This window comes from Archocentrus centrarchus, chromosome 14 (assembly GCF_007364275.1).
Source record: "Archocentrus centrarchus isolate MPI-CPG fArcCen1 chromosome 14, fArcCen1, whole genome shotgun sequence".
In the NCBI taxonomy this organism is placed as follows: Eukaryota; Metazoa; Chordata; class Actinopteri; order Cichliformes; family Cichlidae; genus Archocentrus; species Archocentrus centrarchus.
Genome location: NC_044359.1, coordinates 15,028,998 through 15,144,688, shown reverse-complemented (window position 1 = coordinate 15,144,688; position 115,691 = coordinate 15,028,998). Strand labels below are relative to the sequence as shown.

Here is a 115,691-nt window from a genome sequence, read left to right as displayed (position 1 = left end):
ATTAAACATATCCATATATATTTTATTCTCAATACAGCAAAATACAAAGAATATTCAGGACAGACTCTCATTAGTCACAATTAATACTCACTTCACAAGAATGCTTTTTAAATTACATTACCTAAGTTTGAAGATCAAACTCAATGAGTACCTTTAATCATATTGCATCCATCATATATAGTATCTCTATCATCAGTTCTCTTAAAACTAATCCAATTTAGATTATTGTACATAGTGTATGCTGCTGGTCTCAGCTCTGAGACAACTTCTAGAAAAAAGGTGTTATACAACTTACTGTATAAACTGCTACAACTGGTTTTGATGTGTAGAGAAATACCTCTGTTTCAAAAGACATGTTGGACCAATTGTTCAAAAGGGACACATAGTAAATATACCTCTCTGAGGAAGAAACAGACGTGGTTTTACAGAACAGACTGTACATGCCATCCATCCATCCAGCCATTCATCCATCCATCCCATGAGATCAACAATATACACTTCATGAAAAAGTACACAGCTCCATATTAAATACAGAGAAGACAAAATATTCGCACTTGGACCTAAAGACGTTAATGATTATGTGGTGACCGTGATACTGAGACAGTGAAGCTGAAGACAAAGTATACCAGCACAGTTAGAAAAAGGACTGAGAAAACATTTGATATACAGATTTACCAACTTAAGGTATAATCTGTAACCACTTGGAAGAAGAAAACACAAAATCCCAAAAGGGAAAAAATGTGCATAAAGTATCTCACAAGTATATTTACAACATTTTTAAATTTAATAAAAATGTCAACCTGTAGTAGAAATTCACCCTTAAAGAAATGTTATATTTACAATTTATACATTTGTATTTAAATAGAAACATGCAAGTGTTAACATCTTCCTACTGAATGCCAAAATAAAAAAAAAAAAAAAAACCTCATCTTACCCTGGATTCTTTCAAGTTAGAATTAATATTAATTACTAATTACAATGAAATCTCATCATGAACAACTCCATTACATTTACATCTTCCTATTTCATAAAATGGTGCTCATTAAAAAGGCAAAATAGGAAAGAAATATTAAGGAAAAGGGGCAGAAAAATAAATAAGCATGAGTAGCAAATTGTTAAAAATTTTTCTAATGCTTGATTTTTTTTTTTTTTTTTTTTTAAACATGTGACTACAAGATAGTGTAGGGAACACAAGGCGCTGACCTCTACTTACAAAGTGTACCAGTGTATGAAGACATTGATTGGGCTGGCAAAACCCAAAGAGGAATTCCTATGAGAAAAGTGGCCTCCAGCTTTAAGTAGAAAATGGCTAAAGCCATCTGTGTTTGGTTATAAAAACAGATCTATACACACACATACACGCTAAACCGGTACACAAAATTGCAATAGCTAAAGGCATTGGATTTGAGTTCAACAGGTTTATCACTGAGGTGGAAAAAAGAAAGTGGGGGGGAGGGGAATCCCAAGCCTAAAAATATATATATATGTATATATTTTTTTTTTTCCACAGAAACAGCTTCTTTTGTGTGTGTAAAAATCCTGCATAGATCAAAATAATACCTCCTCTGACTTGCTTTTTTTTTTTTTTTTTTCAAGTGTAAGAGAAAATAACAGTATCCCCTCCTACAATAAAGGCCAGGGAGCCAGTGAAGGAAAGAAAATGACAAGACAACAAAAAATAAGGGTCAAACCTGGGCCAAACAGCAACTTGTTTTGTCTTGAGATACGGGGGGGGGCAAGAGTGATTATAGAGCTTTCTGGCATGTTCCTGTTGAAACTATGCAGCATCTAAAACAAAATGAATGCTATCTGGTCCAGGCTTTAGTATTTCCAGCATATTTTGATATAAAACAGGCTTGAAATAACAAAAGAAATAAAAAATAAAAAATGGACAGTTCATGTCAGTGAATTACCAAAAATCCAAATGCCAACTTAAATCAATGCTATGTTAACATCTTGAACCATAACATTGAGCTACTATCTTGTAATACAAGTATGATTACAGTTTGACAACGTTAAACAAGAACATATATAAACACTTGTTCTTATAACCTCTGTTGCAACCCTGCTTTATGCATCTGACAAGTTACACTTCTGCTTGGCTAGCATGACAAAGAAAAAAAAAAACTGCTTGGTATATAAATAAAATCTATATTGGTTGTTATACTTTTTCTTGAAATATATAATCATAGATTTAAAACTCTGCTGTATAAATACAACACTGATCACTCATCTGCATCGCTAATGAGTTCCATTCCCTAAACAACATATTTACTTTCAAATACATTAGCTTCTGTTCAGCCAAATTAGTACTAACTCAGGCCCAGTTCTTGCAAAAACTGCACTGTAACTGCATTGGATGTGGACATGATCTTCAATACTCAAATCACTCCCTGCTGTTCCTTAGAAAAATACACTCAAACATGGGGGGAAAACAAGAATAACACTGTTTGGAAAAGGCTCATACTCTAGGAAATCCAGCTACAAATGGGAAAAACATCTCAAACGAAAAAGCCGAATTGTGGAGCTTCAAAGAGGCGGAAAACCTCAATGTTATTGTCATCAATTTTGTCAAAGACCTCGCTAGCGACCCCTGGAGGCCATGTGAAGCATTTCATTTGTTAGAAGGCCAATCAGATTTCATGATTCTGAAAGATGAAATGACACTCTTTAAGCTGAGCACACTGAGCAAGAGAAGTACTAAGGGATTATTAATAAATACGTGTGCCATATGAAATCTGCTGTGCACAGTAGCCCTTCCTTCAGTTATATTTTCAGGCAATTCTCCAAGGTTTTGCTTCTCATACTCTTAAATGGTGGTGGCCAACGCCATCTTTACAATCCAAAAAAACCCAAACAAAAACAATTGCTGCAAGAATAATTGTTCCATCAACTGCTAAACGTTTAAAAAAATACATAAGAAAAAATGTGGCTATAGCAAAAAAAAAGAATGAAAAATAATTTAATCAGATATGACAGGTGACTATTTTCCTGTAGCTGACATACAAGGCACAAAAATGATAAAGAGAAACCTTCATTTTAAAGCACCTTTGGTGTTTATGGGAGGTACTTTGGTGAAACGAAGAAAAATAAAAAGTTCAAAGCCAAAGTAGCCTATAAACCAAAGCCGAGTTTTAGTGTGTTCGTAATAAATAATCCACCCAGTGCTTCCATGCTGGAGAGATTAAAAACATGGCCTTCAAAGATTCTCTAAGAATGCCAATATATGTGTGAAGCCAGGTGATAAGTTCTTCTGACTGCTGCCGCAGTGTGGATGCTTCTCCCAGTGTGGTGCCGTTGAAGGTGAGAGATGCTCTAAATTGCTCAGTGTTTTTTTGTTTTGTTTTATTTTTTTTGGCAAGCTGGTGTAGGAAATGAACACAGTGTTGGAGATATGTCTGAGAAGTTCATCACACGTGTGTGTAAATGGAGGACCAGAGGAGGGTTGTGTTTGTGTGTGTCTGCTTTGAGGGCATGCGCATGTGTGTCTCTGTCTCTGAGCACATGTTGCTGAATACAAGAGGCTGAGGTGTGTGTGTGTGTGTGTGTAAAAGCAGCTTGCAGGGAGTCGGTCCTTGCTAGGGAATAACTTTAGCGTCCAGGCGCAGCCAGTGGAGGCCCTGCCGAGTGTAACGCACCAGTTCTGTCATGCTGCTGGTGTTGAAGATCAGAGGTCCCATAACTTTGTCCAACTCCATGAAGAAGTCTGGAAATGGGGAAAAAAAAAAAAAAAAAGCAGCAAAGCCGGTGAATGACCGGTCTAAAAAATGACAAAAACAGTCAAGGAAATTGTTAAAAAATAGCACGCTATGACCAACCAGATCACACAGAGTTAAGTGCATTCAAAAATATTCAATGTGAAAAAAATTAAACAGTACAATTTCACAATTTCTCATATTAGTCAACATGTATGATGCAGCACAGAAAAGCCAGCCAAATACACAGTCTGCGAATCCCACTCACACTGTTTGCAAATATCTCTTTGTAAGTCCAGAAAAATCTAGTTTACTGAACAGATTCTGAGACATAAACTGAAAAAAATTTATTTGGCCACAAATCCTATCCAGCAAAACTATAGGCTGTGAAAGGGATGTTTGCTTTACTCATTTTTTTTTTTTAAATAATGAAATAAGAAAATAGATACAGATTCACTGCCTTTATAGTGAGCAGGCCTCAAGGCCTATTCTATGACAAGAAAAACCCTTCATTAGCAAAAAATGTCTGCAACCAAGGCAAATAAAACCTTCAAATGAGTCATAACATGCAGCTGGAAGAAAGAAAAAAAAAAAAAAAAAAAAGAGCCTAAGCAAGATGGTCTGCATAATCGATCAGTCAACCTGCTGCCAATTTTCAAATCATTGACCCATCCCGAAATCTCTCTACAGTGGGAGCCAATACTGCTGGCAAACATCCGTGGAAAACCTTAAGCTGCTGCTGAGCTGTTAAAAATGTGGATATTTATAGCTCAAGATATATAGTTTTGAATCCTATCTGGATTTGCTTTTAAACACAAATCTTCAGTAACAGATGACAAGTAAGTCCAGAAAAACAAAACTTGTGTCTTACTTTTTAACTAATGCATATATTTAAAAAAAAAAAAAAAAGTATATCTATATAAGTAAATCCAAGTGCCATTTACCTTTTTGCTCCTTAGATAGTTGCTCAGCCTGGTCCCAAACCTCGGTGGCGTACAGAAAGTTGGAGGTGACCTGGACATAACTGGCAGCCATCTGGTGGATCCGCTGAGGTATGGTCACAGACGAGCTAGTGCTGCTGGTACTGCTGACTGCTGGGTACCCACCTGCTGTGCCCGGTGAGAGTTTGGGAGATACTGGAGAGGGCATACCTGCTGTCTTACTGCATTAGGAAACAGAAACAAGCAGATATGGTACTAAGTTTACTGGCACTGTGACGCAGAATCTACAAGTATTCACTGATGTAACTGTTGTCCAGTAGCACAGTTAATAGTGCAAATAAGCACTCAGATAGGACAGACAGAGGTCTCTTTTACTTTATGCATCAAAAATTAACTCAGGATGTGACTTACTTTCCCATTCCAGGAGAGGGAGCTTGGGTGTTACTCAAAGAGTTCTGTCAAATGAAATAAGAGGAAGAACATTATGTACACAGATCGGAAGCACATTCACAGAGGAAAACTTTATTTATGGAATTTTACTGCATGTCTTCGATTTTGAACGTCTCCCAAGAAAAAGTTAATACAAGTACCTTTAGGTGTTCAGTGAGTGTTTTAGAATATTTTAGAGCGCTGTCCTTCCTCAACTTGAATAACCGCAGGTAAAGAAGAGACTGGCATCGCAGGCTGGAAGCAAAAATGGATAAATATTGATCAAAACTAATGATCACAGATTTGTGGGCAGCTTAAATACACAGTTCCTCTTGAACAGCCATCCAGCATTAGCAACAGCCAGGTAATGAGTACTTTGAGAGAAAGATGAAGATAAAGAGTTCACCACCCGATGTCATTCAATATACTCACCACAGCACAGCTAGCCTCTTGTCTGCTGGAGTAGCATCTGGGGCCATGTAGCTTTTTAACTTCATAGTGTATCTGAATGCACAGACAAAACAAGATCTTAGTTTTTTGTTGTTGTTTTGTTTTGTTTTTTTAAGGAGAAACAACTGTTCAAACAAATTAAGCACTTTAATAATTGAACATAATTAAAGCAGCATTTCACCAAATATCAAAATCCATACAGCAGAGCCAGAGATGATCTCTTTTTAGTCCAAAGTTTCTACTGCTTTGTCAACACCTAGTGCTCACATTACCCACAATGCAAATCAGGCACTGGTGCGGTGCGTTATGCAACTAGTTTCTCATGCAAGCTTGAGCTGTTTGCCCCCAGGCACAGATGAGAAGTGCGCTCAAAGTTTTTGGAGCCACAGAAAGTTTTTACACAACTACATCCATATACAGTGGGGAAAATATGTATTTGATACACTGCCGAATTTGCAAGTTTTCCCACCTACAAAGAATGGAGAGGCCTGTAATTTTTAATTGTAGGTATACTTCAACTGTGAGAGACAGAATCTTAAAAAAATAAATCCAGAAAAATCCCAATGTATGGTTTTTGAATACTTAATTTGCATTTTATTGCATGAAATAAGTATTTGATCACCTACCAACCAGCAAGAATTCTGGCAGACCTGTTAGTTTTTCTTTAAGAAGCCCTCCTATTCTGCACTAATGGCACCTGTTTGAACTCGTTACCTGTACAAAAGACACCTGTCCACACAATCGCACGTGAGATTTTGGCCAACAACCCTTCCCTGAGTAAGAGCACTCAAGATAGGTCCGTGGCTGGATCTTACAGCAATGACCCGAAACACACAGCCAGGACAACTGAGTGGCTCTGTAAGAAGCATTTCAAGGTCCTGGAGTGGCTTAGCCAGTCTCCAAACCTGAACCCAATAGAAAATATTTGGAGGGAGCTGAAACAGAATGTTGCCCTGCGACAGCCCCGAAACCTGAAAGATCTGGAAAAGATCTGTATGGAGGAGTGGGCCAAAATCCCTGCTGCAGTGTGTGCAAACTTGGTCAAGAGTTCAAGGAAACCTTTGACCTCTGCAATTGCAAACAAAGGTTTTCGTACCAAATATTAAGCTCTGTTTTTCTATTGTATCAAATACTTATTTTATGCAATAAAATGCTAATTATTTCAGAATCATACCATGTGATCTTCAGGATTTTCCTTTTTTTTTTTTTTTTTTTTAACGATTCTGTCTCTTGCAGTTGAAGTGTACCTACGATAAAAATTACAGACCTCTCTATTCTTTGTAGGTGGGAAAGCTTGCATAGGCGGGAAAGCTTGCAAAGTCGGCAGTGTATCAAATACTTATTTTCCCCACTGTATGCAGTGGCGTTCTCCTTTAAACTGTAATTCTGCTGAGTGTGAACAGTTATGTTTCCCTTACTTGATAAGCTCCACCGTTTCAGCATACATGGGGAAAGGAGACTTGGCCTCTTGGGCACTCTTCTCCAGTGCGTTGCCACATTCAATAAAAGACACCACAGCATCCAGATAGTAAACCGCCTTTTCAAAACGGTCAAACTGTGAAGAAGGAAAAAAAGAAAAAGGAAACACACTTAGTGATCAAACAGTACACTCTTTTCAGACTGAGTCTGACATCACATGATGATAATTTGACAAGGTTTTGCCCTGGAACGTTGGTTTGAATCAGAATATGTCTAAAAAAAATCTCAATATATACAAATAAAACAACATAATACACTTCATACACCACATAGCAAGATTAAAAACATTCTTTAAACAGAAAATAACTCATAAAATTAATTGAATGTGACCTTGTTTGGACTGCATAAACTGATGTTTCACTTAATTTTATGCTGCTATAGATTGTGATAATGATTTTGTGTTTAAAAAAACAACAAAAAAACAGAAAAAAAACAAAAAAAAAAAAAAAAAAAAAAACACAACAGCAGTAGCGACAAAATAACTTGATTTTGAGTAAGAATAAGACGATGAAACAGAGATGGATATTTCATAATGCAAGTGTACATAATTAATACCAAACGTGGAGGTAAACAGAGTCACCTGCTCATCTTACAATGACCAGGTAATGAAAGCATTTTTTTCCCAGGACATTACGCTGGAAAAAAAGCAGCTTTGGAAACTGAGCAAAATTTCACAGTCACTACTAAAAGCCACTCTGAAATCATTTCAGCATTACAGGAAACATGTTAAAAGTGTTAACTGCGTTATTACGTGTAACATAAAGCTCCATGGAAAAATGTAATTTGTTGTTTCACAGTCCTCTCAATTCACATCTCAATTACACCACACATTTGGGCCTTGCTCTTACCAGTGCATCTGCATTGTGTTTAAGTTTCTTGGCCTCCTGTAAGTAGTGATCTGCTGAATGGACCCTGAAAGGGAATAATGAGCAAGTTTAACAAAACAAAAGCATAATCATTTAACAATTCCTGACACGGTGTCATGGCTCACTTTTTTACATTAAGATCAAAACACAGAAACTTTGAAAGAATGTCATAAAAATATTATCTTAACTCCCTAAACAGCTCTCCTCATTAAATCAAAATGGGAACCAAGAGGTACAAAAATAAGAAGCAAGACTGTTGTTGCATTACCGCGGCATTAAAAAAGGCAGCGACTCCCTGCAGAGCGCCTTTTAAAATGGAAATTTACATAACTTTTCTGGCATGCAGGCACATCTATTCATGACCTCCCCAAACCTCCTGCAGCTTTATGCATCAAAGGCAACTCTAGATCCCCACAGTTCTTTCTATGTGCCCCGCTGAGGGGTTAGCCACAGTGGAAAGAGCTCCTCTTACCTGTCCTCAAACACCAGCTTGGATCTCTGAGACTTGGAGCCGTCCGTGGAGAGCGGAGGCACAGCCAGCTGGTTATCACAACCCTTTGAGGATTTCTCCTGCAGAGAAGTGAGGGGAAAATAAAGTTTTAGGGAAAACAGCATGGTTTTTAAACAGACTTGCAGAAAAGGTGAGCGTGACAACAAGCTAGAAGTTGGGCTTATACAATTATAGAGACCGAAATATAACACCCCCCAACGTCTGATTACCTGTCGATTGTACATACACACTCTAAATATCTCATTTTGGTACCCTAAGCCGTGTCCTTGACCACTCCCCTTTCTGCCCTCAACAACAGTGTTTTTCCCCACCCCATGCATGCTCTGGCATTTAAATTGCTTGAGAAAAACATAACTGCACAACTGGCAAGATGAAAGTTTGCCCTCAAACTTTACAGTATCTGCAATGTTTAATAGGTATCAACAGAGATGACAAAGGCTACTCATGCCTACCTTGCCGTCACGTGTGCTGCGTCCCTTCTCCTCTCCTTTTCTGTGTTTGGAGGTGGAGCTGCCCTTGGTGCTGTGGCTCCCCTCTTTTCCACTTCCTGTCCCACTGGACAGTGACGTGGAGGACTGGCTAACTGTCCTCTTTCGACTGGGATGCTCTGCCTTAATTGTCCGCTGAAGACCAGACATGGAAGGAGAGGGGACTGGCTCCTCTTTCTTCTCCGAGGACCTTTTAGACCTAATGGGATTCGAATCATTATTGTATTACAAATAAATGTTTGTATCAAATTGGCCTGTTTTCTAGCACCACGGTACTCCACACAGAACATTATCATTAAAAGATTAAATATTAACATTTCTTGTAATTAAAAAACAAGAACATAGCAGATACGGAGCATAATGCTTAACAGGTACAGCTTGAAAGAGCTGAGATGTAATGAACTTACTGCATAAAGCTTTTATGATGCTCATTAGTGTTTACTGGGTTTATTTTGCCTCATGTATGATTAGCGGAAAAGACAAAATGAAGTATTACTGTCACATTAGGCTCCTGATATGCAGAAGGTTTACGGGCAATAATATTTAGGGGAAAAAAACAAAGATTACTCACTCTTTACTGCTGTTTTTATGGTGAGATGTAGACTTATCCTCCAGCTTGAGCCGCTTAGTCTCTGGCTTGGTGCCTTCCTCATCATTCTAATCAGAGATGAGAAAAAAAATATAAAAAGTCAGATTTAATAGTCAGTTACACACCTCTGATTGTCACCTCCTTCGAGGTATAGTGCAACTGAGCCAGCTCATCGTTTTCCTGAATGACTGTTACAACCTAAAATATCCTGGCCGCAAAGATTTTAATTCTCCATCCTTGGTAGGTTCACAGCTATGATTAAAGAAAAATGCACAGTCATCTAACAGCACTAAATCGAGGCCTGGAACTCCACCAAATTGTAGTCAATTGTTCTTTGGCTCAAAAGCACTTTTTTGCTTTAATGGAAATCTGGCCGAGTGTTATTCTGAGAGATGCTATACTGGGGAAAAAAAAGCTTAATAAGTGAAAGAGATGCTAAATAAGAAGCTCTTATTTTGCTTGGCTTTCAAGCAGAAATGGAATGTATTTCTTATTTAAAAAAAAAAAGCACTGAAATTTGCTCTACCTTGTGCTTCCTCTTGGCCTTGCTAGAGCTCTTCTCAGAGCTCTGTTTGCTGAAGTCTTTGCTATCCCTGTCTAGAGAGTCCTCCCTCTCCACTTTTATCTCTGCAGGCTCCTTGTAGGGCCGCCCTGGGATCCTGGACAGCAAGCTGAGATCTATAGGAAATGGGAAGGAAAAGGAAGGGTAGGGTACAGCTTAATTTGGTTCAAAGAAAAGAAAACCCTTCTGTTTAGCGTTCACTACAGGTTGACATGTTCACTGAACATTTTACAGGACTTGTGAGCAGTTTCGACTGACCTATCTTGACTAATAAAACTTGCTGCTGAGGCTGTCTTGCAGGGTAGCGGTCCTCGGGGTCACTGAGAGGAGACAACAGCTCTTTCTCTTCCATAGGCGAAAACACACACACAGGTGTCCTGATACTCTCCGTGTACTTGGGTGTCTGGGATGATGATGGGATGCTGTCATTTCCTTCAGAGTCTGACGATGAAGAGTCTGTCTCAACAAACTCACGAGACTTCTGAGAAGTCTTGGTTGCTGCCTTGGGTTTGCGCTGGGCTGCAGTGCTGGAGGGAGTGGGCAGAGTGGGCCTAGGAGAGGATTTGGGTTCTTTTTTGATGCTTGGTTTGCGGGAACCCTTTGTAGCAGCTTTGGGCTGATGAGGAGGTATCTCTGGAGCCGGCTCACTCTCCACTCTCAGACCTCCCTTTGGTTCCTCTACCACAGGAGGCTTCTCTGATTTTTTAGGCTGCTTTTTACCCACTCGGATACGTGGATTTGTACCACCCTCACTCTGTGCAGGTGACTTTTGGCGGCCACGGCCCCCCTCGGCACCCTTCTGGGCTGCCCGTAGGTCCCTGCTTGGGGTGGGTGCTGCTGTATCTTTTGACCCCCCTCCTTGGCTACTATAGCTACGTCCTGAGCTGTTTTCTCGTCCGTCTTTCTTGAATTTGGGTGGAACGTTATTGTTGTCCACTGGAGATGAGGGGTGCTTGGTTTTCTTGAACCAGTTGTCCAACTGCCACTTGTTTGCCATGGGTTTTTCAGGCTGGAGGGGGACAGAGGAAACAGTCTTACTGAATGAACTCCTAATGAAGCACAAGAGACTAGAAACAAGAACAGTTATTGAAAGTTTATTGTAAGTTATTAAAAAATTACTTCAGGGGAGGCAGGCCGTGGATGCTCATTGGCTTCACTGTCTGTCGTGCTGCTTTCGCTCTCGCTGTCGGAGCCCGAGCTGCTCTCTGAGCCACTGTGGCTGCTGGAGTCGTCCCTCGATTGCTCAGCTGCTTCACTGTTATTGCTGTTCAACAGGAGAGGATCAAACATTGTCATATGATGTATAAGCAAATATCTAAACCTCCATGTGAAGACTTTAAGGGATCAATAATGACATTTTCTGGACGAGTGACTGGAGATTATTTGTTATTGCAGCAAAAATCATTTTTAGGGTTTAGAAACAGTCAGTATAATGAGATTAATGCTAAACCGGAACGCCTGTGTAGTAGCTGCACAAGATTCCTTGGGTAGTTCATGGGTTTCATTACCCTTCATCGAAACACAAAGTGTGCAAAAAAACCAAAGACTTGCAATGTCTGCATCTTTCTCTGATTTACATTGCAACACACATGCCAGGATGCAGCTTTGTTTTATATTCAGTGTCCAAAAAAATGTCCTTTGCATCCAGCAGCGCAGCTAAAATATTGTTTTGAATTAAAAGTCTCAACAAGCATAGCATTCAGATTTTTAAAAAATAGTTTTCTGCAGTTTACCTTGCTGATGTGTTCCTTGAGGCATTCTTGGCAGAGCCCTGTTCACCATCACTGTCCTCACTGCTGCTCAGCCTTAGGTCTTCCTCCAACCTACTGATAAAGGAATCATTTGTTAATCGTGTTTTACAACCGCAGTTTGGGGTTACTGTGATTAATTTTGGCTTCTCAACGCAAATATTTATTGTTCAATTATTCCACTCACTGCTGTTGATAAAAAAGAGAAAAGATGCAAAAATGAAGCACTTACGTGGGCTGGTCATCGCAAGCTTTGGCTTGGTGGCTACTGGAGCTCTTTGATGAACTGCCTCGCTCTAAAACACACACACACACACACACAATGATTTGCATGTTTAGTTTGGAAATAAAAAAAAAAACGTATTTTGTTTTCTGTGTGTGTCAGAGTGTTACTCACTGGGTCCACTTGGAAAAAGGTGAGTATCCTGAAATAAAAAAATAGATAAAGTTACTTTATTTAACCTTTGTGTTATGATATGACTTTCCTCCTTGAGAACTAAGCTACGATACATAATAATACAATATAAGCATTAAGTAAAAGATGGATAGTACTTAAAATTGGCTGAGCTATCTAAAACTAGTTCCACTTCTCATTATATTCAGCTACCAGAAAAAAAAAAAAAAAAAAAAAAAAAAAAAACTCTTTGCTTGTCTTATGCTGGGTCTGTTTGATTCATACAAGTGAAAATAAAACAGTGCTGCAACGATTCATCGAGTAACTTCAATAACTTGATTCTAAAAAATCCTCGACTATTTTTTGTTTTTTTGCTTCAATTAATCCAGGACTCTGTAGCGCTCAGGTGTGAGTGTTACACCCACATTTGTGACTAAAAATAGACCTGCAATACAAACGGATTTAGGAGCATGTATGTGAATACATTCAGCCTTTGCAGGCCCCAGTTTTTCAAACTGATAACACAACAGCAGCAGCGAAGATGATGCTGTCACATTTTAATGTGAAGCCAGAGTCTGTCTATACATACACAGCAAAGCGCAAAGAGGTGGAGCCATTACAGAAATGGTGAGTTCAGGTGGAGTGAAAGAAAAGGTTTTTCTAGCGTCCAAAAACAGCACCATTAAAACCTTTACTGGGAAACAGCTGGAGGAGCTCCTCATCAAACCAGCTGCTCAACAAGCTCTAACGAGAAGAAAAGAGAACTTTGCAGTTGCTCCCATCCACCGCAGTTTGTTTTACCCAGAGAAAAATATACAATAAAGCTACAGAGTTAAAATAAAATATACAGACATCTGATACGATGTCGCTGAAGGCTCTCGGCAGGCTTCCTGCTTAATATTGCAGTGGGGTGTACTAGACCATATTTATTTCAAAGGCTTCAGAAACATTATTTTGCAGATTTCAATGAATATAAAATATGAATAAAATATATTAATTGTATTAATATTTTAAAACATAAAAAGCCCCCCACCCCCCTCATAAAACACTGAGCCACTGACCCAGTGCTGTTAGGCTGGACACTGAATTCTTATTAACATTAATTATTAACATCTAGACCACCAGAATTTCTGCAGCAGGAAACATTGCATGAAAGCACAGAGCAAACCCCAGTTCTGAGACTGGTGATATGCTCGCCTTCCTTCACTGCAACCACCACATGCTCATTTCAAGGCTTACAACCACACATACTCACTCATTCACTAGCACACCTAAACACGCAGACGCACATGTGAGCACAAAAAACGCATACATTCAGCTCTACTGATGTAAGAGCCTTCCAAGAGGACGAAGTAAAGGCTATTTTTTTTTTTTTTTTTAATGCCTTAGGTTAGGTTATATATACACACCTCATTTAATTTGGCATTAATGTTGTGATTATTTACATTTTTTTACATTTAGGAAAATGTTTTCTTTAAAAATATGATTTTAATATGGCTTGTAAATACAATGAAAAAGTTACTTTTTTTGACAGATGATGTATGCAGGTTAACTATAAAAACTGCAGCCCTAAAAACAATGAATCATTTTTAATTCATCACAACACAAATCATATTAAACAGCCACAGGTGCTAAGCTGACCTTAGTGGGGAATGGAAACTTGGAGGGCTCTGTTTTGCAGGGAGTGTGGATGGCTGTCAGAGGAGGGGGCCACGACTGAGTCATTTCCTGAATTCAAAAAAGAAAGAAAGGAAACGTGGAAAAAAAAAAAGTGAAAATTAGCTTCAAGTTGTGAGTAATCTGTCATTTTTCAGAGAAAAGCCAAATAATTGAAAGAACCGTTCAGTTATGTACATACCTTCAGAATTTCATCAACACAGTTGGCATCACCGGCTCCCTAAAGACAGAAACAACATGCTTATGACACATATAAACAAAAATGATCTCAGTACAGCAAGTGCGAGGTGGCTTCCATTTTGAGCACCATTAGTCATCCTGTAGGTATTTTGTGAGAACTAGGAGTTCATTGAGACCATGTGTAACATGCTGAGGAGGTCATTTAATGTAGTCATTGCATCATTAAATCAAACACGCTCCAGTGCTCTAACAAAGTAAGCTATAACGTCTACACAAGCCAATGGAGGTCCATTTCTAATGTACAGCACAGGGACACCTTTTGATTCAAGTCTAGGCAGAAATATTTTGCTCCCAATTGCTTACATTACACCAAATTTCTATGGCTTTAATAGAAAAAGGAAGAATGATAACAGCATGCAGTGTTCAAATAGGCATCTGCCTTAAGACAGACTTCAAACAGTGTTGAGCTGCTCTTTAGGTGCCATGCAAACAAAGACCACATTCTTTGAATAGTGAACATAGTAGATTCAACACAGATTAGTAACAGCAAAAGACTGAAGGAGAGTAGATGCAGCCTTACCTCTACAGGCTGGGAGGGGATCTTAAGTTTGGTAAGTGAGGCTTTGCCATTGGACTTCATCTCTCCCATGGTGCTGCTGTGTGACTGTCCGGTGTAGCTTTCCGCTTGCGAGCTTTTGGGTTCTGCTGTTTCCTGGCCATCCATAGGCCGCACATAGGCTGTGGGTTTTTGCAGCATTGAGCCGGGCTTGGACATGAGAGATGGGGGAAAGGTCTGACTTGAGTGCTGTCCACTGGGGAAGGACGTGTGAACCCGTGAAGGTGAGTCCCAGTTGGCCTCTCTGTCTCGTGGGGACTTGGAGCGGTAGCGCTCCTTGCTGTGATGCTGCTCAGCAGACAAAGAGCTCCGCGAGTGACTGCTGGAGGAACTGAGAGAGCCCTTGGCTGGACTTGATGTGTGTGACTTTGAGTGATCTGACCCTCCGCTGTGTTTACTCGACTTCTTTTCCCGTACCTCCCCTCTCTGGCTACTGTTGCTGCTGCCGCTACCGCCTCCGTTGCTCCTCTGACTGCTGTGCCCGCCCTGGAGTCCTGAGCGTTTCTGGGACTGGGATGAAGATCCTCCTGCTGCTGGGCCAACGGGGGTCCACTTACTGCTTTGGCTGCTGCCACCACTGCCAACACACCGCTGGTCCCCACCAAACAAAGGTGGACCCGACTTCTCCTCAGAGGAAGATGAGCTGTTAGATGGTTTATTACTAAGCTTTGGAAGGGTGTCACCAATTGGCTCTTTCATCTCGTCGTAGTTGCCCAGCATGCTCTGAATACGGCTGGACAGTTTATCTTCCTTGCTCACCTGAAGAGCGAAGCAGAGAAACAGAAAAAAGTGAGTAAAATCACTGTTACTAAAACAAATGAATAGAGGTAAAACAGAAAAAGAGGAAAAAAGGGGAGAGAAAGAAAGCCAGAATTATGAGCTCGAGACACAGACACAGTAAGAGGCCTGATTTTAAACTTAGCTTGCTCAGACCAAACTGAGATCAGTCCAAAACCTGTGAACACAGTTATAGTCTACCCACAGAAGATAAAATCAATCACTTTGAGGCCACAAATTCCAGTCGACCTGTTTAAAATCAGCCGGTGACAGAAGTCTGTGTAGAGTATCCAGTTTCACACACTGCCTCACACCTCTGTTTTGTTTGGCAGATTCACACTGAGGGTGAAGAAACACTAGCAGTTATATGCAGCAGGAAATGTAACCAAGCTTGGTCATAACGTGCACTACCTCCCGTCTACACTGCCTGGCACACATGCACAGCTACTATTTTTCTTAATGGCTGTTGTTTCAGTTTTGTTATACACAGCAATACTGCTCTGTTGTAGCACATCAACAACAACAGTATTTTACCTTAAAAACTGCTTTCACATAAACACAGTTTTGCTATGCTTAGTGTACTGCACTTCTGTGAGGAAAACCTTGAGACTATAACTTTGTCAAAGCTTTTTGATATACAATAGTATGTGTGTTTTTCAAACTGCTGAAACATTCTAAGGAAACCTCCAAGATGACCACAGGAACACTGTTCACCTTTTTGGTTCCTGTGTTCCACCAAGTCCTGCAGCAGTACAGTCTGCATTGCCAAAATCACTTCAATCATTCACACTTCAACAGTAAAATAGAAAGAACAAACGACTGACTGCCAACTCTTCAACATTTCTTCTGCCATTTTGTGATATCCAATAACAAAGAAAGCCACCAGTATTTTATCTGATGCACATTCAATTTGCCTATTTTTTTGCAGGTCGATGCAAACATGAAAGCGCTTAACAGATTTTTAATTTGCTGAGTCCCCTTTGCTTTTGTTTCTGGGTGGCACAATTTGGTTGAAGTCACCTACACCAGAATATAATTTGAAGGATCCTTGATTAAAAAAAAAAAAAAGAAGCCTCTATATGTAGTGTGTATGGAGTTTATTCAATGTACTGCAATATATATTTTTATTCTAGAACATATAAGAATCATAAAAACAATGTGTGGCTTCAGAGACCGTTTTTTTTAATTCTGTGCAGCTGAGAAAGTACGTGAACCCTACACCATAAAAATGTTACTGCTGTGCTGGTCTACATCTGGGAGGGCACAGCTGCAGCTGCGTGCACACATGGCCTTTAATGCAGAACACTAAACTTCCACTTAGTGGAGCATGACAGAAGAGAAAAAAGTCAAACTAAAGCTTACATAAGATTCTCTGTACTAGACTGACTTAAGCAGTTTGCTTTTTGCAAAATTCTGCTCTGATACTGCAAAGAATTGCAGTATCACTGGTATCAGACCAAATTTTTCTTAAATGTAGTTTGAAGTGTGTAAAGACATCACAACATGCACCGTGAAAAGCTTTTCTCCTTTGGAAAGGTCAAGGACTTTCCCATCTTTAATGTCAGCTTTTTATCTTTGTTGTGGCCCAAAACACTCATCACTCACCTCTGATGGCTTTTCTATTCCCAACCTGTCAGGACACATTCCTCACTGCTTCTTTGATGGCCAGCACAAGCTAAGGAGAGGAGCCACTTACATCTGCTCAAATCTGGTTAGTGGCAAAGATTAGACCAGTACAGAGAACTCAAATCCTCTTCACAATTATATTGGCCAGGCAGGAGCCTGGAGCTGGCTGCCCTACATCTATGTGTGTCTGTGAGCACAAGAGGAAGAGATGGGAGGAAGCGTTGCAAAGAAGTGGCATGCTTTCTGGTCTTTTGTTTGCCTTCAACGGCTGTAATACGAAAAAAAAAAAAAATGCTACCAAAGGACAGGTGTTTTCAGACCATTCTGTATTTAGTGCAGAGTTGGTGAACTGCTAACAGCTATCTGACAACTATTATGCAACTCAAACTTCAAATCGTTGTAGAAGCATTTATGGTTTTAATACATAATTATGACTACCACAACCACTGCACACAAAGCTGCCAATTTGCTCTCGGAATTGATGTTCCAGCTATTTTCAGTGAAGTTGGATTTTCACCGTCTGTACATTTTGTTCTTAAAGCATATCTCGCCCATTTATCACACATCACAGTGTAAACAAGACTAAGACGGCATGTTCCTGAAGGTCACTGTGAAACAGACAAATCTAAATGCACATTTGTTCTTTTTCCACTGACGAGGCTTCTTTTCAATATACTATACGATGCTGGAACAACCAGAAGAAAGGTGCCTGAAGCTAACGTCATGACTAATTTGCACTGCCACAAAAGCTTCTGATATTACGTACTACTCTCACTACAGTTGTGAGGGGAAACCCCCTTAAATGCTTTCCACAGGGGGGATTTATATACTTCAAATGGGGGGACACCATGTCTGAGAAGAACTACAAACTTCTCCAACTACACCCATTACTGCAATTTCAGCTTTGTAAATGTCTTTGCAAATGGTGGCTCTCTTTTCTCATCTCCAAGACATGCTGTGTTCTCCATCATGTCTGTATCGTCACCTCAGCACCATTTATTTTACAAATCAAGCAGCTCAAATCACAATTGCAAAAAAGCCTGCTTGCTTTGGGGCTGTTCTTCCACCTTAACAGCGCTGCCCGTCTGACAATCCTGAGGATTGTGCTTTAATGGATCTGGTTTCATTTTCTGAGCAGGTTCTTTGTCAGTTGACGTAAATTAATATTTTTAAATCGCAGGTTCATATCAGAGTGCCTTCATGTTTAGCTCTTGGAACCTTTCTGCGTAAGCTAGTAAGACTTTCCGAAACAGCAGAGGAAATTTACCACAGCAAATGTTGAGCTCAACATTAGATTGCTGTAATTGTGTGCAGGAACTTCCCACATTGTAATAGCTAGATTTGAAGTAATTGATCATGCATAATCCCAGATAAAAACCTTACATTTCCAGTCACTGTTACAAACTCCCTTAAACTGACTAACCAGTTAGATGCCAGGTACAGTGAATTTAAGTTGAATAAACTTACCACTTTATAAGGTTCAGGAAAGAGAGGGGAATTTGCTGGGAAGGCCTCTCCTCCTCCCTGCTGGATTTCTTGATTTCGCCTTTCTCGTTCTTTCATTCGGAGCACATTCCGGTCCTCACGGTTCATGTTGCTATCAACACAAAAGAACAATAAGTCAACACGCTTAGGAGAAACACTAAACAGACAGCTTGTGTCTTTGCTGAACAAGGCTGGCTGCAGAAGAATATTATGAAAGTGAGATCCTGGAGACAAGTCTGCAAGAATTAAGCAAAAACATACCCGTGTTAAAAAGTGAAGTAAGAAAAATACACATAAGGTCTTAACCCCCCCCCCCCCTCACTTTAACTTCGTAGTTCATAAGACCACAGCAAGTATTCTGAAGTATTTGACTCACTATTATCACAAACACAATCACCATCAGTGAAACCCCAGACATATCATAAACAGGGGAAGTTATGACCTGTGGAGAAAGTAGGCTCTAATAAGCTTAGCCTAGTCTAGACACTGTGCAGTAGCCTGCTTCATGTGCAAATAATCTCCTTGTACAGATGGTCAGTGCAATTGTTTACCCCAGATGAAACTACCAATGATCATATTCTATGTTCTCACACAGTGAAAAGTCTACAGTTTATACACCTTTTATCTCACCACATATACAGTTGCAGGAAAAGTCTGTGAGCACTTTGGACTAACCCAAATCTCAGTTATTTAAAAAAAAAAACAAACGAACAAAAAAAAAATCAAATCAATCTGACTGAACCCACTAACATGTCTTTAAAGAAGACTGAGTACTCACTGTCAAAGAAGGCTATCAAAAACAAATTCTGTGCTAATAACACAAAAAGCAAAGGTTGTGCTGATGATGAGATCGAACATGGCCAGTGTGATCCCCAATCAAGGCAACAGTTTAGCTCATTTTTCTATTAATGCATTCAATAAAAAAAATATATAGTTGTATTAGATTCATACACAATTTAACCTTCATTATAGTTTTAGTTGGACGGCTCTGTAACGCGGACACAAAGGAATAGTGGTTCAGTGCCTGCTTACAGTCACTAATTACAGTGAGTTAAATCATTCATTGTATGTGATCGAGGCTTTCAGTTAGCGCAGCCTATTTTCTTTCTCTTCATGCTGAAAGCTGAAAATAAACTTCAAAGTGATTCTCTCTGAGCGAAGCTGTTTCTCTTCGGTTTGGGGTGCACAGTATGGCAGATGATGCTGCCTCAAGTAGTGCAGGTTAACCCCTTCCTCCACCCGGCATTAGTTCATGCCAATTTCACAGGGAACAGGGAGGGAAATCAACTAAGCTTAATTGGAGGTTTCTCTCTTTAAAAGCCTGGGTGGTGTAAGCAATGCCTTGATCACAAGGAAGTAAGATTGAAACTGAATAAGAAAGGTAGGGCATCAAAAAGGAATCTCTCCAATCCTTCTGGGATGGTATTCCCTGGACACATGAGACAAAAATCTAACTTTCTGGCAAAAATGCACAAGAACGGTGGAGCATGGTGGAGAAAGCATCATGGTTTTGGCCATGTTTCCACCTCAGGGCCCACATACAACCACAGAGGGGTGCATACAAAAGTATATCCTGTCCATGACCTGAAGCTAAGGAAAGGCTGGCTGATGCAACAAGGCAATGACCCAAAAGCACATAAGAAAAACCTTAAAACAAAGATGACCAAAAATGTCATCCTGACCTTAACCCAAATGAGACAACATCCCAGAAATACTAAAAAACTGAAACAGTTTTGTTGGCAGAAGCAGTCCTAGATACTTCTCCATTGTTGTGCAAGTCTCGTAACACTTAGAGAAAATGTTTGATGGAAGTTTCAAATTCAAGAGTTCACTTAATTTTGAAAGAAAAAAAAAAAAACTGTCAGACTTTTCCAGCCTGACTAAATGTGTTATGACTAAATGTGTTAAAGTCATGGAAAGTATGTGTTTATTGCAGACTGCTTATCTATAAGTGTGACTAAATTAAAGATCAGGCTACGTTCTATGAATAATCAAATCACAAACTTTTTTCTTGCAACTGCAGGAACCTGATAGCTTTTAAAATATTGGTTGTTTGGAGGGGACTGTATGCTGCATGTTGGGCTTACAATGAATGACAAAGCTAAAGTAGACTGTAATTATCTGCTATGAAACTAGCTGGAAATCACTGACTCCTCAACAGGTAACTAAAAACACCCAAGCCTGTGTTTTCCTTTTGAACATAATGTGTGTGATTTAAACAGACACACGGAAAGCCATATAAAGGGCAATGGCCCTCTGACTGAATGTATGGATTGACACCAGCAAGACAAACACCATCATGACATTTAATAAGTCTGTCTACACATGACTGCATTAACAGCTCAGGGCTATTTAATTCAATTCAATTTTATTTATATAGCGCCAAATCACAACAACAACAACAACCTCAAGGCGCTTTATATTGTAAGGTAAAGACCCTACAATAATTACAGAACAAACCCAACAGTCAAAACAACCCCCTATGAACAAGCACTTGGCAACAGTGGGAATGAAAAACCCCCTTTTAATAGGAAGAAACCTCCGACAGAACCAGGCTCAGGGAGGGGGAGTCGTCTGCTGTGATCGGTTGGGGCTGAGGGGAGAGACAGGACAAAAGACATGCTGTGGAAGAGAGCCAGAGATTAATAATAACTAATGATTAAATAGAGAGTGGGGTATAAACAGAGTAAAAACTTAAATGAAAAAAGAAAAAAAAAAAAAGCTCTGCTAGAGGAGCAATTAGAGAGAACAAATGTGCACCTCTTAGGTACAGCATGCCTGCCAAAAAAACCAAATGTGACTTCCCTCTGCTGTGCACTTTGTTTAACAGAAAGCAACTACAGAGGTTTGAAAATAGAAACGAGCACACTGTCATCCAGGCGTGTCGCCTCTTGGTTTAAGTCGACAGCTTCAAGCTCTGCCAGTGACAACAATGATTGTAAGAGTGTTGACAGAGTGTGATTATGCGGCAACCATCCGGCCTCCTCCTAGATTATAAACACTACTCACAAGGGTCTTTCTAATCTTTCCCAAGTATGCCTAAAAAGATGAAAGAAGAGGATGAGAAACTTGACTCTACGATGAGGAAAGACTGTACACACAGGGAAGTCCAACCAGTTAAAAGGCTGACAGAGTAAAGGAGAACCTGACAGTTGTGAGAAACTGATCAATCAAAACATCATAGTGGGTTACAGTTTCTATGTTTCCAGCTTAAACCTTGGGAGCATTTGCAAGTTAAACTTTGAATGAACTATCTGTAAAGCTTATCAGTTAGTCTAAACAGTAATTTCCCAAAAACAACCCCTTTAACTGTTTTATATCATCAACCCTGACACCAATGAGCAATGATAGGTCTGTCATTAGTCATTGCAAGTAAAGGGATTAACCCACTACAGCTAGGCTACATTAAGCCAAAGCTTACAAAGAAGCGACTAAGTCCATCTTAATTTAATGAAACATACCATTATCATCATGATCATCTCTTGACCTAAAGCACAGCCAAGAACCAAGGCTGGACACACAATACCAAAAACCTAACAACATACTTTGCATAACAGCAACCCTTCCCTGATGTAACTACTTATTATCTTGTAAAGACAACAACTATCTACAACAACATGGTCTCCTGCTATAAATGCTGACCATGATTTTACAGCTATCTACATTTTGATTTCTTAGACAAAGAGTGATGTTAATCTGTGCTAACAGTATTAGTACTACATGCATATGCAAATGAGCCTATTGATGTAATGTGGGTGTGGGCCTGCATGTGTGATTAAGTCAGTGTTAATGATCAAAGGCTCCAGCCAGAATCCTTAGTAAACACAGCTCAATTCCATTCTGCCCAAATAACTTACCTGAGCTGTTAGGTTTTATTATTTGAGAAGGGTGTGACGCTGAAGTATAACTTGATTCAAACCCAACAGCCAACAGGTTCAACAGTCTGTTTGAGCCTCCTGGCTGTTGGGCTTCTAACATTTGTCCGCACATAACCTACTACCTACAACAGTGGACAATAAATGTTTAGTAACTTTCCAAAATTCGAATTCACTTTAAAAAAAATAGGGACACTTTCAGAGAAACTATATGGGACACCATGGCAGTGTGCATGAAAACAATCTTTTAAGTTTGGCTTCTGAAAACTGAGAAAGTACTCAATGTACCCAAACAGAAAAAAAAGAATGAAAAACAAGTGTTGGTGACATGATATGACCATGTGGCACGTATGTGGTAAGCCTCTACACTCAATCTGTTTTTAGTTTAGTCTTAGACCTGCCTCAAAACTCAAACTAGGCCTCAGGGAGTACCAAACCAAGACCCAGGTCATTAGTTAACAAAAATGATTACTAAAAAGGCATGAGGTCCTGCTGTAACACAAGCTCCAGCAGGACCTCAAGCCTTTCTGTACACATCAAGATCTTTAATGATGAATCAAGAGTAAATCCACAAAACAAAGTCATCAGTTGATAAAAAGCAAAATATGGTTTACGATATAAAATTCAAACTATTCTGCAGTTATGCGCAGTTTTGACAATGTCCAACATGTTTGAGAAACTAAACCAACTCTGGTGATGGTGTTAGTCAAAATTCCTTTAAAATCATCCCATCCCTCACGTCACACAGCTATTGTAATCTACTTTCAAATTCAATAATTTATTTTCTAACTTACAAAATCAAGGGTTATCCATGCCAATTTGAGCTAGGCCCAGCTGAGCATATTGTTTACTTTTTTGTAAGATCAGCAGATAAAAATGCAAGCTATACAAATAAAATGTGACTAATCAAGCAGAAATTCAGCCAGTGTGCAACTCAAAACAAGCAAATCTTGGTTTAAAGTTAAATTGATTTTTGTCCTACTAAGACTAAATCCACCCCCACACCCCCAAAAGAAAATCCAAAAGAGCAAAATAGATTCACAATAAGGAAAAATTTTTTACAAAAGTTTAAGTAATACTTATTAATATCAAGGTGTGAAGGCCAGCTAGGTTTACTGTAGCCATTCAACACTGTGCCAAACTGAAAAGGTCAAAGTCTGAAGGCAGATCACCCTGTACCTAAATTCATCAGCTCATCTGTTTCTTTCTGACATACCACGTAACAGCCAGATCATGTCTTCAAAATAAACAACAAAAAAAAAAAAGAAGAAAAAAAAAAAAAAAAAAAAAAAAAAGCAAAGGGGAAAAACCCAATGGCTTTCTGATTACCACTGACTACAGGACCTGGCTTCTAGGACACAGCCATTATGTAAGACAAACCAAATTGTTTGTCATATACAAGTATATAAAATACAATAAAGTTATGTGCTTTCGTCATACCAGACACCATGAGAAACGAGTAAAAGCAGCCAAATAGCTGTGCATTTCTTACCCTGGCTGAGAGGCCATGGCCCCAACCACTGAAACATTGGAAGAAGGAGGGGAGGAGGGTTCAGAGGATCTCCCAGGGATTCAGAAGTATTCTCGTCATGACTTGTCAGCCTGAATTTCCATAAAAACCTCCTCCAGTCAAGACAACCTTTTGGGTTTTTTTAAATCTAGATGTAGCTGTGGGCGTCCAGCTGGAAGAGTGTAACTAAAGTTTCTTTACTCGACTGGAAGGTACTGTGTATTTCCTTGGAGTGAAGACAATTCTGACTTAGGGAGGGGAGGTGACTGCTTGTTCTCGGGAGATACCACGTCGGTAAATGGTGGGGGAGATCATATGAAGCCTACAGGCAGCAGTAGCAGCTTTTGTTTCTGTTTTTGAGGTTAAAGCATGCATGAAAAATTAGAAAAGTGAGGTCAAAGAAAGAGGTTAATATTAGATAAATGTGAGGGTATGTGTGCTGTTTAAATGTTAGCAGTGAACGCAATAGATAAAAGAGGGATAAACGACCTAATTTGTAATGTCTTCTTTCCAGAAAAGTCCCTCACATTTGACTGAGTACTATGGGCTGATTTTAATCTTTAAACTTCTCAGCAAGGAAGAATAATTTCATCTCAGTTAACAAAGGATGTGACTTATCTGAATGGAAGACCAGGAGCACAACGCATGAATATACAAAACCTGCTGAAACACTGTAATGGATTTAAATGTGTAAACAAAAAAAAAAGAAAAAGGTGTGACTAATTAAACCTAAAAGATTAAATCTTTTGAGAAGCCAGCTTTACTAAAACCTTTTTTTTTTTTACATCTTAGTTTTAAACTCAAAATTAAGATGAGAAAAACAAAAAAAAGGAGGAATAATGCTAAGGAAACAGATGAACTTGGTTTTTAGGGAATAATAATTTACATGACATCCTTCCTGTCCAATTAAGGAGAACATCTACAGGGAGGACAACAGCACTGAAGAAGGAGCGAGAAGGGGAATAAATCTCACCTCTCTCCCAGAATGGCACAGTCCACCTCCTCCCATAAAAGGAGATGTTATTTTACACCACAAGGCCTCTCCTCTAGTGATGTCACTGCCCTCAGTACAACCCAGCCAATCAGAGCTCCTCTTTCCATCAACAACCTCCCCTCCCACACCCACCCCCCACTATGCCCTGGAGCACAGGGCAAAGCACCCATGCAGCCTGTTAAAGTCACAGCGCTTGGGCTTCCAGCTTGCTGTGTGTAACAAACATGAGGCCTTTTCATCAAATGATGATGAAACATGCCGACAAGTGTGTCATCACCGCAACTTGTGAGGATTTTTTTTATCTAGTACACAACCTGACAATGTGCTGCCACTTCTCTTCCTGACTTTCTGCAGATGTTTATTATTCATCAAGAACATTAAGGGCTGGCATTTAGAAGCACAAGCATTTAAATTTATGCTCCAAACAATCACCAGGTCTAAATCTATTTTTATTATGCATCTTCATATGGTTTTGCTCTCAATATCTGACCGTGCTTTGATTTGATCACAATTAAATTTTGCTTCAATAATGTAACAAATCATACAAATTATGACGTTTTATATGATGTCTATGTTGATAGTGCCAGAGCAAACAACAGTGCTTGTTTTGCTGTTTGCCTATGATGTTATTTACAGCCTTAAAATGAAGGGCAACTTCCAAACTTTGGGAAACTCCATTTGATTGAGTTTATAATAGGCACAGTTGATATAAATAGCCATCAACGGACACTAAGGCTGTACTGTACTGTACTGGCACTACTGCCAACAGCTGCACATCCGTATGATCAGGCTTACGTTCTTAGAAATACTGTACTGGTTGGAATAATTTCCCATTCATGCTGAAACTTTTAGTTTCACACAGCCTGTTAGTCTGTCATTTCTCAGCACTTCCGGCAATTACATATGCCATTTAGTTTTATAAATAGAAGCAAAGTACTACCCTGGGAGGATTTAATCAATGACCGGGCTCATGAAGTAGAAAATCTAAATGTTCACCAACCTATCAAATAGGTTGGTGCAGAGTTAACAAAAGGCTATGCAGAGCACAAATGGCCCCAATTTTACATTAAAAGCTATGAGCCTTGTGCACACCAATTCATTCAGGATAATTAAATAATAAATTCTGCATGTTCAGTGAGTTATGGTTAAACAATCCTCAAAGCATCATCCATCATAATTGGTTTGCAGGACTTTACAGTACCTTATATTTCTCAACAGAAAGCTCTCAGTGGTGGGTACAGATGGACAGCCAGTGCCACCACCCTCCAATGCTTTTGAAGCAAACCTGCTGACTGCAGGAATTCCAGAGGGAGTGTCCATTCAAATGCAGCAAACCTGCCCTCTATACCAGCTGTTTGTTGAGGGCTACTGGCAAGATCACATGCAGTTAGGGACAAGAAGTCTAGAACTGACAAGAAGAACTGTTGGGGGGGGGGGGATGATTTTTGGAAAATGGAGTGACTTTCAATACTAAAACATGCAATACCTTTTGTAAGGAAAAACCTGCAAGACATATCTCTTCTTAGTAATTATAGAGGAAATAAGCAGGTCTGATTTTCCTTGAGCCTTTTATATCGAAGTACAGATGAGGACTTTTGAAGAGGGCAGTGTCTTAAATTCTTGCTTCAATTAAAAGCTTTCAATATTTCTATATGGCTGCACATTAGCTCCAATTAGCATATCAAAACAAGTCTTGGGTCTTGATTGGCATGTTCTCTAAACAACTGCTTATGTCCTTTCATTAAAGCAGGTTTGAAGCATTTGAACTGACTCACCGCCTGGAAAGCCTCCACTCAGCAGGCGTGCACTATCTGAATAAGAGGGAACTGGCAGCATTCACCAATCACAGGCCCAGTGCTGAGACTGTTGTGCATTTACACAACTAATTAACTCATTAATTTAGGAGCTTTTGATGTTTTACATTCAATAAACCTGTTTACCAAGAGCACTGGATTTTGAAAACAGCAAACCACAGTGTCTTCATGGCATTGTGAAACAACTAAAAACACTTACACTAGTCACGTTCTCAAGTTCTAGCAAACTACTGAAGTATCTAAGCAAAATAAAGTGGTAGGTTAGATAAGGATTGCAAATACATTAATTTATTTTATATACTTAAAACATACTCAACTAAAACAAAATCTAAGGCAACTCTTAAAAACAAACCTAAAAAGTGCCAGCCTGGAAGATTCATTTGGATTATGACTTGGTAAACATTGTCACGTGAACTCAGAAAAGAAATGCTTTCACTTGCAGCTTTGACACAGATAACATGATGTTCAGTGTACTTTTTGATGCGACATTGTTAGTGGAACATGACACCAAACCCTCAGTTATCTTGGCAATGTTTCCAAAGGATCTACGTCATTCAAGCTCTTCAGAGGGCACATCAAGCTCGTTAAGAGGTTTTTCATTTTTCACCCACTTCTGATTTAGTTAATGATTTTTTTAAATCAGCACACTGAGAACCAGTATATGAGTGATGCCTAAGTAGCATGGCTTATACTAAAAAAGTGGTTAGCTGTTTCATAAATATACATTTCATAAGCTTTTTATCTACCCATTTTGGCTTGTCACATATTTACCTAATCTGTTCTATAAAACTTTCAGACCTGATGGCCACCCCCTTTATATTAATAAACCATTCCTTACTTAGTTTTTACCTGAAAGAAACTACAATTATCAAGCCAAAACTGTGACAACATGCAAAGATTTCCTGATGTATTAAGGAAATAGTTTTCCCTCGTGTAATAATTTCCATCTATCAGTCACAGCTGGATTGCTCAGAAGAGCCTGCACTACATCTAATGCTGAAATATCTGTCACCAACCGCCAAACAACCTAATAAACTTCTGCTGTCAGTCAGAATAAGCACTCAATTGTGGTTAAATGGGAGCAAAGACCTGCGATGATAAGCCAATTAATTGAAGTGCTGATGAAAATGAATCTGCAAATATTTTGATAACTGAATTGGTGCTGAGGGGGAACTGTTTCAGTCATTTCTAAGCAAAAATCTCGCTGGTTTCAGCTTTTTTGTTTTTACGGAGTTTCACATTTGTTGATGTGACGTTTGAAAATGTCGCCTTGGAAATGAAAAAAAAAATATATGGGACATTTTATAAATACAAAGATAAACCCAAGAGATTAATCAATATTAAAAAATAATTGGTAGTTGCAGTGCAAAATGTTCATATTCTCCTGCTAGCAAATACATAAAAAGCTTATGTTAACAAAATAAATGCTCAAAATCCACATTTTATCTGTGTATTGCATAAATTCGTATCTCTCACTCTAATTTTTCCTGTTTAAGTTCCAAATTCATTTATTATTAACTGCAAAACCATTACACTGCACAGAAGAAAAAAGATATTGTGGCAATGATTTTCACTATTCGAGACATATTACTGCTGTCACTGAAAAAGACTGAGGCTATTAACATTCTGCTTTAAAAACAGTAAAATAAAGCAGTATCTCAAAGCGCCAATCTATGCCAGATCTGTGGAATTAAATGGCCTTAATGAGCTTCACCTTCACAGGACTGTATAGCCACATGAGAGCTTAACTCGCATCCCTGGGAACAAAAGCTGAAGAACAGATGCATGAGGTCAGGACACAGTGAGCAGCATATTTTCTCTGCTGTGTGAGCAACAGTACTGAACGATAAAAAGAGAGCTGCTGATGTCTGATTAGATTTGGGCTAATTAAGCTGGCAGACTCTGAAAGAGCCTTCAAACAAGTTTGTTTCAACAAGCTTCTCTTTGTACAGGAAATAAGATTTGGTTATGAAACTTACAAACCTTAGCTCAAGACACAATTAACTTGTACTCTGGGTTGGGTTAAAGAGGGAAACATAAATGCTAAAAAGCAGTAACATCTGCACAATAAATAAACCAGATGAGTGCAATACCTTAAAACCACCTCTTTCATCAAAAGAAGAATAGTCACAGTTATAATGAGACAAGTTAAGAGGAAATTTTGAGCTTTGGGGTAGTTCACAAAAGATGTCTTCAAATGTAGGTACACAGACATGAAATCATGTACAATGTGCTGCTGTTGAACAGTGTGAAACTAGACATTGCTCACTTCCCAAATATCCAGCCAGCAAAACAACACTGCAGTACAACAGGAATGTACAATAGATGTGCCAAAGCCAAAGAAAACATGCATTGCTGCTCTGCCTGGAACGGACAAACAAGTCACCATAACATCTCGACTGAGCATGTGCCCTTTGCTTTGGCCACAGGGGAAACTGTTAAACTGAAGCCTCGCAGCAAAACTTAAACAGGAAGTGAAGAGGATTTCACAGTAAGCTGCGTCACAGGGAGCACAGTTACAACAGGCTGTTTACATCGCTGCTTGAGGAACCCTTTTTTGTTTAAGATTCTTTTAAATTAACAAAACTGGTACATAGAAGTCATCTAACCTCAGTGAAGCCTTTGGTGCTTCAGTGTGTGGAAACCCAAAACAAAGACTATCACATCCAGCCCTCATACAGTCGCATACTTCGACCTTCTCTTCCCTGCTCAACATTTTTATTCAAAAAACACAGAGTGTGACATATATGAGTTATTGTTTTAATAGTTTAAAATAGCATGGTGTATCCAAATTTATTTTCAGTCAGTAACCTTTGAAGTAGCTCCAACATTTCAGTTCAGGTTTCTAACTTACTGCCATCAACACAGCCTTTCAAGCAAGCGTGGTAAAGGCATTATGCTGTAAGCTGCTACCAACACTGTACATTGAATTGTATCAAAAAAGTGGGTTACCATCTGTGTATCAAACTCCAAGGGGCTCCAACCAAAGGCTATATTATAGTTCAGTTAAACTGCTTTACAGGGATTCCTGGTGCGCACCAAAGAGGTTTAGGCCTTGCATCAGATGAAAAATCACCATTACTCTGATACATGCAGTATAAATTTACTAACGCAATAAACTCATTATTTGTCTGTTAATTAAGAGTGCAACACCAGTTGTTTGCCTTAACTATATGTAGGCTAATCATACTTTTGTGAATACCCCCCACGGGCCCATTTTAGCTAGAAAAAAAAAAATCTGCTTTTAGTATTTGTATATGTTCTATAATGCAAGTTGGAGTTTTAGTTCAATACTGCACACTCAGACTAAGTCTATGTTGACTGGCATATTCAGAAACTATAATCAATATAAAAACAGCAGCCGTCTTAATCAGCCAGGCACTGCAACTCAGTCCACTGCATAAGAGGAGGAAAGTATTTTCTCTGACCTAATTGAACCTGACGGCAATAATCAGCACTTCTGTTATGTCTACATAACAATAAAGCACCTATGTACCAACACTTCCATGCACAACAACTGCAGCCAGAGCTCAAAAAACTCCATCCACCATCTGACTAAAGTTGCTGAGCCGGTTCCCAGCTACCTGCCTTGAACGAGTTCATGACCTTCGGGCTTAGGGACACACACACTCACTAAATGCAGTCAACCATGATAAGCCAGTCGGTTGCACTTTCCTTGTCTCCATGCGTCACGTCCATCCTCCTGCATGTGTGCATGGACTACCCGTGACAAATGTTAAGAGGAACTCTGGACTTAGCACGTATCCCCCCACCACTACAAACTATAGCACGCAAAATGGCTTCCTAGAACAGCACATCAGCTGACCAAAGCATACATTCAGATTCACTGTGCTGCCGTTCTGCGCAAATGTTATTTTCCATGCAAATAAAGACTGTGACAAAGAGTAGCACTAGGTTTTGTGACAGGACACAAAAGCAAAAGCTTCTGCTCGTCACTGTAAGAAAACTCATGGCTCTGACGGGCCTAGGACTACTTAAAATAACCATAAACTAGCACATAAACTGCACGCAAGTAGCACTTATCCCCCCCTCCTTTGGATTGCCCAGATGTGCACTAATCTGGAGTTTATTTTTAATTAAGTGTGAATAATCTGTATTACAAATAAAATTTAAACATAGCATATTTATCATTTGCACGTGTAGTATCATACAGTTACCTCGCTGTCTGTCTGTAGCAGACTCAGGTGTATAAGTTATGTCAAGCACGGATAAACACTAACAGCAGTCGTCATGACCTGTTAGCTACCATGACAGGAACAAAAACATTACTCCTATCACCGCGATATTTGCCTCAACTTCCCTGCTACAGAAACGTATAAAAGTAACATTTAGCATCATCCCTCAAATAATGAAAGCCTCCTTCCACCAGAACTCAAAAGTAGATCCAATGTCTAATCAAATCATTAGCAAGCGGCTAGCACACTACCTACAGGACTACCTGAATATTCGCTTTAGCATAACGTTAGCTAGCGGAACCCTGCTAGTAGCGTATTAAGGCTAAGCTAGCTAGCCCTGAAGCTACTGAATTTTTTTGCGAAATTTTTAATCAGCGTTCACTTCAAATATGAGATACCCACAATGCGCAGTCACACACCAACTAGCGTCTTCCATTAGAGTTGGCATCCTTACCTCTTGTCTTCTTTTTAGGCCCAAACCATTCTAGCTATTGGAAAGCTCTTTTTCTCTTTGTCTTTTCCACTTCCAGTTACACGCAAAACGGATTCAGACAAAAAAAAAAAAAAAAAAAAATGCTCGAGTGGCTAAAACACTAAAACCAAGTGGATGGTCTTCATCTTTTCTTTAAAATGCGACGGCACATCGAGACGGAAACAAAATAAAAATCATTTTCTCTCGCGTTCATTTTGTTACTCCTGAACTGATAGGTAAGACTGCTAGCTAAGTTAAAGCAGCCAGCAGGTACCACCACAGACAGGACTGAATGCATGGATGGCAGCAAGCGGTGCTGCCTTCGCGCTGTCGGGAATCTCCTAATCCTACCAATATGGCCCAGTAAACACTGTCAGAAAGCAAATGTTAATTAACATGGCAGCACCGCCGACGATATATTTGAAAACACCACTGAGCCTCGTTCTTAATTGCGAGTTTTATTCAATTATTTGAGCATACGCCTCCAACAGCTGATATGAATTCCCACTTGACGTGAACGCAACATTTCTGTGACGCGCAGGTTGACCAGACTTTGACGTTTAGGAAATCACGTTTCATTGTTCCCTAATTGTAGCCAGAGACAGCAGGCTATAACAGACTATACCCAGCTTTTAATTGATCTAATCATAAATACACACCCTGGATATCTTGATTTAGCTGCCACGCGCCTTTGGTTGATAAGTAAATACATTTCAAATTTTATCATGATTTTAATCTTTCAAACAATGACTTACTTTGTGATGGCTGATCCTGCCACCAAATTCAGACATTCATTGATTATGCAACAATATATATGATTTTACACGTGCCTGTAAGCAGTAGAAACTGTCATTAAATGGTTTAAAAATGTGGCATAATTATTGTTATTAAATCATCATCATCCCAAAATTATCACATATTCTGACTATATCTGAAATCCACCTTCCTAGTTTTGTATTTATACTGCAATAAAAACACTTTATATTATCTTATATTGTCTTAGAAGACAACAGCATGCCCACTGCTACTCCCACAGAGTTGAAAAGAAGAACATGCATCCTCTTTAGGCTCTAAGGTTTTATGTATCAGGATATAATAAAAAATCATCCAGTCCCTAGTAAGTCTTAAAGTGAGGTAAATAAAACCTCTAATAAACTATAAAACACAATATATTACACTATTATTATTTAACAAAAATTTAGACAAAATGCACAAGCAGTCTGTGGAAAACTAAAGTACAGTATGTTTGGAAGGCTTACCAGGAGCAAGCCTCTTCTCTTTAAAAAGAACACTCCAGCATGGCTTAGGTATGCAAAGTTGCATCTGAAGAAACCACAAGACTTCTGGAACAATGTCCTTTGGACAGACAAGACCAAAATGGAGATGTTTGGCCATAATGCACAGCGCTACACTTGTTGAAAACTAAACCCACCATATCAGCACAAACATACCAACTGTCAAGCACAGCGGTGGAGGGGGTGATGATTTGGACTTGTTTTGCAGCCACAGGACCTGGGCACCTTTCTGTCACTGTGGTCAACTATGAACTGCTTTCTGTACCAAAGTATTCTCGAGTTAAATGTGGGGCCGTCTGTCCAAACACAGCAGCAAATCTATAACTGAACGTCTGAAAAAGAAAACAATGATGTTTGTTGCAATAATCTAAAGTCCAGGCCTCAACTTGATTGAAACACTGTAACAGGAAAGCTGTGCACAAACCAATGCCTGCAAACCTCAACAAACTGAAATAAAGCTGTAAAGACGAGTGGGCCAAAATTCCTGCACAACATGAGAGACTGATAATCATATAGAAAATGCCGACTTCAAGTTATTGCTGCTCAAGGTGGTTCTATAAGTTACTGAACCACCGTAACTGCTGCTTCTGTAGTTTGGCTTAGTTTGTGTTAAATAAATAACAAAATGGTGAAATGTGTCGTGCATTGTTTATCTGAGGTTGTATTAAATAATTCTGAGACCTGCTAAAGGACCACGATTTCTTATGTCCTGATATCTAACACCTCACAATTTAAGAGGACGCCCTCTTTTTCATTTGACTATATGCTGGTTTTGAAAATATTCTATTTGTAAACAAGTGAACAAAAAAAAAATGGTTTATTGGACATTTTATTCCTAAATTCATATATGTAAAATCATATAATGTGTTTTATTTTTAGCAAAATAAAGCATTTTACAATAGCAAATTCCAAAAGGCTTAAAAACAAGTTTTACAGTGAAACAAGCAAATCCAATTTCCTAGCAACAAGACTTTAATTTGATTTGGACCAAAACAACTGTTATCTAACATATGGAGGTCATATAATGTCTAGATATGCTGTTGCTTTATAAAGGTGTTGAGCTGTACAGTTTCACTAAAAATATACTAAGTACAAAAATCACAAGATTTAACATGAATAGTCACATTCGTTGCCTCAGATATTTAAACTTTATATCCTTAGACCTAAAAACTGGAGAAAATATCCCACTAATAGAAGTGGACTTGTCTCATTTCTCTATTTTGTGTCATCTTGTCTCCTCTCCTTCGTCCACATCCACTCAGTTTCAACCAACTCTGAATGCTTTTAGGAAAAAAAATTAAAAAAAAAAAAAAAATTCAGGGAATCAAATAAGAAATCCAGCTGATTCCACCATGTTTATTTCTTCTTTTTCTTCTTCTTTGGAGGTCCTTGATCTGAATTGCTGCTACTTCCTGAGTCTGAGCTGTCTGAGGACGAAGAGGAGGAGGAGGAGGACGAGGAGGAGGAAGAGGAAGAGCTGTCATTGTCGCTGTCACTGCTGCTGTCACTGTCATCTGAAGAGGAGCTGGAGTCGTCGTTGCTGTCCGACGATGAGTCACTGGAGGAGCCGTCTGAACCGCTGCTGCTGTCGCTCGAGTCTATAGCCCTAAGAGGAAGTGGAGGACAGCATGAATACACAAAGCTGAACACTGTGTTTGGTTATTAAGGTCTCAGGCTGTACCTGTTACCATCACTGAGGTGTACTGGACTCTGTAATACAAACAGTAGAACAAAGTCTCCATTTACAAGTGCTGATTTGCATACCTGGAACATCACCTGCACATTGTATCCCTAAGTTGCTTTCACACACACACAATTTCCCAGGAAAACATGGGCTGGGGCATTGTCCAGAGTTTCCCCCTCGCATGTGTAGCACATAGCATGCGGTAAGTTTGTGTTAGCTGCGTTGTCACTATTTTGCCTAAACCAAACCTCAACACAACCCGTGCTACTGTCACTTCGCTGCAAATCGGTGCAGTTGGGCATCGTGCAGACTACATGAATGCACACGTGAAGACGATTTAATTGCTTTTTTGTTTTGGATGTCAAGCAGACCAGAATGGTCACGGCACAGGGAAAGCTGCAAGAACTCGTAGATAATCAGGCCCTTATCTGCGTCTTTTATGAGCAGGGAGTGACGCTGTTAAAATTCTTAACAGCCATCGATATGCTTTTATACACCACTTTTACACAGTCACCAGCGCCTGATGGCTGATATCTCTTAACTGATGGCATTTGATGTGATAGCCTCCTCCCAAAGAAACAAACAAACAAACCACTGCTATAATACTTTTGCACCTTAGAGCCACTACTCAATAATGAGCACATCAGTGGCTCCCACACTGAAGGGTGATGGCACCTGTGACCAACAGTAAAATTTCAGTAAAAATGGCCCAAATGGGTGCTTTTCATGCATTCAAAATTTTGTCTTGTTAAAGGAAAATGGTTATTTGGGAAAAATAAAGAGTGCTCAGTGGAGAGCAGTGCTATGGCTGTTTATGGCTGTCAGCAAAGCAAACATCTCAAGGGAAAAATGAACAACAAGTTAGCTGGAGCTGCTTCAGTTTCACAGCCCTGTTTTTGTACATGCTGGCAGAACAAAACAGAGACATTGCAATTGTTATTTAGTACCAACTGTGCTTTTCCTGTGATCACAAGCCAGTTTGGACACAAACAACAGTCTGTTTCTAACACATTAAATATATTGTGAAGTGAATCGACCCCTAAAAAATACAGTGCAAGTTTTCATGTATTTTTAATGGATTATAATTTTTTTTTTATATTTCCATATCTGACATTTTAAGACCAGTTAAGCCAGGTTGTTGGATTACAACACCATTACACTGAAATCTTCAGACATTTGAAAATGTTGGAACTGCAGTCGCCTGCAGTCCTCAAGAGTCTCCACTAGAGGACACTGTCTGGAGACATTTTTGTCCACTTTAGATAAACTGGTTTTAATTAGAGCTTCAAAACAGAGAAAGAGCTCTGACATACAGTACAACGTTAGAGATTCCAGCACCTTCCTGAAATCCCTTGCTGGGAAAATGTGAAACACCAACTTAAAGAACTATGGCTCCCACATGACTCCAAGAGCTCCCATGTGACCATATCAACCCTCAGGTGACCAAATGTGAACAATACAAAGAAACTGAATAAATTCCCTCCAAAGGAAATTCTAATGCTGGTTTTTGGGATTTTTCCAGAAATAACCCAGTCTAAAAAAAATGAGGAATTGCAATACCTTAATCTAACCATCTTTATTAACATGCATTTAAATGTAGAGGATTAATAGAGTGTTAAGAACACATTTTTCTTCATTTTAGCTTCAAATATTCAACACTAAAATGTTACACAGTAAAAGCATATTTTTGTCTAAGGGGTAAATTTTTGTTAGTTATATTACACATGAAGTGTGTAACTACAGAAGCCTGAATTACAAAGCAGGACTTGGGCTTATTTAGGTAACTTGGGTTTTCAATGTTAAAAATACATTTCACTTCTTACTGAGGTGCAGTGCCATGTGTAGCTTATGCTAAAGCAGACCTGACCTGCTCCTGAGTGGTTTTTGTTCAAGATTAGAGACCAAAAGGGTATAAAAACTCCATCTACTGACCAGTCAGTTCCACAGAAAAGAGCATCAACACTCCTTGAAGTTCCCTCGGACATCAGTGTGCTGATTTAAGAGCATCTAAAGTTTTTTTGTTTTTTTTTTGTCTTTGTCTTTCTCTGATGACCATCAATAATCAATATATATTCTTAGAAACATTATTCCATGACTATTGTTTTTGTTGAACAAGGAGGACCAATTTTATTTTGATGCCAAGATTTATACATCAGCAGATCTCAATATTGATCATATTACTTCACATCAACTGTGAAAGCAGGTACACCTTACTTACTTCTTTTTAACTTTCTTTTCATTGGAGCCTTCTGTTCCTGGTCTGCAGATATGGGGGGAAAAAAATTATTAGTGACCATCATTTGAGATTAAAAAGCAACAATTTCCTTATTAATACTGAGGCATCATTATATATATAATAGTCTAGCAATCTGTTAATTCAACACGTCAACATATGCATTCCCAGTATACCGTGTCTGCAAAATGCTTCTGTATGCATGGGTCAGACCTTCTGTACAGACGTGCACGTTCTCCTGTCAAGTCTGTCTATTTTGTTTTCTGAATCTCAACTCCTGAGAGGAACTGCATGCATGTATCCTTCAGGTCCTTCCTTGTATGTATATTTCTAAATAAAGTCCCCAGCCTTAAGAATAAAGTTTCAGGAATGTGTGACAGCACTATTCACAGTTTTAATAATTAAGTTATTACATAAAATACACCCTCTGCATTTCTAAAGATGCATCTTAATTACAGTATTTAACCATCATTTTGGTAAGACTCAGAACCTGCATCTTACCTTCTGTGAGAATTGTCTCTGCTTCAAATGTACTCAGTAACTTTGAGTTTCCTGCTTCCAGTATACAATACGGACTTTCTAAGGTTAGAATAACTTCGGAGTGGCACCAGAGGTGATCTGATTGAGACACCTTACCCGGCAATGCTGAGGGGTTTGTTTTCATTCTCCTTCAGTTTCTTTTTCATCTCAGTCGTTCTTGAAGGTCTGTGCACATATTTCCGTTTCCCTGTGCATTCGTAGGTCCAGTGTCCCATTTCCAAACACTTCTGGCAGCGCACATGTTGTTTGTTTGCCTCCCTGATGTAATAAAACAGGCTAATATGAATGTCAATAAACACTGCTGCAGTTACATCTCCTTGCTGTCACATGAATATCATGGGCATGAATATCATGGTAATTTGTGGATTTGAATGTTTTTGATGATCTGTTCTAATTTTTTTTCTCTAATCCACACAGGGTTAAAATTAAAAATGCAGGCTCAAATATACAAATACACACACGTCTTTTAATAAGTGGTGCTGAAGCTTCTACAACATCTTTTAACTTGACAATGCCGAGGCCTATTAACTTCTTATTAATGATCATGATTGACTACAACTGGTAATTTCTCTTTGCCAGCATAAAAAGGATTTATTTGACAGCGCTCACTGGATTGACCAATACACAGAACAATGTGAAAGTCCAAGAAGTGAAGTCCAATGAAAATCTAAGAACAAGAATTGCAGATTTACATCGTTTTGGAAGTTGGAAGGGTCTCTTAAGAGTCCAATCTCATCAGTTCAAACAACTGTACATAAAAACAAGTTATTCAGATGCGTCACCATTTTACCAAGCTCTGGAAGAAGACCCAAACTGTCCCCTTCAGATTAGAGGAACTTGGCTGGGGTGTTCAGGAACACCATGACAAGAGGTATGTTTGGAGAAATAAAGGTGAGACCTTCAAACCTAAGAATACCAACTGTCAAGCATGGTGATGGTAGAAAGTCTGAGATCAGCGATAAACGGCTGGGAAAAACAGACTAATTAAGAAAAAAGTTTTCCATCAGGAAGAGATTTCCGTGGCGCCCTTCACAGTGACGTGCAATTAAATGTAAAAAAAATATTTTCATTATTTTTCACAGATGCCAACATTTTTCCGACAACGGCAGATTCAAAGACCACACAGGGATCCACCTTAATTTCCTTATAAACAAAGCGAGCGTAGAAACGTGACAGACATCCAACGTTTTATTTGTCCTTCCTAAAACAGGCGGTGTGACCACAGTGACAGTCACGGCCCCAAACAGCCTTGACGGGGATAAATAAGCTAATAATGATGGACTGTACAGAGAGGCGCGTCAGAGCACCCATTAAACCCCCGGAAGCTGACACGGAGCGCCACGAGCCGAACCTCACTGGAGTTAACAGTCTGCAACGTTCACAAATACATGAACACAACGCTGTTACATTAATTTAACAACATCATACTCACGCTTGCCTCCTGGCTATTAATCTATGCATGGGAGTCGCCATGTTGCAGGTTACTTTTTCTTATTTGTTGGTGTCAGCGCGCATTTCCGGCACAATTAATACCGTTATCGCCCTCTATGGGTAAGCATAGTCTACTGCACCTATCTGTAACGTCAGTAATAAAAATAATCATCAACATCATCATCATCATCATCATTCACAGCAGCACTTTGACATTATAGTAGATTGTAAATAAGCCATGTAAATAGCTTAAACAAAATCAGCAATAAAAGAAAAATAATTCTTAGAACACACAATATTGTGCAAAAGTCTTGAGCAGGGTTATTATAGTTAACGAAAACGAACGAAATAACGAAAACTGAAATTGAAAAAACATTGTCGTTAACTGAAATAAATAAAAACTATAATTAAAAGGAAAAAACGATAACTAATTAAAACTGAATTGTGAGTTTACAAAACTAACTAAAACTAACTGAAATTATCGATAAACTGACTTTCATTTACTTGTTTTTTTTTTTTTTAAGCTTTGTGGATTTTTTCCGCTCTCCGAGTTTAAGCTGGGAGCGCCATAGGACAACTGTGTGAGTGCGCATGTGCATGCGATCACCGCGCTGTAATGGCTGCGGTCTGCCGAGAAAGCGGCAGAGTCCCGTATGGAGGTTCTTTGAGTACAAGAGCACAGATAGAATCGAAGGTCTTGTTGTGGATGATGAAAAATGTGCGGAACACTTCTCAGTCAGGAAAAACCAGCGACATCAAAGTCCACCTCAAACTGTTGCGTCCTTTTGCGTTTCCGGCTACTTTATCAGTGAGAGAATAACAATCAGGAATAATAATCAAAGCATCAATATAAGGACTCACAACTGTCAGCAAATTCCTGGTAGGAGACTGCTGAATCTATCAGGATGGACGTGAAGGAATGAAGAAAGTGAAAAAAAAACAGGGACAAATATGTTTGCAGCCAAAAAACTGAGCACAAAGAGCGAGGACCAAAAAAAAAAGTCCCGGCCTGCACCGCATATAAAACCCCTGCACACGACCACAAGGTAATTAACACACACACCAGCTACACAAGCATAAATGTGGACATGAGGTCGGACACTTCCGTAGGTTGTGTACAAAGACCCTGCAAGTTTAATTAGCAGCATCTAACCAAGCTAGCTCCAAAACAGAAGCAGCTTCAGGTGGAGAGAACATCAGGATGCAGCTGGATTTGAGCTTTGACTCCTTCAAAGAGTTTGTTTTTGTCAAACACCACATGTAGGTGTTGTTAATCTACTGCACTGATGCTGAAGTTTATTGTGGAGTTTATTGTAGAATTTATTGAGTTTGGGAGTTCATGTTTTTCTTTGTTTCTCCCTGTTGATGTTCATGTGTGTCCTTAATATTACACACATTTAGCATGTCTTGTGAACAGTTGGGTGTTGAATATATTTCTTTAAACGGTATCTTTTGTGAAGTTTTCATTACACAATAGTCACTTTTGCGCCTTGAATCTTGCACCTGATTAGGTATGAAAATACTAAAACTAATACTGAAACTAACTGAAACTAACTAAAACTAAGCATAAAACCAAAAATAAAAACTAATAAAAACGAGAAAAAACACTCTGAAAACTAATTAAAACTAACTGAATTAGAGAAAAAAAAGTAAAAACTAACTAAAACTAAACTATAATGTAAAATCCAAAACTATTATAACCCTGGTCTTGAGCAACCCCTCATTTCTTTATAAACTTAACACAAAGTAACACAAGAGTAAGGACATTTATGCTTGGTGGATGATTTCTTTGTTGTAACAGTGTTTCGTGGCAATAAATCTTACAATTAGAAAATCTGCTTATTTCCCCTTAAATGGTGCCACATTTGTAAGGAAAACGCATTTGTGGGTTGAGCAGCAGAGTTGAGTATGTGGGCTGTGCCCATGTAAAACTGCCCAAAGCTTCTCTGCCAATACCAAAGAGCTGATTCTCCTATGGACTCTTGTTTCGAGCTTCCGACAATCAGACTTGTTACTGCTGGCAATCTGAACTCTATCCTCCAAGATAAAACACTTGCCCCCCACAGAGCGGGTTTATCAGAGATTACGACAGAATTTGGGACTAGAGAGGAAAACGGGAAGAAAAGGCTGAGCTATGCCAAATTATACAAGAACTGGACTAAAAAAATCTGTGGTAAGAGGTCTTATGGAGTGATGAATCCAAATTAGAAATTTTTGGTTCAGATTGTTGTCAGTATGCATGGAGGAGGTCAGTACATTGCTGCACTCTTTTAAAAGCAAAATATAAAGAAATGAGGGGCTACTCAAGATTTTTTTGCAATACTATATGTGATTTTATTTACATTAAACTGCAGGAAAAAAACTGCCTTATAAGAAGAAGCATGGGTTTTTTTAAATAACAGTGTTATTTATAATGAGCATATAGATAACAATGTACTATAAACACGATGTTGGTCATTTCTCTTCCCAGCTTCTTATTTCCACTTACCGTGGAAACAGTTGCTGAGGTTAAGCACTCACTTATCTGTCAACCGCACAGTACACACTCCCATCTTTCAAGTGTCATCACACCCACCTACATTTACTCTTTGTCAGAGCTGCATTTACATGTCATCAGCTCTCCCTTCTGTTTCATAGACTCTTAATTCTGCTTTTGTAAACAAAACACAAAAAGGTAAATGTTTTATGCAAATTACAAATTATTTATAATTAGTAATTTTATGTCATGGAAATGACTAATTATTATGGAAGGATATATTTAGAACGAATCTTATTCAGTAACTGCTTATAAAAATTGCTGTTATAATTAAAACAATTATTTATATATTTTTTTTTGGGGGGGGGGGGGGCTTAATTTTATTATATTATATTTTCCCACATCTTGGTTCTGAGCTGGTTTGTGGCACAGTAATTTTTTAAAGGAATTTTTAGATGTTTTTATTAAAATAAATAAATAAGTAAGAGTTGTGTTTGTGGTGTGTTTGTGTACCTGTGTGTGTAAAACAGTATTTCACGTGGATATGGAAAAGTCCAGAGAACTCTGGAACGACGTAAATCTCGCGATGGCTGCGGGCGAGACGTTACTAAGGTAGACTTTGCTGCTGCAGCCTGCCAGCACATCTCAGAGACACCGGCAATAGCCAGTGGTGTGGATAATGAGTAGAAGTACTTAAGACAGCGCAGCATAACAACTTCACTTGACTTTAGCATCTTTTTCTCTTTTAGACTGTAGCTACACGTTTTATTTTCGTTACAGAAATCCTACTGTGTACAACGCTAAACCCAGGAGACACATATCGCTGAAGATGTCAGTGGTGGGATTTGACTTGGGCTTCCAAAGCTGCTATGTAGCTGTAGCCCGAGCTGGAGGAATCGAGACAGTCGCTAACGAGTACAGCGACAGATGTACACCGTAAGTACCAGATGAAATGATATTATAATTCTTGGAGAATGGCTACAGAACAGATTTTTTTTTTGTTTTTTTTTTTAAAGCTCTTGTCCTCTCACCGGTATCAGTGTAATGCACGTGAACGCAGCTTCACTGCTTAGTGACCGTTTGTGCTCCGCTGGCTAATTGAACTGCTTTTCACTGTGAGTTAGTGAAACGTTTCTCAGTGTCCATGGTGAACATGGAACCATCTAGAAATTAACTCGTAAGGCGCACACCACCCTCGAACACCAACCACGAAGCTCCGGCGAGCTAGCAAGTTAGCTGAGCTCATAGTTTTATTAACTGTAATGACCGTTTGGAGAATAGTTGCCGGTTAGAACACGACCGGGCGGTGTTTGCCACCTGTCGTTTTTAAGTAGTCGTACTTGTCTCGAAGGCGTAAGCTCCGACCAACCGGTGTGCCCCGTTTAGCAAAATGTACGTCTTTCGTTATGGTCTGTACGATGACGACAGCGACCAATCTCTTGTTGGAATATTCTAGCAAATTTTAGTGTCTTTTAGACTTAATGATACGAACGGTATATAACATATATAAACAAATATCTATTATGAGGGAAATTGTTTATATTATTTGAGTTCAGCTTATTTGGGTGTCATGGAACTTTGTTTAAATAAATTCCATTAGTTGTATTTCTGTCACCAAGAGTGATTTATTTCCCCCCCAGTCTCTCCTTATTTGTAAGGGTTCGACGTAATATACAGCAGACAAGATACATTTGAAATTGTACATAGCAAAAATAGATTCAGTGGTTGTAAATGGTTAACAGATATATGTATTAATGTCTTGTTAAATTTTGAATTTCACCCCAAACGGATAAGTAACATTGAATAAGAGCAGTTATTGCGTTGGTGTAATATTTATAACATCTATATCAAACCCAGGAAGGAAAAGATAAAATTAACATACCCAGTTTATGCTTAAATGTTCACCTAGTGCACATTTAAACCATAGTTGTATGAAATGCATATATATGCATATATGTACATCCTTAACTTGTCTTTATTATGACTCAAAAATTGACCTTTTTTTTTTAACTTTACAAGTCAAACTTGTGACATAAAATGAGATTTAGTAGCTGTCAGTAAACAGAATGCTTAAACAGACCATTAAAAAAATTATAGATTTTATAGATCATTATATGATTTCTAATACTGTTGAATATTAGAAATTTTATATAAGTATTGAGTTGTTTTAGTTAACTTTCTCTCTCTAGCATCATGCAACTTCCTGTCCTGTTCTTGGGTGAAGATCAGCATCCACTGAGTGACTCTCCTCAGAGACTTGTAGTGTTGGCGAATCTTAGATGTCACCACACTCTACTTGTGTGTTGACAGCAACACTGAGCACCTGTGTTTGATAGCCATGGTGATGAGAGGCAACCCCTCTGTTATTAAAGTGAACTTACCACAACACTTCAGACTGTGTTTATGTACTACTACGGACAACACAAACCTTAAAAAGCCTCAATCCTGGTTTCAGCAGGGATTACTCAGAAAAATGTTGGGATCAGTTTTAGGTTAAAAATGTGCACTTTGAAAGACTTTTTCATTTACAATTTATACTGCTTGTTACATAATGTGACCAGTGTATATTGGTCACTTAATTGTCATATCAGACTCTACCTGCTTGCTTGTAATGTTGGGTAATCAGTGTAGTTTAACATTTTACTTCTGTGTTTCCAGGTCATTTGTATCGTTTGGACCCCGAAATCGTTCAATAGGAGCTGCTGCAAAGAGCCAGGTAAAAATTCAGCCACCAGCCCTATTGTCTTTGCCAGAATTCTTTAAAATTAAATGGAAAAACTGCTTAATGGAAGGCTTTATTTCCTCCTGTTTTGCTTCCTTCATTCTATCCAGGTGGTGACCAACTACAAAAACACAGTGCAGAGTTTCAAGCGATTACATGGCAGGGCGTTCACAGACTCTTACGTCCAGTCGGCCAAGTCTAACTTGGTGTACGAGCTGGCTTCGATGCCCTCTGGGGCCACCGGCATAAAAGTAAGATTGTATTTTCTAACTGGGGTCCTGCCCTCAATTTAGCTGCATTAGTTTATACTGAAATGGGCCAATCAGAAATTTAAAAAAAAAATAAATAAATAAAAAGAAAGCTAAAAGAAATTTAACAGAAAAGAGAGAAAGCACAGAAGATACAACAGCTTATTCCCAACTATGCTGCATCCTCCACTCACTACACGCTGTGCTCCAACAAGTGCGTCATGTAATACTTTTTGCTCTGATTCATAGCTTTCCTACCTCATCTCCCTGTTTATTCCTAAAAAGATTCCCTTCCACGTCGCTTTAAAGATGTTGTATTTATTCCTGCGCGGATTTGTGTTATAGTGTATTATACATTTTGCTGACTGCCTAAATATGAAAAAAACTGCTAAGTGTTGGCACTAACAGATAATGAGTGTAAGACTCCAGAAATACCTGAAGTTATTGCAAGTACATTAATGACAATGCCTCGGTTGGCACGCTGCAAAGGCGCAGACCGGTGTGTTGTTGCGTCCCTGTGGAGATGATTAATGTCAGTCCTCTGGAGAAATAAGGGCAGAAGAAACATTAAATCACAGCAGACGGCATAAACCTGCTGTTTCCTGCAAAACCACAAGGCTTTGCAATCTGCATTTTTGCATATTTGATCATGTGGATATTTTTCACAGCTAAATGGCCCTAAATGAAACTCTGATTTAAATAATGAATTCATTTTTCTCATTGATGGAAATACTAACTTAACTTGCCTTGTGTGCACTGCAGCACATATCTTACTTAACTGGCTACCTATATGATTCTCTTGATAGTAATAATTTACCTAATTCTTACCAATTCTAGGTGATGTACATGGAAGAAGAGAGAGTATTCAGCACTGAGCAAGTAACAGGCATGCTGCTGACCAAACTGAAGGAGACTGCTGAAAGTGCGCTGAAGAAGCCGGTTGTAGATTGTGTCATCTCGGTAAGCAATAGCTGTAACCTGGGTCAGGATTTTAACCAGCTGCTTAAAAGCCCTTCTTTTTCACCAAGTAACTGCATCAGTGATTTCCACCCTCCAAATGGTTTTCTTGTTTCCATTCATATGAATGGATGTGTGTGTCCAAACTTTTGACTGGTATTGTATTTTGGAAAGTACTGTGTTTTGTTGGAGATTGTTGAAGCAGCTCCCTTTTGAGGTAGTAAATCGGCTTTTGCTCTCAGATGTGCCTGGGCTTGTCTCGTTGTTGTGTGCACTAGGGGATGTAAACACATGGTGTTTCTGTAGTGATGATATCCAATGTGGCACTTTTCTAATGATGTAAAAATTTATACTGTATCATCACAGATGATGGAATATGGCACAGCTTTACTGAGGATAAAAGATGTTAAATAGATTTGTTGGTGCTGCGCCTTGCTTTTCTTTTGAAAATCCACCTGCTTATCCTGGTTTTATATAGATGGTTTTTTAGACTTTTTTTGTCAGATCTTATCAAGGTGTCTTTAAATGTTTTACAGTGTTTATTTGGTGGATGTGACGTTGCATTGAATGAAGCTTAAAGTTACCCTAAAATGACTTTATGTACTGTACTGATCTCTGCACCTGAATACATTTAGATCCCGTTATCTGACTGACTATTAATGTCGTCCTCTTAATTTTCCTACCCGTTTAGGTAAAAATATGCTGGCTGACAGATGCATGCAAGGTGTATAAATGCTTTGCCACCTGTTCATATCACATTTTGAGCCTCAAACACTTCAGCACATGTCTTGTCTGAAAGCTTTATTTCCTCTCTTGCAACTTGATGCTGAAGAGTGGGAAGTGTGTGTTTCTTGAGCACAGTATACCGATCTGTTGCGTAACGTTACAGATCTCACACTGAGAGGCTCTTACTTTCACTGGGCCTAAACTTAAGGTTTACATCAGCCCGGGCGATAGATGACATGTTATTAGTACTGTTGCCAATAGCTAAATTTAGCCTGTGAGCTTTTCCACAAGGAGCTGTTTTGTTTTGGCGCCCTGAGTAACCAGCATGGTAATTTTATCCAGGGATCTTGTGAATCTTCTGAGACGGGTTATTCTTTCTCAAAATGATCCTAAACATGGAATAAACAGTTTTTTGTTTTAATTTTTTGGCCATTTTAGGATATTATTAATGCTTTGCGGTGATTCCATGTTTATACACTTTTGGTTATTGGTGGGTCCAGTTAAATCCCTTATTGTGAACCTGTTGACGTTACTCACTCAGATGTATACTTGCTGTATTTTCTTTTTCTCCTCTCAGGTGCCAAGCTATTTCACTGACGCAGAGAGGAGGTCTGTCATGGATGCAGCTCAGATCGCAGGCCTCAACTGTCTGCGGCTAATGAATGAGACCACTGCAGGTACATAGGAACACGGCAAGCAACATCTAAATGATTTTGATGAGTTGGTGTTTAGCCACACCTGACAGTCCTAACACTGTGTTGTGAAGTAACATCTAGATCATCTCTTAAGTCAACTATGTGTTGATGTGAGCCAAGCTGTAAACTCTTGAATGTCGCGTTTGTGTTACAGCGTATTTTCATAAACATGCTAAAAATGGTTGATATAGGTTTATAATTTAATCATAAGATAGAGTGAAACAGATGCACAGCATTAAGCCTGCCCTACATTTTATTTATATGCATTCGCAGTCTGGCAGTATCCGTTTTATTAGTGAGAACAGAATTAGTTTAGCGTAGTGTAGCTGAAATTTAGAGCACTAATTAGTAGTTGGATACAGCGGTGAGCAGAAAATAACCTGACGCTTATGTCTTATTGTTCCAGTGACTCTGGCTTATGGAATCTACAAGCAGGACCTGCCAGCGCCAGAAGAAAAACCCAGGATAGTGGTGTTTGTGGATCTGGGCCACTCCGGTTACCAGGTGTCAGTTTGTGCCTTCAACAAGGGAAAGCTCAAGGTGAGTTATGGATAAATGCTGAAAGTGCTCATGTAAGTTAGGAACTTAAATAAAGTCCAGTATGTTTACATCTTATATTTTTGCTATTCTGATGCCCAATAACATCCAAACACACGTAAAAACAGCAATTACACACAGTGGTAAACACTGCTGCCTGTCAGTGATCTGTAGTCTTGTATTCATGGTTATATCATGTTTGCTGAAACATAACAAAAGATTTTCTAATTTCTGATCACTTAAAATATTTACCTTCCTTACTGTTAGATCCTGGCTACTGCGTTCGATTCCGACCTCGGTGGTAAGGACTTTGATGATATCCTGGTCAACCACTTCTGTGAGGAATTTGGAACCAAATACAAGCTGGATGTGAGGTCCAAGCCCCGCGCGCTTGTACGGCTCTACCAGGAGTGTGAGAAGCTCAAGAAGCTGATGAGTGCCAACTCCTCTGACCTCCCTCTCAACATTGAGTGCTTTATGAATGACATTGACGTGTCCAGTAAACTTAACAGGTGAGACACAAAGTTACATGAATTAAAAGAACAAGATCTATGTCGTATGTAACCATAGCATTTTAAAGAGGAGAAAAATGAGCATGGGGCTAAAATAAAAGGCTTATGCTGTGTTTTGTTTTTGCTGTTGTCTGTTAAATTAACATGGAGAGTTTTCCAAAGTGTGTGTGTGGGTTAGTTAGGCTGCATCTATTAATAATTTATGACCATGTGTCCTCAGAGGGCAGTTTGAGGAGATGTGTGCGGGGCTGCTGGCCAAAGTTGAGGGTCCCCTCCACAGCGTCATGGAACAAGCCAGTGAGTACATACGACTGTAATAGCAGCTGGACTATCCCTCTAGGCACGTGCACTCTCACAGGTTCAGTCATGTGCTTTGCTGAGGCAGCCCTTCCCTCTGGACAATGGCAGCATGTCAGCCTCCCTGCCTTCCTTTAATCTTTACTTGCTTATTTTTAAGCTCTGCTTGCCAATAATCTGTCTGAAAGTAACCGAACATGTTAGATCAGGTTTTCAACTTTAAAAGGCTTTTAAATTGTACTGAATACATAACAGCATCATCTATTAAGTGTTCTGCACTCTTTGCACTTAACAAATGAAACACGTTGGCACTGTTGTTGTTGTGGGTTTTTTTTCTATCTTTTAAATTCACTTGTTACCTTGTCTCATATTTCCTGTATCCAGAGCTGAAAAAGGAAGATGTATATGCAGTGGAGATTGTGGGTGGCGCCACCAGAATCCCCGCCATTAAAGAGCGGATCAGCAAATTCTTCGGCAAAGAGCTGAGCACCACCCTAAATGCAGACGAGGCCGTGGCCAGGGGCTGCGCTCTGCAGGTACAGCCTGCCTGTCAAAGCAAACACTTTGATCCCTGTAGTGACTCAGGCAGCAGACTCACTCACTGGCAGCTGTGTTAGACTAGGAGGGAAATGACACCATTGCTCATTTTGTTAAAACATTTTGCATTAAATTAAAAAAAATATATTGTTTTTTTTTTTTTTGTTTGTTTTTTATTATTATAGTTGAATAATTTATATAGTCGTATAGTCATTTGCAGTGTTTCATACTAAAATCAAACAAAACCTTTGCTAAGAGCTTCACAAATAGTTTTGTTTAAAAGTTTTAATTGTAGTCCTGCACTTTGTGACGCTTTGCCTGTGAAACCTGCCTGTATAAATAAACTTTACTTGCTTACTTTACTTTTTTGTCTGAGAAAGAAAATGAAGAAGACAAAAGTTTGACCGTAACATGTTTTTTTTTTTTTTTTTTTTTTTTTTTTTTTTCTCCTCAGTGTGCCATCTTGTCACCAGCTTTCAAAGTCCGAGAGTTCTCAATTACAGATGTTGTCCCCTACTCCATCTCCCTAAAGTGGAATTCAGCTGCAGAGGAAGGACTGAGGTACTCTTTAAGCTTGAATCTTATAGAAAGTAGCACAAAGTACTAAGACACCTTGAATGTAACTGGCATAAAACTTGAATTTGTTGTCCTCTCTTTTACAGCTCCTATTACATTTAACTGAAGTTTAGCTAGAAATCTCAAAGTGAACTCCCTGTACCTGCAGGATTTTCTGCCACACCTTCCCCACACCCACTGTACCCCGCAGATCCACTATCAAAAATCTTTGCCAGATTCATTCACATTTTGCTAAATATTATTCAAATCCTGTTTCATGCTCTCTAAAACCCTCTCATAAATGCTCTTTGAGTTTGAAGAAGACTTCAGATGTGTTTTATAAACTGTTGCCAAATAACAGATTGGTGCGTGCATGTGGGTAGGGGGGGTGGGCGGTTGAGTAGGTGGCAACTTACAGAGGACAAACAGTAGGCTACGTGTCCATTCTTTCACTACTTGCATTGTTAGAATAAAAACTTTGCTGTCTGCTGCAGGATATTGCAGGAGCCTGTAAGTCAGCACAGCTTGTTCAAACCATCAATGACGCGACTGATTTACACTGTTAACACCTGTCCCTGTAATTTTTTCTTAATGACCTCCTCTTTCTGTGTTTTTTGCAGTGATTGTGAGGTTTTCCCAAAGAACCATGCAGCTCCGTTCTCTAAAGTACTGACCTTCTACCGGAAAGAGCCATTCAGCCTTGAAGCCTACTACAACAATCCCAAGGAGCTGCCTTACCCTACAGCCACTATAGGTACAACAGCTAGCTTCATTTAGACTTCATTTAGAGTTGTGGTGAAGCACAGGCATTAAGGATAGAACTAAACATTATTTTTGGAATAATTATATTTTCTTGGGGAAAACTCCAGTTAAAATTCTGTGAACTTCTACTCACTCATTCATATATTAGCAGGTATTCTCATCAGTGCTAACGTTTGACTCTGCAGGCCAGTTCCTGATCCAGAATGTGGTTCCTCAGGCATCAGGGGAGAGCGCTAAAGTCAAGGTGAAAGTTCGGGTAAACGTTCACGGCGTCTTCAGCGTATCAAGCGCGTCGATGGTTGAAGTGGTAAAAACAGCCGAAGGAGAGGAGCCAATGGAGACAGACCAGATAGTGAAGGAAGAGGAGGTGTGTGCTGTGTGTATTTGCGCTGGTTGTCAGACATTAATGACATGGTGTGGGTGTGTGTATGTGAGAAATGGAAGTGACAGGAGAGATGTTTGCTTTGTCTCAGAAAGCCTTTTCGATCAGTATTCCAGTCCGGCCCCACCCCGTCATGACTGTTAAATTTAGGCATCTTTCCTTGATGAGCTTAAGACAGCTTTAAGGGGTTCATCAGCAGCCTTTTTCCCTAATATTGCAGAAATATTTTCAGATTGAACTAAAGTCTTAAACCCACAGCCCATCTCCAAAATATTAATTTGAACATCTGAACAATTGCTACCATCAAACTAAAGATCTCAAATGACCTAGGGGAAAAAAGGATCATGTGATCAGCAATATTAAAAATAAACCTGACAAGCTAGGGGACTGCCACAAACTGACTGATTATTGGTACATCAGTATCAGGGCTAAAAGATTAGGTTTTGTTTCTCACTGTGTGGTTGTGACCAGGGACTGTCGTTGGGAAATGGCCTGAACCCACATTAATTGGATGACACAGCACCAGAGCAGCACGTGTTATTTTAATATAATTTTATGTATATTCTTTCTTTTGTTACCATGTGTCAGACCAAAATGCAAGTGGACCAGGAGGATCAGAAACTCCAGCCCGGAGACAATGGAGACAAGAAAACAGAGACCGAAGAAATGGAGGTAACCTCGTGCTGGGCGATAAGGCAACCCTAATGCCCATACATACATACATACGTGCGTACATATAGAACAAAATTAGATTGCTCTGTGTAAGCAGTCTTGTAAAGAGAAGTTCACTTTCTTCAGGTTCAACGAACCTGAAGAAACTTACTTGGACATAATTTTCAGTGTTTCACCCAAAATTTGCATTTCCAAATAAACCAGGCGCATAACTACAAGGCAGCCTATGGAAGCTTGTACATTACACGAAAGGGTTATGTCAACAAATTAAATTTAAACAATTAAATGATATTAAACAACAAAGAGAGAAATTGCTTTCTGTAATGTTCTGTAATCTCCTAGTTGCTGGCAAAGTATGGCAACTGTTATATTTTTAACTATATCGCCCAGCACCAGGTAACCAATACACCCAAAGCAAGTGCAACGTTCTTTTGTATTTTAAGTAACGTGATTTTCCGCTGATTTTTTTAATTTTTTTTATTTATTTAATTTTGTTTTGTTTGTTTTATTCAAAAAAAAAAAAAAAAAAAGCATATGTGACCTGATCTGGCAAAAGGAGTCGTAAGTCGCAGGGTAACCTGTGAATCAGTGCGCTGTACTGCGGGTCATTTCCAGCTTAACGGGATTTTCTTAGCAACAAGGGAGAGACCGCTTACATTGTTTAATATAATCACACACATATATACACAATTCATTTACTGTATTTGTAAGGACTCTTCTTCACTGTTGAATTATCAAATAAAATCAAAAAGCCTGAAAATAAGCCTTTAAAAAAAGTTATGTATATGAGAAATTTAAAATCTGGCCTGAATTTCATGTACTTCTCAAAAGAAGCATAATAAAATCACACAGAGACTGAAACTAGCGCAAAAGCACATTTGAAGACGGAGCTGTACAATTACTCCAACAGGCTGAGGTCACACAGACACACTCACATAAGATTTGGTGTGTCATAATTACTGCTGCTTCTGTCAGGAGAAAAAAAAAGAAAGCATTTCACCTCTGCTTTCACAGACATCGACAGAGGACCCCAAGCAGCAGGAGAAGAAGAATGACCAGCCTCCTCAAGCCAAGAAACCCAAAGTAAAAACGAAGACACTGGAGCTGCCGATAGAGAGCAATTTGGACTGGCAGCTTTCCAGGGAAGAGCTGAATGTGTGTGTGGAGAATGAGGTAATGCTCTTAAGAATTACTAGGAATGTATAGTGTGCACGCACAGTATTGTGTTAAGCAAGTGATCCTCACTGATCCTGGGTTAATTTGTGGTTGTTATCCTTAACTCCAAAAGAAGTGTCTTCATTGTGTAATTGTTTACACATTTACACATACTTGATCATTTATGGCTAGAACATATTACCTGTAGTTTATCTGATGTGATATTATTTTCTGACACCACTCAGAATTATAATCATAATGTCAGTTGTTCATGAAGTTCTCCCCTCTGACTATTTTAACTTTTACTGTTGACATGTGTGTGATATCAGGAATATACCTGAAATGGAATAGTTTGTCTAATCTAGAATTGACTGTGACTCCTCCAGGGTAAGATGATCATGCAGGATAAGCTGGAGAAGGAGAGGAACGATGCGAAGAACAATGTGGAAGAGTACGTGTACGACATGAGGGACAAACTACACGGCATCCTGGAGAAGTTTGTGAATGAAGCTGTGAGTAAACATTGGACATGTTATCAGACACTGATTGTCTCTGTGTAAAAATATTATTATTCTTTTTTTAAACTTGAAGTAGGTGTAAACCTTCAATTCAGATTTAATGCCTGTATTTGATGTTTAAAACGTGAAATTGAATCTCCCTCACTGTATGACTTGCAGGATCGGGATTTGCTCTCATTAAAACTGGAGGACACAGAGAACTGGCTGTATGAAGATGGAGAAGACCAACAGAAACAAGTTTACATTGACAAACTGGCTGAACTGAAGGTAACCAAGCACACAGTGGAAGACTAGATAGTTTTTATGGGGGGAGGGGGAGTATAGACATGAAATGGTTTACTATACAGAGATCTGAAATAACTTTCTGCCTTACTGATGTTTCTTTCTACAGAAAATTGGCCAGCCTATCCACGAGAGATACCTGGAAGCTGAAGAGAGGCCGAAAGCGTTTGAGGAGCTTGGCAGACAAATCCAGATGTACATGAAGATAATTGAAGCTTACAAGGCAAAGGTAGCTAAGTTTTATTGAACTCAAATGCTTTACACAGTTTTTAAGAACAGTGTTGTAGGTCATATTTATCTCAGACCAGGCTGATCAATCATCACACAGTTGTCAAATTTACCCTTGTGTGTCCCAATAGGATGAGCTCTATGATCATCTGGATGAGCTGGAGGTGACCAGGGTGGACAAGCAGGTAAATGATGCCATGGTCTGGATGAACAGCAAGATGAACCAGCAGAACAATCAGGACCTCACCGTGGACCCAGTGGTCAAAGTTAAAGAGATCGAGGCCAAGACTAAGGTAGACCTTCAAGACGCATACACGCTACATGCCAGTTCTTGAATCAAGCTTCATTATGAGCTTATTTCGGGCTTTAAGGGCTTCATTATGTCGACAAGCATCACTCATCTGGTTTCTTGCAGGCCAGTAATTTAAATAAAACCAGGGATAGAACTGCTAACCCCATACACTCTACAGTAATTTGTCATAGTTAATTCTGTTTAAAAAACTGATCGCATGCTCTGAACACGTGGTCTCTTTTCACTCTTCAGGAGCTTTATTCAGCATGCAATCCAGTGCTGTCCAAACCCAAGCCCAAGCCCAAAGTGGAGCCTCCCAATGAGGAGAAGACGGAGAATGGGCCGGTCAATGGGCAGGAGGGAACAGAGAGCCAGCCATGCAACCCAGATAAAACGACATCTGCCGGAACAGAACAGCAGACAAACACACCGGAGAAAAATCTCCCTGAAATGGACACTGACTAGCTGTTTCTGCTGTAGCCCCAAAGTTTTACCTTCATCCTGTGACTCGCCCCCATTCTGTCCTTCCTCTGAGATTATTATTGATGACGCAGTAGCCTCTCTTCTCTCAAAGACACAGATGGCATCATCCCTAATCAATACTACTCATCAACCAGCCTCCTTGGCATGTTGTTTCTCATTTTCTTTGAATGCAAAAAATATTGCGTAATAGTAATATTGAATGGACTACTTTATAACATGAAAGTTATGAGCGTGGGATGGAAGCTGCTTTCTCTCTGTGCTGCTTTGGTGAGTGTATTGTTAAAGATTTCCAGAGCAAATGTAAACTATGAATGTCAGATTTGAAGAATTGTAAGTAAAATAGCTCTTCAGGAGAAAACTAATGCTAAACAATATTAATGCAAATATAAAATATTGAGGTATGTCTAAGTAAAGTACATACAGAGGCGTTGGTAAGTTAACGTAGATTGTTCGTGGAAAAACTGCATTTTTTTTTTCCCACCACAAACAATTGTAACTTTGGATATATTTAGTTTTAAGAGGAAGCACAGCGTTTTTGTTGAGTTTACTTGTACTGTATGTTTAAACTATATACAACAAGTTACTGTCATGCAGTATTTCATTGTTGGGCTTTTCTCATTCAAAAGCACTGGTCTGTTTGTTGTTCTCTGGTAGCTTTTTATTGTTTTTTTTTTTTTGTTTTTTTTGTACTTAACAGTGTGAATGCTGGTTCAACATATCACCTTTTTGGGTGCTGCTGTTGTTGCCACATCACCAAAAAGAAGCAAAAATAAAAAAACAAACAAACTTATGACTAACAGAAATGATTTATTCTAGAATGCAAGTTCAAGTTTTCAGACAGAACAATTATTTTAACTGCTGGTTGTGAACACTACAACCACCCTGCAAGCTTGTAAAATAGTTTGTGGACATTTGTTCAGATGCTTTTTGTGTTAGCATGAAAGCATTGCCACTACAGTTGATGGTCAGCCCCTTCACACCTGTTAAGACTGTTAATCAGTCACTAGACGGGTTGGAAACTGAAGTTTATGATTAACTAAATTTAAACAAAAAAAAGGGGGGGGGGCATTTCTAAGCAACTAATTCTAGAGAACTTGCTGGTTTTGTTTGTAAAAATATAATTTTGGTCATAACAGAACAAGCAATTTAGATGGTGTTTATCCCAAATGTTTCATTGACCAAATATTTGTCCTGTTAAATGAGTGACCACAATAATCAATGGGTGCTTAGCTTTGCTGTGGAAACAAATGATTATGTAAATAACAGGAGAACATAGCTTGATTAAGGATTTTTTTCATGTGATGTTTTATTACTGTTAATACTGTGAGAAAAAAAAATTGGAACAGTTTTATGAATTTACAGTACAGTTATGTCAATGTTAAAATGGTTATTTAACAATAGAATAGATTTTAAATAACACACACTCATCAGTTAATTACACCTTACTAATACCAGGTTGGATCCCCTTTTGCCTTCAGAGCTGCTTTAATTCTTTGTTGCACAGATTCAACAAGTTGCTGGAAAGAATCCTCAGACATTTTGGTCCATATTGACATGATAGCATCACAGTTACTGCAGATTTGTCAGCTGAACATACATGATTTGTACCTCCTTGTCCATCCATCCATCCCATTCAGAGTTGCAGGGAAACTGAAGCCTATCCCAACTACCGTGGGGTGAGAGGCGGGGTACACCCTGGACAGGTCCCTCCTGTTCCATCACATCCCAAATGTGCTCTGTTGGATTGAGAGCTGGTGACTAGAGGCCATTTCAGTACAGTGATCTCATTGTTATGTTCAAGAAACCAATTTGAACTTACTGGGCTTTGTGTCATGTTATCCTGCTGGAAGCAACAGCGCACCTGCATTATTGTATGCAGGTGCGCTGTTGCTTCCAGCAGCGCACCTGCATTATTGTATGTTTGGCTACAGTGTAGTCATAAAGGGATGGGCATCAGCAACAATACTCATGTAGGCTGTGGTGTTTAAATGATGTTGGTACAAAAGTGCCCTAAAGTGCCAAGAAAATATCCCCCAAACCACTACACCACCATCTGAACCATTATTATAAGGTTGGATGGAGCCATGCTTGCATGATGTTCACGGCAAATTAGGACCCTACCATGAGCAGCAGAAATCAAGACTCATCACTCAGAAATTGAGTGGTATCCATGTGGTCTTCTGCTGCTGTAGCCCATCTACTTCAACATTCAATGTGCTGTGCATTTAGAGATGCTCTTCTGCATGCCTTTGTTGGAAAGAGTGGTTATTTGTAGAGATGACAGTGCGACACTGAAGCTTCGTTACGTGCTTTGGGGCGGGAAAAAAAATCACGTTCACCGTCCAGTCAGGTGATTCACTGACACCTCGCTGCGAGCAAAGAAACCGTCTCGATCCAAAACCAGCTGAAAACCTAATGAACCTCAATAAAAAATATTTGAGTGTTCCCCATCCTAAAAAAAATCAACCCCCGCCGTAGTTGCACAAGCACGCCCAATTTATGCCATGTTCTCCCAGCACTTTCTCCTTAATAACACAACACACATTAATCGATCTTTATTTGTAACTAGAACATGATTCATGATATTCATATTCATAATGGGTGTGCCTCAAAGAATGCAAAGATGCTACAGAACAAAAGGTCTTTTCTGCAAAAGTAAGGTAGATCACTGAGGTGTGTGCGATCGCGCATGCATGCGTGTGTAATTGAAAACATTGCACTTCTCCAGGAGAGGGCGCTGTAACTGAAGCTTAGAGTAATTTTCTCTTTTCAGATCATTCTCTGTAAACTCTAGAAATGGTTGTGTGAAAAAAAAAAATCTCAGTAGATCAGCAGTTTCTGAAACCTTCAGCCCACATCCCAGTAACCATGTCACGTTCAGACACGTCACTTAAATTAACTTTCTTCCTCATTTTGATACCTGCTTTGAACTTAAGCAGGTCTTCTGAAGGCCTGAGTTGCTACAATGTGATTCGCTGATTAAATATTTGCATTAACGAGCAGTTGATCTGGTGTACCTAATAAAGCCGGTGAGTGTATGCTCATTAGTTCTTGTACAATATCCGTTTATAAAGGTAAAATATTTTTCTAAGTAACATGAAGGAGAGTGTCGCTTCCTGTTAGAAAAAGTGCAAGTAAACCTGTCATACACGCACAGGTCTGGAGGTGGCGCGCTCTCCCCGTGAATGGTCATGACAGAAACAAGTCAGGGCAGGAGTCATTAGTGCTTTGGTCGCAAAAGGTAAGAAACGTGGTCTTTTCCATAGTTAATGTGTACGCGGAGGCTCAGCGACTTGCTGCAGCGTTGCTTTGCAGCGCAGACGAGCTGAAATCTTCTGCAGAAGAAAAGTTAGAGCACGGCTGAGCTCCCCACGAAGCTACTATTTACATATCGGCTAACACAGCAAGCTAGCCTGGATGGGTTTCCCCTAGTTACTTAGATAGTTAACGAGCTGTCTTATGGTTTGAAGCTGATTCATAACAACACGCGGTTCACTTCTGGCTGTTGTTAAAATAAGATGAAATCGCGAATACGTCTGACATTGATAAGTAAACTTTTTCTAGCTAGCTTGCTAAGTTTTGGGCCACAGTGTAGCACCACGTAAGCTAAGGTAATCTGACGTTATGTCACAGGACACTGTAACTTTGCCCTCAGTTGATTAATCATTTTTGTGTGTCCCTGGAAGACCGTGGTTAGCCAACGCTCAGTCAAACTGTCAATGCAGGAAAACGTCACGTTTGTAAAGACATGACGCCAAATGCTACTTTCGTTTTTAGCTTTCTGGCAGTATTAACGTGTGCTAGCTGTTTGTCAGGCTTTGTGCTGACATTTCTAATAATAAACGTGTGTGACACGCTGTTACTGCAGGAATGTAAATGTCTGAGGACAAGGAAGCCCAGGAGGATGAGCTGCTTGCTTTAGCAAGTATCTACGATGAAGAGGAGTTTCACCGGGCAGAGTCTGCACAGGGAGGGGAGATCCAGCTGTGTCTGGAGCTCCCTCCTGACTTCAAAGTGGTAGTCAAAGGTACAGCTGTCAGTGAGGCTTTGCAAAGAAAGAAAAGCAAGCTGTGGAAAAACTCACTTTTCATAATACTTTTAAGGCTACACTGGAGATTGCATAACCCTCTGTACCCCAATACAGTTCTATTAGGATGGTCCAGATCCCTGAAAGAAAGGTGGAATCTGATAAGCATTATAAAAACCTGCATTTAGCTCAAAAAACAATGTCAGTTATAAGTTAGTTTCAATTTAAAGATCCCAAACAGTTCTTTCAAACTGTATATATGACTATTTAAGATTTGTTCATTTATTTCTCCTCTTCATCTGCCTTCTCCACCACTGCTCTCTCCTACTTCATTTCCACCTCCTCAAGTCTCATCTCCTAAACTGAAGTCAGGGCTCTAACACAAGAAAACGTATGAGCATAAACATGCTCATGTATTTGCAGTATTGTCACAGTTAGTTAGCAGATTACACATATGGCCATCCCATCTCTGGTACAACAACAGTGTACGCTAAAGTTATGTCAGCTCATGTTAGGCTTGAGTGTCCTAAAAATCACATTTTCCTTCTGATAAAGTTTGATTACATTCACACATCTTTTGAGAGTTTATTCATTAATATTTGAGTCTGGTAATGTTGGATCCACTTAAAGCAAGTTTCAATAACACCGGCTAACAGCAGCACTTCCTGAAAGAACAGTTCAGGATATCCTCAACAACCCACCCCAGTATCGCTGGCATCAGACAGAAGTGGGCTTCACTGACTAATCAACCTGTATCAGACTCTTTTTGCAAAGTTTTAGAGCCTCCTTGACAGTAAATGGACATGGCTGCTTCTCATCCGGCATATTGACCGCTGAGGCAAACAAAGATCTGAGAGCCTACACTTACCGTATTTTCAATTCAATGGATTGATGGTTTGGTTAACTTGTTAGTATGTTCTTTATGCTATGGTTATCTGAATAACTTAATGTTACGTTAACATACCGAACACGTGTTCATTGTGCGTCATGTAGCTGAATGTGTTACGTTAGCATAACGTAGGCGTAACCGTGTTCGTCCTGTTCTTTAATCCATTATTATTTTAAATTGCCGTTCAAGATGAAATTTCTGCTCTGGGTCTCGGATTCTATCAACCCCCCCCCCCCCCCCCCCCCCCCCCAAAGAGTGCGACTTATAGTCCAGTGCGACCTATATATGTTTTTTTCTTCTTTATTATGCATTTTTTGGCTGGTGCGACCTATACTCCGGAGCGACATATAGTCCGAAAAATACGGTACTACAGATGAATTCTGGTCAGAATAGAGCATTTGAGATCGGGGTTATTATAGTTAACGAAAACAAACAAAAACTGAAATTGAAAAGACATTTTTTTTAACTGAAATAAATAAAAACTATAATTAAAAGAAAAAATAAAAGTGTATTGTGAGTTTACAAAACTAACTGAAATTATAGATAAAACGACCATCGTTTTCATGTTTGTCATTTTATTTTAAAACCTTGTGGACTGATATGAAATCGTTTTTTCTGCTCTAGCAGTTTAAGCTGGTAGCGCCATCGGTCAACTGCATGCGTGCATGTGCTCACCGCTCCTGTACGAAAAATAATGGCAGTGGTCTGCCAAGAAAGCTTCAGTGAGAGACCCATATGAGGTTTCTTTGAGTACGATAGCACAGATAGAAACGAGTGTCTTGTTGTGGATGATGGAAAAAATGTGCAGAGCAGTTCTCAAGCGGAAAACTACCAACATCAAAGGCTACCTGAGAAGCGGACACAAGGCAGCTACAGAAACCACTCCGATACTACAACGTAACCGGATCTGCACCTCTAGAGAAATGTGACTACTTGTCGGGTCCACGCGTCCCACAATATTGTGATTAACCTGTACAGCCCTTGTGCGTTTTCGGCTATTTTTCACGCAGTGTTTGAATTTATCAGTCAGGGAATAATAATCAAAGCATCAATATAAGGACTCACAAATATCAACAAATTCCTGGAGGGAGACTGCTGAAACTATCGGAATGGATGTGAGGGAATGAAGAAAGTAAAAAAACAGGGACAAATATGTTTGCAGCCAAAAAAAACTGAGCACAAAGAGTGAGGACCAAAAAACACCAGAAGGCGACCACAAGGTAATTAACACACGTAATCCAGCTACACAAGAATAAATGGGACATCAGGTCGACCACTTCCGTAGGTTGTTTACAGAGGCTGCAAAGACCCTGCAAATCTAATTAGTGAGCATCTAACCAAGCTAGCTCCAAAACAGAGCCAAGATTTGAGCTTTGATTCCTTCAAAGAGTTCAGTTTGTTTTTGTCAAACATTCGCTGTGTTTTGGTGGGGAACTCCAGACCTCGAGGGCCAGTGTCCTGCAGGTTTTAGATGTGTTCCTGATCCAACACACCTGAATTAAATGGCTGAATTACCTCCTCAGTATGCACTCAAGTTCTCCAGAGTCCTGCCAATGACTCCTATATGTGATTCAGGTGTGTTGGATCAGGGACACATCTAAAACCTGCAGGACACCGGCCCTCGAGGCCTGGAGTTGCCCACCCCATATGTAGGTGTTGTTAATCTACTTCACTGACGCTGACGTTTATTGTAGAGTTTATTGGATTTGGGAGTTCATGTTTTTCTTCATGTTTCTCCCTGTTGATGTTCATGTGCGTTCTTAATATTGTGCACAATTAGCACGTAATGGTGCTAGCTTGTGAACATTTCTTTAAATAGTATCTTTTGTCAAGTTTTTATTACACAATAGTCACTCTTGCACCTTGAATCTTGCACCTGACAAAGTATGAAAAACTAAAACTAACTGAATTTGGGATTAAAAAAAAAGAGCTAAAACTGAACTATAATGTAAAATCCAAAACTATAATAACCCTGTGTGAGACGACTGGGGTTAAAGCTAAATATTGTATAATGTTTAATTGACACATCCGTTTATTATTCCCAGTTTATTGGGATGATATTAAATATTAAACATAATAAAATATAGTGTGTACACAAACAGCAGTAGAAGTGTGCAGGCCGGCCGCAGCCATTATGGGGTGCAGAGGGTTAATTTAGTTATTCTGTCCTAATCGTGTACTCTAATAAGAAATGTAATGAAGTCTCTTCTGTCTGTTACAGGAGAGAAGAAAACTGAATATAATGTCTGCTTCCTGCCTCCTTTGGTGCTTAACTTTGAAATACCTGCAGACTATCCTTCTGCATCCCCACCACTCTTCACTCTCAGCTGTAAATGGATGACCAGAGCACAGGTACACCATGTTGCCAAAAAGTATTCACTTACCCATCCAAATCATTGAATTCGGGAATTCTAATCACATCCATGGCCACAGGTGTATAAAACCAAGCACCTAGCCATGAGGACTACTTCTACAAACATTTATGAAAGAATTGGTCGCTCTCAGGAGCTCAGTGAATTCCAGCATGGTACCGTGATAGGATGCCACCTGTGCAACAAATCAAGTTGTGAAATTTCCTTGTTACTAAATTTTCCACAGTCAACTGTTAGTGGTATTCTAACCAAGTGGAAGTGATTGGGAATGACAGCAACTCAGCCATGAACTGAAGAATGGTACTTGTCTTCAATATACCGAGACGTTTTGGATAATTTCATGCTCCCAACTTTGTGGGATCAGTTTGGGGTTCGCCCCTTCCTGTTCCAACATGACTGCACACCAGTGCACAAAGCAGGTCCATAAAGACACAGGGGTGAGTTTGGTGTGGAAGAACTTGACTGGCCTGCACGGAGTCCTGATCTCAACCTGATGGAACACCTTTGGGATGAATTAGAGTGGAGACTGTGAGCCAGGCCTTCTCGTCCAACATCAGTGTCTGACATCACAAATAAACTTCTGGAAGAATGATTTAAAAAAAAAAAAAAAATATTCCCATAAACACTACTAAACCTTTTGGAAAACCTTCCCAGATGAGTTGAAACTGTTATAGCTGCAAAGGGTGGGCCAACATCATATTAAACCCTATGGATTCAGAATGTGATGTCAATCAAGTTCATATTTTGAGCCCAAATAATCCTTCATTATATCACATTTTTTTTCTTCAAAACATTCAGCTTCAGAGTTGACAGTACATTGTAAAAACCAAAGTTTTTTGGGTTTTTTTTTTTTTTTTTTTTGTCATCTCTTGATTTCTCCTCAGATGAGCTCTCTGTGCCGACGACTGGACGAGCTGTGGGAGGAGAATCAGGGCTGTGTGATTCTTTTCACATGGATCCAGTTCCTCAAAGAGGAGGCTCTGGATTTTCTGGGTATCCAGTCACCTCTTGAAATCATCAGGGGTGGAAGTAAGGCAGGTAATGAACGAAGGAAACCTGACCATGCAGCAAAAGTTGCACCGTAGAGGCAGCCCACCCCACAATAAAAGCATTAGATTTGATAATGTTATTTAACCTTGCCATGTTGTCTTAGCTGTTAGCTGAATTATCCACATTATATTTGTATGGAGTGCATTTTAGGTTTACAAATAGTGTAAATGCATCTTTTGCTTTTTTTGTCCAGCTCTGGTGCAGTTTGGGGGGCATCCTGAAAAAGCAGAGGAAAAGAAAAAAGAAGTGATGAAGGACAAGTCTGAACAGAAGTTTTCATCATCATCTCAGCTAGATCCGAGGGGTGTCCTTTTGATGGACCCACGTGCCGATCTCCTACCTCAGCTCCTGGACTTTGACGAGGCGCAGCGGCAAAGGGTGTTCGACAGCAAGGTGTTCTGCTGTGGAATCTGCTTTGTGGAGAAGCTGGGCTCTAACTGTCTCTGCTTTAAGGAGTGCCAACATGTCTACTGCAAGGCCTGTATGACTGAATACTTCCAGATCCAAATACGAGATGGTAATGTTCAGTGCCTTAACTGCCCTGAGCCCAAATGTACTTCTTTAGCTACACCGTCACAGGTATTTGTGTTTCTGAAGTTAATCAAGTTCAACTTATTTTATCAGGTTTTCCCACACTGGTGATTACCCTGCTTTCTTTTCCCATCTACCTTCATGTTTCAGGTGAAACAGCTGGTGGACGAGAAGTTGTTTGCCAGATACGACCGTTTGCTGCTTCAGTCCAGTTTGGACCTTATGGCTGATGTGGTCTACTGTCCCCGTCAGTCCTGTGGCACCGCTGTAATGATGGAGCCAGACACAACCATGGGCATTTGCTCAGCATGCCAGTATGCTTTTTGCACACTGTGCAAGCTGGGGTATCATGGTGTCTCCCACTGTAAATTCCCTGCAGGTAATATCACTAATGACTATTTTGATAGTCGATTAGTCATCGACTATTGAAACGATTAGTCGACTAATCGGATTATGAATCACATAATTATGAAATGGCACTTTAGCTATCAGCTTTTACATTTAGCATAAGGTTATTTAAAATGTGGTAGTAAACACACAGAAGATGGATACTTGATTCAAAAATTTTAATCAGGTTTGCTGCTGATATAAATTTAACGGTCCATTTTTCCAACCATTAATATATATATATATATATATAGTACTTTTTCTTCCCTGTAAAACAAAGTTGGCACAGTTTCGCCAGTAACCACCATGACTAAACATGGCGCTGAATGCTTGCATGTCTGAAGCTCGCCAGAGATAGATGGACAGGAAGACGTCTCACTCCGTTAAAAAAAAAAAAACCTAATAAAAAAACGACTATTATTGACAAATTCGCCATTAACTATTTTACTAATTGTTGCAGCTCTAAATATCACTAAAACTTCAGTTAAGAAGCAAATCTGATTGTTTAATTAACTTGGTCCACAGATTTTGTAGTGGAAACCACAAAGCTTTCTATATCAGAAAATTTCTCCCTTTCTTCCAGATTCTGCATATTGATAGGAAGATATTTGTGTTTAGAGATGATTCCAATAATAAGTCTTCACGTTCAAACCAGTGTTGTTTCCGTGTGTGTGTTTCTTTTTGCCACAGAGGAACTGCGCAACCTGAGGGATGAATACCTGTCAGCTACAGCTGCGGGGCAAAAGTTCATGGAGCAACGCTATGGTAAAAGGGTGATCCAGAAAGCAGTAGAGGAGTCCTTTAGCAGAGACTGGCTCAGTGAGAACTGCAAATGCTGCCCCCGCTGTGGAACCAATATACAGGTTAGGCTTTCCCTGTTGGTAACAGTAAAGCAGAACAGGCTTTGACCTGAGCATCAAGGTTCAGTGTTAATTGATGCCAGTATTAAATTTAAACCTGTTTATTTACATTATTAATGTCATCAGATGGTCTGCAACCCGCATTCAGAAATAGCCTAATGGCTTAAATGTTTAGATACTAAAGTGCTCCTTAAAACATGTTGTGCTGGTCCTCAGTCACACAGGCCTAGAGAAAATATGCTTATTCCTGGATCAGTTGGGGGAGTACTCATTTAAAAAAAAAAAAATGCAACTTGTACTTTAAAGGCAAACAGTCTCCATTTCCAGTTTGTGTTGCGTGGTATTTTCGTTACTGCTCAGTGTAAGAGATTTGTAAGAGAACTCAGTGAAGTCTTCCATGGGAGAATCTTCTAGCAACTAAGGCAATCACGAGGAAGTTTTTGATGTAGCACCTTCTTTGCAACTGATTTCACCCGGCAACTTCAAGCAACCACTCGCTAACCGGGTTGCAAGGAGGTCGCCAACTGGTCTTTAGGCCTGTGTGACTGAGGCTTCGTATGTCATAATTTTTTTCTGTTCTGTCTCTAAAAAAATATTACATTCAGTTCCAGGTTATCCCAGTTGCTGTTGATGTGTCCTCTCCTAACACGTTGTTTCTGTGTCTATCTAGAAAGTGGATGGCTGTAACAAGATGACCTGCACGTCTTGTAAGCAGTACTTCTGTTGGCTGTGCCTGGGCATCCTCAGCAAAGTCAACCCATACAGTCACTTTAACAACCCACATTCACCCTGTTACAACCAGTAAGTGATTGTATTTCTTTTTTTTAACACCCCCATGTCAGACTCATTTATATGCATTATGTATTGTTTGAATGCATCTTTTCTTGCTTGTTGCAGGCTTTTCCTCGGTGTAGATCTCGATGAAGAAGATGCCTTTTGGAGTGACGAGGAGGACTGACACTGTGCAGTGCTTCACTGCCGTACACTCAGTTTGAACGCACTTTATCTCTCACGTAGCCACCGCTTCATCTGTGACTACACTATGCCTGCATTGGCACAATAGTGCCCCTACAGAGACCATAACCCTACAATGGCACTGTTATGTTCTGTTTTTCTGAATATGGTCATGTGTCTCGGATGTCTGGGACAAAATTGTTTCAGTAGATCTGACGTATCATGTATTGGAATATTCAAGAAGTGGAGCAAGAGGCAGCTGTCATAACTTTGGCTAAGGGTGACATTAAAATATTAGTTTGGTTCTGTCCTGCAAAAATAGTCAGGAGTTACTAGTGGCGCCACCAACTGAGCTCAGTTTGCTAAATTCCAGTTCCTTTTTCTGCCTTTCCAGTGTTACAAGGAAAACTAGGACTGCATTTGACCCACTTTGTCATTATGCATGGCATATTAACGATCTAATCTCTGATTGTCATAAATCAGAGGTATGGCATGAAAAAGTTTTTTTTTTTTTTTTTTTTTTTTTTTTTTCCCCCAAACTTCACGTGAACTTTGTGATCTAACAAATACAACAAAGATAAAGCTTGAAAGAAATGGAGGCAAACCCAGAGATGTGGCACACACATAATTTCAAAACTGGATGTTGCTCTTTGCTTTCGTTCTAGGCATTATGGGGAACTCCCCACGCCTTCCTGAGACACGGTGTGCTATTTACAGAGCCTACTCTGTAGTTATACTTTTTCTTGAATGTAAGTTTAGATTTATCATAATATAAAGTCAAGCAGGTTAAAAGTAATTCTTTCATTAGATTGGTTTTTGGGATTTTTTTTAAAAAAAATCCCATGGATGGATGGATGGATGGATAGAATGAAATAATGGAGGAAAGTGTTCTAGATATTTTTGAGAATCAGTTCTTTGATGGTTGATGATTAGGGTATGTGTTACTTTGGGTTCATTCAGCGGTTGTGGTGTGAGAAATAATATCCTAACTCTGTAACTACAGTATATTTGAATCAATTTACTCCATAATGTTGCCAATAATTGGTGTCAAATTGAGGCCATAGTTTATGTCCTCAGGTCCAAAAATTTATTAATTTTTCTTTTTCATGTTTGAGTGAAAGGGAAAATCTGATGCAAACAGTTCTGTTCTGAATTGAAACCTGCAGCAAATCTGTTCCTTTTCAGCACGGAATGATTTGCAAAAAAAAAAAAGAAAAAGACAACCTGCTGTTCCCTACAATTGCATGTGGATTTACCTTAATGTCAATGCAGGCCCACTGTCACTTTACATCTCATGTTTAAATAAATGAGTTGAGGATCCTGTTAAATGGATTCAACTTACTGTTCCTCAAAGTAAATATTCTTATTTAACATGTTGTGTCTTTCATGTATCATTCATCTTGGTGCCAGCATAATTCTTACCTCTCTGCACACTCCCAACCACTCACGGAAAACGGCTGCCCCTCCCCGAGCCTGGTTCTGCCGGAGGTTGCTTATAGGGGGTTGTTTTGATTGTTGGGTTTTCTCTGTAATTATTGTAGGGTCTTTACCTTACAGAAAATTGGCATATTGTTGTCAGTAGTTTAATGAAAACTGTCACTTTAGTTCGATTCCTTGTGATACACTGTTGATGATTGTTGCAGTGTATCATAGAACTACATATGATCCGTCACTATTGCAGGAAAAGTGCACTGACAGTAAAAGAGATGGACATCGACACTGCGGTGTGTTACACACTGGTTTGTGAAATCTCAAGTATTTTTGCAGCCACCATCTTCTAATGTGACAAGCAAAGGATGGATTTAACTATGAAACTATACAATTATTGAGTAATACTGTCAATCACAAGTTCTTTTCTGACTGCTTGAAAAACCCACTGGACTTATTTCGGTTTGTGAAGATGTTTAGATGAGAGGAGAAACGTCTTCACAACCCTAAAACAGTCCAGTTGTTTTCAAACACTCGAGACTACCGTGACCTGGATGACTGAGAACCTACACAGCTGGATGGCTCCTTTCTGACACTTCAGATGACCAAAATATACAAAATGGACTTAATGTTATGACCTGAAATTGGATATTGACCCCATAAGCTCATCCGCCCAGTGCTCACTAAAGTCATTTTCCCATAGATGGCACAGTACTGAAAGTCTGCTTGCAACCACAGGTGTCACCCCCTTTGTGGTTGTGTTGGCTTCACTTCAGATCCAAAAGCTAACTTAATCTTTTATACTTTTTTTTTTTTAATAACTGCTATTGTGTAAAAGGAATCATTTTCCTGCCAGTGTTGGTGGTAAATGAATTTTAAATGACATTTCACGTCAACAACAATGTCATATTTAAATGAAAGTTATATCTTTTTTTACTTGTTTCCACAAAAAGGTCTGAAAAAGCTGTTTTTTTTACACGTGTGTTGCATAAATCAGGTTTCTGGTACAGATGAGCAGCAACCGTCTACACTCTTACCATAAAGTGGTTAGGCTAAAGCAGCTCTTTGGAAAGAAAATATTACCCACACCTGCTCTAGACTGAAGCAGAGTCCCACAGATTGAACACCTGAATTAGAACCCCACAAACATAATTCTGAATTATGTAAGGGAAAAAAAGTAATTCAGTTACAAAAGGCTACTTTCTAGACTGAAAGACCTGAGTCAGAAAAAAATGGAACTTTTTTTGTTAGCAAACACACTGTTACACATGACTACATTACTAATCGAGATGTTTATCTTCCTGTCGGGATCTTTAAAGTTTGATAGAAAGTAATAGCAAATATATTCTTTGCATTTTATGCAGCTGCAATAATAAAGTGTAGCAGACACAAAACCCCAAGGCACACCAGGAAGTAAAAATAAAAATATACTTGATTAAAGTAAGTGAAGATTTCTGTGCATGGTGTTTCTTTCATGTTTGGAAAAAGAAAAATTTCAAAGAAGGTATAACTCAGTGATCAATCCTAGAATTTATCTTAAAGATAAACTATATTTTGTTAAACTAAATTTTCTCTTTAGTTCTCAATTTATTAACAACAGAAGCAATGAGGACATGCGGTACCTATGGTCTTATGAAGCTATTTGATGAGCAGATAAAAGACATGGGAAACACAAAATGGTGTCTCTCTAACCAGTGTCACTTGTGTTGCTAGGAGTCCTCTTGGTTGCTACCATAACCTTCATAAAAACATAAATGTTGATAGTATATCAACAGAGCACTTCGCTCTCAGACTGCTGGCTTACTTGTGGTTCCTCGGATACTTAAGAGTAGAATGGGAGGCAGAGCCTTCAGCTTTCAGGTCCCTCATCTGTGGAACCAGCTCCCAGCTTGGATTTGGGAGACAGACACCCTCTCTATTTTTAAGATTAGGCTTAAAACTTTCCTTTTCGATAAAGCTTATAGTTAGGGCTGGATCAAGTGACCCTGAACCACCCCTTAGTTATGCTGCTATAGGCCTAGGCTGCTCTTTTTACTCTGGTTATACATCACTCTGCATTTAATCATTAGTTATTATTAATCTCTGGCTCATTGTGTCTTTTGTCTTGTCTCCATCCCTTCACCCCACACTGGGCGTGGCAGATGACTGCCCCCCCCTGAGCCTGGTTCTGCTGGAGGTTTCTTCCTGTTAGAAGGGAGTTTTTCCTTCCCACTGTTGCCAAGTGCTGCTCATAGGGGGTTGTTTGATTGTTGGATTTTCTCTGTAATCATTGTAGGGTTTTTACCTTACAATATAAAGCACCTTGAGGCAACTGTTTATTGTGCAAATCACAATAAACAGTTGCCTCAAGGTGCTTTATATTGTAAGGTAAAAACCTGCTGTATATATAAAATTGAATTTAACTGAATAGTACAGTTACTCATAAGTGACTCAAATTTTTGAATTACTCAGTCAAAGGTTTTGAGATAATAACTCAATATTTCAACTTAATGACTACAAATTTTGACTTGGGTATCTCGAAATGTTGACCTACTTAGAAATTTGAGACACTAACCCTTGACTCAATAACTCAAATTTTTGACTTGGGTATCTCAAAATTTCAACCAGAATTTTGAGATTTAGTCCATGTTAATATTTTGGACTGTGCCTGGCATATATATATATATATATATATATATATATGCCAGGCACAGTCCAATATATATATATATGTATGTATATATGTATATATATATACATATATACACACACACACAAAATACGCTACTTGTTTTTACTCTCCTTTTTACAGTTGTACAGCTACTATGAATTGTATTGTGCACCAAAAAATATGTTTCTTTTACAAGATCTTGGTTCTTTGTAGAGGTTTAAGTCAGCTGTAATGATTAACAAAATCTTATTACCTGAAATATGACCCATATTTACCCTTTAATCCAGAGGTTATGCTGTGACAGACAGAGAAACAATGAAATTCTAAAGAAACAAAGAGCCCACGTTTTAGCGTGAGACTGAAAAGAGACGTCAACATAGTGTGATCCCTTTGGTCAGAGTTGCTGACAGGGGATAACCCTTTAAAATGGCCCCTCTCTCCTGTCCTGTCCCATCCCCTGCCTCGTGGTCTCTGTTCACTCCCCCAGCCCATGCCTCCCCTCTCTCCACACCCACTGATTGACTAACTGGCTGGACTATTACTATGCCTCTAAATACACCTGCGCCAGCAGCACCTGACCAACACTGAGACTCTTCACTAACCCTAAAATCACTGATCCTAAAGCAGGACGACAGGTAGAGGAGAAGGTCAGTGGATTTTGATGTGGTGGCTGATGGGATGCAGCCAAGGTTTGGATGGTAACACTGAAGTTCTCCGAGCTCATTGTCATAAATGTGTGGCTGTATGTCAGCCATGTTTGTTGAATGCAGTGTGTGTGCAGTAGCATTAGGCTAAATGGATAATCTCTGCTTGGCAACTGAAGCTGTTATGTTTTTACAATGCTGTGTCACTTTAGGGGAGCTGTGAATCACTGTCAGATGGATCTAAGAAGTGGAATTTTACAACTGCAATTTTTCATGTGTTTTTTTTTTTCTGTAAGAAAACAAACAAAAAACAACTAAACTAAAGTTAATATATTCATGCCAGTTACAAAAATGAATAAATCACTGACTAAAAAAATGGACCTCGTAACTATATGGAAATCATTACAAATTCTGATTTGCATAAAGAAAAAAATCATTAAATGCACCCAAAATTTAAGCAACCATTTCAATTTATAATCATCTATAGGCCACAATATTTCCGATTATTGATGAGCCATTTCATTAAAACTCTCACCCCTGTTGGCTTCCTCATAAACGAATGGAACTTTGTTTCCAGCTCTGAGCTGAATTAAGTTGTAATTTTGACATACTAACCTGAAACTATTTCTGAAGTACATTTGATATACAACTGATCATCACATATAATTGCTTCATCTGATGCTTCACATACACAAATTGACAAACTGGCATTTCGGCCTCTGAAAATACATACATATACTTTTCTGTTTCGTTGTGCTTTGAATTCTTACACAAGTCGGTCTGTTTTATGGCTTTGTCCGCCTCTGAACCTCTCCTGTCAGAAGCACGTACCGGAAAGAGAGTATCCACGGCACATCTGCGAGCAGTCATATCATGATTGAGAGCGACAGAGAGCTGTCAGCCATGGTGCAGGAGCTATGGGACAATGATATCAACAGACTTCAGCCTGGAAAAGACTACAGGATCTCTCTGCAGGTAGGAGATAGGGTCAGGGCCTCTGCCCTTGGTGCAGAGGGAGTTCTGGGAAATTTATAATGAAATCTGACAGTTTCCATTATAACTCAAAACAGGCAGTGTTCTTCTCCTGCAAATGGAGGTTAAACCTTCATCTCTGAGTGAGTTTATATACGCTTTGCCACTTCAGTATAAAAAGTCAAAACTTAGAAACCTAGAGACCTACTGAAAAGGTAAAGGTTAAATCTTTGTGATAGAAACCATGGAAATTCATGGAGGTGGGATTTTATTGTAGGCTGTTTTCCCAATTTTGTGAGTAAAAGCAAATATATCACTGGAAGCGTACACGAAGGGCATTTCCTGAACTGTATGCCAAGATTTGATGGATAAAACTGAAAGCACTTTTTTTTCCCTTTTTTTTTTTTGCACAAGTCAAAGTTAGACTCTTCCTGTTGCAGGGAAAAGCTGGAGACAGCATGAGCATCAATGACAACAACGATGGGGCAGGATATCCACTGTTTACATTTGTTGATGAGAACATTTTCAAAAAGGAGACTTTTTTAGGTAAGAGGCACAAGGGGAAGGGGTGGGGTTGTAGGTACAGACTTTTTGTGTTGCCTTAATTTAACTTTAGCTTTTTTGTTTTTGTTTTAACAATTCTCACTTGTTTTTATTATTTATTATTATTTTATTATGATTGTTTCACAGATTAAGAGAGAGCAGTGTCCTTGCACTGTACACTTGTAGAGGGAACTGAGTTATGTAACAGACTGTATCCACTCAGAGTTCACTCTAAGGCTGCTTTCTCATTAAAAAAAACAAACAAAGGCATGTTTCTTTCTATTTTGAGGCATTCTACTGTTTCAGCTTTACTTAATGTCTTTGTACTGTAATTGTCAACATCCCTGTGTTTCTGGGGCTTGGCGGCCCTAAACATTATGTAATAATGCGTTCCACACTACTCCACTGAAATGTGCCTCTGCTTGTTTTTGCAGCCTTTATCTCCCTGCTGGATAACTATGAGAGTGACACCGGTGAGCCAGAAATTGTAACCCCTGAGGAAGTGGCAGAGAACCACAAGTTCCTGGACTCCATCATTCAGACTCCCACCATGAAGGTACCTATAAAGGCGTGTGATCATGAACAAAATCATAGGTTAGCTCTATGATTTGCTCAAAGTACTGCTGAGGATGAAATTTTTTTTTTATTGGTTTTCTATGACATGAACCAAAAATATTGAACAAATAAAAATGGGACCTGAGGAAGGGGCTGGACTCAAATTTAACTGTAGTAGCATTCATTGTCTGTGGAATTTTGTTCCAATTTCACTAGTGGTGAAAGAGATAAAGTCAGAGGATCACTAAATTATTGGGATTTATCCTCTGGGGACTAATTAATTGTTGAGATATTTCGATCCTTATCTGGACCAACTGGGGCTCTCATCCCTTGAACCACCCTGCTGTGAGAGCTACAAGCATTTTTGCAATGAGTTTCTCATATTTTTAGATAGCCCATAAATACCTGGTCGAGAAGCACCTTTCACCTGAGGATGAGACGGCATTCAAGGAGCAGCTGTACAGGATCTGGTTTGAACTTTATGCGAGGAGAGGATCCAGCAGGTGGGTGGAATCTGGCTCAGCACCTAAGTGTAACTTCACCAGTGGAATTCAGCACTGTGACGGTAAATACTTTGACAAACTGGCTCCGTGTGGCGCATACGTTCAGCATCAGTGTGAGCACGAGTTTCCATATGGAAAAAAAAAAATTGTTTGCAACATGTTCAGCATTAAAACAGAAACTAAATGTCACATGGTGTCCCAGTAGCACAGATGAGATTAGTGTTCTACCCTAAACCAGCTGTGGAGCCAGATGATTTTCCTGGGTTGTGGTCAGGCTGGGACACTTACACTGGGGTGGTACAGATTAAATATGATTTTTTTTTTTAGTTACTCACCCTTATCAATTGCTTATGCAAATGTTTGGGGCCTTTCTGTGTGGAGTTTGCATGGCCTCCCCATGTCTACATGGGTTCTGTCTGCACACTCTGGCTTCCTCCCACAGTCCAAGGACATGCCCACAGGTGTGAATGTGAGCGTGAATGGTTGTCTGTCCTGTCCGGGGTGTACCCTGCCTCTCGCCCTGTGGCGGCTGGGATAGGCTCCACTTGAACTGATGATCTTGGAATCGGCAGTTGTCAAGTTAAAAGACACTGTAGGTCCTCCAGCACCACTTGTTAAAAATATTTAAGTGAGTGTATGCATATATTTGAGCCCGTATGAATCCAAAATAAATTCAAACTTTTGCTGTATAATCATTCCACCCTGGGAAAGGAACAATTCAAAGATATCATTAAAAACCCCAAATTACCATGACATTCATGTCCATGATGAAGTGTATGGAAACTTTTGACCACAACTGTAAGCAAAAGTATCTGTGGTTTGATGTTGTCCTTTTTGTCTCCCTTCAGGCCAGACTCTTCTGGGTTTGAACACGTGTTTGTTGGAGAGACGAGGGGAGGGAGGACTGTTATTGGTTTTCACAACTGGATCCAGCTGTACTTACAAGAGAAGCTGGGCCATATTGATTACAAAGGCTACAGTGTCAATGCAAATTCACCCCAGGTACGCTGTTCTTAAGAGTTTCTGGCTTTAATTAAAACTGTGGCAAAGAATATATTTTCACTGGTACTGTATTTGTATCACATTATACTGTAAGTAGGAGGGTACGTGTTAGAGCTGTTTTCACATATTTAAAAATCTAATTAGATTACTTGTTTCCCAGAGGAAAAAAAATATGAGGCTGATTAAGAAACTTTTAAATTTCCCACCTTTCCTTCTTTTCAACAGGAACTTTTCCCGTGACGTTTTTAAATTCTTTATAAAGCCATATTTGTCTGTTTCTCACATCGGTCGTTTCTTTCCTGCTTCTTCTCTCCTGCCAAAAATGTCTGTGCCAAACAATCCAGCTTGTTTCTCCCTGCCTAACCGACTTCTCCATTTTCTCCCTATCGCAGCCTGATGAGAACAAACACATCCTGGCACTGCAGTTTAGCTGGAAGAACGGTATAAAGCCCAAGGGCAGCATCTTCATCGGCGTCAGTCCCGAGTTCGAGTTTGCCCTCTACACCCTCTGTTTCCTCACCTCTCCAAATGAGCGTGTCAAAGTCCAGTTCAGTTTGTATGATGTGGAGATTGTTTGCCACCACTACAACCAGAAGCATATAGGTACCACCTATCCTGTGCTCCTTGGGTACCTGAAACCTCAGTAACTTTACTGGAAAATACACTTGACTTCCCCATCACTTAAGCTTGGATACACAGTGTCATAGGTATTGTTGCTGTCTTTTTATTTTACATAAAGATACAATAAAACCTTCCAAGACCTAATTGCATTGCCGTTGTTTCTATTTTGAGAGTGTGCTGCAGATTAAGTGATGGAAAACAAATGAACAAAAAGTCACTCTGAAGTCAAATCTGAAGCTGGATCCTAAACTATCTTTGGCAAATTTGTAAGACACATTCAAAGAAAGCACCTTACAGTGTTTTGCTGTTAGTTTGTCAGACAGATCCTATTTAAGTGATTTCTTGATTCAACATATCTGGGAGTAAATGGGCCTGGTGTGGCTAGTGACACTGAGCTCAGCTTTCCAAAAAAAAGAAAAGAAGAAAATGAGGTTAATCAGAGTTAATTCATGATTTAATAAATAAAACCATCATTTTAAAACTACATTTTGCATTTATTCGGGTTATATTTGTCTAATAATGAAATTTGTTTGATAATCTGAAACATGTGTGACAAATATGAAAAAAAAATCAGAAAAGGGCAAACATTTTTTCACAGCACTGTATTATGTGTCAGTTTAACACTTTAATTAGGCTGGAATTCTCAGTAATCGCATGAATAGTCTGCTCAATAATTAGTAACACGAAATCCTAACCGGCCCTGCAACAGGCTGGCGACCTGTTCAGGGTGTACCCTGCCTCTCGCCCTATGACAGCTGGGATAGGCTCCAGCCCCCCCCCCCCCCCCCCCCCCCCCCCCCCCCCCCCCCCCCCCCCCCCCCCCCCCCGCGGCCCTTAACAGGGTCCCAGGACTTGTCTGTACAGCTTGACAAGTGATTGATTATCTTAAATGATCTTGTTTCACTTTTTTCGGAAGGTGGCGGTAGAGGTTTTGTTGTGGCCAATGACGTCAATCACTTGTCGTGCGAAAACTTCGTCAAGTGGGCGAGAAAGGAGCGGAAACTGATTAGTTTTAATTACATAATAAAATCATTGAAACGATATAATTAAAGAATCGAGCATGTGTCTTAATGGAGAAAAACGCGACCGAATTTAAAGCTGGAAAACTGCAGTGAAAACATATTCCTCTACCGTAAATAACAAAAATATTGACAATTTGGCTTCAAAATGGACTTTATTTTGAAATGGTAACACGAAGCTTACTGTATTTTGTCGGCCATGAGTGTAACTTGACAGCATCCGGGCTGAGCCGAAAGAGGAACGTTTCCATTGTGGCGAGGACTGAGTTTACAGTTTGTGCTGTTATATAATTTCTTCCTCGTTGGGTGTCTTGGTGGCGTACCTTTCGGTCGTTGATTGATAGCCGTTCAAACGGGAATGGCCGAATCGAGCAGATATCAGCAGGTAAGAGAACACTTAAGTCACCCTATAAGACGTTAAAGATCCAGCAGTACTTACCGTCGCCTAAACGCCGTTAGCGTCGAAATGTTAACTTCGACAATAAAGTCGCCCAGATGTGACTTCGTGTTTGAAAAACGAAAAATGCCCATCGAATAAAGATCGATTAAGCCGATTACATTGTGGCGATTTTTATTTTAATCGTTATTTTAATCAGGTGTGCTAACGGGAAACTGACGCGCTAACGGGACGCTAACATTTTTAATTACGTGAACATTACGTGTGCTCGGGATTTTTTTTTTTTTTTTTTTTTTGTCTCTGGTAATATGTGGGTGTCTTTTTTTGATTGAGTTATAATCTACAACGAAGGCTTGCCAGCTAGTTAGTATTGTTAGGTAAATAAAGTCAAAACGGCGAGCAATAACTCGAGCACCATTTGATAAACCTGTGAGTATGTAAACTTTGGGCATCACCTGAGCTGCGCCAGTGGGTGTGTTACTGTTATTAGAGGACACAGGCCGCGTTACAGGCATGTTCATGTTGGTGTTTGCTCTAATAATTCATGTTCACATGCATAGATCCTAATTTGAGTCAATGAATATCTTCCTATGTCGAAAAAAAATCCCCCTTGAAAACTACAGGTCCTGTATTTATATTTATATAGATAGTTTAATTACCCCGCAAGGGAAGTTACTATGTTACAGTAGCAGCATAAAAAAAAAAAAAATCTCCAAAACAATGGCATTATTAAAAGTATCACAAGTCCATACTAAAGGCCTTATCATGTGAGCAAGTGCAAAATTGTATATACAGCAGTAATAAAACAATAAAAAACGTTAAAGTTAAATTTAAAAAAGACTGAAATTGTGCAAAAGCGAATTCTAACAAATAGTAGTGCGAACAGCATTAATAAATTAACAGGTACAATATAAAATTACAGTATATAATTTATGATTTGATACCTCTGAAAACCTGAAAACTGAATGATGCTAACTGAACAGTCTTAATTTTAAACTCTTATTTTGGCGAACCAGGAGAAAAAAAGGTCTCATTGTTTCTAAGTCAGAAAGTGTAGACACAACTTTGTTGAGTTATGTTCACCCACAGACCTGCCCACAGATTCTCTGCTAATTAATCCTTTTTTTTCCCTCCCCCTAGTTCTGTTTTTCCAACGATTATATCAATCCTGAGTTTATGTTCCTTTTAAGTAGGTCAGGATGTCCAGTTTTGTGACACAGCTTTAAAACAACAGGCTTTTTCTGGGCTCAGAATAGGCCTTTGAGGAGTGACTATACACTAAACTGTGATTGGTCTACATATTTATATCAAAACATCTGTGTTAACTGACTTAACAGAAGTCTGTGTTTTCATGTTATTTTTGGCAACTTGATAGACAAGTATGCATTTTAAGCTTGAGCAAATTAAATTCCTCTTACAAAAAAAAATTATTAAACATTACAGTACTGATGATTTTACTTTTGTGGAAAGCCAAAACATCTAGGGCACCCAATTATTATTATTTTTTTTGGTTAAATAAGCAGGAAAAGCCAAGTTTTACATATGTATGCATCACATCTTTAATCACAAATTTGTTTTATCTCCCTCTCACAGCTGTCCAATGAGGAGGACTCAGAAGAGAGTCCACAGGTAGCAGCCGATGCTCCTCCACCGTACAGCAGCGTCGGAGCGTACAATTCTGGTAAAAATTGTTTCCTTGGAACTGAGGTCATCTGTAGTGAGGGCATGTTGGGGAATCACATTCGTCTTTGTGCAGGACTGCCTGAGTAAATATGGCCCTGTATGATTACTTAAACTGCAGAGTACTCTTTTCTGAACGAGTAGCCAGGTAAATGCATCATATAGATGAGAAAGAAATAATGTGTTTTTGGGTATCTTGGATGTTATGGGAGAAAATATGGGGAATTTCCTCTTTCACTGTTTCCGTTTAGTCACCACTTGCAGACTAAGCTTCTCAAAGGTTTATGAGAATGTTTGGGAACATGTGTTTAAATGCTGGCTTTAGTTTTGTCTTTGGAAATGAAAGCATCGCATCTGTTTGACAGAATCAAAGGAGACATTCTTTAGTTCTGTGTGTTTGAATCCGTGTCTCATTTCTTCGTCAGCATGCTTTGACTGCAAGGAAGACGGGATTTTCCCCAAGCCACCATCATACAACGTAGCGACTACGCTACCTTCCTATGATGAAGCAGAAAGAACCAAAGCTGAGACTGATGTTCCTCTGGTACCCGGAAGAGTGAGTGTCTCACTTTTTCTTTTTTTTTCTGCATGCGGTCACAATCAGCACACACACACACACACACACACACACACACTTACATTGCTGCTTGTGCTGAAACACTTCCTGTGTTGTCTGCAAGGCACAAAGGCTTATCGCCCAGCTGTGGAAATATGTTATTTTTTTAATCTTTGTGTATGCGATTGTATCTTTTCTGCCTGTCTTTGTTAAATGGCTTGAACATTTGCAGATTCATTTATTATTATTAACATTTATCATTCATATTAAGGTGCCTTTACTGATATTTTTGCTCTCAGTAGTGCCCATAGCTAGCAGCAACTTAGTGCTCGCAGCCTTTTCTGATCTACTCTTGGTGCACTTGGTGCCTGGGTTTGTTTGCTCAAAATCAGTGTAAATATAGGTGTGGCATTTTTTAATGTGTAGTGAGCTTCAGACAGTCTACACTGATGCAAGGTTTGGATTATGTTTTTGGATCAGTAACTAATGTGATGAGTGCTAAATCTAGTCACATAAACTGATGTTTCTGGTTGTGTTTTGTTTGGGTTGCTGTTTTTACTGATGCTCAATCAGTCCCAGTGCCTCACATCAGTTTATACTTAGGGACAGAGATGTGTATTGGCAGTGTAAAGTTTAAAAATGATGGATGGGACGATGCACTAAAAACTGATAATATACACTCACAGGCCACTTCATTAGGTACACTATACTACTACTGGATTGTAGCCTCGTTTGCCTTAATTCTTTGTGGCATAGATTAACGAGCTGTTGGAAAAATTCCTCAGAAAATTTGTTCAGTATTGATATGATAGCATAACACAGTTGCTGCAGATTTGTCAGCTATACAACCATTATGGGAATTTTCCGTTCTGGAACGGTATTTGATTTGGATGGAGTGAGATCTGGTTATGGTGGAGGGCATCTGAGTGCAGTGAAATCATTGTTATGTTCAAGAAATCAGTTTTAGATGATTTGAGCTTTATGACATGGCATTTTATCCAACTGGAAGCAGCCATCAGTATATGTGTGGTCCTAAAGGGATGGAAATACAGCGATGGGCATGGTCCATGGTCAATAGCAACAATACTCTGTGTTGTTTAAACAAACCATTAGTACAAGGCAGGATGGATCTGTGCTTCCATGTTGTTCACACCAAATTCTGACCCTACCATCCAAATATTGCTGCAGAAATCAGGACTTGTCAGAGCAGGCAGCGTTTTTCTAGTCTTCTATTGTCTAATTTCAGTGAGCCTGTGTGAACTCTAGTGGTGTGGTCTTCTGCCACTGTAGCCCATCTGCTTCAGAGTCTGATAAGATGTGCATTCAGAGATGCTCTTCTGGATCTGTAATTAGTGGTTATTTGAGTGGCCTTCCTGTCAGCTCGAAGCAGTCTGACCATTCTCCTGACCCCTGGCATCAACAAGACCTTTCCTCCCAGAGAACTACTGCTCACTGGATATTTTCTCTTTTTTTTTTTTTTTTTTTTTTTTGAACCATTCTCTGTAAACCCTAAAGATGGTTGTGTGTGAAAATCCCAGTAGACCAGCAGTTTCTGAAATACTCTGATATACCAGCCTGTCTAGCACCAAAAATCACGCCACGCTCAAAGTCACTTGAATCACCTTTCTTCCACATTCTGATGCTCGGTTCGAATGTCATCAGCTTGTCTTGACCATGCCTATGTGCCTAAATGTGCACTGAGTTGCTATGACTGGCTTATTAGATATCTGAATTCACAAGCAGTTGAACGGGTGTACCTAACAAAGTGGCCAGAGAGTGTAAGTTTGCGTGGAATTTCTTTCTCTTTTTAAACTTACAGTACTTTTTTTTTTTTTTTAATAAATTAATTTGCATTAGACATGCTAGAGGTTGCTCATGGAATCTTGTATCAGCAGTGGAGAGAGACAGGAAATGGGGGAAAGATACAGGGGAAGACACACAGGCAAATTGGCGTCAGGCTGGGACCCGTGCCGCCCGCACCGCAACGTGGCATATGTATGTGGTCGCCGGCTTCACCACTAAACCACCTGGGAATCTTTTTATTTTAATGAACTTTTGTATGGGAACTGTTCTCTTTCAGTAGGATATAGTTTTCTAAAAAAAAAGAAAGAAGGCAAAACACATTTGCAAGACTCATCCCACCAAAATGCACCACAGAGCGCCACAGGAGGTCATTTCTACCTGTGGCCATCAGACTCTATAACTCCTCCCTTAATAGGTGACATTGTGGTTCATCAGTGTCATTCACTTATCAGTATTCAATTGTACATAAAATTGTTTAAATTTCCATATACACTGTACATACACTATATACATTGTACAAAAAAGGACTGTGCATATATATAAAATGACAACTATTTAAAAATTTTTGCACTCACAATTTTCATATGTGTATAGATTTAGATGTGTATATAGTCAAAATATCTCTTTAGTCTTTATACTTTTATGCCTTTAGTGTATGTTATTGTGTTTTAGGTTTACTCGTTTAAATGAAACGTTGCAGCTGTAACAATAGTAATTTCCCTTTGGGATCAATAAAGTATTCTGATTCTGATTCTGATTCTGATGATGATGATTCTGATCTCATCCTCTACGGTGTGACATTAAAGTGAGTTTTAAAAGGATTCAGTAGTTTAAACTAGGGCTGCAACAACTAGTCGACATTGTCAATAATCGACAATAAAAATAGTTGACGACGAATTTAATTGTCAATAATAGTCGTTTATTATTACTGGTGATTTTTTTTTTTTTTTAAACGTAGTGAGACATCTTCCTGTCTATCTCTGGCGAGCTTCACACATGCGCAATCCGGTTGTTAAGTGATGACGTAGAACTCCATTTGCGGGTCCAAACTGTCAAGTGATCAATTTTCCGCAATGGTGTGTCCCTGGTTGTTTTAACTCGGAAAAAAACACACTCAGCTGTGATTTTACCGATGAGAAAGAGAAGCGGCTGATAAGGTATGTTACAATCATCTTTAATAGTGAACAGTCATTGGTTATACCATTGCTGTTTATTTAGAGGCATTTGGACCCAGAAATGATGTCCGACTTAAAGACCGGATAGCATTTAGCGGCTCGTTTAGTGATGGGGGACACTGGTGAAACTGTGCCAACTTTGTTTTACAGGGACAAAAAAGTACTATATACTTTTTTTTATGGTTGGAAAAATGGACCGTTAAAGTTATATCAGTAGCAAACCTGATTAAAAGTTTTGAATGAAGTATGTGTTTACTACCACATTTTAAATAACCTTATGCAAAATGTAAAAGCTGATAGCTAAATAAGTGCCATTTCATAATAATGTGATCCATAATCCGATTAGTCGACTAATCGACTATCAAAATAGTCGTTAGTTGCAGCCCAAGTTTAAACACGTGCCAGTTTGTCACAAGCAATTCATACCACAAAAGCCACCTGTCTCATGTGCACACACTCCATAGGAAACCAAAAGCATCTTTTCAACTGTAAAATAGTGGCTCGTGTATGACCTCTAGTGGTCACTGTGATGCATTGCTTCTTACTGCATGTGGGGCTGCCCTGTTTGATTGCTGCCGTTGTGTTTCTCTGCCACACATTGCCTTGCGCTCAGCAGCAGCCTCAGCACAGGGAACGCCTGGAGACTTTTGACGATGTAATTCGCAGTTCACTGGAGGTAACTCTGGAGGAGAGTGTATGATGAGAAGGAGTGTGTTTGGTCCCGGTTGTGTACCTAGAGTGTGTTTGCAAACCCCCCACACCCAACACACCCTTCCCATGTGTTCGTGCTTTGCAAGACCTTCTAGTTCTTCTAGTTCTGCTCATGTCCCACATTGAATCAGACACATGCCAGGCTTTCAGGTAGAGTTACACTCATAGTTATTGAGTGGGCTTGCTGTCTTATGTTCCATTTGTGTGTTTGTTATTTGTTATGCTGACTCTTTGTTGTCAGAACAGCTTGGTTTCCATGAGAAGGTGCTCACCCAGACTGAATCACAATTGGCTTTCCACTGTTATACTTGTAGAAATGAAAATGTACCAGTGTGATGTGGTTGAAATTAAAGTGTCAAAATTACTGATTTGAACTTATTAAAGTAAAGCTCTGGGAAGCTCTACAAGCTCTGTCTTATATTGCTGTGATGAAATTATCTCTGTGATTAATTGTCTCGCTCTTTTTTTTAAAATTGTTTTTGTGCTCCTCTGTTTCTCACTCCATCGCAGGATGAAGACTTTGTCACCAGAGATGACTTTGAAGATGCGGATCAGCTGCGGATAGGAAACGACGGCATCTTCATGCTCACGTTCTTCAGTTAGTTACCCAGTCTGCTCGTCTCCGTTTCTCTTTTTGCATCTTACCCATATTCTGTTGTCATCAGCTCTTCTCTGCCCAGGATTTGTACAGAGATGACATGCTCGCTCACGTTTTCCACGCTCTCTCTCTCTCTGTCCAGTGGCGTTCCTGTTCAACTGGATTGGTTTCTTCTTGTCTTTCTGTCTGACCACCTCAGCTGCAGGACGCTACGGGGCCATCTCAGGATTTGGCCTATCCCTCATCAAATGGATCCTCATCGTCAAAGTACGAGACGCAGACATTACGCAGCACACATCCAAACACATAAAATGTGGTTTTTATGTGCGCACAAGCAAATCAAAAGCCCCAAACACTATTCTGGTATTTTAATGCCGTCTCTGTAGTGGTTGGCTTGTTGGCACTGAACTATTTCCTCAAAGATCCTTTTGAGAACTGTGCTGCTTCCTTAATTCTCTTTTAAAGTCATTTGAGTGAAACCAGTGCAGGGCCAAATTTATTCTAACCTGTCATTTGTGTTGTTTTGTTGGGTTTTTAGTTCTCCACATATTTCCCTGTGTATTTTGAGGGACAACAGTGGCTGTGGTGGGTGTTCCTCATCTTGGGTAAGTGGCAAACCTCTGAATTGAAATGAATCGAGCATATCCCAGCTGTCATAGGGCGAGAGGCAGGGTGCACCCCGGACAGAAAGACACAACCATTCACATTCACACTTACAGGCAATTTAGAATCACCAGTTAACCTAACCCCACTCGGTCCATGTCTAAGGACTGTGGGGGTACCTGGAGAAAACCCATGTAAACACGGGGAGAACGTGCAAACGCCACACAGGAAGGTCTGGCCCAAGGTTGTTTCGAACCCAGGACCTTCTTCCTGTGAGGCAGCAGTGCTCATACATACATATTTGTTTTTAATACGCTTTAGCCAGGTGTATCTGAGAGCAGCTTTTACCTGTTGACGTTTTGTTAGATTTTAATGGGGGTTTATCTCCTGACGTGGAGATGTAGCGTTCTTGTTTACTGTATTAGTGTCTTTCTCCTCTTTAGGCCTCTTGCTTTTCCTCCGAGGATTCATCAACTATGCCAGAATCCGCAAGATGGCCGACACTTTCTCCACCCTGCCTCGCACCCGGGTCCTTTTCATCTACTGAAACCACAAACTACCAGTCCCCTTCATTCTTTTTTTTTTTTTTTTTTTTTTTTAAATCTTCTTTCTTCAGTGAGATATGCTGTTTGGCATTATTCAATCAGGTTTTTCCCCCCTCTGCCTGACATGATTTGGACAGAATGATGTCTGTTGTTCCCTCTCAGTGTAAATCTTTGAATGCTGAGAAATCTGTAAATCCCTTCAGTTATTAGTGGTGAACTGTCAAGTGCTATTTGCAGTATGAAGTGTGTATAAATGGATGCCTTACTTACTACAGCAGCATGTACTGTTCCCTCTTTAGCCAGCAGGGGGCAGTCTTGTTTTTTTTTTTTTTTTGTGGAGGTGGGTGGTGGGCACAAGCGATCTAATGAAGTCATTTGTATAGATAAAGGTGGTTCTCATCCCAGGGGTCAGTGGGTAATTCTGGGGTTGTGGGTTGATTTGCGTAATGTAAGATAATATATTTCAAGTACCAATTTAATGCTTTTAACCTTTCTGACCAATGCTTTTTGCTCTTTGTGAAATGCTACACAATTCAGGTGATATAAAGCTATAAAGGGAAAATTATTAGCTTTCTGTGGGTTCAGGGGCTGAAAATATTGAAGATTGTGTGTGTGTGTGTGTGTGTGTGTGTGTGTGTGTGGTGTGTGTGTGTGTGTGTGTGTGTGTAGAAGACCAGGTGGGAGGTTCACTCCAGAGCATTTTTTTCTCATGTATTTATAAATATTCCATGCCCTCACTGTAATTATGAATGTTGTTTCCTCATTTGCTCTCTATGTATATCAGCGTGATCACCTCTATATGCAGGGATGATCAGGCTGAGGGTCACTGCTTTGCTTAAGGACAAGTTGATAGTCTGTCACTGGATTTAGATGTGCAATTGGACACTTCTCTTCAAATAAATGACGCCAGCACCCTGTCTTAGTCACTGGCACACAGTTGGTGTTCATTGGGAGAAAAAAAAAATATTGCCAGATGTGATTAGAGGAGAAAAATATATATTCATTAAAGAAGCGTTTTTCTTTGATGTAACAATGAAATATTAAAGTTTTTTTTTTCATTAAAGTGGAAGTTAATTTTTTCTGGCTTGGAAAGTCTTCAAAATTAAATGTGAAAAGTGCATTTTACTTTGACTATTTATCAAAGGGTAAACTAAACTATAAAAGCAGAAGTTTGGGTAGTTTGCTGGTCTGGTGCATCCAGGCGTGTTAGCACAGTGCCACCATCTGGTCAGGAATGTATATCCCAGCAAATTCACCCCAAGGTCAGACCGTGCAGTGGTCAGAGAAACTGCAAAAAAAAAATCCAAGATCTACATCTCAGTCTCTACAGGCCTTGGTGAGCATGTTAAAGTTCATGACATTACAATTAGAAAAAGACTGAATTAGTACGACTTGTTTGGAAGGATTGCCAGGAGAAAAACTGGAAGCATGGCTAAGGTTTGCAGAGTTGCATCTGAGCAATCCACAAGACTGAATAATGTCCAGTGTCCTTTAGACTGATGAGACCACACTGGAAGAAATCCAAACACAACATATCAGCACAAACATGTCATACCAGCTGTCAAGCACGGTGGTGGAGGGGTGATGATTAGGGCTTGCTTTGCAGTCACTGAGTCCACCGTGAACTCCTCTGTATACCAAAATATTCTGGAGTCAAACGTGAGGCCATGTCCCTGACAGCTAAAGCTTGGCTGAAACTCATGAAACAGGACAATGATCCCAAACACAGCACCAAACAGAATGGCTGGAAAAAGAAAAGAATCGAGGCGTGGCAATGGCCCAGTCAAAGTCCAGATCACAATCTGATTGAAGTGCTGTGGTGGGGGAATGTCAAGAGAGCTGTGTATAAACGAATGCCCACAAACCTCAATGAACTGAAGCAATGCTGTAATGAAGAGGGCGCCAGAATTCCTCCACAACAATGTGAGAGACCAGTATTCATACAGAAAGTGATTACTCCACGTTATTGCTGCTAAAGGTGGGTCTAGGACCTATTGAACCATGGGTGGAGTTAGTTTTTACAGGACTGTGAAAACCTTTTTTTTTTTTTTTTACCCCCCCACACGAGTTTGTTCTGATAGTGTATGCAAATTATTTGAAACTAAATTACTTTGGAGGAATTTTAATCCAATCATTATTTTGATGTTCATATGCGAGGCCTCAGAAAGGTTTTTATCCGTCTGTCTCCGGGCACGTGAAGAGGAAACCGTGCTTACCACTAAAGTTTATTTACTGACATGAGGTGTACATTTAGCTGTGCTAAATTTAACAACACACGAGGCACATGTGCACACGAATCAAGATGATTTACTGGCGGTGGCTAATTATACATGTCAGCAGTGTTTTCCTTTTTGCAGCTGAACAGGAAGTAAAGGTCACCCCACCTGGAAGACATGTCACATCAGCTGAAACAGGCTTTGGCTTTACTGGAAACTTCAAATGGTGCACAGTGTCACATTATCTCTCAGCCCCCACCCCCCAATGACTGGCTATTGACTGGCCTCCAGTGAGACTCAGCTGACTCAACACCGGCTCCATTCAGATCCTTTTTCACAGGTCTCAGAAGAAAAATGTCACTTTGAATTTTCTTTAATTTTTAATTTTACAGCATGTAAATAACAGATTCCCCCAAGAGCAGAACATAGAAGTTTTAAAAGCCTCGAAGGTGTGCTTTGTCATATGGCGTGCAGCCCGTGCCATGTGAGCAGTACAATTTTTGAGGAGTAACTGTTTGCAGATTTGATGACAGTAAGTTTTGAATTTGACACAAGCGTGCCTTCTACTGCTAAATGTTGGTGACATTTTTCAGCAAAAGTTTATCTTCCCTGTGAAAATTGATTGACCCTGTTGTTTACCTCTGCCGTGACGCACCACTGATTCTTTTTGGAAATCTGATTTCCTGAAGTAATTTTTTTTTTTTCTTTTGCAGTGTACACATTGTTAAAACAGAAACAGCTGGTGCTCAGAAAATTCAGACGTTCTGTGACTCTGTGCTGAAAATTAGGACTTTAAACTGGATTAGCTTTACAAAACATAGTACTTAAGTAATTCAAGATATGTGTTTCTTTCTAAGAAAGAGGAAAAAACAACGGGGGAAGCGGGGGAAGGGCAAGGGTCATAAACCAGACCTTCAACACTTGGTCCACTGAAGCCCCACGTCACCAAATGACCTTGGATAAACAAACTTCACGTTGCCAGGTGCAGATAGTTTAACTGTTGACAGTGTTTCAGTTGTAAATCCTCACAAAGGACAGGAACAACAGAATTCCCTGTCATCCACATTGTGCCTCGGTCCACTTGAAACTCTCTGTAATGTCATGCCTCCTCTGCTCTAGCAGGGTCACCCAGTGCAGGTGTTCTTGTTATCCAGATGTCATTCATAAAATAACTCCATTGTGCCAAGACCTGTCTGTGTCTTGTCAGCTGCCGTCGATTTACAGAGACGGAAGTATTTCTAGGAGTAATGGATGGGAATTATGTGTGCTAGCCAAGTGGCCGCGCAGCTTGCATGTTTTAGCTATCAAAAGATAAGAGGAGTCTTTATGATTTACACAGAGTGTGGGAGTGAGCCATCTTTCCAAAAAGACATGCTTTACTTCTCTGGTTTCTGTTAGGTTGACTTTTTGGGCCGTCACAGTTTTAATTTACATTACGAGGAGCCTGCCTGAACCGGGGAGTTTACAGAAGCTTTGCCTACCAGCTGAATTTGATGACTAATGCACAGCAGCTTGGATTATTATCTCAGCAAGACTAGAAATGGCTAACCTGGTACTACAGCACCTTATTAGTTGCACGTTGAACCACCATTTGCTTTCAGAACTGCTTTAATTCTTTGTGGCATAGATTTAACAAGGTGGAAGCATTCCTCAGAGCTTTTGGTCCATACTGACATGACAGCATCACACAGTTGTTGCAGATTTGTCAGCTGCACATCCATGATGTGAATCTCCTGTTCCACCACCCAAAGTTGCTCTATTGGACTGATATCTGGTGACTGTGCAGGCAGTACCTTTTTTTTTTCCCTCATTCTGATGCTCATTTTGAACTTCAGCAGGTCGTCTTGACTGTGACTACACAAAATGTATCGAGTTGCTGCCATGTGATTGGCTGTTTAGATATATGCAAGATCTTGAACATACCTAACAAAGTGGCTGGTGAGCATATAGCACCTTGTAAAAGAGTGATATGTTGACTTTTGTATAGTTTAAACAAATGAATATTCTCTGGCGAGCTTTAGTGGTGCAGGAAGGAGAATTTTATTACTTTTGGACAAAGCCAGGCCAAATGTTTCCAACTGTTTTCCATCTTTGTACTAATAGTTTTTTTTGTACTCTCATCCTACTTTTGGGCCCTAGAGCAGGGCACTTTCAGCTGCTCAACTAAAACTGCAATAGCTGTTGCCAAGTGTGAATCTATTACTACTGCATAAAGGTAAAATAATAAATTCTTTCACTGAAATCAGAAGCACCAGTTTAAATTAAAAAAATGAATGAATAATGAGAACATTTGTGTTACTGTCAAAAACATGAGAGGAAATTGTACCCCCGGGTCATATGGAATTGCTTTCCCACTGAAATTGAATAATTAACTGAATGATTCAATTTATTGTTGCAAATGCAAATTCATTTGCCGTGTGGGCACAGAAAAAAAAAAAAAAATCACACACATAGTCCACAGCAAAACTGTACACGGCACAATGCAGAAGCAAACAGTAGGCAGGTTTAACTTGGTGCTGACAGGTTCAAACACTGCTGTCAGGCTAAAGGGTGGAAGGCCAATGAAAAGCTCACTTACAGGCTCAACATGTTTACTTACCCTGGACAAATGTGATCTGCTCTGTTAATTGGAATGGGTAAATCTGAAATGATATGGAGGAGATACTAGGAGAAAAAAAAAATCATGATTAATGTAAGTGGTTGGCTATCGCTTGTATTGATTTGATCACAACAAACCGATGGATGAGCACCTTTACACAAAGTACTTTTTGGTCAGGACAGACATGCTACTGCAATCTTTTAACATCCTTATTTATTTAAAGCCACAATATCCTGCCAGAGATTTCCCCATCACCTTAGACAAATTGCAGTCAGCCGGAGCCTCCTGCTGTCAGTCTGAGTTTCAGATGGGAGGTTCCCAGGATGTGGGGAGGATGTGGGTTGCATCCAAATGATATGTCCGTCTTCTTCTTCTTCCTTGTATATGTGTGTGTGTATGTATGTGTGTGTTTGAGTGATTGGAGCAGGGGGAGGAGTGTTATCATTGAAGTGTGAGTCATCCTGACCCTCCCCTCCTCTCCCAGCACTTTATGTAGTGTGTGTGTGTGTGTGTGTGTGTGTGTGTGTGTGTGTGTGTGTGTGTGAGTGAGGTGCATTTATGTTAAGTGGGGATGCTTTGAATGCAACAAAGCAGGCTATGAGAGTGTGTGTGTGTGATGTATGATTCCATCTATGTGTATCATGGCGGATGTTGTGAGCATCCCTGTGTGATGTGTGCGTGCAAGGTTGGTAAAGCTGAGGTGAGTCATCCACAGGCCAGCATCGCCTGTTACCATGGGTCACACACAGCAGGTACCCCACCTCTCCATGTGCTATATTTTTTTTTTTTTACTCACCTCTCTTCCTTATCCTCTTCCTCCTCCATCTCCTCCTCTTCTTTTTCCTCTCTGACTCACAGATGACTCCCCACCACCACCACCGATGACATCATCACCCCCTCCCAAACACTTTGTTGTGGTGAATCATACTGTACGTTGAGATTTTCTGTGCTCCTCTCTTCAGCCAACCGGCAGGATATACCTAAATGTCACCCGTTCATTCATAAAATCCTCCAGAAGTAGCTGAAGCGGACGTCTCTGACGGCCGTCTCTTTATGTTTGTTACTTGAGTGATTTCATTCATTTCAACATTTATACTGTAATGGAATAAAATGACCCTTAGATTAGGTTCAGGGAAATATGTTCTGCTTCAGGCGTCCAGGCAAATTCGCTCGAAATGCCATTTTTTTCCCTTAAGTAATCCTCGGTTTGTTTGAAGGCTTGTTCAGTTTGAGAGGAATTTGGATCTCATACTGTGAGAAAAAGTACACATAAGTAAGATTAGTCTCTTAGCTGAGTTATGAGAATTCTATATTAAAGGCTTCTAAGGTGGGAGTCAGAATATTTCTGTTTTCCATGTTGGTATTAGAAATAAAATAAAGCTCACGTTTCAGCACTACCGGAACATTTTTCATGGCTGCTGTGACTTTGACTCATATAGATCGGTTATATGCTTTACAGGAAGTGCACCGCTATTTTTCTGTCACTCAATCAATAATGAATGAAATGTGCTGTATATGAAAAAGACCAATACAACAACAAAAAATGCTGTCTATGTGTCTATGGTTAGCCCCCTAACCATTTACCATAAAATATCCCATCCAGATTTCCCTCCTGTGTACTTCTTTCAATCATTGACAATAATGTATTGTCAACACATTTCCTCCTCTGGTGTTTTTTCTGGGTGGCACCTTTCTAAGGCTCTAATATGAAAAAAAAACAAAAAATGACCCTTGTTTCTCTCACATAATAGCCAACAGCTTACGTTTTCCAGATGTTTTTAAATTTTCTGCCACAAAGCATAAACTCACTGCGTTGCCTGCATTGTGTCGTCTCTGAAAATGCCGCTGGTTGATAACATGTGGCCAAATCAGACCCGGAGAGATGAAGTGACTCAGTGACGTCAAAGACGAGAGCACGAAGTCACCTGACTTCTTTGTCTTCAAACTACTGTATGTATCAGCTCTGCCTGTTGTCTGAAACTGTGTATGTGTGCTCAACAAGGCTGGAGATCACTGATTGGAAACAGTGACGCTGATAATCTATTCTTACGATGTATTGTACAATGTAATGTGCTATATAGTTTGTTTTATATTTTATTCCCCACTGCCACCTTTTTAAATGTACCTGCTGAACTGGAGAATGGGCTTTACATTGTGTCCAGTTTCTATCCTTATGCACAGTTTTACACAGTGAGTCCATTTTTGCTTCACAATGGGACACCTCAAACACACTTTCTGACAACAGCCTAATTACTGTAACAAATCAGTGCTCTTGGCAGTCTCACTCATATTTGACAGCACATGCTGTAACCATGGCAACAGTAAATCTTCCACAACATGCACTCAAAAGTAATTGTGAAATGAGCTCACATTTGAGCTAAAAACAGTCATTACATCTGGCAAGATTTTCAGTTTTTCTCGCCTGCTTTCTGAATTGTGAATGAATCGTGAATTTCAAAATATGCGACGCATATGCTCTGAATCACATGATAAGTATTTGTGGTATTTAATTTTTTTTTTTTTTTTTTAACGCGTATTGCATATTATATTGAAATGTATGCCATCATACTGTGTGGCAGTTTGTGTTTGTCCTGGCGTTGTAGATCCACCTGTCGTCTCTTTCTCGGCTTGCGGGACTTTTTGTGAATGGAGGCTTGCTGTGCTCTGACGGTAGGATGTATGAATGGGAGGGAGTGCTGGACGAATGAATGAGAGCGATGGAGGGATGTGTGGCGAGATAGGGAGAGGTGGAGGCTACGTCACATTACGTTTCCGCAGTGCATCAAGGGAACTAGTCTGTCTGTGACTCATACTGTCAGGATGGGGAGAGGAGGGGGGAATGGAGAGGGAGAGAGAGTAAGAGAGAAGGGCAGAGGGAGGAGGAGGAGACAGAGATGAAGAGGATGGGAAGGGGGGGGGGTCTAGTCTTTTTTTGTCCTACCTTTAGATTTTTTCTTTTCCACTGCTCCATCCCCCATCAGTGATGTAATACAGGTGACCTATTCATCGCAGGGAGGAAGCCTTCCTCGCCTCTCGTCTTCTCTCCTCTCTCATTTTCTCTCTCTCCTCCCTCCCTCCCTCCTTGCTCAGCTGACTGACTGAATGCATGAATGAACAGGCCTCTCTCTCTCTTTCCTTTATTGAGGTGGGGGGAGGGGTGACACAGGAAGCTGTGAGGCAGATGCAGAGCAGGAGAAGAGGAAAGAGTGATAAAGAAGAGAGGGAGAGAGTTCCCATAGTGTCTGAATGGATAGATATTGGCTGCTGATCTCATCATTTACGTGTGAAGCCGTCGCTATCGTCTGTCTGTCCAGGCACGTGTGTACATACTCGTGTGTGTGTAACGCACAAATAGATGCAACTTAATTCACTGAGAAATCCAAGTACATGTTCTGTGTCACTTTAACCAGCTTTACAGAAACTATCACAAGCTGTGGGTAAAACATAAACACAGAAAAATACAGGAGCTCAGTAACAGGACACCTAATGACCGCTAATGTTGCTTCAAGTCTGCCAGATTTGTAGTTAGTAAACAGTTAACTTATAACCAAATATATTTTTTTTAAAGTAGACAGTATGTAAACATTACTAATAAATAAATCAATTAATGCTGATAAAAAGGCATTACTATCTCAACCTCGACACTGTAAAGCGACGCATTTATTGTGAAAGATGAACATCGGTAGCCTGCAGCTCTGCAGATTTTACATCCTTTATTTTATTGTTTTGCTATGCTGCCCACAACTCTGCTGTTTTGGCTAACATTGTTGCAACCTTGTAGCTGCCAAGAAGTTGGTAGTGACAAAGAAAGAAGAGTAATTTTTTTGGTCTTAGATTATTCAGGTTTTGCTTACTGTCAACTTGGATACATTAAAAATACACCTGTGAGCACTTTTATAAGGTAAAATCTTTCCACTGTTACATAAACTGACCCAAATACATCAATTTAATGTTGGATGAAAGTAGCTGCACCTCTTTTCCAAAATGGAAGCTCACAGAGGCTCACAAAAAAAACTTACTGCTGATGGACTTAAAGCTCAAATTGGACCACAACTTGTTGTACAGGGGTTGGACAATGAAACTGAAACACCTGGTTTTAGACCACAATAATTTATTAGTATGGTGTAGGGCCACCTTTTGCGGCCAATACAGCGTCAGTTCGTCTTGGGAATGACATATACAAGTCCTGCACAGTGGTCAGAGGGATTTAAAGCCATTCTTCTTGCAGGATAGTGGCCAGGTCACAACGTGATGCTGGTGGAGGACAACGTTCCTGACTCGCTCCTCCAAAACACCCCAAAGTGGCTCAATAATATTTAGATCTGGTGACTGTGCAGGCCATGGGAGATGTTCAACTTCACTTTCATGTTCATCAAACCAATCTTTCACCAGTCTTGCTGTGTGTATTGGTGCATTGTCATCCTGATACACGGCACCGCCTTCAGGATACAATGTTTGAACCATTGGATGCACGTGGTCCTCCAGAATGGTTCGGTAGTCCTTGGCAGTGACGCGCCCATCTAGCACAAGTATTGGGCCAAGGGAATGCCATGATATGGCAGCCCAAACCATCACTGATCCACCCCCATGCTTCACTCTGGGCATGCAACAGTCTGGGTGGTACGCTTCTCTGGGGCTTCTCCACACTGTAACTCTCCCGGATGTGGGGAAAACAGTAAAGGTGGACTCATCAGAGAACAATACATGTTTCACATTGTCCACAGCCAAGATTTGTGCTCCTTGCACCATTGAAACCGACGTTTGGCATTGGCACAAGTGACCAAAGGTTTGGCTATAGCAGCCCGGCCGTGTATATTGACCCTGTGGAGCTCCCAACGGACAGTTTTGGTGGAAACAGGAGAGTTGAGGTGCACATTTAATTCTGCTGTGATTTGGGCAGCCGTGGTTTTATGTTTTTTGGATACAATCCGGGTTAGCACCCGAACATCCCTTTCAGACAGCTTCCTCTTGTGTCCACAGTTAATCCTGTTGGATGTGGTTCGTCCTTCTTGGTGGTATGCTGACATTACCCTGGATACCGTGGCTCTTGATACATCACAAAGACTTGCTGTCTTGGTCACAGATGCGCCAGCAAGACGTGCGCCAACAATTTGTCCTCTTTTGAACTCTGGTATGTCACCCATAATGTTGTGTGCATTGCAATATTTTGAGCAAAACTGTGCTCTTACCCTGCTAATTGAACCTTCACACTCTGCTCTTACTGGTGCAATGTGCAATTAATGAAGATTGGCCACCAGGCTGGTCCAATTTAGCCATGAAGCCTCCCACACTAAAATGACAGGTGTTTCAGTTTCATTGTCCAATCCCTGTATGTGTTCTCTGCAGTGAAATAGAACTTGTTCATGTCAGGTCAATGTGGAAGCTCATCAGGCAGTCTACTGACTTAGCCTCTGGGGGCAACATTGCAGACAGCAGGTGTCCGATCCATGACTTCCTCTTCTGTCTGCCTGCCATTCTTTACAAATGCAGATAAATGAAAAAACGAATAAAAAAGGAAATCAGCCTCAGACCAGTGCTTCAGGTTTTGAGCCTAAATTTTGGTGAAGGCTCCTTTGCTCTCCACACAGACTGTTTACCTGCACACGACCAAAGCCTACTCAAATGTCACTGGGCAATAAACTCGGACTACTACTACTACTACTACTACTACCCCAAACCCATTTCATGCCTTCAGATTCTGCACGCTCATGTACACATATGTGTTTATAGACATTAATCATTGGGTTTGTTCTATCAGCATAAACATTTCTGCTCATTTTTATAGAAAGCATCTAAAGTACTAGATGCTGTATGCAAGTGGGGATGTTTTTGGTCCACGCCTGCTTACTTTGTCATATAGGCTACATGTAGGGGTTTGTGTGTGTGTGAACACACTCATTGCCAGCCATCAGACCCTGGTTGTCTCAGCCTCCACCTTGTATGAGTCAGAGCTGCAGTACAGTGTGGGAGGGGCGGGGATTGGATATCCTGCTGGTGGCTCGTCCACACACTTGCGTACACGCACGCGCGCACACACACACGCACGCACACACACACACTTTTGTATTATTATTCATGTGAATACCGCCAACAATACATTCCAAAACCTTTATAAGTGAGGAGCAGGAAAATATCCACTGTGAGGGTCAAAAACTCCAACAGTTCCTCATAAAGAGAGACGTACAAGAACAACACAACACCAACAAAAACTTATACACATATGCAGAAGGACACATACAGAGAGCAGCAGCAACATATATGTCTGCATTTAACACAGATAAGGAGACATACATACAGTGCACACACATATAGACACATACACAGCATGCTGTCACATCCGGCCCTGCGCTCCACACTGTGGCCTATAATTAGCTTCCTGCAACGCTGACTGCCTAGAGATGAGATGAGCTAACCAGAGAGAGAAGGAGAGGAAGAAAAGGAGATGAGCTAACCACATGTAGGTAGATGCTGTTTCACTGAGTGAGGAGGAAGAGGAGAATAGAAGAATAAAAAAACCCCCCAAAAAACAGAATGTCAGGAGGAAGAAGTAACCAGACAGGACAGGCAAAACTTTGTAAAGTGAGAGCCACCTATGATAGCAGATAGATGGAGCACACTCAAAGGACGTCATCCCAAATCTGTTACAGTACTATGGGTGCACACTCTGAGTGTGGGTGGCCCCAGGAGGGATTAAATGCCAAACCCTAACACTCATTCTCAACTCATTCAGCTGTACAAGGCGTCCAAATATGGGACTGAAGATGTGTGTATGTGTGCGTGCGTGCATGAGTCTTGCTCGGCACATACTCAGAGACTGGAGCATTTTTATGAATGGGGCTCCAGCAGCCAGTGCGATAAAGTATGTCACAGCACTATAATGAGAGCTGGGATGGTCTCTTAAGTAGCACAATTTCATCTGTATAACAAAGGCAGGCTTGAGACTCGGCTGTGAATGAATGAGTCAGGATCGACGTAACCCGGCTACATGGGCGGGGGTGGTGGGTAGGTTGGGCTGGAAGGGGTGAAGGAGAGAGGGAGGGCTTGTGTATGACTCATACTCTCTTTTCTCATTGTCACTCCACTGCAGTAGCATTGGAGAACTTTTGGCCTGCTGTGGGCTCTCCCTCTTTTATCTCCATCTCCCTGTCTACCTCTCCACTGACTCCACGGCTTCTTCACCACAACATTTCCACTGTCTATCCCCCCTGTTTTTAGAACTTCAACACCTCCTTCTGCTTTGATGCAGGACATGAAGGAGATCCTAACCTCTCAATCGCTCTGGCTCTGATGGTGGGTCAGTTTTTACAAATACATACTGTGCAGCCAAAAGTCATCACAGCCCACAAAACATTTTCCAGTCTTGATCTCACAGTTTCTGAAGATGCTAAACATTGATTTGGTATTAATTTATGGTGAAATTCATTTCTGATGCACAAGTCATCTAGAATGATTACATTGGGTCATCTGTGCAACCCTAAAAAAACATGTCTGGAGTGAGATATGAATGAGACATTACTCAGTATAGACCACATTAGCTTTAATAAGAAGTGGAATAAGCTGATGGATAAAACACAGCGTGCTCAAACTGCGTATGTCAAATGAGTTTCCCATACCTGAATGTGTTGCTGTAGCAGCAAACTGGTCACCCTACTTGCTGGAGATACTGCAGATTTTTTATTCAGGTGGTGGGCGTGGTCAGTTTTCAGCCACTGTTTTACCACCAGCAGTTAGTTTCAGTTCAATGATTTGTTGCTAGTAGCAACCACTGCTGGTGCAGTTTGCTGTTTAACTGGCTTTAGCTGTGTCTAAAATCACCTCACTGTTTACTCACTGTATAAAAGACACACAAAGGCTTTACTGAATATTGTACACTTTCCAGCAGTCGCTGCAGTTTGATGTGGAATGCTGTCGAAGATCTTACCTGGCCATCTGCCGAATGACATTTGTGAAAACTGACCTTATCCTTCCTAATATACACATCGTTTTTGCTGTCAAGTCAGGGGCACAGCATCACCTTCATAACTATGTTTGGTGGGTTACTCCTCATTGTCATTTTGTGTCATCATGCACAGCTGTTGAGTTGTACAGTGGTCAACATTGGCATGCTTACCCTCTCCTGGCATCACACAACATAATGCTGAGTTATTAAAAAATATCTAATTAAACCTCTTTTCAGCCACCATTCTGTGAAGCTGTGGTAGGGAAAAGTCCCTCACCCCAAACCCAATTTTCTGCTCTTAAATGTGAAGCTCAGTGCTATTATTTTGGTTTTAAATGATGACTAATAAAAGCATGGCGTCAGGGAAAATTCTTTTAAATTGAAAAAGGCAGACAGAGCATTGGAAGGAGAAGAATTTCATGGCTAGATTAACGGTTTGCACAGTCATATTGCATTCACATGGTACCAACTCGATGCATTTAGTTGTGCAGATATGGTCGAGAAAACCTACAGAAGTTCAAATGAAGAATCAGAATGGAGAAGAAAGGTGGTTTAAGGGACTTTGAACGTGGCATAATGCAGTGGTCCCCAACCTTTTTTGAGCTGCGGACCGGTTTAGTGTTAGAAAATATTTCCACAGACCGGTCTTTAAGGTGTGGCTGATAAATACGTCAAAATAAATGATACGACCATAATCAAGTGTGATATTTTCTACGTATAATAATAAAAAACGTGAATCCACTCTGTATTCGTATGCAACTCTATCAGCAGCGTCCTCGTAACATCCCGCTACAACATGAATAACATGCTCTCTGCCCACAGCTCTCCCTGGTCAGCTGTTAGAGCAATAGTAACGTTTAAACATGCCTTCAAAATAAGATACACCGCAAAAACAAATACTGTAGAAATCGCCTCAGTCGGATTCAAATGGTCCAATTTGGGGTCTAATATCGGATTTCGCTGCAATTGCTTTGGCTTCATCTCTGGATTTGCGTCTTCAAATTTATAATCTGAAATTTTGCTGTAAGTGCGAGTTTGTAGCTTACGCTTGCCATGATTGTCTCTGGTGAAATGAACTGATATAAACACTAAAGGATATCCAGGCGTTGTTAGTGTGTGTGTGTGTGTGTGTGTGTGTGTGTGTGTGTGTGTGTGTGTGTGTGTGTGTGTGTGTGTGTAGTTGTGCATGAATGAGCCGATGCATGGAAGTGGGCGGACGGGAGCTGATGAGGGTTTTAGCGCTAAACTCATCCAGCTTATGCGATCACATTTAATTGGAAATTTTATTACAATGGGACCAGATTTTTCATCCGAGGTACGTGAATATACCACGAATTTATGTGATGACTTTATTGGAATTATTGTTAGGAAAAAATCAGGACCTGCAGGTGCTATCCGACTAGAGCGAAAACCTGATTTGTGCGACTTCAACTTAGGCGATTTTACTGTATACAAGTGCATGAAAATACAACTCACCATAACGCTTAATCAGTGTGAGTCCTGAGCTTGTTCTCTGATACTATTTTTGCTGGCTTGTGGTTTGGCTGGGTTCGGCCGATTTCACATGGAGCGTGGCTGCAGAGCTGCGTTGTCGAGCGCTGGAGAGAGTCAGCTTGATGGCTGGGTCTGCCTCACTGCTATCCCCGGTGTTGATAAATAAAAATGGTAAATGGACTAGTTCTTACATAGCGCGTTTCTACTCTTGTTGAGCACTCAAACATTTAAACAAGCGTAATGTGGGTCAACCAACTGATTTTGTTAGACAGACACGAACCTTCTGGGTTTAATTTTAACGGTGACTTATCACGTGAGCAGAAACGTCTTGGCACGTCAAGAGGAAGTCATAGAGGGAAGTAACGGAGAGAATCCGCCCATTTTTCAAAATAAAACATTGTTCAGACTTAGATAATAAGTAAAATGGAAATAATGTAAGTTATTTATTCTTTAAGTGCGGCCCGGTACCAAATGTCCCACGGCCCGGTACCGGTCCGCGGCCGAGGGTTGGGGACCTCTGGAATAATGGACTGTTCTGAGTGTTTCAGAAACTGCGGATCTACTGGGATTTTCTCACACAACCATCTCTAGGATTTACAGACAATGGTCCTGTTGTGTAATGATGAGGGGAATATTTTCTTGGCATACTTTGGGCACCTTAGTACCAACTGAGCATTGTTTAAATGCCAGAGCCTACCTGAGTATTGTTGCTGACCATGTTCATCCCTTTATGGCCTGTGTGTATCCATCTTCTGATGGCTGCTTCCAGCAGGATAATGCATTATATCACAATGTCACAGTTTCTGTTGATGACAATGAGCTCAGTGTACTCACATGGCCTCCACAGTCACCAGATCTCAATCCAGTAGCTGTGGTCATGGCAAAAATGATGCAAACTGTACAAATTTCGTCATTGAATGCACACACACACGCACGCACGCACGCACGGCACGCACACAAACACATCGGTATTCTGATATTGGGAACACCGTACCCCAGTAAGTCAGCTAAAGGACACAAAGACAGGACCTAAACCGTAACACAGTGATTTACTGATATGCCTGCAGTTTTTTAAAAATACTTGTTTGGCGCCCCAGCTATGCAGAGGATTACATCATACAGGGTTTGTCTTCACAACTTGTGCAACATTTAGAAACTCCATTTGAGATGACATCTAAATAAAAAACACACTTCTCAGGATGATCTTGTGCCATAAATCACGCTGAAGTAATTTCATTCACGATTAGTGCTCTGCTTTATAGTTCCCTTGAGCAGCTTTCTAACAGACTGTTTTTTATTATTTTACCCCCTGAGAAGTTTGACAAATTCACTTTCCGGTCCAAGAGACACAGTGTGTGAAGATCTTGCTGGGAACGGAGCAGGAATCAGAGTGAAACCAAAACAAATGACTTAAAGATAACCTTTGCCTTTTATTAGATCATCCTGGTATGTGTATTGTTGTTTAAATACCTGACTTATTAATGACTGTGATTCATTACTTTCACATTTCTGTAAGAATCTCAACATGAAACTAATTTCAGCTTAATCCTTTATATTAGGTGGATAGAAAGATTATTCCGGTTTCATTAAATGTTTTGCATTTAATGATGGAAATTAAATTTTCTCAAAAAAATTACATCAAAGATGGGTCAGAAAATTTTATTTCTTGCGTGTGATATGGTTTTAAAGATACATTTCTGTTTTTAATAACCTAAACTGATGAGATTTCATAGTGATTGACTGCAAACAACAACTTATCCTGGCGGCTTTATGACTTCATGACTTTGCACCTGTGTATATGTGTTGTTTGTACCACAATTTAGCTACTAAAACCAAAAGAACATGTTGTCCCTGGGGGAAAAAAGATGTACTCTATTAGGATTTTTTAATAATAATAGTAGAGCCAAACATGTTTTACCTACTCCTCCTTTTGCTTTAGCTCATATGAAAGATATGAACTAAAGCTTTATTTTCTTACTTTTCGTAAGTAGGTGCTACTTTTATGAGCTGACAGGTCAGCTGCTGACAGATGTGAGGGTCACAGGAACAGCAAGTCATTGTGAAGCAGTGACCAGAGGAAGAGGAGAATAGGGGTAATGAAGGTGTAATTTGCTAGCCATCTGTGAGGTGCCTGGTTGCCCTCGGGTGGGGTGGGTGGGGGGTTTCCTCTTCTCCGGAACTTCCCCTCCGCAGGGTACAGTGCTGGGAGATGAAGAGGAGGAGGTGAGGGTGGCTGGTAAAGAGGAAAGGAAGGGGTGATGCAGGAAATGTAAGGGAGAGATATGAGGAGGGTAAGAAGGACAGATGAATCAATCAGATAAGCAACACAACAAAGACAGAGGAAACAGATTCTTATTCGATCATTTGGAGGGGGGAAAAAAAAAGACACAACAGGAAAGTTAAGGGCAACTATTAGTGCTTAAGAGATTTTAATGTAAGCCTTTATTGCATAATCCAAACTTCCCCAAAGGTATTTTTAAATTTTCATGTAGTTTCTAAAAAAAGCTTAAGTACTTTTGAAAAATCAAAGTCCAAGAGAAGGTATGGTGGTGAAGGCACCGAATAAATGATTAAGCTTCTCCATTTATAACCGCCAACTTTCTAAATTTCTCCCCATCTCTTCCTCTCCTGCTGCTTATCCCACACTGACAATCCTCCTTTCAGGAAATGATTATTTTCCTTTTATTTAAGCAGGATGATGCTGTTTAGCATAGTTCCAATACAGAGCATGAAACTGATGTACAGCACGGAGACCTTGTTATTATTAGTAATTGCTATTTAGCTAATAGCTATTTAATTAGCTATGGCTTATCCCTAGTTGAGCTTTTACATCCAGACTACACAGATAAAAGTTTACAGTATTCAATTCTGTATCCGGAAAGACACTATGGGCAAATTATTTCAAGAAAATGAAACTCTCTAAAGTTTAGAGTGTTTCATTTTCATTTTAGAGTCTAAACCAAATAAATTGTATGTTTTAAAAATGGGACAATGAAGCCACCCAACAGGCTTTTAATCCATTATTTTCATAGTCATGTAAGGATACCAGGTGCTGAATTGTAGATGACAATGTTTGAGCCCATACTATGTACAATATGAAAAATGAGAAAATATCATAAATAGCTGGGGTGCTAGAGTGGGTATGTACTGTTGAATTAGCTTAAAATAGCTCAAATTATTCAAAACTGTCTTTGAAAACTTCTTTATATACTTTAAAATTAAAAGCAAAAATTTGTAACCTCCTTTGTAATCTTCAAGTGGACCATTTTTTAAAAAATGAGAAACACACAGAAACAGATCTTCGTTGCAGCCACTGAAATACGTCATCCGGGGTTGCTGTTGCCTGACTAGATTACTTAGGCCCCAGTAACACAGACTCAGAGACCGGTTGATGACTGCCTGGCAACCACTGGTTTCAAGGGAAAAATGTGTATTCCGCTGAGTGCTTGTGAGTGGTTGCTGGCAGTTGTTGTGAAGTTGACTGCTAAAGCCGCAGTCACACAAGCCTAGAGACAATTCAGCAATGCCCTGGTAACCACCGGTCACTGGGGTAAAATAGGTGCTCCACAACCAGTTGGTGAGTGGTTGCAGAAAGCTGCTTGCTGTCGCTAGGTGGAATGGGTTGCAAAGTGGTATATGGCACTGCACCGAAAAACTCCTTGCCTATAGTATGTATGCAAATACTCGCCAACTATTCGCTAAGCGGTAGTGAAACTGTGAAGAGTTCGACGCAAATCAGAAATGGAGACCTTCAAAGTAAAAGTTTGTGCCAGCTGTAAGGCACAACTTTTCTGATTTTCACTCTTTCAAATTTCACTACCTCTTGGCAGTTAGGTAGTGAATTTTTTCAGACAACTTGACATCTTCCATGCAAATGGCAGCTGACAGTGGCAATATGCTGGCAGCAAAAACAATCACAAGATTTTTTGGTGCAGCACCTACTTTGCAACTGAGCACCTACTTTGCAACTGATTCACCCAGCGACACTCAGCAACCACTTGCCAACCATTTGGGAGCACACATTTTTCCTTAGTGACTAGAGGTTGCCAGGGAGTTGCCAACCAGTTTCTAGGCCTGTGTGACTGAGGGCTTTTTTCATAAAGTTGGCAGTTGCCTCTGGGGAACTGACAGGCAGGTCATTGATAAACAGACTAAAAAACAGTGGGCTAAGGGCTGTTTCCTGGGGAACACCCATTCAGTTTTTTTGAAGTAGAGATGACTTTTCTTGGTCAATCCTTAGCCACTACCCTCTTGTTTGAAGATAGGACTCAAACCAATCAACTGCTTGTTTAAAAAATAAAAAAAAATAAAAGAACACTGCCACCACAATATTACCACAAACAAGTTTCTGTGGAATATTTTTGCCTAAAACCACATTGTTTCAATCATTGGTGTAAACCTGACCTAAATCTTTCACTTGCTCTTCTAAATGCAAAATGTTTCTCAAGAGGATTCGTTGCAGCAGTAGCAACTGCAGCTAAGCATCCACAGACAAACCTAAACCACTGAAACTCAAACTTTATCAACATAAACAAATTGAAAGGAAGTAATGTGTTGAGTTTGAACATTGAGCCTCACCTCATTTTATACCTTACTGACTTTTTGTTTTGCAGATTTCCTCACAGCAACAATAAACCTTTGTATCTTGTACTGGTGGATGTTTACCTCTGTTCACACCACCTACTTATCTGAAGTGGTCATCCCCAACCTCTGTAGCAGCTAAATCTGCTTAAAACAAAATCCCACAAAAGCATTTTGTATCTTTTTCATCCTCCCTGCCCTATAACCCCATCTCACCCTATAAAGTCCTCACTTCCCCTGGAGGCAGCTGGAGGTGGTGGTAGTGATGGTGGCTGGGCTCCTTCCTGCTTTGAAGCACTCCAGTCAGCCGTGTTGCCTCTGACTGCCTCTCTCTGAGGGGCATATAATGGCTTTAAGACGCCCTAGCTTCCTCGATAATGACTGCTTCCTCTGCTCTTGTCCTGGCTGGTTGGCTGGCTGGCTGGTTGTGTGGGTGGCTAGCTGGCCACCTGACAAACTGACCAATGCTCATTTCACATCTGCAGTATTACTACTAAACTACACTGGCCGAACCAAGTAAGGTCTTGATGAAGTTCTGTCATAATCTATGTATCCTGTACATTAATATGTATATTTTGTTAAAAGAAATCATCCCCTACTATCCAAAAATCAAGTAATCAAACAGAAACTAAGTAACTAGTTGCTAGTATTGCCCTGTAGTGATTTTTTTTTTTTTAGCTTTGCCTCGAGCTGCTTGTGAATGCTTGTTTGCAGATTATTAAATTAGCAAATATGAAATGTTGTCCTGCTGGTTAACTCAGGGAATGAATAGTTGGTTTAATGCCCAGCTCTTTGACTGACTGGGATGGTTATAAGCTGGCTCCTTAAGTAGCTGACTTATTGGCCGAGGAATGCAGCAGGTGGTTCAAAATCTGAATGGGTTTTGTGTGTGTGTGTGTGTGTGTGTGTGTGCACACATTTTGTTTTGTGTGTATGGCTTTGTGCCTGAGTGCATGTTTTTTCCCATGGTTGAAACCATTGAGCTTGTCTGCAGGCCCTCAGATTTCTTCTCTAATCTGGCATGTTTAACATTCCCAATTTCCTCTGCTGATGCGTGCCTCCTCTGCTGTTTGTTCAGTGGGAGACTGCAAAGGGGAAAGTATGACAACTGTCTGTCTTTCCAACTCTCAATCTCTCTCTGCTGAAGCTGTTCCTGTTTTCACACAGATTAGGTGAGGTATAAACTCCTGCGCGTCCACCACCTCCATACTACTTACATGCAGTGCAAAATTTTGCTGCTAATCTACTCAGCCAATATATTATTATTGTGTTCGGCAAAATAAATGAGTCATATGTTAATATAATTTACAAGAGAACGTATTTACTTCTATACTATATTATTGGACCAAGATCAGCATAAAAAATGTGGTCTGGTTGTGGCACAATGAAAGCTGGAATCCACCCACATAGCAAGTGTTCATGCAGACACGCATATACACACATACAGTATAGAGCCACTTGATCAGTGGGTAAACACAAGGCAGCGGAAGCTAGGGAACACTCTATCAGCAGGTTATCTACAGTACTGTTGACTCTACCGTCCCTTATCTGTTACATGAACTCTATACTTTCACATAAACATGCTCCAGGTGTGTGCGTTCCACATTTGGATAAACACTCACATGCTATAAGAATGTATATATGTTGCACTGTGTGTTTCAGTCTGCTTTAAAGGTTGGATAGTTGTATGTATTTCTGTGTGCATGACTTTCCAAGTGGGAGGGTGTGTGAGTGTGTGTGTTTTGCTGAGGTCGAGAGGAAACAGCAGGACAAGTGAATGTGACACCAGCATTTTCTGATGCAACATCGCTGTGTTTATGTAACACGTTTTCATATCTATTACTTTTCCTATGAAGGCGACTTACACTTACTCAGAACTGGATATGTTCTAAGTATTTTGATAATTAATGGTGATGGGCTCTGGAGCGATACAACAACAGCTAATGGCTTTTTAAAAACTATGTTTAAACAGAACTTTTCTCTCTCTCTGTCCTGTTCAATTGGATTTAGTATTTGCAAGCTTGTGACACAAACCAAAAACAGAGAACACTTGCCTTCAAAGTAGAAGTTACTTTTCACAGGTTCAGCTTGGTGATTAGTTGGCGTTTGCAGATAGGTCAGCATCTTCTATGCAAACCACAACGACCAAAGCAATCACAAAGAGGTTTTTCGAGCAGGACCATATACCTCTTTGCAACCAATTTCAACAAGCGACTGCCAGGAACCACTCAGCAACCAGTCAGGGGGATACACATTTTTTACTCAGCGACCTGAGGTTAACAAGACATCACTCATTAGACATCGGGCTACTGTCTGATTTATTTTTTGCTGATAAAAATTTTCAACATTTTGTTCTTGTTTTAATTTAATTTTAGGTTTTGATTTCACATTTAAAAATAGGGTATTAACATTTGCGTCATAGATGAAACTGAAAAATGCTATGGACTAAATTAATATTATCTGCCAAGATCAATAGTGTCCAGTCAAATATGAATAAAAAAACAAGATACAGTGTGGTATTGGGTCTTTTTTTTTGTAATGCTGAGGTAAGCCAAGCCGCAGCTTAGCTATAACCGTTTATTTACTACTCAGATGTGTAAGTGATCACATTTCCTTTAAAACTACCTGACAGCATGAAGAACTTTCTGATTTCAGTGTGGATGAAGTATCCTCACTGCCAGAGGTGGGAAGTAACGAAGTACAAATACTTCGAAGTAACGAAGTACAAATACTTTGTTACTATACTTAAGTAGATTTTCAGGTATCTGTACTTTACTTGAGTATATTTTTTTCTGACTACTTTTTACTTTTACTCTCTACATTTTTACACAAGTATCTGTACTTTCTTCTTCTTACATTTTCAAACAGACTCATTACTATAGTTTTAACGCGTCTGAGAAAAGTTTGCATTTCCGTCAAATATCAAATGATCTGAGCCTAAACGGAGGAATAATAACACATATTAAATATGCAAACTCATATAATTAATGTATCATTTATATAATCAGGGGTTACAGCGGGCCGGACCGAGTCCTTAAGTTGCAGGACATAAACAGCTTAGCTAGCGCTACTGAAGAGGAGCGAGCATAAAGGGAGTAACGTGTGGCAGGTAAATGCAGCGTTTCTAAATGCAAAAACAAATATCAGCAAACACACAAAGTGTGTGCAGTTTTTCACACAGTGTGTCTGCTAGCTAAAAGCAGAGCTGCTGTATTTCCAGGGAGAGCAAAGAGAGAGAGAAGTTCACTCAGAGATGGAGAAAGAGGACAGGAGAGGAAGGAGAGAGGTTACATTTAAAGGTAACGACTGCAAAACAAATGGAAGTATGCTAACTTTGTGTAATTCAAAGATTGCATGAAAATACTGCAGTTTAGTGCAGGATAAACAGGTGAGCTAGTTGTACTGTATTTACAGTAAAGCTCTGTGTTGGTGCACAGAGGCTGTGTTCATGGTCAGAGTTACAGGTTACATCGGTGTAGCAGAGATGAGTTTGAATCACAGCTGCTAATGCTGAGCTTCATTCACTGAATCCAACATTTCTACAGCCTGTATGCTGTCAGTGTAGGGGATGGAGATGAGCTAAGATAGCTGTGAAATACTGGGTTACATCTTTTTGAAGTCAGTTCATCCACGCAGAGCAGTAAACCTCAGAGCATCAGCAGCAGGTCAGCTGATCACAGCCTGCACACCAACATCATTTACTGCAGCTCACAATAGAAGGTTGTGTCTGTGTAGATTCTCAGTCATCCAGGTCATAGTAGTCTCTGGAGCTTGAAAAAGGCGACTGGACTTCTTTTTGTTTCTTGAAGACGTTTCACCTCTCATCCGAAAGGCTTCTTCAGGCTTGTCAGAGAAACTCAGAAGAATTTTCTCCAAGCATGACATCTCAGTATACTTCAAACCAAGTCACACCCTAAGACAAAAACTGGTTCATCCCAAGGACAAACCCGCCAAACACAAGATCAGCGATGTAGTGTATGCTGTTCAGTGCATCGAAGAGTGCTCGGACCTCTACATTGGTGAAACCAAACAGCCTCTTCACAAACGAATGGCACAACATAGAAGAGCCACCTCGACAGGACAAGATTCAGCAGTACATCTGCATCTGAAGGAAAAAGGGCACTCTTTTGAGGATGCCAATGTTCACATTTTGGACAGGGAAAACAGATGGTTTGAAAGAGGAGTGAAAGAAGCCATCTATGTCCACTGTGAACAACCATCATTGAACAGAGGAGGTGGATTACGTCACCAACTTTCCCCCGCTTACAGTGCTGTCCTGAGCTCCCTTCCCAGATGTCTCAACCCCCATTCACACCTTTGTTCCAGTGACCTCAATAGGCCACAGGAAACAATGGAGCGGAGTCCTAAATTGGTTTCAACTGAAACCACTGATTAAATATGACCCACGCCCCCTTCACACCTGGGCACATGTGTTCACGCACATGATCAATAGAGGGTCATAACCACCTCCAGGGGACTACGCCCACAGGGGTTTAAATACCTGGGTCTCTCCACCATTTGGTTGAGAACTGAAGAAGCCTTTCGGATGAGAGGTGAAACGTTTTCAAGAAACAAAAAGAAGTCCAGTCGCCTTTTTCAAGCTCCAGAGAATAGAAGGTTGTGATTCTTCTCCCCATGCAGAGCCACTACAGGTGATCTTAGGGTTCCTCCACCTTCTGAATCCCACTGTAACCCCTGAGTATCTTCATGTTTGTGTTTAGGTGGAGGCACAGTCACCCTCTACTATGGAGGACACAGAGAATAGAGCTGTGTTTAAATTCCCTTTCACAGTCTGTGTCCTAACAGATTCAAGCAGAGTGCATTCATTGGGATTAAAATGTACATTTGTATTCTCTTGTAATATTATTATATATTATTACAATAATATACAATGAGGTTCACTTAGCTTTACAGAAAGATAGCTGGTAGAAACGTCCTCCAAAGAACTACTTTTACTTTTTTACTTTGAGTACATTTCAGAGCCTGTACTTTTTAACTTTTACTTAAGTAAAGAAGTTGAATCAGTACTTCGACTTTTACCAAAGTACTTTTTAACACAAGTACTTGTACTTCTACTTAAGTACGGAATGTCAGTACTTTTGCCACCTCTGCTCACTGTTCTTTTTCAGAAAAGCAGTTCAAGCTGAGAAAGAAAAAAAAAAAAAACACATGCTAGGATAACATTCTGTAAAATAACCTTAAGTCTAATATCTGGTTTGTAGCCATGCACTGCTCACTAGCTGCCCAGTTTGTTTAGCAATATACCAGGAAGTGATGACATGCAGTTCTTTCAAGGATATCCCAAAGTGAACCCAAATGAACTAGAATTTATCAGATTTGCTGAAAGCCCTGTCAACCTTTGCTAGGACAGATTATCAGCGTGAGTTTGCCATGTTATAGGATAAGGAACTGGGTCAGACTTTTTTTTTTTTTTGCCATCTAATGAATGCAATCAATAACCTACAGATTCTGTACCATATTTCTCACTGTGGTCAGTAATTTGGAAGACAAGAATTCATAGTTTCTGGCCATATTTCATATGTATAAATCATGACAGATTTATCAAAATTCAAAAAATACAAGACAGTCTCCTTTCTGTTTGTTAAACCAGACAGTGCCCTCTCCTTTTTCATTCACCTCTCTTGTTAAGTCCTCTCCTTTGCTAAACCCTCCTTCTCTTTTTCTGTCCCATCCTCCATGCTAAATGAAAACCAGACGCTCAGCAGACCTAATCAAGATGTCCTTAGCTGAATGAGCCTTATTATGGGATGGGTAAACAGAGAGATCCGATGCTGCTGGGGGATAAAGTCCCGGGATAAACCAGGGTTGATTGAGAGCAATGATACTGACATTGGACAGTGAACACTTGTCAGTTACAACTAGTGTTTGCTGATGTTTAAGGAGGAGAAGGAGATGAAGTTCTTCTCAGGACTAGAAGAAGAATTAATTTATTTATGTGATAATAAACAGTTTAGTTGCTTTCATTGTCAGCTCAATGTGGTCAAATCATTGCATTATATAGCTTGAACTGCAGATCTGTGAGTGTGTTATTACTCTCTTGAACTCTCTTTGGGATTTCTAGAGTGGATTGTGGAGGGCCACAGTTTCCTGTTGATTGCTGATTTGAGTGGCCCTGCTGTAAACTCTAGACTGTGCTTGTTTTGTCCTTAATGACAGGAGGCCACTCAGACTAACCTGTACATAAAGCTTGGCAGTAAAAATCTGCATGTGGAGGCTGCTGAGTGTGAACTGCGACTTGGATTTGCTTGCAGAAATCCTGAACATCCACAGAAGGAGTCCATTTCCAAAATGTCTTTGTCTGAAGATGAAATGGTTTATGTCAGAAAAACAAATAAGGTTCAGTGTATGAGTCAGCAAACCAATTTCCCCTAATGGTAACATGATATACAGTGTCTGCTATGCTGTAATCACTGCTTCAGATACTAGGAATGGGACAAAAAGTCTCTTCATTAACTATTTTCCCTTTAGCATCTTCTAGATTTTTACTTGTTTAACAATGGAAAACATAGTGAGTCAACACAGTCTTAAGGCTGTTCATGAAATAGTTGCAACATATTATCCATAGATTCATGTTCATGGACACAACTCTTTGATTTTTGTATACACAAACAAAAAAAACATCATGCAAAACTGCTTCCAGTTCTACTGGAGGTCCTGAAATCCTGATTTACCTTCACTTTTATTGACCATCTTAGGAAAACTATTTGGTTAGGTTTAGAAGATGATCCTGGTTGGTTTTAATAGAGTAAACTACTACATGTTATACAAGCTAATTTTTTTCCAGGATAGTGAGTTTTTCAGAGGACACAAAATTGAAACCAAACTTCTAATTAATTTATATTAGTTTTACAGCCACATACAATCACAATACTTACAAAAAAATGACAATTTGTATCCATGTATTGTACACATATGAATGCATGTTAAGACTATCTAACCAACTTAAGGTGTTTCAATAGTGCTAGCATGCTAACTGTTAATGTAGCCTACATTTAGCCTACATGCTAGCTGTATGTTTGTTTACATTATTTATGCTAGTTTCCAAGCAAGACAGAATTAATATGAAAAACAAAAACCAAACAAACAAAGAAAACCACCTGTACAGGGGCTAAAACTATGATTTTACGACAACATTTCGTCTCGACAGCGTCTTCAGACTGTACATTGCATAGCCTGCTGTTCTCGCTGATTTTGCTGCCAGATGAAAGGACTGGGCCAAACACTAAAAAGTTAAAGTCATCCTTCAAAAACACTACTATTGCTATTTTTTTTTTAACTGTAATGGGTATTTCTCTTTTCTCCACACTATTTTTAGTGGCTTTTCTTGCCTTTTCAAGGCTTAGTTTATACCTACTGTCGTCAGCCTTGGGAACAATGACATGCATCAATAATGGCTTTAGGTCTCTATGTAATAGCCTTTAAGTAAGTGAACTGTAAAGACAATTTTTTTTTTTTAGTTTCTGTACATTTTTGTGTTTCTGCTTGTTCACTTAAAAATATGATGGGGTATTTGATTGTCATCCATCCATCCATCCATCCATTCATCCATCCATCCATTTTATTCCACTTATCCAATTCAGGGTTGCGTGGGTGGGGTGGGGGCAGCTGGAGCCTATCCCAGCTCTCAGAGCAGAGGCGTGTTACTCTATCAGCCCAACTCAGCTCACTAACAATTAGATTTTTTATTTTTTTTTATAAAAACTGTGCTACCCATTGTGGCCCCCCTGTTGACAGCAGCTTAGCTGGTAGTCAAACAGAAAACCCTTATCATAGGTAAACACTAAGTGGCCACTCAGCCATCCGGCTACAGAGCTAGGCACAGAGAGATAAACATCTCTGCATCGCCATGCAGAACTGCGCTCAAATTGAATTTCCGCTTCGCAATTTGGAGTCTTGTTTATGTCCAAAAGCATCTGGAATATTAACATGACCTTGAAGGAATTTCCTGACATGCTTCATGCAGTGACCACATGCACATTGTGTGTACTCATATTTGTGAACATGTGCCTGTTTTGTATACTGTGTGTGCGTGCTTATTTTTGCTCCAATATTAAACACTTGTAAAATGTGGGTATTTGACTATTTGATTAGCACCTATTGAAATGTAATATTTTTGCCACCAGTTCTTTTCAGTTATTGTAAATTTGTTTTAAGTTCAAGGACAAAGCTGGTGCTCTTCTATTTTTTTATATCTTTCCTAATGTCAGTAAGTCTCATAAGACCAACACTGTACTGGTCCGTCCTTCGTTTTTCTGCCATGTCTGTGATCTCAAAGCCATTTGTTTCTACTTAAGTAAAAAAACAAAATCTCAAAATAGAGCAAAAGGGGGAGAAAATAAAGGTCACAGATACACAATTTTGATTTAAAAAGGTTTAGCAAACAGGCTGCACACACTGCATTTTGGCCGACATCATTTAAACAGGGAGAACTATTTTTAGGTGCTGATCAATAAACATTTTGTGTACTCGTGAGCGTTTATGCCACCAAAATGATGCATGTGGTTTTGAGTCACAACAATTTACAGTGCTCATACTGACTAAAATAAAAGAGTGTGTGTCCTGGTGCAATTGTGTGGCTCATTGTTTTTAATAGTTCCTGGACAACAATGGCGGTCTGTGGCACAGAGGGAAAAGCTGGCTTTTGGCTGACAAAACTCAAGAGGATCAATTAATTGCAGGTATTGATGTTTTCTTGGGTTTTGTTGACAGTAACACAAAAATAAAGCAGTGCCAGTCGTGTCTTAAGTGTAAAACCTTTTTATTTTATTTTTTTCCAGTAGCTGTGCTTGTGTTGCTATGGCATTAATAATGAGTAACATTAGCAATATCATATTTTTAAACTCACAAATTAAAGACACAAATTTAAGCATTACTCAGCTTTTCTTAACTATAGCTTTACATTTTATATGGAACCGGGGCTCCTTTAGGCATGCTTGTTGTCACACAAAACTGTTCTCCTTACAATGAACCTAACACCAGACTGGAGGGAGAGATGCTGTAAAATGATCTAAAAACAAACTCCCTGCATGCTTATTTTGCTCTTGTTTTCCTGCAGCACACCAGTTTTTCATTTTGGGGAGTGATGGAGAGATGGAGCGAGGAGAGGAAGGCAGGATAGAGTGCGTAGCGCTGACAGTATTTATAGCCCAGTGTTCTGACCAAAATTATCAGTGTACCACAAAATAACTTCCTCTGGCCTCACCGCTAAATAACAGGAAGCCTTCATTTGTGTGTATTTATTAATTTTAACGCACACACATGTGCTGACGTAGACGCGCACACACACACACACACACACAGTTGCTGAAAAGTACTCACATGAAAACATCAAGTACGCACACATGCACGCACACATATGTAGTGAGGATTTGCTGTCTTTATAAATAGAGCAGCTCCTGGAGTTCTGCAGAATCGGCTGTGTAAACTTCCTCCACTTTCTGCAGTTGCTTTTTCTTTGTACTCACAAACTCACTCTCTCGCTCTGTCCTTCACTGTCTCGCAGAGGTGGACACAACTAAGTGTGACCACATGAAAGTGCACACAAACATGGACACACTCCCAAAAGTCTGGCTCCCATTTGAGAGCCCTTCAGTGGAGTTTGGGGTCAAAGGCGAGAATGTGTTAATGGGTGACATGGGGGGTCTTTTCTGCTTGAATGACCATCACTGCCACACACACACACACACACACACACACACACACACACACACACACACACACACACACACACACACACACACACACACACACACACACACACACACACACACAGAGGAAAAAACAAAAATCTATGTTTATAAAAAAATGACTTAATCTGTCTTACCTTTCCACTGTCACCTTTGTCTGTTCCTGTCCCCTCTCTGCGTTGTGACTTTGGGTCTGTAAATCACAGATTGGATGTTTCAGCACAGCACAAAATGCAATTGCAGACGTTGCACCTGGTAGACATGTTATTGAGCTTGTTCTCGTGTGCAATGCTGCAACTGTACATGTGATAATGTATGATAATGCATTTGTGGTATGTGAGCAATACTTGGATTTGGGTTCCATCACAGCATGATTAATGGAAGCATTTCCGTTTCATACTGTGTATGTGGAAGGGTCTGGTTTCAACTATCTGGTGGTCATACACTTCAAGGCTGCTAGAAGTCATACATTAACAGCTATTTCTTGGACCTCAATCCAAGCCTCTAGTAACTAAAGTCTAGTTACTTGTGGGATTCGATGGCTGGAGGGTAGGGAGGAAGCCAGAGGGCGAGAGGTGAGAGACGCTCTAAACAAGTTGCCTGTACATCTTTGTACGTTTAATATTTTTCACCTATTTGTTCACACCCCATCTTGCAGTGGCTCCGAACCTAACCAATGGGACCCATTGTACTGTTTGAGAAACACTGGCTTAGGGAACAACCAGAATACTTTGTATGGGTGTTACTGGCAATCTGTGCTCCATGCTTCCTCCAACATGAACTGGAATGGATTATCCAGGCTATTATTCTGGTGTTCAGAAGAATCTAGCTCCACGTCAAGCTTCTTGTGGATGCAGTTCATTTGATTTGATTCATTTAATCTACTCTAATTCCTTCACCTACTCAGCTGTACGCTAAATATAAGCAACAAGTCATGTGACTGGAGTAATAAATTCTCATTCAGTCATAACAAGAGTACAATGCAATGCCTGTTTTGCTGCTGCAGCATGTTCATGAATAGAGCCTGGTCAGTGCTCTGTGTGTGGCATATTTAACGTGTCACAAATAAACAACAGTGGCAGTCTGGGTAACAAGTTTTACAATTGTATTACAGTTTAGGCTTGCTACAGTCATCTTGGATTGCCGTCACCAACCATGACAGTTGGTGTTGCTGATTTTCCAATTGGGAAGCTTGACCTGAGGAGGCCTTATACCTGACAATGTTGCCACTGAACTCAGAATTTCTTACTCGCCACTTCAAATGGAACGCAGCAATAGTACAGGGCCAGTGACTAAGTCCAGCCAAAGTGGCAACCTGAAAAATGAAGCCAAATTTCCCAAACTCTCCTGATTCTACTTAAGGCTGGCTCCAAAAGTGGGTGAACACACTCCCTGTAGACTCATCTCTTAAAGAAATAGGAAAATAGCTAATTCCCGCTTCCATTACAACTTTATGGAGGATGAATTTTTATTTAGCTCTGCCAATTCAACTGTATTAAGTTTTAAAGTTATAATTAAGGGTATGGTTGCTTGTTCAGCCTTCAGTTATACTAAAACACACACCAAATCCTTGATTATACTTTTCGTATCTGCAAGTCCGCTAGGGTCCACTTAAGTCAGGCTGACATGAATTTAATCACGAAACGGTGAGCTTGAGGGTCTGTGAGGATGCCTGCGTGCTGCCTGTTTTTTGTGACCGCTCGCATTCTTCCGTGGAGCATTTGCATTACAATGCATCAACTACACAGGAAGCGGACTTCAAAGAAGCACAACAGGAACGACTACTCGGCCATAGTATCTCCAGCTGTCCATGTCTGCAACAGAGTATAATCAAGGCTTGAGACAGCTGGTTAATTTTTCAGGTAGGTACATTATTTTTCAAGCCTGTTTTCTGCTTGTAAAAGCCAGCCCACCATTTGTAATCACATAGAAATATTGATGCACAATGCATGAGCTGACAGTTCCCCAGATCTACTTTCTGGGCTAAATATGGTCACGTCTGGCATTAAAAAAAAACTAGATGGGGATGGCCAAAATTATTTGAATAGGAGTGGTTTACACTCTACAGTTTAGCTGTAAGATGGTTCACAGTCTGAGCAGAATTAACAAAGCAGTCGTTAATGTTTAGTGTTTCATCTCTTAAGTTTTTAGTGCTTTTCCTGCACCAGAATTGTTCCCTTTGCAGTTATTGTGCCCTGTTAGCTGACAGAATGAGATACAGAAACAGCTGTTTTGAAGCTGTCATGTGATTTGAGGATTTCTGATGTTGGAGATTAGCATTAACTGACTAAAAGGAAAAAAAAACAGAATTAATTTGGGTATGTGACTATAGTACCTACTCAAATGATTAATTGCCACCTAGGTAATGTTGCTATGAGAATTCCCTTTGCTAAGCTATAACAATCTGGTTTTACTTCTAGAGCAGGGCTTCCAGAGCACGATGACATACTTAAGTAATGCTGTTCTCAGCATTTTGCATTTGGTGACAGAAACTTTTAAAGTGACCATCCATTTCAGACCGAATGAACTATTACCTACTTGGTTTTGTTATGCAAGTATTGTGCAAAGAAGATATCCCATTCAGCAAGTGTAAGAGCCATTGAATTTGCCTGCATCCTTGTAAGTGCATCTGTTTCCTCACCCAGGTGAGCGCATTTTCTGTGTGTTTAAGTGTATGTGTGTGTGTGTGTGTGTGTGTGTGTGTGTGTGTGTGTGTTTGTGAAAGAGGAGTTGACTGAGGTTGCGTAATCACCATGTGCCTGGGTGCCTGGAGCCGGCAGCTCGTTAACCTGCCTTCCTTCCTGCTGTCACCTCAAACTAAATAAACACAGAGGCTATCTGCCATGTGCGTGCGCACACGCACATGCACACACACACACATATACATATAAATATCCACGCTCACACTTGCATTTTTGCACGTGGATGTTTCTGTCTCTTTCTTCTGAACACATAATCTATGCAAGTACATCACTGGAGGCTCTTTTCTTAGAGGAGGACAGATCATATATCTCTTTCTGATCAAACACACACACACACACACACACACACACACACACACACACACACAGACTAACTTTGAGCTTTTATTTACCCTGTGGGGAGGATGTTACTGTTAGGATGGGATACAACATGTCATTGAGGAATCCTGCCTCCCTGACAGTTGAAAACAAGCTGCTGGGCCTCTTCAGACTTTAACCTCTGCTTGGTGTTTTTCAGCAGGGGCTTTATTGGCATCCAGCAGAGGTTTGCGGATGTTGTGACAAGGCAACCAATATGTTACAAAAAAAAAAAAAAAAAAAGACATGAAGCACTTCTCCAGGTCGAAAAGGTGATGGCCATGTAGAATTGCAGCCTCGAGCGCTGATACTTGTTCATTGATCTGAACTCGCTGAAATAAAAATAAAGTCTTTAATGAGGAGTTTTTATATTTTGTTATATCCCTGAGTAAACATGGCTATAAATACTTCAGGTCTGCTTAACTTTACTGCCACGCAGCAAGCTCATGTCACTGTTTTTCAAAACTATGCAAGATTGATTTTTTTTTTTTTTTTTTTGTGTGTGTGTGCGTATTTGCTTTTTGTTCTGATTCGTCAAACACAGTTTAGAAGTGTGGAAAATACATTTTATTAAACATACGACTGCAGCAACTGGGTTAACATTAATAAATGTCTTATTGCTCCCTTTTTTTCACCCCACTTTCTCAAATAAAAATTCTTGGACATCCTAACTGATTACAAAACTCTCGTCGGCTGAGGGTGACCTCATCCGAGTTTAACTTTTCACTTTCTTTGTCTCGAAGCCTTTAAATCCATTAAACACTAAGACTGAAACTTCAGCTTTTCATTTCACAAACTATCTCAGACCACATGTGACACGACCACATCAATGCTTGATGTTTGTTCAATAAAAAATAATTGCATTAACATAACCCCTGCCTATAGTTTTGCTTTTTGCTTTTAAGCTTCAGCTCAGTATTTCAACATTAAACTCGAGTCCTCGTCAGTGTTTTTTTTTCTTTTCTTTTTATATTGCACTTTCTTTCTTTTAAAAACATAACACAGGAACGTGGGGGGAGGACTAGCAGAGGAAGCATTAATAAACAAAGAAATAAATAATGTTTATTGCAAGCCAGACATCACAGTGGGTTTATGGCTGGATTGTAAACTAGAAGGCCCCGTCTTAAAATTTACATAATTACTTCCTGGTGCAAATTTCTTACCCGCTTCCTCTCCTACTTTGCCTCAGCATTCTCCTCTCGAGCCCCATTTACACGGCCTATTCAAGGTTCGAGTTTTAAACAAGTAAATAAAGGCAGATCATGAAGATCCTCCCATCAGCATCAGTGTGGTCTACCGTGTGAAAATAGCTTCTCGCTCTCTCCTCTGGGCTGCTCTTAATTATGAGAGTGCATTAGCAACAGGAAAGAAGTGTATCATTATTACAACAACAAAAATAGAACTAAGAGACCTACTACAACTTTGTGT

At 39.9% G+C, this 115,691-nt stretch overlaps 6 protein-coding genes across 16 annotated transcripts; 4 read left to right on the top strand and 2 right to left on the bottom strand.

Moving 5' to 3' along the window:
• Nucleotides 1-1,138: 1,138 nt before the first annotated feature.
• aff4 (AF4/FMR2 family, member 4) lies at nt 1,139-31,647 on the bottom strand. Of its 6 annotated transcripts, XM_030745856.1 has the most exons (22): nt 23,881-24,118; nt 18,496-18,625; nt 15,325-15,384; nt 14,590-14,649; nt 14,011-14,049; nt 13,794-13,880; nt 12,156-12,183; nt 11,991-12,054; nt 11,744-11,836; nt 11,130-11,274; nt 10,269-11,019; nt 9,975-10,126; nt 9,431-9,516; nt 8,824-9,058; nt 8,333-8,430; nt 7,843-7,906; nt 6,934-7,070; nt 5,498-5,569; nt 5,227-5,320; nt 5,048-5,091; nt 4,640-4,857; nt 1,139-3,706 (listed from the first exon to the last, which is right to left on the bottom strand). In XM_030745856.1, exons 1-22 carry the CDS (start codon nt 23,895-23,897, stop codon nt 3,579-3,581), a joined length of 2,802 nt encoding a protein of 933 aa, XP_030601716.1. In that variant the 5' UTR covers nt 23,898-24,118; the 3' UTR covers nt 1,139-3,578. The 6 variants fall into 6 exon arrangements, with proteins under 6 accessions (XP_030601716.1, XP_030601714.1, XP_030601711.1 ...); XM_030745854.1 differs by lacking the exon at nt 23,881-24,118 and adding an exon at nt 31,357-31,647 and having other exon boundaries at nt 14,590-15,384; XM_030745851.1 differs by having other exon boundaries at nt 14,590-15,384.
• A 1,873-nt stretch (nt 31,648-33,520) lies between these two features.
• Nucleotides 33,521-38,687, bottom strand: zcchc10 (zinc finger, CCHC domain containing 10). Its single transcript, XM_030746296.1, has 4 exons — nt 38,559-38,687; nt 37,223-37,384; nt 36,572-36,613; nt 33,521-34,275 (listed from the first exon to the last, which is right to left on the bottom strand). Exons 1-4 carry the CDS (start codon nt 38,597-38,599, stop codon nt 34,026-34,028), a joined length of 495 nt encoding a protein of 164 aa, XP_030602156.1. The 5' UTR covers nt 38,600-38,687; the 3' UTR covers nt 33,521-34,025.
• Nucleotides 37,898-54,307, top strand: hspa4a (heat shock protein 4a). 3 transcript variants are annotated; one of them, XM_030746293.1, is made up of 20 exons: nt 37,898-37,997; nt 41,814-41,969; nt 43,692-43,749; nt 43,866-44,006; nt 44,841-44,963; nt 46,264-46,363; nt 46,788-46,921; nt 47,186-47,430; nt 47,651-47,727; nt 48,112-48,263; nt 48,719-48,825; nt 49,440-49,573; nt 49,767-49,948; nt 50,552-50,635; nt 51,650-51,808; nt 52,177-52,302; nt 52,468-52,575; nt 52,700-52,819; nt 52,950-53,111; nt 53,363-54,307. In XM_030746293.1, the coding sequence occupies exons 1-20, from the start codon at nt 37,900-37,902 to the stop codon at nt 53,573-53,575; spliced, it is 2,679 nt and encodes an 892-aa protein (XP_030602153.1). In that variant the 5' UTR covers nt 37,898-37,899; the 3' UTR covers nt 53,576-54,307. The 3 variants fall into 3 exon arrangements, with proteins under 3 accessions (XP_030602153.1, XP_030602155.1, XP_030602154.1); XM_030746295.1 differs by lacking the exon at nt 37,898-37,997 and adding an exon at nt 41,607-41,722; XM_030746294.1 differs by lacking the exon at nt 37,898-37,997 and adding an exon at nt 41,625-41,645.
• A 2,391-nt stretch (nt 54,308-56,698) lies between these two features.
• On the top strand, nt 56,699-65,991 carry rnf14 (ring finger protein 14). Its single transcript, XM_030745601.1, has 9 exons — nt 56,699-56,834; nt 57,462-57,620; nt 60,731-60,861; nt 61,766-61,919; nt 62,125-62,510; nt 62,613-62,841; nt 63,540-63,712; nt 64,380-64,510; nt 64,607-65,991. The coding sequence occupies exons 2-9, from the start codon at nt 57,470-57,472 to the stop codon at nt 64,665-64,667; spliced, it is 1,416 nt and encodes a 471-aa protein (XP_030601461.1). The 5' UTR covers nt 56,699-56,834; nt 57,462-57,469; the 3' UTR covers nt 64,668-65,991.
• A 3,228-nt stretch (nt 65,992-69,219) lies between these two features.
• On the top strand, nt 69,220-73,725 carry endou2 (endonuclease, polyU-specific 2). Of its 2 annotated transcripts, none has more exons than XM_030747000.1 (7): nt 69,220-69,388; nt 70,210-70,360; nt 70,798-70,903; nt 71,335-71,456; nt 71,846-71,958; nt 72,807-72,960; nt 73,353-73,725. In XM_030747000.1, the coding sequence occupies exons 2-7, from the start codon at nt 70,259-70,261 to the stop codon at nt 73,605-73,607; spliced, it is 852 nt and encodes a 283-aa protein (XP_030602860.1). In that variant the 5' UTR covers nt 69,220-69,388; nt 70,210-70,258; the 3' UTR covers nt 73,608-73,725. The 2 variants fall into 2 exon arrangements, with proteins under 2 accessions (XP_030602860.1, XP_030602859.1); XM_030746999.1 differs by having other exon boundaries at nt 70,207-70,360.
• A 1,097-nt stretch (nt 73,726-74,822) lies between these two features.
• ndfip1l (Nedd4 family interacting protein 1, like) lies at nt 74,823-87,998 on the top strand. 3 transcript variants are annotated; one of them, XR_004021028.1, is made up of 9 exons: nt 74,823-74,985; nt 76,591-76,678; nt 77,103-77,233; nt 80,828-80,887; nt 81,433-81,520; nt 81,663-81,787; nt 82,059-82,125; nt 82,567-83,309; nt 87,980-87,998. XR_004021028.1 is itself a non-coding variant. In XM_030746953.1 (8 exons), exons 1-8 carry the CDS (start codon nt 74,959-74,961, stop codon nt 82,668-82,670), a joined length of 690 nt encoding a protein of 229 aa, XP_030602813.1. In that variant the 5' UTR covers nt 74,823-74,958; the 3' UTR covers nt 82,671-83,731. The 3 variants fall into 3 exon arrangements, 2 of the variants coding, with proteins under 2 accessions (XP_030602813.1, XP_030602814.1); XM_030746953.1 differs by lacking the exon at nt 87,980-87,998 and having other exon boundaries at nt 82,567-83,731; XM_030746954.1 differs by lacking the exons at nt 80,828-80,887; nt 87,980-87,998 and having other exon boundaries at nt 82,567-83,731.
• Nucleotides 87,999-115,691: the final 27,693 nt, after the last annotated feature.

What these genes read in the sequence shown, in the direction of transcription:
- endou2 (XM_030747000.1), top strand. Translation starts at nt 70,259, where the DNA reads ATGATTGAGAGCGACAGAGAGCTGTCAGCCATGGTGCAGGAGCTATGG. An exon ending in GCGAGGAGAGGATCCAGCAG is followed by an intron (nt 71,959 to 72,806) that starts GTGGGTGGAATC and finishes GTCTCCCTTCAG; the next exon opens with GCCAGACTCTTCTGGGTTTG. An exon ending in TCAATGCAAATTCACCCCAG is followed by an intron (nt 72,961 to 73,352) that starts GTACGCTGTTCT and finishes TCCCTATCGCAG; the next exon opens with CCTGATGAGAACAAACACAT.
- ndfip1l (XM_030746953.1), top strand. Translation starts at nt 74,959, where the DNA reads ATGGCCGAATCGAGCAGATATCAGCAG. An exon ending in TTCCTCTGGTACCCGGAAGA is followed by an intron (nt 77,234 to 80,827) that starts GTGAGTGTCTCA and finishes TGCGCTCAGCAG; the next exon opens with CAGCCTCAGCACAGGGAACG. An exon ending in TAATTCGCAGTTCACTGGAG is followed by an intron (nt 80,888 to 81,432) that starts GTAACTCTGGAG and finishes ACTCCATCGCAG; the next exon opens with GATGAAGACTTTGTCACCAG.
- rnf14 (XM_030745601.1), top strand. Translation starts at nt 57,470, where the DNA reads ATGTCTGAGGACAAGGAAGCCCAGGAGGATGAGCTGCTTGCTTTAGCA. An exon ending in CTTTAGCTACACCGTCACAG is followed by an intron (nt 62,511 to 62,612) that starts GTATTTGTGTTT and finishes TTCATGTTTCAG; the next exon opens with GTGAAACAGCTGGTGGACGA. An exon ending in CATTCACCCTGTTACAACCA is followed by an intron (nt 64,511 to 64,606) that starts GTAAGTGATTGT and finishes TGCTTGTTGCAG; the next exon opens with GCTTTTCCTCGGTGTAGATC.
- zcchc10 (XM_030746296.1), bottom strand. Translation starts at nt 38,599, where the DNA reads ATGGCGACTCCCATGCATAGATTAATAGCCAGGAGGCAAGC. An exon ending in TTAATAGCCAGGAGGCAAGC is followed by an intron (nt 37,385 to 38,558) that starts GTGAGTATGATG and finishes TTATTACATCAG; the next exon opens with GGAGGCAAACAAACAACATG. An exon ending in GAAAAGAAAGTTAAAAAGAA is followed by an intron (nt 34,276 to 36,571) that starts GTAAGTAAGGTG and finishes ACTTCCTCTTAG; the next exon opens with GGCTATAGACTCGAGCGACA.
- hspa4a (XM_030746293.1), top strand. Translation starts at nt 37,900, where the DNA reads ATGCGTCACCATTTTACCAAGCTCTGGAAGAAGACCCAAACTGTCCCC. An exon ending in AATGAATGAGACCACTGCAG is followed by an intron (nt 46,364 to 46,787) that starts GTACATAGGAAC and finishes TTATTGTTCCAG; the next exon opens with TGACTCTGGCTTATGGAATC. An exon ending in GTGTCCAGTAAACTTAACAG is followed by an intron (nt 47,431 to 47,650) that starts GTGAGACACAAA and finishes ATGTGTCCTCAG; the next exon opens with AGGGCAGTTTGAGGAGATGT.
- aff4 (XM_030745851.1), bottom strand. An exon ending in TCCCCTCCCAGCCTGTAGAG is followed by an intron (nt 14,050 to 14,589) that starts GTAAGGCTGCAT and finishes TTCTGTCTTTAG; the next exon opens with GGAGCCGGTGATGCCAACTG. An exon ending in GAAACGGTGGAGCTTATCAA is followed by an intron (nt 5,570 to 6,933) that starts GTAAGGGAAACA and finishes CTGTGCATTCAG; the next exon opens with ATACACTATGAAGTTAAAAA.